The sequence below is a fragment of the Notolepis coatsorum genome (genome assembly GCF_963971535.1).
Source record: "Notolepis coatsorum genome assembly, chromosome: 20".
Classification (NCBI taxonomy): Eukaryota; Metazoa; Chordata; class Actinopteri; order Aulopiformes; family Paralepididae; genus Notolepis; species Notolepis coatsorum.
In genome coordinates this window covers 3,886,646-4,008,541 of record NC_140184.1, presented here as the reverse complement: position 1 = coordinate 4,008,541, position 121,896 = coordinate 3,886,646, and the positions used below count along the sequence as shown (strand labels likewise).

At 43.5% G+C, this 121,896-nt stretch overlaps 1 protein-coding gene across 4 annotated transcripts; it reads right to left on the bottom strand.

Annotated features, from left to right (window-relative positions):
• Window positions 1-7,642: 7,642 nt before the first annotated feature.
• On the bottom strand, window positions 7,643-69,102 carry LOC311247052 (telomeric repeat-binding factor 2-like). Of its 4 annotated transcripts, none has more exons than XM_084337346.1 (12): window positions 68,918-69,102; window positions 63,870-63,965; window positions 61,773-61,906; window positions 51,726-51,812; window positions 50,523-50,663; window positions 35,060-35,184; window positions 26,682-27,353; window positions 20,359-20,484; window positions 9,423-9,590; window positions 9,033-9,106; window positions 8,903-8,955; window positions 7,643-8,379 (listed from the first exon to the last, which is right to left on the bottom strand). In XM_084337346.1, the coding sequence occupies exons 1-12, from the start codon at window positions 69,084-69,086 to the stop codon at window positions 8,221-8,223; spliced, it is 2,004 nt and encodes a 667-aa protein (XP_084193472.1). In that variant the 5' UTR covers window positions 69,087-69,102; the 3' UTR covers window positions 7,643-8,220. The 4 variants fall into 4 exon arrangements, with proteins under 4 accessions (XP_084193472.1, XP_084193473.1, XP_084193475.1 ...); XM_084337347.1 differs by having other exon boundaries at window positions 8,903-8,952; XM_084337349.1 differs by having other exon boundaries at window positions 9,423-9,548.
• Window positions 69,103-121,896: the final 52,794 nt, after the last annotated feature.

Below are 121,896 nucleotides of genomic sequence, written 5' to 3'. Positions count from 1 at the left end.
TGTCCGCGAATCCATGGGCCGGTGCGTGTCTGTGTGAAATTTCTCCCCAATCAGGTTCAAATGTTCTCGAAGTCATGTCCTACAAAGTATCCAGTCTGCCTCATTGTTCTGACCAGGATTATTACATTCCTTTGGCCTCCTTCCTGAGTCTGACGTGGACGAGAAACCCATATAGTCCTAGTTATCAAATTCTAAAAAAAGTTGCCCAACATGTACAACTTAGCATCCGGCAGTTTCTGAGTGCTGGTGACCCATACTATCCATATCTATCATAAAAGTTTGGTGGTTCTGTCGTATTTTACTTCTGTTTTTAAATACCAACAGTAACCCCCTTTTTAAGTAAGTGGACCCTAGTCCTCACGTCAATCAGTTCTTTGTTCTAACCTCCCTTCCTCATTTCTTCTTCTCCCCCTTCCCTCATAATTGTTTTACTTTTAAATAACCTAGAGCAGCACTTATTCCACTGCACCCAGCACCTTTGTTTAAATTCTTATTGTATTTTTATATATATATACCTGGTTTTAGAACTCAGAACAGCACCTTCTTCTTTTATTGTGTTCAGCACTTTTTAGATTGCATTTACCATGTGAGGAGCTCACATTAGCGGCCCTTGAAGGACTGAGTAGCTTTCTAACTCAGCTTTCACATAGGGACCCTGTGCGTATTGCTTTATTGCCCCTGGAGAAACACAAGACAAGTATAATAACCTGTCCTACCCTGCCAACATGACAACTTATCCCCACCATAGAAGCAGAAGAGGGGCTAGGGGGACCAGAATGGGGGAGTGGTTACTTAGAACGGAGGAACAAGGTCAACAAGGTCAACGGGTCACTCTCACTAATAGAGCAACCACTGACTTGATAACAACCAAAAAATATTTTAAACTCCTACAGGCCCTCCACCACTTAGAAATCCTACAGGAAGCCCAGAATAAACAATCGGCCCCCCCAGGCATGTTGAGACAGGTACATAAATTGACAGACTTTATCAAACCCTCCTCTCCTGATATAATTACCACAGAGAGAGTGAGGGAAAACACCAACTGCTGGCTAAAACAGAACATGCAAATACTCAGGGAACATTATGATAGAGTCATAGCAGAGGGGCTGAGAGACATAAAGCAGTGTGATGTGGAGGCCCTTAACAGAGCAACAAACTGGAGTAGGATCAGATATAAACACAAGTTCACTACCAGCTCTGGTGAGACTCCACAACATGCTGCTAGATAGGGAACATAGCACATTGGAATCCAGGGTTAGATTATCCACAGAGAACTTCCCATACCTGACCCACACCTCTTCAGCAAACAACCTGGCCCCTGGTGAGCAGACACCCCACCCTTACCCTAACCCTAACCGTAACCTCTATCCCAACCCCACTCCTCACCTGAACCGACCCCAGCACAACCCTGACCCGTCCCCTTACCCTAACCCTAACCTCTCTCCCAACCCCACTCCTCACCCTAACCGATCCCAGCACAACCCAGACCCTGACCCCAACCCTTACCCTAACCCTAACCTTAACATCTATCCCAACCCCACCCTTCACCCTAACCGACCCCAGCACAACCCTGACCCGACCCCTTACCCTAACCCTAACCTTAACATCTATCCCAACCCCACCCTTCACCCTAACCGACCCCAGCACAACCCTGACCCGATCCCTTACCCTAACCCTAACCTTAACTGCCTTCCAAACCCCACCCCTCACCCTAACCGATCCCAGCACAACCCTGACCCGATCCCTTACCCTAAACCTAACCCTAACATCTATCCCAACCCCACCCTTCACTCTAACCGACCCCAGCACAACCCTGACCCGACCCCTTTCCCTAACCCTAACCTCTCTCCCAATCCCACTCCTCACCCCAACCCATCCCAGCACAACCCTGACCCGATCCCTTACCCTAAACCTAACCTTAACATCTATCCCAACCCCACCCTTCACCCTAACCGACCCCAGCACAACCCTGACCCGACCCCTTTCCCTAACCCTAACCCTAACCTCTCTCCCAATCCCACTCCTCACCCCAACCCATCCCAGCACAACCCAGACCCTGACCTGATCCCTTACCCTAACTCTAACCCTAACCTCTCTCCCAACCCTACTCCTCACCTTAACAGTTCCCAGCACAACCCTGACCCGACCCCTTACCCTAATCCACTCCCTACCCTCATACCACACCCTAACCCTACCCCAAGGGAGAACTGCTGGCCTTTGAAGAGGACAGTGGAGGCCCAGTTGGAGCCCAAACCATCCTCGTGGAACCACATCTCTTTTGATTTACACGAGAGCTCCCCAGAGGAGGAAAGTCCCCCAGTCACCACCCCTCAGACTAAGCAGGCCTTGATTGAAGGGAGTGAGAGGTTGGGGTCAGAAAGTGAGAAACCTAGAAGAGAAAAACGTTCTGCTTCAAGGAGAACGGAATATTCCAATATAGTAGTACACAATAGTAACACAATCTCTTCTCTGTCTCCCCCAGTGGCACCGACAGAGAGACTCCGGGCGGGTAAAGAACAGACTCCAGAACAAAAGAAAACAGGCAGTGACACTGACATGATGATGGAAAAGGCTCTAAAGGACACAATAGAAGTCCAGAGCGATACCCATTCTGAGTCCTGCCCTAAAAGCTCACAACATCTGGAGCCATTGTTCCGACCCCGCCTGGAGCCCACCAGACACCCTAACTCTTTAAAAAAAAAACAGGGACTGGACGGTGTCGGCAGTCAAACCTATTCTGTTCCTGGGAGACTCCAACCTCTCACGAATCCCAAATTTTGTAAATCCCCGAGTACAAGTAGATAGCTACCCAGGGGCTACATTTAACCATATCAGAGAAATACTAAAAAAAACTGGAGATGACTCCCTGTAGGGGAGTAGAAAAGTTGATACTTCCCTTAGGATTAAATAATTGTTTACGGAATCAAACCACCAGCACTACTACATGGAAGCAACTCCAACAGCTTCTCAAAACATGCAGTGTAGTCTTCCCCTCAGCAGAAATCTATGTCCCGCTGATCTCAGATAGGTTGGACCCAGACCATCAACACCTGCTAGCAGCACTCAACAATATCATAAGCAATAGGTGCACTTTTTTAAATGATTTGAATAGACTCCTATTCGCAACGAATCCGAGAGACCCCGTGCACTGGACCCCAGCAACGGCACGGGCCACTTCTAATTCCTGGATGGACCAGTTAAACTAGTGGGGGGGGAAATAGTGCTGATACGACCCCCCAACAATCCAACATTACAAATGTATCCACCTCCTATGTCCTCTCGGCGGAGGAAAGAAGGGTTCTAGAGAAAGGCCTGACCTTCATCAGAGGTATCTTTTATATACGAGGGGAGTTTCCACACCAGTGGTTGGATGTGGTAGTCTACAAACTTGGAGGCATTCTCTGTGAGTGACCCTCTCCCCGATATTATGGGTCGGAGTGGAGGGTCGTTTGGGCATTTGTGCACCTTGGCTAAACCATAGATGACAGGTGTGATAGGGAACTCATCCACCAGGAATTTTGCTTCTTTTGCAGTGACCCATTTATTTTCTTCAGCTCTTTTGATTATCTGTTTCAATTCTAGATTGTAGTTATTCCTGGGATTCAGTAAAATTCTCTTATAATATTTGGTGTCAGTTAACATCTCTTTGATTTTTTTCACTGTATCTAGGCGTATCCATTATAGAGATTCCACCGCCTTTGTCACAAGCCTTAATGGTGATATTTCTATTCTTGGCTAGTTGGTCTGCAGCCTTTCTTTCGGTTTGAGAGAAGTTTTTTCTCTTGCTATTAATCAGTTGTTCGCTTTCCACAAACTTTATCTTATCTTTATTACGGATCCCCATTAGTCATCACCGCAGCAACAACTAGTCTTCCTGGGGTCCACACACAACAAAAACAGTACATACATACATAACATTATAGTAGCATACATTTAAAAATATATTCCAATATTCCTACATATAAAAATATAAAAATATTTCCAAATAGCATTACAGTACACAGAGTATCAGATCACAGAAATACAATAAAAGGGATTAAACTCTCAGACAGTCATATCTTTACAGTGTAAACTACAGTATCTGTGTTTTTCTTTAATGTAAACTAATTTCTTTTTCTCTCAATGCTCTTTTCAAATGATTTTTAAAACTTATCTTACTGGTTATCTGAGTAAGATGTACTGGCAGTTTATTCCAATATGACATGGCTCTATATAACACAGTTTTCTTTGCTGCATTGGTTTTTGGTAGTAGCAGTGTAAACGTTTCCCTACAGGCATGCCTAGTATTATACTTATGTCGATCATGTGTACATGTTAGCTGTGAATACAAACAGATAGGTTCTCTTGAGATATATATATTCCTCATGAACAAGATCAGGCTGCAATCCAGTCTGTCTTCCTTCCTTCAACCACAACAGCTTGGTATGCATCCCCTCCACACTGTTTCTCATTGAGCAGTTCAGGGCCAGTGGAAGTGGAGTGACCTTAGCTATCTTCCACATTTGAGGAAAAACACCCTCACTTAGACATAGATTAAAAATATGACACAGTGGCTTTGCTACAATTCTGGCTGCCAGCTGGAGCAGTTTACCATCTAAGTTATCATGACCACAAGGTTTGTCACACTGTATGGACAAGAGAAGCTTTTCCATTTGCTCTAGATTTATATCCATAAAATCAAATTCAAATTTTTTTGTATGCATAATATGCTGTTTAATTATTGATTCAGACAGCTTACCATCCACTGGCAGCATTTGATTCCTTATCATCTCCACCTTATCAATAAAATAATCATTAAAATGATTGGCTATATCTCGAGGTTTGGTAATAAATCCACCAGCTGCTTCTATAAATGAGGGCATCGTATTTGTTTTATTATTTCCCATGACCTCATTTAAGGTTCTCCATAACTTTTTGCTGTCACCTTTAATTTCTTCAAACTTGGATTTATAGTAGTTTTTTTCTTCTGTGTATTCATTTTCGTGACTTTGTTTCTCAGAAAACGGTAGGCCTGCCAATCATCCGAGCCACCGGATGCAATAGCATCCTTTTTCAATTGATCCCTCTCTTTCATACAGCTTCTCAACTCCAAATCAAGCCAAGAGGCTTTAGTTGTTTTGACTGTTAATTTCCTCATAGGGGCGTGTTTGTCACAGATGGATGAGAACAGTTTCATAAATAATTGTAAGGCATTCTCTGTACTCGTTAGTTCAGTCACATTATCCCATTGTATCTCGTTCAAGTCTTCAACAAACACATTTTCATTGAAATTATTGTACATTCTCTTGTATATAACTTTAGGCCCAGCTTTTGGCACCTTAGTTTTCCTTGCTACTGCAATGATGTTATGATCACTACTACTTTTGAACACATCTCCACAGAGTTTGTGAAAATGTGATCAATGCAAGTTGAAGATCTTCCTGTGCACCTGATGTTAACTCTGGTTGGTGCATTCACAATCTGTGATCGATTGCACACATTGGCCACATCACTTAATTTCTTTTTTAATGTACATGTTTTGGAGAACCAGTCAATATTAAGGTCTCCAACAAAATATATTTCTCTGTCAATATCAGTGACTATTTGTAGCATCTTGCATATATCTTCAAGGTACTGTATGTTTGAGCCCGGTGGTCTGTAGCAGCAGCCTATTAGAACTGGTTTCAGGTGAGGTAGATGAACCTGTAGCCATAACATTTCCACACCAGGTGCACTTAGATCTATTCGTACTTTGACAGGTATATGTTCTTGAATATAAAAAGCAACACCTCCTCCATGCTTATTTCTATCAAGCCTGTATAAATTATACCCCTGTATTGCAACCTGATTGTCATCTATTGATGTGTCTAGATGTGTCTCAGATAGGGCTGTAATATGTAAAGCATTTTCAAATAGGACAGAACTCAGTTCTTGTACCTTGTTTTTTAGACTACAAATATTTAGATGGGCAAAACTGATTTTCAACTTCATCCTCTACCAGTCTACAAAAAGCATTAATAGAGTGATTGTTGACCATAGGGTTGAAAGTGCTTTTGGGTCTGAACACTTTAACACTGGGATCTGGTAAGACATTGGATTCAGAATGAGCAAAAAAAGCTTTCAGTTTAACATTTCTGAAAAAACGGAACATTATTTTTTTCGAAAACAGACATTCTTCTGGTCGGCAGCAAGTGGCAAAAATGAGCAATTATGGTAGAAAAAGGGGGTAACCACTGCGCTCAGACAGGTGCGTAGTCCAACATTAATTATGCAAAAAAGGGAGGTAGGGACCGCACTCGGAATATCGTTGTTTTTTATTCTACAAGTTGTTTAAACTTTAAAGGACACAAAACGTTTTCAGCCATCCGGCCTTCATCAGTGTGTAAATGACAAGTGTGACAAACATGACTTAAGTAGGCTGTACTTGACACCAGGTGGGAACAATCGGCAATCAGTTAACAGTTAACAGGCTAGTTTGATGTCATGATTGGTAGCAGGGCTAGGTTGACAAGTAGATGACATTACACAATAGTCTAATGATTAGAATGTTGTGTGATGTCATAGAGATATTCCTCTAAATATGACTTCGAAAACAGCCACAATTCCAGGAAAAAAAATTGTAAAAAAAAAAATGCATGGGGCCCCCATAGCTCTCAGGTGATCATTCGAACCCTGGCCATTACTTTATCAAACATGGCAAATTCTTTCAGGATGTCGCCGATTTCCTCTGCTGTCTGGGCTGTGTACACAGCTTTTGTTGTGAGAACGTTGTGCCTCATGCTGCCTTCCACTAAATAGTGCACTGTGACAGTTAGGTAGTGGTCTTGCGTAAGGCTGGTCCAGCCGTCACAAGTAAGAGCGATGTGGTTGACCTCACTAAGACCTTACTCTGCAACTTGCTCCTTCGACAGCTTCCCCCTGGTGGCTGGTTAACGTAGCAGCAGCAGCCGGTCCAGGCTGGCTGATGTTAGAATGAGCATCACTCTCAGGGCCGTAGCCAGGGTTTAGAAATTAGGGTTTGATTGATTGATTGATTGAAAACTTTATTAACAGATTGCAGAATGGGTACAGTACAGCTCAATACATACGGGATGCAGACCAGAGAAAGACTTTCGTCTTGTTTACATCAGGGTCCCCCATTTCAATTCATCATAACATATGACATACATGACATACAGTACTGCTACATCTATACATTTATGACATACCAGATTTGCAAATACAGTAGGGGAGAGTGGGGTAAGTAGTGCCAAGGGGCAAGGAGTGCCACCCCTCAGTGGAGTTAAAAACAAGACAATGTACACGTAGATAAACAACAAGTATAAAAAAAAACAGATGTGTGTGTGTGTTTGTGTTTGTAATCTCCTTTGTAAACTGCAGAGACCACTTCTCATGAATGTGGGGATTTCATCCGACCCGTGTCGCTGTAGATAGATACTGCTATTAGCAGCTTCCCCCGCTGCACTCACACCTGCTGCTTTCTCTTTCTGATCCAAGGACATGGGCACCAGGAGAGATTTCAGGGTGCCGATACTGTATCGATACAGGGACGCCAAGTATCGATATTTAATTATTTATTATTATTTAATTATACAGTTTTTAAATTTCTTATAAGGAAGTTGCATTGTTCATTTCAATACCTGTAATAGTACAGTAGGTCACACACACACATGCATTCAGTTAAGTTGGAATATGACTGTAATACAAACAGTTCAGTTTGTCAGGTACATGCAACACAGATTACAGTGTTTATATCTGTCTGCTTGAGAAAATACCATGTTCTGCAATAAAAATTATTGAAGTGAGATGAGCAGACTGAACTTTATTTTATTAGATAAAACATGTTGACAAAGTTGTACTTTGCAGTTGAAAAAAGGTAATAAATTAAATTTGACCAAAAATAAAATAAAAATAAAAAAATTCCGCAATACTCAGCGTATCACGATATATTTAGTATCGCGATACTATCGTATCGTGACGCAAGTATCGCGATAGTATCGTATCGTGAGGTCTCTGGCAATTCCCACCCCTACAAGCTGGTCTCTCCACAGCAGATGAAGTTATATATTTTGTTAAGTATTGGACATTTAGACTTTTTATTCAATTCATCTTTATTTGGAACTTGTTCTAAATATCCACAATGTACAGTATTTGTAATGTATATTTTTTGTTATTTGTTGTAGGTCTCAGATGAGCGGACTGCAGGTTTACAAAGGGGGGGGTGGTCTCTCACTCACTCACTCACACCATGCTCAGTTTTTTCAGGGTCCTCCATCGGTCCTTGAGGTTGGCAGCGGTGCGACCCACAAAGGGGTACGCAGACTTTATCTTGGCCCAGTTTCCTTCACCGAACTTTAACACCCCAGCTTTCAACATCTCGGTCTCCTCAGAATTCCACATCTGCAACCAGAACAGAAACACGACCATGTGATATAACCAGGGAATGACAACTTTCTGGTTATCGTGGCACATTTAGGCAAAACCAAAACCCCCATCAGCACAGTAATTATTATTTGGTTACAACGTGTAATGAGATGTCGGCCTGCTGAACGACACCTTCATGATTTAGAGAAAACGTGTGATGGCACCACCTGGGCTGAATTGATATTTGATTAAAGTTGCTGTACTCTGAACGGCTGTGTCGCTGTAGATCTCCACTGGAATGATACTCCGGTTCTGAGAAAACCTCTCACTGGTCAAGATTATATAACCTAACATTAGGAACCTGGAACAATGCCTACAGTGTAGCTAATCTACTGACCGGCTGACCCTTAATAAAAGGTACATATTTCATTGTAATTAGTGTATATACTTGACCACATGGTGCCCAGTTGTACAGCCCTGGCCTCCCCCCCCCTCTCTCTCCATGGCAGACTGGCTGCAACCCACTGTGTACAGCATGTAAAGCAGTGCAGCTACTGACCTTCTTCCTGGGGCTGGAGCCCCGAGTGCTTCTGTCTGCTGCTGCTGCTGCTGCTGGGAAACAAGACCAGTTAGAAGACAAACTAATGTGAACAAATAAGTTATGAAATTAATAGAATAATTAAATGTACCACTTATGTTGAATAATGACTCCTCATCACTCCATGTGTCCCTCTCTTCCTCTGCTTTATTGAACAGCCGTTTCCTGTGTAGAGCAAGGTGTACACAATAATTTATTATTGAACAGCTGTTTCCTGTGTAGAGCAAGGTGTACACTAATTTATTATTGAACAGCTGTTTCCTGTGTAGAGCAAGGTGTACACTAATTTATTATTGAACAGCTGTTTCCTGTGTAGAGCAAGGTGTACACTAATTTATTATTGAACAGCTGTTTCCTGTGTAGAGCAAGGTGTACACAATCATTGCTTGAAAAGATTACTGTAGTGCCCCCCCCCCCCATTCTAGAGGTACTACAATGGTACTACATTCTAATCTAGAGGTACTACGGTGGTATTACCAACCATTTCTCCTTGGAGACCTCCTTCAGGGTGGAGTTCATTTTAGGAGCTGACCGAGCTGACCGTCTACTCGGAGAGCTGTCCGATGAAGAGTCTGCAATAATCAGCTTCTCACTGTCCGATGAGGACCTGCAAGAGGAAGGCGTGTTCAGGGCCATCTTCAATGAGGACCTGCAAGAGGAAGACATTAGAAGTCACCAGAAAGAGACGGGGGCGGAGCTGAGCGATCATGGAGTAGACGTGTTTCACATGAGCTCCCTTCTACCGTGCTGAATATACGTTTCTCCCCATTAGTCTTTATTTTATTTTTATTTGTTTTTTATCTGTTTGCTAGGTCGTCGTGTTTAGTATACATTCATCAACTTTTTTCGACTTTCTACGATGGCGGGGGTGGAAACCAGAGCCATGAAAGAATTAGGCACGACACCGGCACCGCCGAGCATGGCCGCACCGTCCCCCGCTGTCGGGGAGTTAAGCGAAGCTGTGCTCTTGGTCATGACCAAGCTACACGCAGACTCTGAGACACGCATCGCTGAAGCACAGAAGAAAGTACACGCAGACTCTGAGGCACGCATCGCTGAAGCACAGAAGAAAGCGTTGGCGGATTTCTGTATCAGCCTCCGTCGTGAGATATCAGAAGAAATACGGCTGGCGGTAGTCCCGCTGACAGACAAGATGGAGACGATTCACGCTGCCTCATCGGCTAATGCTAACGAACTAGCCATGCTAACGACGGAGGTATCATCACAGTGTGAGAAGATGGCGGGTCTTGAATCCGCCCTGCTGGCTAGGCAGGCTGAAGTCAACAAACTACAGTCGGCGATGGAGGAGATGCAGTCCCGGGATAGACGCCACAACGTCAGGATTGTTGGAGTACCGGAGACCAGCGGTGAAGGCCGTCTCTCTGAGACCATGCCCGAACTGCTGCAGAAGATACTAGGGACGGACGTCCTCCCCTCGCCTCCTATCTGTGAGTCGGCCTACAGAGCGGGCAGGTTTTCTCCCGGCGTGAACAAAGAACCGAGGCCCATCATAGTCAAGCTGAACAGACTCCAACAGAGAGAAATCATCATGCGGTCGGCTCGTACCAGAAGGGGTACTCTGAGGCTTGGCGATCACAAAGTGGCCATTTTCGAGGACTTTACACCGGAGGTTCAAGCTCAGAGAGCCGAGTACAAGGTGGTCCTGACTAAGCTATGGAAACTAGGCCTGAGGCCCACGTTATTCGCTCCCGCGAAACTATCTGTGTTGGAGAAGGTCGGTGGTCAGCGTTTGTTTTGGTCGTTGGCTAAAGCGAAGGAATATCTCGCGGAGACACCCGAGTCTGTTGCTTGATATCTATGGAGGGTGAGTGACTTGGCGGTTTGGGCCTATATACATTGATTAGGTCGACTATTCACAAACACTTGCTGTCATGCCCAGACATGCTAACTGTCCTCTGCCCATCCAACTAGCGGGGCTTCCCAATGACTTCTGTTACTTGCTAAAGCTGACCTCATGGTCGTACTTGTGTATCGCCTCTTTGGAAGCTAACGAGCTAGCTGAACAATGTACATAGTAGGCTAACGTGCTATCCGGATTCGTCACTAGCTTACGCGCTAGCCTCGGGCTAGCCAGCGGGCTTCGACTATGGTCTGCGCTGAGACATTCGAGACCCGTTAATGGTTACGTTGCTGTTCAAAGGGACATTGGTTTGCACAGTTCAAGAGTGACCGAGTCCCTAACTAACTTCTGGTATGCTTTTTATTTTTATATCCAGGTTGTTTTGAGCTTTGGTGATCCAAAGTAGATGCCAAGGTCGGTTGAATATGCATATACAATATTTGATAAACGGTTGGGTCGGGTATGGCTTGCACTTCATGGCTATATGGTTATATGGCTTGCACTCTAGCCATTACCCTCTTTTCCTTTCTTGTTTCTTTCCTATTGTCGCTGTTTTTATGTCATCTATATGCGCGATTTAAATGTGATCCGGTTCTACCTAGGACTAACTGCTGACTCGCCTTAATTTTGTTTTGAATTTTCCGTGAGGCACTTATGCTATAACGTTGATACATTAATATGCAGACTCCAAGGTAGATGGTTACAGGTTGATGCTGAGTAATTATATAATAATTATTGTCGCTGTTTTAATGGCATTTGAATGAGCAATTTAACTGTGATCCGATCCTACCTTGGACTAACTGCTCCGACCGATATCTTTATTGAAACAATGTATGATGACAGGTGGTGTCAGGTGTTGCCTATTACCATCCCCGGATTGATTAATGAATGATTGTGTTTAATTCTATTCTTACATAGGTTAGGTCATTTCAGCCGTTGTGCCTGATCAGAGGGACGGCTAAAGGGGTGCACTTTGACCATAACCTTTTTTTTTCCCTTCCTCCTTTTTTTTTGTCATTGTTTAATTGACACTGTTCACACAATTTTGCACAATTAACCTGTGACCCGAACCTGCCTTAGACTATCGGCTGGGATGCTTTAATTTAATTTTGTTTTGAATTTTCCTATACCTTTTTGGGCTATAACAATGTGATGTTGAAGCGCAGATTCGGAAATAGAGGGCTGCAGGTTGATGCGGAGTTATTATTTAATAATGGCTATTTTTACCATTATGGTTGTCTCATGTTGGGGCCAGGGCTCAGGTGGGTCTCGACCGATATCTTTATTGAATTTTATTTTATTATTATTTGTGTTTATTGGACTAGTGGGGGTTTACTCAGGGGTTTATCTAGAGGGGGGTGGGAGTGGGAAGCGTCTTATTGATCCATGTCTCTAGTGGGAAGTGATAGGAAGATGACCATCCTCAGTGGATGGGGCATAGGGTGGGGATTGGAGAGTGGGTATAGAGGAACTTATAGTAGGATGGGTGGGTTAGGGTTTAGAGTAGAAGGAGGGGGGGCTGTAGCTGGGGTGGTATTTTTATGTGTTCTATGTACTGTTGTCTTATATATGTGTAAGTGTTCCTCCTCTGAACTCCTGGGATTGACCGTCCGGGCCCGCCGGGATCGGCACCTCTGTACTCAGCCTGGCTGCACGGGTATGTTCTCTACGCACTTATACAAGCTCGACCATGGCTAAATTGAATATTTTAATTTGGAACGCAGGAGGGCTTAACGCCCCACACAAGCGTGCCAGTGTCCTTTGGCTATTGAAGAGGAGAAATATTGACCTTGCTCTCCTTAGTGAGACGCATTTAATGGTAGGTGACGTGTCAAGACTGGCAAATCGGCAATATCACGTTATCTCCTCATCCTCAGCCGATGATAAGACGAAAGGAGTAGTCATAGTTACAAGACGTAACCTTGATATCAAAATCTTGGATGTATGGTCGGACACGGAGGGAAGGATTACTATAGCAAAAGTTGAATTCTTGCATAGGAAGATGGCTATAATAGCATTGTATGCTCCTAACACATTTGATTCAGCGTTCTATAATACAATCACGAAGAATATGTTGGAACTTAATGGATACGCTCTCATTGTGGGTGGCGATTTTAATGCGTGCTGGGATGCGGAGATAGATAGGTCCGGGCCCGCTGAAACGAGCGACCAGAAACGGGCCTCTAAGGCCCTCAGGATGTGGGCCAAAGACACAGGGCTCACAGACCTCTGGCGCTTATGCAACCCCACCCTCAGAGATTACTCTCACCTGTCAGCCAGACACAAAAGCTTCTCTCGAATTGACTATGCATTTGCGTCCCCTAAAATGTTTGATAGTTTCGATGTCTCATTGGTTCCCTTGGCTCTCTCAGACCACAAGGGGATTTTCCTTACGGCAACCTTTGGCAGGCTCTCCGCAAGAGCTCCCAGATGGCGTTTTAATTCGACCTTGCTAAAGAACGATGACTTCTGTTCTGAGTTCAGGAGTAAACTAGCTGAATTTTTGCAGATCAACGTTGGCACAGTAGAAGACCCTAGGGTCCTGTGGAACGCATTGAAAGGATTCATCAGGGGTCATGTCTTTACTACTTATCTCTTACAGAATGACCTCCTAGACCCTAATCAGTCAGGCTTCAGGACTGGTCACTCCACAGAGACAGCCCTCATTGCGGTCACAGAGGCACTTCACTTAGCAAAAGCGAAAGGCCTCTCCTCTGTCCTGATTCTCCTAGATCTATCTGCAGCCTTCGACACAGTCAACCACCAGATCCTCCTTGCGGCCCTCGCAGGAATGGGAGTGGCTGGCTCTGCGCTGACATGGCTGTCATCATACCTCAATGACCGCTCCTACCAAGTGTCATGGAGAGGGACCCTGTCGGCCACCCGCCCCCTGCGGACGGGTGTCCCCCAGGGCTCGGTTTTAGGACCCCTTCTCTTCTCCCTCTACACTAAATCACTGGGTAACATTATCACGTCTCATGGCTTCTCCTACCATTGTTATGCCGACGATACTCAACTCTTCCTCTCCTTCCCTCCCTCAGATATCCACGTCTCTGTGCGGATCTCGGCCTGTCTGTCCGACATCTCAGCCTGGATGACGTCCAACCACCTCAAACTGAACCTAAGCAAAACAGAATTGCTCCACCTGCCGGCCAAATCCTCCCCCCTAACCGACCTTTCAATCACAGTCGAGAATGCAGCTGTGACTGCGTCCCCGACCGCCAAGAACCTTGGTGTTGTCCTCGACGACCAGTTGAACTTCTCTGCTCACATCGCAGCGACGACCAGAACCTGCCGATTCCTCCTGAGCAACGTCAGAAGGATACGCCCCTTCCTGACAAAAGAAGCCACCCAACTCCTCGTCCAATCAACAGTCATCTCCCGCCTCGACTACTGCAATGCACTGCTCGCTGGCCTCCCGGCCACTGCCACTAAGCCTCTTCAACTCATTCAGAACGCAGCGGCCCGCCTGATCTCAAACCTACCGAAGTCGGCCCATGTCACCCCACTTCTTAGGGACCTGCACTGGCTCCCCATTGCTGCACGAATCCGCTTCAAGGCCCTCGACCTAGCATACCGTGCGGCAAAGGGAACCGCTCCCGCCTACCTCCGGTCAATGGTCTCTAACTACACACCCTCAAGACCCCTACGCTCTGCATCTTCTGGCCGCCTCAGACCTACTCCTATCCAAGCTCCGGGAGGGTCATCAAAGAGAAGTCGCCTATTCTCAGTCCTTGCCCCACAATGGTGGAATGAACTACCCACCCCAGTTAGGACAGCCGAATCACGTCCAATCTTTCGCCGTCGACTAAAGACGCACTTCTTCAACCATTATCTGAATTAAAAAAAAAAAAAAAAAAAAAAAAAAAAAGAAAAAAAAAAAAAAAAAAAATCTAACCCTAACTAACCGTACTGTCATGCACTTGTCCTAATAAACTAACCTACACTGTAGCACTCAACACTTTGATGAACATTGTTGCTCAGCTGATAGAGTTGTGCCCTTCCTGATGGCTTGTCGTACAGAACTTGTAAGTCGCTTTGGATAAAAGCGTCAGCTAAATGACTAAATGTAAATGTAAATGTATGTCACACTATTTGCCTCCAATTTGCGAAAATCCCGGTCAAAAAAGCTAGAAGGACTGGAATCATTATATGCGGACCTATACGCATCCTTGCAAACTGACTATAATGAACGACTAAACACACAACGTAAGATAGTCAAAAAAGAAATAAACTCCATACTTAAACAACAGTCTGAGTTTTTGATACATAGGACAAGACAAAATTACTATTTTCACGGCTCAAGACCTAGCCATCTATTGGCAATGAAAATACGATCAAATGATCATTTCTCAGATATCCCCTCGATTAGGACGAGCCAGGGTGCAGTCACTACTGATTCGAAAAAGATCAATGACACTTTTAAAGAGTTCTACTCACAGTTATATAGCTCAGAGGGTAATCTGGATGACTCTAGATTTGAATCGTTCATTGGCGGGCTTGAGATACCCCACATTTCTGAGGAAGAGGCCAAGGAACTGGGGAGACCGATTACTCTCGTAGAATTGAGGGAGACTATTGTTGAAATGCAGAGGGGTAAGGCGCCAGGCTGGGATGGTATTCCACCCGAAGTGTATTTAGCTTTCTGGGACCAACTGGGCCCATTGATGCTCGATATGATCAATTACGCTATCGAACAAGGGGAGTTCTCAAGAGATGTCAATATGGCGTTGATTTCTTTACTTCTCAAAAAGGACAAAGATCCCAATGATTGTGGTAGCTATAGACCCTTGAGTCTTCTCGGGGCCGATTTAAAGGTGTTTGCCAAGGTGCTGGCCCGTCGCCTGCAGAGATTTATGTCTGTATTGGTACACTGCGATCAAACTGGTTTTATCCCGGGGCGTCTGGCTGCAGATAATCTTAGGAGGCTGTTGCATGTAATCGATAACAGTAAAGACAATACAACTCCATCCACAGTTCTGTCTTTGGATGCCATGAAGGCGTTTGACAGACTTGAGTGGTCATATCTGTGGAAGGTACTTGAGGTCATGGGTCTTGGAAAGAGTTTTATTCATATGATTAAAGTCCTGTATGCCTCGCCGTCTGCGATGATACTGACAGGCAAAAACTGTTCCACACTCTTTCCAGTCTCCAGATCTTCTAGACAGGGTTGCCCTCTGAGCCCGGGACTGTTCGCGCTTTCCCTCGAACCTTTGGCCCAATTTATTAGGCAATCGGAGGACATCGTCCCCATAATGGTCAACAATACTCCACACAAAATTGCTCTCTATGCGGATGACCTGCTGATTTTCATGGACGACCCCTCCCGGTCGGCCACAAAATTATTGAGGATAATCGACGACTTTGGTAAATTGTCAGGTTTTAAGATTAACTGGAACAAATCAGCCTGCCTACCTCTTAATGAACTGGCCAAGGCGGTACGACTACCAGCTGATATCCCCATAGTAGAACATTTTAAATACCTGGGCATAGAGATATTCCCCACGCTGAACCAAACTACTAAGTACAACTTCACGGGTACTTATGATAAAATACGCCAGGATCTAGACAGGTGGTCGTCCCTTCCTAACTCCTTACAAGCCCGGGCTTCCATAATCAAAATGAACATCCTGCCTAGGATAAATTTTATTAGCTCAATGCTCCCCCTGCCCCCTCCAATAGACCACTGGCGCAAGGTACAATCGATGGTATCTAAGTTTGTCTGGAATAACAAACGCCCGAGAATCAAAAGGGCTACTACTCAACGTAGGAAACAAGATGGGGGCCTCGCAATCCCTGATTTTAAACTGTATTTCTGGTCCTTTTCACTGAGACCTTTGATGTGCTGGCTAGACCCTGTAGAGGCTGTATCGTGGCGCTCCTTAGAAGCGGCGGCGGTGTCTCCGCTAAGATTGCAGGATGTAGTGTACTCCACTGTCTCTATTGCGAAATGCCGGCTGAGGTATGGACCGATCATAACTCACGTGATCCAAACGTGGCGTAATGTACAGAGGTCGTGTGGGGTTAAATGCCCTTGGCACCTGGACTCTCCAATTTTTAATAACCAGCAATTACTTGTTGGACACAAGCCGGTTAATATTCCTCAATGGCAAAGGAGGGGAGTGCATACTCTGGAGGATATTTATGATAAGAACGGCCTCCGTGCGTTTCAGGACTTAAGAGAATTTTATGATCTTCCCGGCGAGTCCTTCTTTCTTTACCTTCAACTAAGGTCAGCACTGAGGGCGCATGGCGTACCGTGGGCTCAAGCCTTGCACCCACACCCCTTCCTCAGGCTCATAGTGGACAGGACGACATCCAGAGGGTTTGTCTCCGACTTTTATACGCTCTTAATTCAATCCACGTATACAAATTTATCATTGGATACAATCTGGCGTGTGGATATCCCGGAGTTGGACCCCGAGTTTGACTGGGATGATGTTTGGGCAAATGTGGCATTATCTTCCCGCAACCCCAATCACCAGCAAATTAATTTTAATTATATTCATAGGACCTATCTTACACCTAGGAAGCTATTTGCTATGGGACTGATAACCGACTCTCGGTGCACTTTGTGCTCTCAAAAGGCCACTGGCACTTATATGCATATGTATTGGGATTGCCCACCAGTGGCCCGCTTCTGGAGGTCAATAACGGACAAACTTTCAGATCTGTGTGGCTTAACTATCCCATTCACAGCTGTTACGCTACTCCTGAACGATATAACGACACTACCCGCGTCCGTACAACTGAAAAGGGTTGTCCTAGCGGGCGTCACAGCAGCGAAGAAGCTAATAGCAATGAGATGGAAGGAGCCTGAGAAGCTTACAATGATTAACTGGTCCCTAACTCTATTGGATGTGATTTATCTTGAGATATCCACGGCCCGGGTGATCGGGGTAGGGCAGGCTGGAATTGACCTGTGGTTCGCAGCAGCTGAGAAGGTAAAGACCGCAGTGTGCGGCTGAGCGGGGTTGGGGCGCTTGATCGGGGGGGTCCGGCGGTCTCTGGGGAGGGGGAGGAGGAAATGTCTTGTCTGTCTTGGTTTTTGTCTTGTCCTTCTTAACTTTGACTGGGGGGATTTTAGGGGGGGTTGGTATTTAGCTATTCTGCGCTATATGTCAATTCACATGCCATCTCCCCAAGAGACTAATATTGGCAGACTGATTGACCTGTCAACCAACTTGGAGGAAGAATTTCTTTCTTCTTACACTTTACCTTCTGCAAGTTTGGCAGTCTTGAACATGTGTAAGGGACCTAGGCTATCTACAGTAAATCTGCGGCAACACTCTCATAAACAATCTTTTAAGTCACTCCACTTTGTAAAGGTGGGGAAAGGTTGCCATGTTTTGAAGACCCTTTTTGTTATTGAAGTAGCCATCTATATCTGATAGGTTGGACGCTGTTTCTTTTTCTTTTTGTCTTTATAATTTATTATTCTGTATTATTATTGTTTGTTATTCTCCTGTGAAAGTTATGTTTTTTGTTACTGTGGTTATTGTGTTGTCCTGTTTCATGTAATTAATAATAATAAAAAAAAAATTTGATCAAAAAAAAAAAGAAGTCACCAGAAAGAGTCAAAAGAAGATCGGTGATGCAGCCTTTGTAAACTACGCCCCAAAACTGTGGAACACGTTAACCAACAATATTAGGGAAGCCAACATTTTTTAAAAGGCAGCATCTCTTTACCAAAACATTTGACTGACTTTACACTATTATACTGTACTATTTCTCTGTGATTGACATTGCACTATTTATCTATTTTTTATTCCCCATGTTTTTATGTTTTTAATTTTTATTCTCCTTTTATTTTATATATCCAAGGATTTTATAGTATGTCTCATTCATGTCTTTTACATTCTACTAAAACTGAATCAAACCATAAACAAGGTGGCCTGTTGGGATGTTAGATCCTAATGTGAAAAACTGTGATTTTATAAGTCTGCTCATTTTACTTATTTTTACTTTTATCTTTACGCCCCACTATCCACTGGGTGCATACTATAACCTTATCATGTTTTGTAACAGATTACAGAAGCCTATTGGAACGTGAGGTTCTGATATGAATTGATTAATATATCTGCATTATTTTATCTCACTTTATGCTTTGCACTCGTAAATATGACCACATCTCACGATTCTATCCTCACTCCACTGGCTCCCTGTGCACTTTAGGATTCATTTTAAAATTATTTTATTTGCTTTTAAAGCTCTTCATGACTGGGGGGAGCTCCAGTAGCTCACCACGTACCGCAAGTGCTATTTCAGTGCCGTGGACAACCGCGCTCGCGCGGATCTGGGGCTGAGCGCGTTCGAATCCCGGACGGCAGCCGTGCCTTTCCCAGAGTGTCTACCCCCCCATCTGAACCCTTTCAGCCTGCTTGTCGGTCGAACTTGACCAAGTAAAGTTAAAAAAAAGAAAAAAAAAAGCTCTTCATGACCTTGCCCTACCCTACCTCTCTGAGCTGTTGCAGTTCTATGCACCTTCCCGCTCTCTCAGGTCAGCTGACCAGCTGCTCCTTGTGGTGCCTACAACTAGGCGTAAGCTCAGGGGGGACCGTGCTTTCTCCGTTGTCGCCCCCAAAGTGTGGAACGAGCTGCCGCTGCAGATTAGGCCTCATCACTGCCCCATTTCAAAGGCCTCCTTATGACCCACCTTTTCTCTCTGGCTTTTGACACCATGTAGCTTGTTGATTTTATGATCTTATTGTTGTATCGTTTTGTTACTGTGTCCTTTGCTTTTAAATATTTTGTAAGTACTCTGATCTATTTAAATTTTTATTGCTGCCTATGTTTACCCCCCCCTTTTTTTTCTCTTTTTGGTACTCCTGTTCTTTTTTATCTATTTTTTGTGCTGCTTATAGTTTTTTAATATGCTGCCTCTGTACAGCACGTTGTGCCCCTGTGGCTGTTAAAGTGCTTTATAAATAAAGTTGGATTGGATTGGATTTGCTCTTGCCGCTTGTTTTACACTGATTTTATGTTTTATTTCGTACTGATGTAAAGAACTTTGAACTCCAATCCCCTGTATGAAAGGTGCTATACAAATAAAGGTATTATTATGAGCAGGGACATCTTCAGTGAGGACCTGTTCAGGGACATCTTCAGTGAGGACCGGACACGTGTATCGCTTCCGCAACGGAATTCGGTTTCCTGGTTCCTCTGATTGGCCGCGACCCCCACGTGACCCGCCCCCCTATCCACCGCGCGCGGCAGAGACCATGCGTATAAATTGAGGAAGCGAGCGCGTCCGCGGCCGCTCTCTGCCGCGGTGGATAGGGGGGCGGGTCACGTGGGGGTCGCGGCCAATCAGAAGAACCAGGAAACCGAATTCCGTTGCGGAAGCGATACACGCGGACCGGACCAGTCTTTTTGACACATGGGTTCAAAGTTATTCTTCCCTCGATACAAAAAGCAACATGCCCTTCTTTTATCATAACCTTGTACCGTCACTGAAGAATGTGGTTATTATTCACAAACACATGTTGACCCGTTACGGGGGGGCAGTCACACCCATGTGGAGGTCTGTTACGGGGGGGGGGGGGCAGAGACTTACTGGCAGAGTGGCTTGCTGGCCTGGCGCTTGCGGGGCTTGCGTGTGGGCGTGGTGCCTCCAGCCAGCGGACTGAGAGGGTCCTCCTGACTGATGGCTGCCGGCGGCTGTGCAGACTCGGTGGGGCTCCTGCAGAACAAGAATTCATGCTCAGTTCAACGGTGTTTTTCATTTGACACATCGGGGTGTTTGTATTGTGGCCCTATAACAAAAAGAGAAATGTTACAGAGCAATATGGGGAAACGTACTCCTTGGATCAAACCCGAAGTTACAAGTCTTGGTGTTATAATATACTCAGACCTAAGCTTTAAATCACACATCAACAAGGTGACAAAACATAATATTTCCACCTTAGAAACATAGCTACGGTATAGCCGTTATAAATCAAAAAGACGCTGAAAAACTGATCCATGCCTTTATCTCAAGCCGACTTGACTGCTGTAATGCACTTCTCACCGGCCTCCCAAATAAATACACAGAACGACTCCAACTCATTCAAAACTCGGCAGCTAAGCTACTAACTAGAACCAAGAGGAGAGACCACATGAGTCCAGTATTAGCTAACCTACACTGGCTTCCGGTAACATTTAGAATCTATTTCAAGGTCCTCCTCCTTATATACAAAGCACTAAATGGAACAGGACCAAGCTACATTGCAAATTCTCTAGTCAACTATGTGCCTCCTAGAACATTGCAATCATCTACTACTGGTCTATTGAAGGTTCCAAGCCACAGCCTAAAGATAATCGGGGATGCAGCCTTTGCAAACTATGCACCAAAGTTATGGAACACACTGGACATTAGGGAAGCTAGATATCTAAATATTTAAAAAAGAGCTAAAAACGTACCTCTTCACCATAGCCATACACTCCGCTGTTGATTTGACTGTAGCACTATTTTACTCTGTCCATTATATTTGATTGAACTGCACTGTTGCATCATTTTACTATCTATTGTATTCTACTATTTTATTGCACTGCAATATTTTACTCTGTCTATTGCTTTTTATTACAGGTTCAAAACTGTCAGGCTTTAAAACTGTGTAGGACCCAGGCCTAGAACTGCACCCTGAGAGGCAGGTTTGCCCTGAGTGGGAGGTTCAAAGGGTAAAATCTTAGTGGGTATCAAACAGGAGGGAAGACTGTCAGGTTTTAAACTGTGGATACCAAACAGAGAAGGTAAAGACGACTTTAAACTGTTTAAACAGTAATCCAGAACTATTTTATTGCACTGTAAAAAACTGCTTTTATATGTCTGCACTTTGTGCTCATTTTATGTCTATTCTATTCTACTATTTTATTTCACTGCTGCACTATTTTACTCTGTCTATTTGATCTTACTCTTTCTATTATTGTCTATTTTTAAAACTGAATCAAACCATAAACAAGGTGGCCTGTTGGGATGTTAGATCCTAATGTGAAAAACTGTGATTTTATATGTCTGCACTTTATGTGCTCATTTTATGCCTGTCTTTTTTCTGTTGTGAAGCAATTTGAGCTGCAGTTTCTGTATGAAATGTGCTATACAAATAAAGTGTATTATTATTACAATTATGTTTTCAGTTCATCCTTGATGAAAGGATGAAACATTTGAACAAATTCCACCTGGCGTTCCTGAGATGATCTCGTCGGTCCAGAGAGCGGGACGGCCGTGAGGTCAGTCAGGTCACAACGACCTCCTGAATCACTGCACCATCATTACAAAACTCACAGGATATGTTTCATAACACTGTTGACCCACGTCTGTGAAGGTATTTTGAACTCGCCCAATAGGGGGCGCCACCAGTTCCAAACATTTACATTTAGTAATTTAGCTCAAAGCTTTTATCCAAAGTGACTTAACACTTTGGGTGCCAGCTATTACCCGGAACCGTCTGTAGCGAGGCCACCACTAGTTAGATAGGGAACGGTCACCTTGTTTGTAGAGCTATAACTATATTCTATATTATAACTTTGGATACAATACCATGGTCATTTGACAGTAAGAACCTTCCGTTCAAGATGAGCAAAAGAAATAATTTTTTCATCCATACATTCCCGTTTTATACCGTGGTGAATATAAGTATGGTTTTAGAGCGGTCTAGGGTAATTCCTGGGAGGTTGGTAATAGCCCGCAACGTGTTTCGTTTTTTGATGCTTTGATCGCCACCAACGGCATACGTTGTGGAGTAACGTTACAGTAACACTTTCGGATCGCAATGAAGGCATGCTTGGATCAACGCAAGATTGATATCATATAGCCCTTACCTTGACTAGGATGTACCCCAAAAAGAATATTCCAATTATCTGATCGCCATTCCAAGTATTGATGTCCATCATGTTGCCAACATAATCCATCCCACAACACTGATCAAGAGTATTTGATTCTTCTCAACCCGCTCGTCTTGCCCGGAGAAAAAGAGCCGAGCCGCACCCATATAATCGACGCACATGTGTGTGTGTGTATAAATGAATGAACCTAAATATGTAATTTGACTGATAGATACACAAAATGGGTTTATTTATGTTGATTTAATTTAGTTGTGTTGATGTTTCCATTTTTGCTAAATGGGTATATTCTGTTTGGTCTTACGCAATAAGTCTATCGGTGTGTTGGATGTGTGTAGGGGCAGGTATATATAAGAATCTTTCTTCTTCCTGTTCCTTTCGGCCATGGGATTTGGTGAGTTATATTAATATGTACTGTTGGACTGTGGTAATTCCATGTACGAATAAATAAATGATGATGATGATGATGATGATGATGATGATGATTACGAACGATAACTGATTATAAGGTCAATGAACTCAACTCCTTTTACGCAAGGTTTGGGGCGAGCAGTGGCGACGTTAGCTCACCGGCTAGCGATGCCACTGACACGCCGGGGGGAACACACTCTCTCGGTGACGGAACACAGCGTGAGGAAAGCGTTTATGGGAGTGAACACTAGGAAAGCTGCAGGCCCAGATGGGATAACAGGACGAATACTTAAGTCCTGTGCTAATCAGCTAGCCCCAGTGTTCACCACTATATTCAACCTATCCCTGGCCGAGTCCGTGGTGGCTGCCTGCTTCAAGGTGTCCACTATAATCCCTGTACCAAAGAACACCTCCCCAGCAGGCCTAAATGACTACAGACCGGTGGCACTCACCTCTGTGGTCATGAAATGCTTTGAGAGGCTGGTCAAGGACCACATCTGTGCCTCCCTCCCTAGTACCATGGACCCATTGCAGTTTGCATACAGGACAAACAGGTCCACTGACAACGCGGTCGCCCAGGTACTGCACAACACCCTTTCTCACCTTGACCGTCAGAAGGGGGGCTATGTGAGATTGCTGTTCATTGACTATAGCTCAGCGTTCAACACCATAGTCCCCACCAGACTGGTTGACAAGCTGATCGATCTGGGTCTGAACTCCGCCCTGAGCGCCTGGATCCTGGACTTTGAGTGACAGGCCACAGGCAGTCAGAGTGGGGGGACATACCTCCAACTCAATCACCCTGAGCATCAGGTCCCCCCAAGGCTGTGTTCTCACTTCTCAGCCCCCTGCTGTATTCACTGTACACACACAACTGTGTGGTCAGGTTCAGCTCCAACTCCATAGTAAAGTTTTCGGACAACACAGCGGTGGTGGGGCTGATCTCTAACAACGACGAGAAGGCCTACCGGGAGGAGGTTGATGTACTGGCACGCTGGTGCCGGGATAACAGCCTACTCCTGAACATTGGTAAAACCAAGGAGCTGATCGTGGATTTTAGGAGAATACAGCAGGGGACACACAAGCCACTGTGGATAAACTGGGCTACCGTGGACAGGGTGAGGAGTTTTAAGTATCTGGGAGTCCACATCACAGAGGACCTGACATGGACAACACACAGACACTGTGGAAAAAAAAGGCGAAACAGCGCCTCTATCACCTGAGACAGCTAAGGAAGTTCAGAGTATCAGGGATGATACTCCACTCCTTCTATTCCGGGGCTGTAGAGAGCATTCTGACTGGAAACATCACTGCCTGGTTTGGAAACAGCACGGCCCAGGATAGGAAGGCCCTACAGAGAGTGGTGCGCTCAGCAGAATGGACTACGGGTATTGCACTACCACCACTTAAAAAAAAAAAGATTGTATAGTAGTTAGTACTAGCAAGTATAGCATATGGACATAGAGTAAAACTGTATATTGTATAGTAGTGTACATAGGACCCAGTGCATTTAATTCGTAGCTCAACATTGTATTGCTTTTATCTCAGGACATGTCTATTTTATGTCTACTTTATCATCTTCTACTTATTTGATTTACTATTGTATTCTTGCACAATCGAAGCGGGCATGGCCAACCGCATTTCACTGTATACCCTGGTATGTATGTGATACATATTATAACCTTCTGGAATCTTGAAGTCCTGTACGACAAGTCAGCAGGAAGGGTACAACTCTTTCAGCTGAGTAACAGTGTTCATCAAACAGTGTTGAAACGTGTATTGAGTGCATAGCAGTAAAGACATATTGTAGAAGATGTAGAGCAGAGGGGTCTTGAGGGTGTGTAGTTAGATGATGTGTAGAGCGGAGGGGTCTTGAGGGTGTGTAGTTAGAAGATGTAGAGCGGAGGGGTCTTGAGGGTGTGTAGTTAGAAGATGTAGAGCGGAGGGGTCTTGAGGGTGTGTAGTTAGAAGATGCAGATCGGAGGGGTCTTGAGGGTGTGTAGTTAGAAGATGTAGAGCCGAGGGGTCTTGAGGGTGTGTAGTTAGAAGATGTAGAGCCGAGGGGTCTTGAGGGTGTGTAGTTAAAAGATGCAGAGCGTAGGGGTCTTGAGGGTGTGTAGTTAACAGAGGTAGAGTTGAGGGGTCTTGAGGGTGTGTAGTTAGAAGATGTAGAGCCGAGGGGTCTTGAGGGTGTGTAGTTAGAAGATGTAGAGCCGAGGGGTCTTGAGGGTGTGTAGTTAACAGAGGTAGAGTTGAGGGGTCTTGAGGGTGTGTAGTTAAAATATGCAGAGCGTAGGGGTCTGGAGGGTGTGTAGTTAACAGAGGTAGAGTTGAGGGGTCTTGAGGGTGTGTAGTTAGAAGATGTAGAGCCGAGGGGTCTTGAGGGTGTGTAGTTAGAAGATGTAGAGAGTAGGGGTCTTGAGGGTGTGTAGTTAGAAGATGTAGAGAGTAGGGGTCTTGAGGGTGTGTAGTTAACAGAGGTAGAGTTGAGGGGTCTTGAGGGTGTGTAGTTAGAAGATGTAGAGCCGAGGGGTCTTGAGGGTGTGTAGTTAGAAGATGTAGAGAGTAGGGGTCTTGAGGGTGTGTAGTTAGAAGATGTAGAGAGTAGGGGTCTTGAGGGTGTGTAGTTAGAAGATGTAGAGAGTAGGGGTCTTGAGGGTGTGTAGTTAGAAGATGTAGAAAGTAGGGGTCTTGAGGGTGTGTAGTTAGAAGATGCAGAGCAGAGGGGTCTTGAGGGTGTGTAGTTAGAAGATGTAGAGCGGAGGGGTCTTGAGGGTGTGTAGTTAGAAGATGTAGAGCGGAGGGGTCTTGAGGGTGTGTAGTTAGAAGATGTAGAGCGGAGGGGTCTTGAGGGTGTGTAGTTAGAAGATGTAGAGCGGAGGGGTCTTGAGGGTGTGTAGTTAGAAGATGTAGAGCGGAGGGGTCTTGAGGGTGTGTAGTTAGAAGATGTAGAGCGGAGGGGTCTTGAGGGTGTGTAGTTAGAAGATGTAGAGCGGAGGGGTCTTGAGGGTGTGTAGTTAGACCATTGACCGGAGGTCGACGTGAGCCATTCCCTTCGCTGCGTGATATGCCAGGTCAAGGACCTTGAAGTGGATTTGTGCGGCGAGTGGGAGCCAGTGCAGGTCCCTGAGAAGTGGGGTGACATGGGCTGACTTTGGGTAGGTTGGAGATCAGGCGGTTCTGAATGAGTTGAAGAAGTCTGGTTGTTGCAGCGATGTGAGCGGAGAAGTTCAGCCGGTCGTCGAGGACAACACCATGGTTCTTGGTGGTCGGGGACGAAGCCACGGCTACATTCTCCACTGTGATGGAACGGTCGAAGGTCGGTCAGCGGGGAGGATTTGACTGGCAGCCTTGGCAGGCGCAGCAAACAGGTGGGCCGGGTGAAGATTTGGCCATAAATCAATGACAGTTTGTCCAAATCTGTTGAAAACATAAACCGTTGAAACATGCCCCCCAAAACGTTTTAGAAAATTTACCAATAGGGGGCAAAAAAAGTACAATAAAAAAATGGGTGTGGCATAAGACAAATCGAGAGTAATAATAAAAAAAAATGTCCTAATCATTACAAAACTTGAAGCATTCCAGTCTGGGTTTTTCCACAATATGCAAATGCATGGTGGCAGCTTCTCTGAGGGCGTTTTTGCTTACATGCTGTGGAGCGTCTCCTGCATTCTGCCGCGGCGGCCCGGGTTCTGTGGGCTGTCAGGTGCTGCCCGGTCCAGAGAGGCTGCTGGGTTCTGTGGGCTGTCAGGTGCTGCCGGGTCCAGAGAGACTGCTGGGTTCTGTGGGCTGTCAGGTGCTGCCCGGTCCAGAGAGGCTGCTGGGTTCTGTGGGCTGTCAGGTGCTGCCCGGTCCAGAGAGACTGCTGGGTTCTGTGGGCTGTCAGGTGCTGCCCGGTCCAGAGAGGCTGCTGGGTTCTGTGGGCTGTCAGGTGCTGCCGGGTCCAGAGAGGCTGAGGAGTCCTGGGAGTCTGGGTCCATCACCAGATGAGCTACAGTGTACTGCCGCCTGGTCCTCCGCACCGCGACGGGACAGTCTGCTTCAGCCGGGGGGGCCCCCTCCACCAGGGGGTCCCTGTGTGCGGTGGAGGCTTCCATGGGGCTGCCGGAGCCTGTCTGAGAGGGAACAGCCGGCTCAGCGTTGGAGCCCTCTAGTGGGCTGACGGAGAGGCGCAGGGGGACAGATCCTGGGTCTGCGGGCGACCGGGGTTTCTTCTCAGCCTCTCTCTCAAGGTCCTCTTCCAGCTGACTCAGGGTGTCCTGCTGCCCCCCGGTGGCCAGGGCCTGGAACGCAGCCTCCAGCCTCCTCCTGGTGATGCTACTGCAGAGGGAAGGAAACACAGAGGGAAGGAAACACAGAGGGAAGGAAACACAGAGGGAAGGAAACACAGAGGGAAGGAAATGAGGGAAGGAAACACAGAGGGAAGGAAACACAGAGGGAAGGAAACACAGAGGGAAGGAAATGAGGAAAGGAAACACAGAGGGAAGGAAACACAGAGGGAAGGAAATGAGGGAAGTAAACACAGAGGGAAGGAAACACAGAGGGAAGGAAACACAGAGGGAAGGAAATGAGGAAAGGAAATGAGGGAAGGAAACACAGAGGGAAGGAAACAGAGGGAAGGAAACACAGAGGGAAGGAAACATGTTGTGTTGTTGGTGCAGAAGAAGAAGAAGCACACTGGCAACTAGGGATGGGTACAGAATCTGGTACTGTTAAGGGTACCGGCCGAATCCCGTCGTTACTACCGAGTACCGTTTAATTTAAGGTTTCTTTTATGACCTCGAAACGAAACCTATGAAGTGTGCCGCACGTTCACAATACACGCTTTACCTAGGATTTGACTTGATTCAACAACAAAGCAGTCGGGGCAATGGCAAGCCGAAAACGGTCGCAAGTGTGGTTACACTTTACAAAGCTAAATGCTCACTGCAATATTATATATTATATATATATTAACAAATTGTTCTAAATAAATAATAATGATAAAAAATTATTTGAAGTTTGGATATATATATTTTTTTACAACTGAGGTAGATAGATGACATTTTTAGAGACTAAAGTACAGAAAAAAGGTACCATTGGGTACCGGTATCGATTCAAATGTGAACGCTACCCAACCCTACTGGCAACGCGGTGGAAAACTGCTGAAATGTAAAAAAATAAAAATAAAAAAATCATCATGGCGATCATCAAAGGACTGGCTGGTCATGGATTATCAAAGAACATACAATACTGGCCAAGAAAGACCCCGTTATGAAGCAGAACAACAGATGGTTCTGGAATCTTGTTTTGTGTTTTGGACAAATTAACAGAAAGGTTAAGGTATACTATGCACACTTTTTACAGCTAGCGAGTGTGGGATATTCCATCCAAATAGTGAAATATTCCTCATGTATAAATGGTCAAATAATCCCGTCAGGCCTTCACCCAAAATGACTCTTATATCGGACTATATTCAATATCCAAAATTGTCATGGTTATCAATAATATCCAATAATGAAAAGGTGGAAACATCTTTCAATGGTTTATTCAAAGTGAATCAAACTATAAGTTATAGACATGCTACGTTGCAATGTGGGTCACTGCAATGGCCAGAGTATACACACCGACAGTCTGCCAGAACATAAAGACTGAGGAGTATACACACCGACAGTCTGCCAGAACATAAAGACTGAGGAGTATACACACCGACAGTCTGCCAGAACATAAAGACTACAGACTATACACCTGACAGTCTGCCAGAACATAAAGACTACAGACTATACACCTGACAGTCTGCCAGAACATAAAGACTACAGACTATACACCTGACAGTCTGCCAGAACATAAAGACTACAGAGTATACACACCTGACAGTCTGCCAGAACATAAAGACTAAAGAGTATACACACCTGACAGTCTGCCAGGACATAACGACTGCAGAGTATACACACCTGACAGTCTGCCAGAACATACAGACTACAGAGTATACACACCTGACAGTCTGCCAGAACATAAAGACTAAAGAGTATACACACCTGCCAGTCTGCCCAGAACATACAGACTACAGAGTATACACACCCGACAGTCTGCCCAGAACATACAGACTACAGAGTATACACACCTGCCAGTCTGCCCAGAACATACAGACTACAGAGTATACACACCTGCCAGTCTGCCAGAACATACAGACTACAGAGTCTACACACCCGACAGTCTGCCCAGAACATACAGACTACAGAGTCTACACACCGACAGTCTGCCAGAACATACAGACTACAGAGTATACACACCCGACAGACTGCCAGAACATAAAGACTACAGACTATACACCTGACAGTCTGCCAGGACATACAGACTACAGAGTCTACACACCGACAGTCTGCCAGAACATACAGACTACAGAGTATACACACCCGACAGTCTGCCAGAACATACAGACTACAGAGTCTACACACCCGACAGTCTGCCAGAACATACAGACTACAGAGTCTACACACCCGACAGTCTGCCCAGAACATACAGACTACAGAGTACACACACCTGACAGTCTGCCAGAACATACAGACTACAGAGTATACACACCTGCCAGTCTGCCAGAACATACAGACTACAGAGTATACACACCTGACAGTCTGCCAGAACATACAGACTACAGAGTATACACACCTGCCAGTCTGCCAGAACATACAGACTACAGAGTATACACACCTGACAGTGTGCAAGAACATAAAGACTACAGAGTATACACACCTGACAGTCTGCCAGAACATACAGACTACAGAGTATACACACCTGCCAGTCTGCCAGAACATAAAGACTACAGAGTATACACACCTGACAGTCTGCCAGAACATACAGACTGCAGAGTATACACACCTGACAGTCTGCCAGAACATACAGACTACAGAGTATACACACCTGACAGTCTGCCAGAACATACAGACTGCAGAGTATACACACCTGACAGTCTGCCAGAACATACAGACTGCAGAGTATACACACCTGACAGTCTGCCAGAACATACAGACTACAGAGTATACACACCTGACAGTCTGCCAGAACATACAGACTACAGAGTATACACACCTGACAGTCTGCCAGAACATACAGACTCGGTCCGTTGTGTGGGACTTGAAGGCTGTCCCTGTGATCACACATTTGAATACAGGGCCAACACAGTAAATAACAGTTGATTGTACACACTTGTTTAAGTAATTTACAATAGATGGAATCATAGACGGATAGATAGATATGGTAGATTCATAGATATGGATATTCTTATATTAGCAAAAAACCTGCAAATATCCGACACGAGTTTGTACTGTGGCCATGCATTTCAGTCAGTTTTTACAAGTGTTGCTACAAATGAGTAAATTACAACCATCATGCAGGTGCGCTGGATTTTATAGTTAGCTAACATTATGCATCATCAAGCATAGTTGATGATGAGCAGCAGTGTTAACTCATGAGCTCTGTAGTCTATGATGATGATGATGATGATGATGAGCAGCAGTGTTAACTCACGATCACTGATAGATTTGCATTGTCGTGTTGAGAGAGAGAAAGAGAGAGAGAGAAAGAGACTGGATGATTAGAATGTTAAACAGCAGATTGTGGCACAGACCACTTGGAACCACGAGAAGAAAACCTCATAGCTATGTCTTGTTCTGCTCTGTTGTTATTATTATTATTATTATTATTATTATTATTATTATTATTATTATTATTATTATTATTATTATTATTATTATTATTATTATAAGAAAAACTAATATATACCATTACCATCCAAAATTCTAAATATACCGTGTGACGGAGAGAACACATGTTTTTACTGTAAATGTTATTGTAAATAGTTTGAGCAAGTTTGTAGGCTATGTCTGGTTTGTTTATATTTCATTATCCATGTGTCCCAATAATTCAGTGCTACATTAATTTCAAACCTTAAAAAACAGTAACTGAACTGGACACGTCCCGTTTGTCAGGAGATGATTGATGCTGATGGTGATCTTGATTTAGTTGAAACATACAGGGTTCCCACGCTTGCCTTGACATTTTTTTCCATACTACCTCCTGATTTTCCAGGTACCATATTAAGTGATGATCTATAGGCCCCTGAAGTTTTCCGCCCCTATCCGCTCCCCCCTCCCCTCACACACTGCTTAGAGATTATGTCTTATTGATAATATCAATGCATGAAATAATGCAACAAGCTGTAGATGAAAAATATTTATTGAACTGGAACACATGAGCACTGGGATTGATATATGTTCTCTCTTCCACTCCTCTCCTATCTCATCCTGTCCTCTTCTCTCCACAACTCCCCTCGTGTCCGCTCCCGTCTTCTCTTCCTACTCTTCTCAACTCCTCTCCACTGTTCTCCCTTTTCCTCTGTCATCCTCCTCTTCCATCTTCGCGGCCTCTTCTCTTCCTGACTAACTGGCTCGTTATGAGAGCTAACATTGGCTAGCTACTGTACCCGGCGCTGGCTAACTGGCTATCGTTATGAGAGCTAACATTGGTAGCTACTGTACCTGGGCTGGCTAACTGGCTCGTTATGAGAGCTAACGTTGGCTAGCTACTGTACCTGGCGCTGGCTAACTGGCTCATTATGAGAGCTAACGTTGGCTAGCTACTGTAACTGGCGCTGGCTAACTGGCTCATTATGAGAGCTAACGTTGGTAGCTACTGTACCTGGCGCTGGCTAACTGGCTCGTTATGAGAGCTAACGTTGGCTAGCTAGTTAGCAAGATTGCACTGCTTACTAACTAACGTTGATAAACCCAGGTTTACCACACAGTTAAAACACAGCTACTTACATTTGAGGATAAACTTGCATAAGAAGTTTCACTCAAGTTTCACTGTAGATGCCAAGGCTCCCTTGGCTCACCAAGTTGCCTGCATCAAATTCCAACATCCAATATACCATATAGGATGCCAAGAGCATGCTCTACAACATGGGATCATCCATTTCTATCTACAGTAAAAGCTGTTCACATGTAAAGGGTTTTTATAAACTCATGTTAATTCTGTGCTCAATAGTTAAATTTTATTACACATCATCCAATAAAATTGTCCAGGACAACTGTTTCTATTTCCATGTAATTGGTCACTTTTGCTCAGTTTCCATGCCTTTCCATACCTGGAAAATGAAAAAATGAATCCCATGTTTTCAATGTTTTCCAGGTACCGTGGGAACCCTGACATATTTACAATTAGCATTTTATAATGTTAATAATATGAGAGTCCACATTACAGTTCTACTTTTGTTTTGATGTGAAAAGTGATGCTGCATAAGATGACTGCACTTAGCACTGACTGAGAAAGTACACATTACAGTTCTACTTTATAAAATGCTAATTGTAAATATGTTTGTCAATGTTAACACTTTCAGTGTCCATGATGTCATATCTCATTTTATCAGCCCAATGCCTGAATGCCCACGACGTTTATTAGCGTTTTATTTTTTTATTAGCGATCTGAATTCATATTTCATCAACCGAGTCTCCCGTTGGTACAGCAGCCCCTGTAGGAGCTCAGATGTGAAAAAACCGCCCCCTATCGTCTCCCAGATGGTAATGCACCCTTTTGGAATGGACTCAATGAAAATGGATGAGAAAAGAAAAATCCGGAATCCACATTTTACTTCTCAGACATGTAACCCGAGCCGATCTGATTCATTGTGGACCCTCAGAACAGCGTGGAATACATATGTCCAGTATGTAGCGTTGGATCAATAAAAGCTATCGATATTTGGAATGGCGATCAGGAATTGGAATAATATTTTTGGATAACATCTGATCTCAGGTAAGGAATCTATTTGACCAGTCTTAGGATAATCAGACCTGTTTTCACGGAGCTATAAGCTTTTTCCCTATGTGTGTGTGTGGCTGTGTGGCTGTGCGAGCAATCAGGAAATAAGATAATCGATTTTTCAGATCGCCTATATAGGGTGCATACGTACACATATATATATATATCTTGTATCTCAATGGGACATTCCTGGATAAATAAAGGATAAATAAAAATAAAATAAAATAAATATACTATCGATAATCTAGCGTTTATTTGAAAACGATTCATAAATAGGCCAAAAAATTACAACGTTTTTGTGTATTCTAGAATATTCCAGTAAAGGGCGATTATCACGGAATCTTTATATTTTCCTTGAAAACGAGGGCTTTTCAAAATGCTATAAAACGAAAATGAACCGATAAAAAAACAATCCGTTTCGACAATGTTGACTGCAAACAAGTCATTGATAAGCGACGGGCAGATTAGACACATAGCCATAATTTAAAACATAGATTAGGCGTTTTAACGCCATCATTGAAGTGGGTGGTGGCACTCAAGCACTAAATCGTGCGTCCCCTGCTGGCACTGAAAGTGTTAATAATATGAGAAAGTCCACATTACAGTTCTACTTTTGTTTTGATGTGAAAAGTGATGCTGCATACGATGACTGCACTTAGCACTGACTGGGAAAGTACATATTACAGTTCTACTTTGACGTTTTAATGTTGGACCAAAGCATTGCATGTAATTAGAATACAGGCAAATAAAAGTAATTTAGTTTAAAGTACAATCTTGGCTGTCTTTTTCTCTCAACGCTTCAAAAGGTAGATCTTGCCTTCACAAAAAAAAATTGTGATCTTGGGCTTAAAAAGGTTGGTGAACACTGTATTACATGATAATGAAGAGCTACCTCTGTGTGGACAGGGCTGGAGGAGCAGATATATATATATATATTACATGATAATGAAGAGCTACCTGTGTGTGGACAGGGCTGGAGGAGCAGATATATATATATATTACATGATAATGAAGAGCTACCTCTGTGTGGACAGGGCTGGAGGAGCAGATATATATATATATTACATGATAATGAAGAGCTACCTCTGTGTGGACAGGGCTGGAGGAGCAGATATATATATATATTACATGATAATGAAGAGCTACCTCTGTGTGGACAGGGCTGGAGGAGCAGATATATATATATATTACATGATAATGAAGAGCTACCTCTGTGTGGACAGGGCTGGAGGAGCAGATATATATATATATTACATGATAATGAAGAGCTACCTGTGTGGACAGGGCTGGAGGAGCAGATATATATATATATTACATGATAATGAAGAGCTACCTCTGTGTGGACAGGGCTGGAGGAGCAGATATATGTAAGGGATAATGTATGGCTACGAGGTCATTGTCGCAAAATAATTGACCGACACGGAGTTTAAAATACCGAGCCGCCGCGGCGAGGTGTTTTAAACGTAGTGAAGGTCAATTATTTTGCGACAATGACCGAGTAAAGCTATACATTATCCCGCTTATTACATGGCTAACTTACTAACAATATACCTAATTCATTTGACAAATCGCAGTTGTTCTGTGGCTCTGTCAGCCCAAATAAAGTGATTATTATTATCGCGGGCAGCAGCCTCTGTTTTGGCTCCGCTGTGTTCTGGTCCGCTCGTCGCTCCGCCCCCTGTCATCGCCGGCAGCACTGAATTGCACTGAAACAGTGTGTGTCAGTGGGCTTGATTGCGAACAGCTGCGCTCTGCGGTCATTATTGAAAAATCTGCGGTCATTATTGAAAAATAATGACCGCAGTCGGGGGGCTGTTGACCAATCACAAGCAAGCATTTCGGCGAATGTGAAAACGCCATGTAATAAATATATATATATTACATGATAATGAAGAGCTACCTCTGTGTGGACAGGGCTGGAGGAGCAGATATATATATATATTACATGATAATGAAGAGCTACCTCTGTGTGGACAGGGCTGGAGGAGCAGATATATATATATATATATTACATGATAATGAAGAGCTACCTCTGTGTGGACAGGGCTGGAGGAGCAGATATATATATATATATATTACATGATAATGAAGAGCTACCTCTGTGTGGACAGGGCTGGAGGAGCAGATATATATATATATATATTACATGATAATGAAGAGCTACCTCTGTGTGGACAGGGCTGGAGGAGCAGATATATATATATATATATTACATGATAATGAAGAGCTACCTCTGTGTGGACAGGGCTGGAGGAGCAGCAGGCTGGGAGGCTTCATCCGGAGTTTCCGGCTCAGCCTCTGCTGGGACGTCTCCAAGCTCCAGAACCAGTCTTGTATTTATAAGTTGTCTTGCAGCCTGGTAATCATACAGACACCATTGTTATCACACAGCGTTGTACAGTTACTACTACTTACAGTCAGGGCCATACATGTTTGGACATTGACACAATTGCGCACCAAATCAAGTGAACAGTGTAGGAAGTGTGCCCGCCTCAACATCTGCCCTTTATTCATTAGCTTAGAATCTCTTGCTGGTAGGGTTAGCTCGCCTAGTGCGGCTTTCAATACACAGTAGCAGGAGTTGGATGGGCTTGACGTGCAGAGACAGCTTGTAGACAACCCTCAGCCTGTCTGGCCTCACGTGGTATGAGGCTGCAATCCATCACCTGGAAGACAATAGGTGTGGGAAGAGGACTAACAAGCCAACTCCAAAACCCTCCCCCAGAGATGGGGGTTGGTCGTGGGGGCCAACAACCCCATCCCGTAGAAAAACAAACAGTTACAAAAACGCAGACAACAGAACAGACCTCAGTCCTGGAAGAAGAAGGATCCTCAATGAGAGGAAACATGATGAAAGCTATCAAGTCACAGAGTCGAAACCCCTTCTGTCAACCAGAGACATACGAATTGGAACATGGAAACCATACAAGTAGCAGCAGAAATGAAGAGGTGCAAACTAGACCTTTTAGGAATTAGTGAGTCATGATGGACGCAATCTGGACAACAAAGACTGCAGACAGGAGAGCTGCTACTCTACTCTGGGCACGAAGAAGACAAAGCCCCTCACACCGAGGGGGTTGGCCTTTTGCTATCAACAACAGCAAAGAAAGCACTGATTGGATGAGAGGCACATGGATCAAGAATTATAACAGCCACCATCAGAACCAAGACGAGGAAAATCAAGTTGAACGTGATACAATGCTATGCACCAACCAATGACAGCGAAAAAAAGGATGATTTCTACAACAGACTACAGAGCATCCTGGAACAACAAAAAGGAAAAGACATCAGCATTCTCATGGGAGACTTCAATGCAAAGATTGGCGGAGACAACACAGGCTTTGAAAAAGTGATGGGAAAGCATGGCCTAGGAGAAATGAATGAGAATGGAGAGAGATTCGTGGACACCTGTGCCCTGAACAACCTGGTTGTCGGAGGAAGCATCTTCCCACATAAGAGGATCCACAAGGCAACCTGGGTATCACCGGATGGAGTGACCGAGAACCAGATAGACCAGTTCTGCATAACCAGCAAGTTCAGGAGATCACTACAGGACCTGCGAGTAAGGCGAGGAGCAGACATAGCATCAGACCACCACCTACTAAGTGCTACGCTCAAGTTGAAACTGAAGAAACACTGGATGGAAACAACATCAAAGAAACAGATATTCAATGTCCACCTCTTAAAAGACACACAAATAAGAGAAGTGTTCCCACTGAAGCTGAAGAATAGATATCAAGCCTTGCAAGATCTAAGCAGTGACGAAGGAGACCAGTAAGGCTGTCCCCGAACCCTGTTTTTAGGGTTCGAACGTTCGCCAGGGTTTATCGAACGAACGTTCGTTTTTTTTAAATTTTTTAATAAAAAGTTTTTTTAATTAAATGTTTTAATAATAATATTTTTTTTATTGTATTATTATAGATCCTACGGAGGGCAGCATTGCATAGTCTATTGGTGAAAAACATGTTGTTTACAGTGGTGGCTGTTCATGTAAACATGTAATTAAACAAAGCACTCAGAAGAAAATAAACAAGCTACTGCATCAAAGTTACTACTTATGATAAACAATAGCCCTTGCACACCGCAGTCACGTAAGGGGCTAGATAAACAAAGGCATTCGTTTTGTGGCATTAACGTTATATAGTTAGTGTTACACGTTCAATAACAGGTATTCACTCTTGGTCAACGGGAAGGGGAGAGAGGCGCACGCCTCGGCTCCTCAACAGACCCGTCCACCGTCTACCCCGGAACGGGGGACGGCAGAGAGACAGAGAGACACCGGCGGGGTCCCGCTGGGCTCCCAACACGCCTGCCGCCCGTCCGCCCTCGGCCAGAGTTGTTTCCAACACAACCACCTCCCGCCATGAAGCTCGCGCTCCGTGGCCGAAAAAGGCTGGTATTCATTAATGATCCTTCCGCAGGTTCACCTACGGAAACCTTGTTACGACTTTTACTTCCTCGGCGGGGAGCTAACGTATTAGCTACGGTAAGTCTGTTGTGCTTCTCGCAAGCAGATCAATGGCGGCATTGCCGGAAGTAAAAAACTAATAAACGCTTGCCGATTGGTGGTAACAGCAGAGGCGGGTGCAAGCGGTGTGACGTAATTGGCAGAATCGCCTGTCAATCAAAATTGTTCTATTGCATTGGTTGAGAGCTCTGGTTGAGACAATAGTATCCAGCTACAGCCCGGCAGTCGGCAGACCATACTGGTTGAGCCGAGCGCTTCACATCGCCTCAACCCCATGCTCCTCCTTTATTTTTTTTTCACCGAACGTTCAAACCCATTAATTAAAGTCCGAATGTCAGCGTAACGAACAAACTTTCGAACGTTCGGGCTCAGCCTTAGAGACCAGCAAGACCAATGGGAAAGGATAAGGGAAACTCTCACAACAACATGTAAGGAAGTGATAGGAATAAAGAAGAGACACCATAAAGAGTGGATATCAGCAGAAACACTACGCAAGAAGAAAGGAGACAGAAAAAGGCAGAAGTTAACAGCAACCAAGGCAAAAGCCTAAAGAGAGTACACTCAGGCAAACAGAAAGTAGGGCTGGGCGATAAAACGATAACGATAACTATCGCGATAAATTATTTCCTCGAAATAAACATGAAACGTGGTCGCAAAGTTTCGATATATCGATTTTCCAAGCTTGGATATGAGCACACGCACTAACAACCAATCAGTGAAGGAGATGGCCGAGAGCGAAGTAGACCCGGAAGGAGACCCAGAGGTAGGACTCACTCAACAACAAGGCTTGCTAGGCTAATTAGCTTGCACGGCGCTGTTTTATATATTTACGTGCCGAGTATGTGTGTGGTGTGAATTCTTGTGAATTCACAAGACTGGACCAACAGCAAGAGGGATGGGCAGAGTATTTTGAACTGAGTCCTGAATAGACAGACACCACCTAACCCCCCGGACATTCAACCTGCGGAGACTGACATAGTCATCAACTGTGGAAAGCCCAGCAAGCAGGAAATCCAATAGGCCATTGCACAACTAAAGAATAGTAAGGCAGCAGGACCAGACAACATCCCTGCAGAGGCACTGAAGGCAGACATAGACACCTCGGTAGATGCTACACCCTCTGTTTGAGAAGATCTGGGAGAAAGAGGAAGGGCCAACAGATTGGAAAGAAGGCTACTTGGTCAAAATACCTAAGAAAGGAGACCTCAGCCAATGCCACAACTACAGAGGAATCATGCTTTTATCAGTGCCAGGAAAAATCTTCAACAGAATCCTCCTCGAACTAATAAAGAAAGCGGTGGATCCGCAGCTAAGAGACCAGCAGGCAGGCTTCCGGCCCAATAGATCATGTGTGGACCAGATTGCAACCCTCCGAATCATAGTCGAGCAATCATTGGAATGGAACTCTCTATACATCAACTTCGTAGACTACGAGAAGGCATTTGACAGCCTCCACAGAAACACCCTCTGGAAACTGCTTAGACACTACGGCATACCAGAACAGCTTGTCAACATCATGAGGAACTCTTATGAAGGAATGACCTGCAGAGTCATACACAGCGGACAGCTCACACGAAGCTTCCAAGTGAAGACCGGAGTAAGGCAAGGCGGTATACTGTCCCCTTTCCTCTTGGCCATCGACTGGATATTGAAGACCACAACAGCACAGAGGAGAAACGGGATCCAGTGGACACTCACAACACAACTGGACAACCTAGACTTCGCAGACGACCTTGCCCTACTATCCCACAGTCGACAACAGATGCAGGAGAAGACTAACATACTGGCAGACACCTCAACACAACTAAGCCTCAACATCCACCAAGGAAAGACCAAAATACTCAAGATCAACACAAACAACAAAGACCCAGTAAACCTGGAGGCAACAGCACTTGAGGAAGTAGAATCCTTCACCTACCTAGGTAGCATCATAGATGAGAAGGGTGGCACGGAGGCAGATGTCAGAGCAAGAATCAGCGAGGCAAGGGCCTCATACATCCAACTAAAGAACATCTGGAGCTCCAAGGTAATCAGTCAGCAGACAAAGATCAGACTCTTCAAATCCAACATCAAGCCAGTACTCCTATACGGATCAGAGACGTGGAGGACAACCAAGATCACAATGACTAGAGTGCAGTCATTCATCAACAGATGCCTGAGGCGGATCCTGAACATCCACTGGCCAGATACCATCAGCAACACGATCTCTGGCAGAGAACGGGTGAACAACCAGTGGAAGAACAAATCAAGAGAAGAAAGTGGGGATGGATCGGCCACACACTACGCAAACCTAACACCAGCACCACCAGACAGGCCCTTAGATGGAACCCCCAAGGCAAAAGGAAGAGAGGCCGGCCCAAGAACACCTGGCGCAGGGACTTGGAGACAGACATCACCCAGAGCGGACTGACATGGAAACAGCTGGAAAGCAAAGCACAGGATAGAGGACCCTGGCGAACTGTTGTCGACGGCCTATGCTCCCCCAAAAGAAGCGATAGGCGTAAGTAAAGTAAGTTAGAATCTTTGTACACTTGATCTCAAGAAGGTGCTGAATGAGCAATGTTAGCATGGTGTTATTCACCGTCAAAGATGGAAAATAATATATATATATATATATTTTTTTTTAAACAAACACATAAACAAACATGACAACACACGATTAGATATACAAGCATTGTAAAACAGTGTACATCAGTTAACTCATCGTTTGGATAAATGTATTATACAAGATATACCCCTAATACCTGCTATCTATTCCTCTACACACATATGCTCTTGCTCGCATCCCCCGCCCTGGACCCCCCCATGGATAATCCATCCATTATCCTTCGCTCCTAACCAGACACTACCATTAAATGCTAGCTTTTATTCTCTCCACCACTTCTAACCACATTGTCAATTTGGATTCATTGAGACCCAAAATTCTTGCTGTAGATATTTCTAGATAAATCACATCGAGATATGTAAGAATCCAGACCTTTCGGCACATTTTTCCGGTTGAAACCATCGTGATGCTATCAGTTTTTTAGCCACTGTAATACCAGATAAAACCAATCTCTTTTGTTGTATAGGTACTGCATATTCAAAAACATCATTCAGCAGTAATATAGAGGGGTGTACAGGTATATTCAGAATTAAGAGATTTGATAATTGCTGGGTCACTTCTTCCCAGAATATCTTAACTGGTGGGCAGTCCCAATACATGTGCATAAATGTCCCCTCGTCCCCATTTGTACATAAGGAGCATTTGGAGTCTTGTTTAAGACCCATTCTGTTCAGTCTTATAAGAGTCAAGTATGTCCTATGAATATAGTTAATATTGATTTGTTGATGGTCCGGGTTCCTTGATGCAAGTCGAACATTTGCCCAGGCTTCTTGCCAATCAAAATCTTTTTCTAGGTCTGGTATATCCCTCCTCCAAACAGAGTCTAGGTGGAGGGTTTCATACGAAGCCGTTAGTAATTGATGATAAAAATCTGATACAAAACCTCTCGATGTCTCTCTTTCATAGAAACAATTGTGGTATCTGTGGTGTGCAATTGGTATCCTTAATGGAACACCGTGAGTCTTCAAACATAACAATAATTGTGCGTAAAAAAGATATGTGGAACCGGTGAGATTAAACTTTTTTTCTATTTCATCATAGCTACAAATACCCTGTTTGTTGAAAACATCTCCTAATGTATGTATGCCTTGCTTTTCCCATCTAGGGAATCTTATAGGTCGTTTTCTAATCAGGAGTGCATTGTTATTGAATAAGGGAGTATGATTATGCCATTTATGTGGATTAGAATATTTTTTTTGTGTTTCACATCATATCCGGATTGCATGTGTAATTATGGGGCCAAATTTCAGTTCGCATTGCTTAATTGATATTTTGGTGTATACTATGTCCTGCAGTCTCTGTGGTGCTACTATATTTACTTCTAAATTTCTCCAGGATACTGATGCTTGGGGTTCAAACCAGGTTGTCAGTGGTCTTAAAGTGTACGCCTTAAAATAGTGGAAACAATTTGGGATTGCCATCCCTCCGTCGGCTTTGTTTCTCTGTGCGTGGATCTTTTTATACATGGTGGTTTGTTATTCCAAATAAATTTATATGCGGAAGAGTGTAATTTTTTCCAGTAACCATCTGGAGGGGGTAACGGAAGCATTGAGCTGATGAAGTTGATTCTAGGTAAGACATCCATCTTAACTATTGAAACCTGTGCCTGTACTGAGTTTTTAAGTTTTGACCACCTGTCAAGGTCGCATTTGATTTTATTTTGGATTTCTATGTAATTGTGTTTCACCGTTTGGCTTATGGTAGGGAATACTTCAACTCCCAAGCATCTAAAGTGTTTAACCATTGGTATTTCTTCTGGAAGACTTGTATTCTTTGCAGGGGCGTTCAGTGGAAGGAAAGCCGACTTTGGCCAGTTTATTTTAAATCCAGATAGGTCGCCAAAGTCATTAATCAACTTGAGAAGATAAGGCATTGCGGTGTTTGGGTTTTGCATTAGTATTACGTCGTCCGCATATAGACTAATTTTGTGTTGTGTGCCCTTGATTACGATTGGTTCTATGAGTTGGGATTGTCTTATATATTGTGCTAAAGGTTCTAGTGATAAATCGAATAGTCCGGGACTAAGAGGGCAACCCTGTCTAGAAGAGCGTGATACCGGAAATATTCCGGAGGTGATTATACCTGTTGTAATCATGGCCGATGGGTCTTTGTATAATACTTTAATCATATCAATGAATCCTTTTCCTAACCCCATCCTTTCTAATACCACCCACAGATACGACCATTCCAGCCTATCAAAAGCTTTCATTGCATCCAGGGACAGCATCGCCTTGGGTGTGGTGTCGTCCTTGCTGGCATCTAGTACGTATAGTAATCGTCTTATGTTGTCAGTGATCAAACGGTTTCTTATGAAGCCAGTTTGATCCGGATGAACTAAAGACGTCATATGCTTTTAAAGTCTGATGGCTAATACCTTAGAGCAGTGGTTCCCAAAGTCGGGGTCGCGACCCAAAGGTGGGCCGCGAGCAGCCACGGGTGGGCCGCGAGCAGCCACGGGTACCTAAATTGCACCTTGTCCCATTTCTCCATTTCTGCCTTGCACTATATAGTATTGTATATTAGTACACTGCACAGTATTGTATATTGTATGGTAACTACGTCTATTCTGCATCGAACATTGTACATATGTCTAAACTGAACACTGTGACCTCTTTTTTTTTTTTTTTTACTTCTAATTTTACTATGTTATTTTATTTCATACTTATCTTGTCTTGCACAGTCTCTGGAGTGCAACAGTAAGAAGCATTTTGTATAAAAGTATTCTGTACTTCTGTATGACAACTATTAAAGAAACTTGAAACTTGAAACTTGAAACGAGATGATTTAAATTTAAAAAGAATTTTGTCAGGCCACTGAACTTAGAAGCAGACCAGGACAGTGTTTCTAGTTGTATTCTAAAATTCTATTCTATTGTATTCTAAAATGTGACTATATGGTTTTATATTAACTTAATAAATAAACAAAAACGAAAAATCTACTTATTTCAACGAACATTTCAAACTAAATAACAGATTATGCACATAAAACGCTGAAAACAACCGAAGCAACAATAGTATTTTAATGAGGCTATTATTATTATCATTATTATTTTGCAACAAGTTAGCCCTCTCATAAATAGCACATATAAATGAATAACTAACTTGAACTAACTTAATAGGATTGAAGTGATATTTGGCTTAAAAAATCGGTCGCCTGGCAAAAAAAAAAAAAAAAAAAAGCCTGACGATGTGCATTGGGCCGCGGCTCTCTGACGCCTTATTTTCTGGGCCCTGGCCTGAAAAGTTTGGGAACCCCTGCCTTAGAGAACAGTTTGATATCGGTTCCGAGGAGGCTTACGGGTCTATAACTACCGCACTCGGTGGGGTCTTTGTCTTTTTTAAGGAGGACTGTTATGAGTGCAATATTGTCGTTGTTATGAAAGTTCCCCTCCTTGACTGAGTATAAAATCATATTAAGTAATAGGGGTCCAATTATGTCCCAACATGAGAGGTACATTTCTGGTGGGATACCGTCTCTTCCAGGAGCCCTACCACTTTGCATTTCGGATATGGCCTTCCTGAGTTCCTCTAGTGTGATTGGTGTTTCTAACTGTTTAGCATCATCCTCTGAAAGTTTGGGGAGGTTAATTTGATTAAGATATGTGTCCATTTTGTTTTGATCGAAGGTCGTTTCTGATTTATACAAGTTGGAGTAGAATTCTTTGAATGTCGTGTTTATTTCTTTGGTGTCTGTTACAAGTCCTTGTTGTGCTTTAATGGAGGTTATATCTGCAAATTTTGCGTTAACTCTTAATCGCGTAGCTAGTAGGTGACTTGGTTTGGAACCTTGAGAGTAATGCTGTGGTCTTGTGCTACGTATTTGTACTTCAGATTGTTGTCTGTAAATGGCGTTAATCTCTATTTTTAGTAAATTAACTTGAGATTCCAGTCGAGCCGAGTCGTTATATTGTAAAGAAGTAAATACCGTAATTCCTCTAATAGTAACCCCGGCTTGTATTTGTTTCAACTGTAGCGGGTACCAGGCTTGTATTAGGAGGAGGCCTGTATAAGAGGGAGGCCTATATTTCAAATTTTCAAACGGATCATAATGAATAAATCAACATTTTGTGTCAGTTTGAACCCAGTAAAATGTACTGGGTTCATTTATTGAAACCAAGTACTGTATGAAATAGTAAACAGTGCAATTACAGGTGGTCACTGGTCATTTCAACGTTTTCAAAGTGAAATCAAGTAACTAGCTCAGTATGCAGCTCAGTATATTAGTAACCCGGCTTGTATTAGGAGGCCGGCTTATAATTGCTTAGCTCAAGAGCGCACCCGGCCATTAATAGAGACCCGGCTTGTATTTGAGACCCGGTTACTATTAGAGGAATTACGGTAATGTAGAGTAGAGCGTTTCTAATTCCGCCAGTTTTGAGCATCGATTCTTGCGTATTTTGGATGAAAAGCTATCCGTGAAATCCTTGATCATTCCCTTTACCGACATCCATAATATTCTAGGGTCCGGCACCGAGTTCACATTCTCTGGTAGGAATACTGAAAGAGCTTCTTTGAGTTGTGTAATGAATTCCTTGTTATTCAGCAGTGTTGTGTTAAATATATATATATATATTATATATATATAATAATTTATATTCTCCTTTGGTTCATTACAATTGAGTCAAGCATAGTAACAGACACAATATTTCTGACACTGGGAATACATTCCCTGAGGTCCATAGATGTCCCTAGATACCAAGAACATGCAAATGGACCTTGTAGAAGTGGAGCAATCTTCCATTTACTTGGGTATGTACTTTTAGGCAAATGTTCTGAAAATATGGCTAGGGCTTACGAGGTTAAAGAACTCTTTGGTTGCTTTCGCAGTTTGCTTCAGGTCATTGTGCACCTGCACTGTGAAGCGTCGTCCAATGAGTTCTAAAGCATTTGGCTGAATATGAGCAGATGATATTGAAACACTTCAGAATTCATCCTGCTGCTTTCATCACATCATCAATACATACAAGGGAACCAGTTCCATTGGCAGCCATACATGCCCATGCCATAACACTACCACCACCATGCTTCACTGATGAGGTGGTATACAGGCCCACCATAACACCACCACCATGCTTCACTGATGAGGTGGTATACATGCCCACCATAACACTACCACCACCATGCTTCACTGATGAGGTGGTATACATGCCCACCATAACACTACCACCACCATGCTTCACTGATGAGGTGGTATACATGCCCACCATAACACTACCACCACCATGCTTCACTGATAAGGTGGTATACATGCCCACCATAACACTACCACCACCATGCTTCACTGATGAGGTGGTATACATGCCCACCATAACACTACCACCACCATGCTTCACTGATGAGGTGGTATACATGCCCACACCATAACACTACCACCACCATGCTTCACTGATGAGGTGGTATACATGCCCACACCATAACACTACCACCACCATGCTTCACTGATGAGGTGGTATACATGCCCACCATAACACTACCACCACCATGCTTCACTGATGAGGTGGTATACATGCCCACCATAACACCACCACCATGCTTCACTGATGAGGTGGTATACATGCCCACCATAACACTACCACCACCATGCTTCACTGATGAGGTGGTATACATGCCCACCATAACACCACCACCATGCTTCACTGATGAGGTGGTATACAGGCCCACCATAACACCACCACCATGCTTCACTGATGAGGTGGTATACAGGCCCACCATAACACTACCACCACCATGCTTCACTGATGAGGTGGTATACATGCCCACCATAACACTACCACCACCATGCTTCACTGATGAGGTGGTATACATGCCCACCATAACACTACCACCACCATGCTTCACTGATGAGGTGGTATACATGCCCACCATAACACTACCACCACCATGCTTCACTGATGAGGTGGTATACATGCCCACACCATAACACTACCACCACCATGCTTCACTGATGAGGTGGTATACATGCCCACCATAACACTACCACCACCATGCTTCACTGATGAGGTGGTATACATGCCCACCATAACACTACCACCACCATGCTTCACTGATGAGGTAGGTGGTATACATGCCCACCATAACACTACCACCACCATGCTTCACTGATGAGGTGGTATACAGGCCCACCATAACACTACCACCACCATGCTTCACTGATGAGGTGGTATACATGCCCACCATAACACTACCACCACCATGCTTCACTGATGAGGTGGTATACATGCCCACCATAACACTACCACCACCATGCTTCACTGATGAGGTAGGTGGTATACATGCCCACCATAACACTACCACCACCATGCTTCACTGATGAGGTGGTATACATGCCCACCATAACACTACCACCACCATGCTTCACTGATGAGGTGGTATACAGGCCCACCATAACACTACCACTACCATGCTTCACTGATGAGGTGGTATACATGCCCACACCATAACACTACCACCACCATGCTTCACTGATGAGGTGGTATACATGCCCAACATAACACTACCACCACCATGCTTCACTGATGAGGTGGTATACAGGCCCACCATAACACTACCACCACCATGCTTCACTGATGAGGTGGTATACAGGCCCACCATAACACTAGGGTTGGGCACCGAAAACCGGTTCTAATAGGAACCGGTTCCTAACTTCCGGTCCCTTAACCTCTTAACCCATTCAGTGCCAACCACGAGTATAGTCGGGTTAACTCGCCATTGCTTGAGTGCCAATCACGAGTATAGTCGGGTTTTAATCGTTTTTTCTTTTATTAGCGATATCCATTAATTTTCATCCATCCAACCTGATGTTATCATTGGGAATGGGTCAGAGCTCGCAAAAGGGCAAATACCGCCGCTTATCGTCTCCCGGATGGTATTGCACATCATTGGATTGGATTGGCTGGGAATGTGAATCAAAAAAAAACTCCGGTCCGGGTTTCCCTTCTCGGGCAAGCAGTATCGTGTTACCACATTGACTGGGGAGGCTGGGACCAGCATCGATTATGTGTTTTGGACTATAACGTTGGATCAATGGACGCGATCGATATTTGGAATGGCGATCAGGAATTGGATTAATCGTTTTGCAGAACATCTGATGTGAGGTAAGGAATTTATGTTACAAATCTTGGGTTAATCAGATGTTCCTTCACCGCAATCAGAGCGCGTCACGAATAAGCGATTTTTCAGCCCGCTTTTGTATCTTGCATAAGGACACATATACTCTCAATAATCTAGCGTTTATTTGAAAACGATTCATAAATCAGCCGAAAAATGACAACGTGTTTTGTGTATTCCACTAAAGGGCTATTATCGCGTATTTCTCTGGAATTACTAGAAATCTCCAAAACTATACTTGTATTCAAAACAGTATAAACGGAAATGTACAGATGAAAAAACAATCCGTTTCGTACATGTTGACTGCAAGCAAGTCATGATAAGCGACGGGTGTATTAGATCCATAGCCATAATTTAAGATATATTTTAAGCACTCGCAAATTTCCCCGTCCTCCCATTGATTAAAGTGCTGGCATACAAGCCATAATTTGGTCATATCCGGCCGGCTCTGAATGTGTTAACAGGCGCCCCCCAAAAAGTGAATTTTTTTACTTGAACTTGAGGACTGCATACTTTTTTTTTTAGTAAATAAATTATAATAAATACTATACTTTATACTTATAGCACATGCATGAGCCTGGTCTCTTTTGAAAAATTCACTTTTAGTGCTAATGAAATAGTCACATTGGTCTGAACTTGAGTTGTAGAAAGACTTGTTACTCACATTTTCCTGTAGTAGTTGCAATATCCCAAAATATTGGTATGAGCTGGACCTGGGTCCATAGCCTTCTTATATAGTATATGTCCAAATTTCATAAAAATCTGTTCAGAAATGAGTGATTAGGAGCGGTTTTGGTAAAAAATAAATAAATTAAAAAGCTCTGCCGGTTTCAGTTCTCTCATTGACTCCAATGCATTCAGCGTTTTTTTCTCTTCCCGTTTACGCTCCTTTTCACCTAGATCCCTGATTCGCTCATCCCCACGTGGGGTATCATTGGAAAGCCACACTCATTGGTTACAACTAGGGCTGCAACTAATGACTATTTTGGTAGTCGACTAATCTGTCGATAATTTTTTCGATTAGTCAACTAATCGAAAAACAATTATAAAAATATATATATATATATATATAATTTTTTATTTTTTTTGCACTACTTATCTTTGTGAAAGTGGCTTCTCAGCTCTGGTCCAGCTGAAGACAGAGCAGAGGAACAGATTGGACATTGAGCACGACCTCAGAGTTGCTTTGAGACTCTTGTCAGGACCAAACAACATCCCCAGTTATCCCATTAGTTCCCCCAAACTTACTGTCGGTCTATTATGTTAAGCTAAGAAGTCTTCAGCTGGCTGGACCAGAGCTGAGAAGCCACTTTCACAAAGATAGGTAGTGCAAAAAAAAAAGATATATATATATATATATATATATATATATAATTATTTTATTTTATTTTTATTTTTTTTATGACTAATCGACGCAACAATTCCTCGTCAGCGATTTTTTTTTTATAATCGACGTCGTCGATTATGTCGACTAATCGTTGCAGCCCTAAACCCTGTCTAATAACTTTTGAGATCGCCAAATGATTCACGGAGCTAGAGCCTCCAGAGTCGCGGGTGGTATTAAAAAGAAAATAAGAGAACGTCTGCCATGTACTTTGGCGCACGCCTCACATATCGGCATGTAACTCGAGAACCGCTGAACGGATTTTGTCGCCTGAAACGGCAAGCGACAGGCAACACATTGTATTAAAAAAAATGCTCACCCAAGCCGCTCGGTCGGCAAAGTGGCGCGTCGCACCCGTGGGCAAATCATACTCCATACATACGTCCAATATTTCACCGTCGACTAAAGACGCACTTCTTCAACCATTATCTGAAAAAAAAAAAAAAAAAAAAAAAATCTAACCCTAACTAACCGTACTGTCATGTCCTAATAAACTAACCTACACTGTAGCACTCAACACTTTGATGAACATTGTTGCTCAGCTGATAAGAGTTGTGCTCTTCCTGATGGCTTGTCATACAGAACATGTAAGTCGCTTTGGATAAAAGCGTTCAGCTAAATGACTAAATGTAAATGTACTCAAGAGGGCCGGGCCGTTGCATGTTAACACTTTCTATGCCACGAGGTGGCGCCAGAGTTAGCGCTTGAATGCCACCATCGGCGCCAATGTTATCGTTAATATCGCCTAATCTATGTTTTAAATTATGGCTATGTGTCTAATCTGCCCGTCGCTTATCAAAGAATCCTTTTCCAGTCAGTGCTGTTAAGGCAGATTGGTTTTTTATCGCTTCATTTCCGTTTGAGAGCATTTTGAAAAGCACCCGTTTTGAGGTAAAAAACAATCCATTCTAGACCATTCTATGATAATCGTCTTTTACTGGAATATTCCAGAACGTTGATATTTGTCGGCCTATTTATGAATCGTTTTCAAATAAACGCTAGATGATCAATATTATACACGCACGCCCATTCGAGCCGCGCACGGATAATCGCCGTGTTCATTTCCTCTTGGATTTTTTCAGTAAAACCGATAAGAGGACATTTCACAAAACAGCTTATATCTTCATCAAAATAAGTCTGATTATCCTAACACTGATAACATAGATTCCTTACCTGACATCAGATGGTATCCAACTGGTATATTCCAATTCCTGATCACCATTCGAAAAAATCGATAAGTGTATAGATCCAACGTGATACAGTAGAACTCATGATTCCGCGGGGCTCAGAGCCCCCTGAATGAACTCTGGTACTCCGGCTGCATCAGTGGACTGGAAAATGTGGAGTACAGGACTTTTTTCCCCATCCATTTTCATTGAGTCCATTCCAAAATCCCTTATGTCATCTGGGAGACGATAGGGGGCGCTTTTTTCCACATCTGATCGCCGGCGGCGCTCAGGTAGACTAGGGTAGGCTTGCGTGATGCAATATGATTTCAGATCGCTAAAAAAAATTAAATAAAAAAATTCCGAGAAATCTCGTGAGTGACTTTCAACGAGATATTAATAATTCCGAGAAAACTCGTGAGTGGCATAGAAAGTGTTAAGAGGTTAAAAAGCTGGAGGAAAGGAGAGCTCCAGTAGCTCACCGCGTACCTCGAACGCTATTTCGGCGTCGGGGACAACCGTGCGCGTCACGGATCTGGGGTACACGAGTTCGACTCCCGGACTCGCCGTATTTTCTCAGAGTGTCTTTCCCCCCATCTATACCCCATTCAACCTGTTTCTGTCGGTCATACTTGACCAGAAAAAGCGATAAACGCGAAAAGAACCAGCTGACTGGTCAAAGTTTAAAAAAAAAAAAAGCTGGAGGAACTGTTCCTACACCGTTCACCTGATTTGGATGTAAATACCCTCAAATAGAAGTTGTATGTTTGTACTTAAAGCACATCTTGATTGTTTAATTACAAATCCATTGTAGTGTGTATATAGACTTTGTGGTGTGTGTATACTATAGAGACATTGTGGTGGAAATTGTGTTGATGACTGTATACATCGAAATAATCACAACGATCTGCATCACTCATCGATACAATATTGTTGGGGAAACAATGATACCGGTATTTACTTACCTTGTCGAGAAAGGAAACCGACGGGGGGTAGAGCGTCTCACAGAACTGCACCATCTCCTGTTTGAACTGGTGGTAGCTGACCTGCTCCAGGACTGCATGCTTGGTGCTCTTCCTGGTGACCAGCCCCATGAAGACGGCTTTCTGGAGAGAACATACATCAAGACTAGGGCTTTCTGGAGAGAACATACATCAAGAGACTAGGGCTTTCTGGAGAGAACATACATCAAGAGACTAGGGCTTTCTGGAGAGAACATGCATCAAGACTAGGGCTTTCTGGAGAGAACATACATCAAGAGACTAGGGCTTTCTGGAGAGAACATACATCAAGAGACTAGGGCTTTCTGGAGAGAACATACATCAAGAGACTAGGGCTTTCTGGAGAGAACATGCATCAAGACTAGGGCTGACACGATATGCCATTTGGAAGCATCGATAAATCGGGACAAAATAATCGATAAATATCTATATTTTTATTATTATTTAAAATGTTTACAAATATATATATACATATTTTATTATTATTTAAAGGGGAACTATCTTATAAATAGCCTTTTTGAGTGTTTAGCATTGTTTCCTAGCTATGTGAACTTATATTAATATGATCTATGTCTCAAAATTCTCATATTGGCGCATTCTTCCAATTCTCCTCTCACAATATTCACCCTCACTGAACTGAGTCGTTTGAAAATGTGCCTATATGTGATGTCATATAGTCACTGCTGCATGTTAATGTTCAGCAGACGGCGCAGGCCACACAGTGGTTTAGGTGGCACCTGCAGCTGCGGCTGCAAAACAGCTCGAAATCTTGAGGTAGAAAAATGCTGTTTTTGAGGACTTGATTAGAAATACAAAACAATGAATAAAAAAAATATATATATTACAGAGGTGTTCCATAGACTCACAGGAATTGTGTAAAAGTGCCCAAATAGTGAAAGAAATAGTAAAATAGTTCCCCTTTAAACAACAAATGTATGTTTATTTTGCAGCAATTCTTTGTCATTGCCGCCATCTTTAGTGTTACAGATTTCCCCATTCACGCAGTTATCGATGAATCGATAAGTGGTCTCAGCCTTAATCAAGACACATTGCTCCCAGTAGGACTCAATACAACTCCATTATGACTTGTAAGCTCCCGGCAGATCTGGGGTGGTAGTAAATTAATACAAGTAGTAATGTGCACATGAACACAGCCAGTGAGGTCACCTTGCCAACCATGGTTTGGGGAAAGTGTTTGTTCAGCACATCCTTCGCTTTGTCAAAGTCCTTGTTCTGGATAAAAACCACCACCTGCTAAAGACAATAAATAAAAACATATTGTCAAAACAAACCTGTTCTTCGGAGGACATGGACAGTAGAGCTGTCCTCACGATTCGATTACGATTCAGCTGTCCACGATTCGATTAGATTATACCATGCAGCTCAATAATATATTACATCCTCAATTTTATAATCTATATTACTGCACATGGCTACTCTTTCATCAATTAATATAAGCAGTCAGATACATTTACTTTTATTTAGAAAGTTCTTAAATCAGAATGTCAAAATAAATGTCTTTACTAGTGTTGCATGATACAGATACTAGAAAGGTATCTCGATACCCAGCTGTAAAAAAAACGGTTCAATACTCCATTTTATTAGTATCAATACTTTTAGAATAGCCTGATACTGTATTTTCTATGAGTTGAGTGGATGCGTGGCCGGAGCACTAGCTTTGCGTAGTGGGCGTATCAACAGTGTCATCTGAACACAAACCAAGGCATAGGAATATTCAGATATCGCAGAATGTCTTATTTCATAATACAAAGTTTTCTGAATGGACGTTTGGATTAAACCAAGTTGTATGCAGTGATGAACAGTCTTTCCCAGTGGAACACAAGTTAATTAACATTACACAGGTCGCGCTACGCATGCTTAGCTTGCCAACGTTAAGACAGCAGGAGCCGTCTGCCAACAAGGATGTTGTTTCAACAAATGGATTCACAAAATGGATTACCATCCAAACGTTATTGAAGACTCCTGTCTGTGACCAGTAAGTAGGTAATACGTACATCTAACTTTTACTAACCATTTTTTAGCACAGCAATTTTGCTTAAATGATGTGCCTAAAGTCACACATCAACGTCAGTAGGCTATAATAATCTATTATGTTCCGTCACTGCATCGATGCAGAATCGTCCACGTCCGCATCGCAATGCATCTTAGAATTGAGAAATGTCCACACCCCTAATGCACAGACACATGGACAGACACATGGAGACACATGGACAGACACTGCAAGGTGAGACACAGTACAGTAGCCTTTACCAAGTTATTAGAATTTACTAGGGATGGAACAGTTTGATAGAGATGGATTAGGGATGGAACAGTTTGATAGAGATGCATTAGGGATAAAAGAGTTTGATAGAGATGTATTATGGATGGACAGTTTGATAGAGATGGATTAGGGATGGAACAGTTTGATAGAGATGGATTAGGGATGGAACAGTTTGATAGAGATGGATTAAACAGTGACTGAGTTTGAGAATTGCGCACAGCAAGGCATAATGCAAGCGTTAATTTAACAATAAATCTGGATAACGGTCTGTTACTAGCAGATCTGGGGAGGCGAAAGCTCCCCAAAGTATTTACACAAAACAACCTCTGCAGTCAGATACTGATTAAATCATAATCAAAGCCTTAATGTTGTTGTTATCTATAGTGAAAGCTAACTATGCAGCCTCTGGTATTCTTTACCAAATACTATTTCAGCACCAGTCTGGATTTAGAGCTAATCACCATTTCAGTTACAACTAATATTAGATATGCATTAGACAGGAAGAAACACTGTGCTGCCCTTTTTGTAGATCCGTCAAAAGCATTTGAGCTTTTTCACAAACAGTTAGAGCTATGTTTGAAGTCTCACGGTGTTCCATTAGACAGACCAATTGAACACCACAGATACCACAAATTCTTCTACTCAAGAGAGACATCGAGAGGTTTTGTTTCAGAATTTTATCATCAATTACTAACGTCCTCGTATGAAACCCTCCAACTTGACTCTGTCTGGAGGAGGGATATACCAGACCTGGAAAATGACTTTGATTGGCAAGGAGCCTGGGCAAATGTCCGACTTACATCAAGGAACCCGGATCATCAACAAATCAATCTTAACTATATTCACAGGACATACTTGACTCCTATAAGACTGTGCCGAATGGGGCTCAAACAAGATTCCAAATGCACCCAATGTACAAATGGGGATGAAGGGACATTTATGCACATGTATTGGGACTGCTCACCAGTTAAGGCATTCTGGAAAGATGTGACCCAACAAATATCAAAACTCGTATCTTGGAATATACCTGTACACCCCTCGGTATTGCTGTTGAATGATGTTTTTGAGTTTGCAGTGAATCCACAGCTAAAGAGATTGGTTTTATCGGGTATCACAGTAGCCAAAAAGCTGATCGCATCACGCTGGTTTCAACCGGAAAAAATGTGCCGTAAAGTTTGGTTTCTTACATATCTCGATGTAATTTACCATGAAATATCTACAGCAAGAATTCTGGGTCTCAATGAATCCAAAATGTCAATGTGGTTAGAAGTGGTGGAGAGAATAAAAGCTAGCTTATAATGGTAGTGTCTGGTTAGGTGCGAGGGATAGTGGAGGTACTTCTCAAGGTGGGGTCCGGGAGGGGGGGTTTCGAGCTGAGCATATGTATGTAGGGTTTTTTTTTAGATAACAGGTATTATGGGTATATCTTATATAAAACAACTAACCAAAATGTGATCTCATTGGATGTGCCCTGACAATTAATGCTTGTATATCTTATCGTGTGTTGTCATGTTTGTTTATATGTTTGTTTTAAAAAAGAATAAAAAAATAAAATACAAAAGCATTTGATCATCCCTTGCTCTTACAGAGATGATCTAGTATTGGGTTGGATAGAAAGGCGTGCAATTGGTTTCAGAACTATTTGTTTGAGAGTAGAGGTGTGGAAATGTCTCGATTCTAAGATGCATCACGGTGCAGACGTGGGCGATTCTGCATGGATGCAGTGACAGAACATAATTGATTATTATAGCCTACTAACGTGTTTAAAAAAAATTATTAAAATATTCTGGTTTGCTATTTTAGTCGCAAATGCAAGTGAAACGCTCGCACCGTCGAGTCTTGACTTTAGGCACATAGCGCACATTTGCGCATATTGCTGTGGTAAAAAATGGTTATGAAAAGTTAGACGTACCTACTTACTGGTCACAGGAGTCTTCAATAACGTTTGGATGGTAATCCATTTTGTGAATACATTTGTTTAAACAAGATATTTGTTGGCAGACAGCTCCTGCTATCTTAATGTTGACCTGTGTAACATTAAGTAAATTGTGTTCCGCTGGGAAAGACTGTTCATCACTGCATACAACTTGGTTTAATCCAAACGTCCATTCAGAAACATTGTATTATGAAATAAGACATTCTGCGATATCTGTGACTATTTCCCCTTCTTGGTGTGTGTTCAGCTGACACTGTTGACATGCCTGCCCACTACGCAAAACTAGTGCTCTGGTCACGCATCCACTCAACTCATAGAAAATCAGGCTATATTAAAAGTATCTATACTAATAAAATAGAGTATTGAACCATTTTTAACAGCTGGGTATCGAGATACTTTTATAGTATCGGTGTATCGTGCAACACTAGTAAAAACATTCATTTTGACATTCTAATTTAAGAACTTTCTAAATAAAATAGTTCACTATTTATATCAATGATATTGTCCAATTATCTAGCAGTCTCAGTCAATGAGTCAACTAGATGTCCCCCTTGGAAGGGTGTGGCCGAAATGACTTTTACTTAAACCATTGAAACAATTCGGACTTTATAAGAATGTTCGTTTATTAGAACTTTGATGTCCAGCATCCAGCTCATCCTTGATATAATAATCACCAGGTGGTCAATTAAACAAGTGGTTAGCTTGTAGCTGATAGTCAGTAGTAGCTTACATCCAAGCATTAGTGGATAATGTTAGTAGAGGTCGACATGGTATTGGTAATGTTCAACCAAGTCGTCTCTGATGATAGTTCGTTGCTAGTTAGGTTTGCAATTTAGCAACCGGTACTGGATAGTGTAGCCAGACGTTTTAGCCAGGTAACAGTGTAGCCAGACATTAGTTGGTCTGCATGTAGTTGGTCTATAGTCAGCTTGTACATTCAGTCAGCGTTTAGTCAGTCAGCATACAATCAGACGTTAGTCAGTCTATAGATTATTTACCTATACAAAAGGAAAGGAAAATAAACGGCATTAATTACTAACTAGATATATGAATTAAAGAGAAATGCGGATATTAACGGCGCATATAATGCTACGTACCGTTGGCCAGTCAAGAGTTCGCCCACAGGGCTTTTCACCTTACAGTCTAGGCTCAGAGTGTCACTTAAATAGCGCGACGCGCCGGCGCAGAGACAGCTTACCTGCTCAGAGTCGCAATACGTACTCCAAAGTGCGTCCACTAGGCGGCACCAGATAATAATTAACTCATGCAATAAATTTATACAATAAATGTTACTCATGATAATAATGAAGGATAATAATGATAAATATATTGGGAAAAACGTCGGATAATTCTCCAGATATTGTCTCTTCTTTAAATGTTTGTCAAGCCCATATTTATGCTGATGACACTACTGTGTAATGTATTGCTGACTCTGTACAACTGGCCATTGGGAACTTCCTTTAATGTCTAATTAATCTAGGGACATCTATGGACCTCAGGGAATGTATTCCCAGCGTCAGAAATATTGTGTCTGTTACTATTCTTGAGTAAATTGTAATGAACCAAAGGAGATTATAAATTATTATTCGTTTTGTTCCCCATCTTTGATGGTGAATAACACCATGCGGACAATGACCAAAAGCAGAAAGATGCCACTGAGCTCATTCAGCACCTTCTTGAGATCAAGAAGACGTAAAAAAGCTAAGCAAATTAACAAAGGGCAGATCATTTACAGGGTTTTTTGAAGATACAATACAGAATTTTGACATCCGGACACAATATGAATATAGAATATCAGGCCTGTAAATGGCTTTATATGGTCGAGTCATGCGTCTTTTTAAAGGCCTCTGTCTCCTCTGTCGGATGGCACTGTTAAATCTGGATTTAGTACCACAAGGCGCCCGATAGAGGGCAGCAAAGACTGTGAATGAAATCTACTGTAAGTACAGTTACTTTCATATAATGGCGATAGCTGATGGCAGAGCTCGGAAGGTCTGCTTTTTCTGTTGATGGAACATCCTTCAATGCACTTTAAAGATCAATACTATTCTAACCTATGCACAGTTCAAAGCCATGATCACTAATCACTCTAATCAGTCTAACTATTTTAGCAGATTTTCTTCGTTTTATCTTAATTTTCCATCCTGTATTTCAGGCGATTTTTATCTTGTTGTATTATTACTATTAATCTTGTTTTATTTATTTGAACTGTAACTCGTCATCATTGGAAATGAGGGCAACCTCAATGATATTAAACAAGTGTAAAGAAAGGTTTGATGATGATGATTACTGCTACCAAGCATAAATTAGTAACCATAATTAGTAAGCATAATGGTAGCTCAACCTGTGTACTGTAGCATTACTAGTTGCTCTGCTAGGAAAGACTGTTCATCACTACATCGCTTATACAACTTGATTTAGTCCAGGGAATGTCTGGTGATATTATTCTGACCGTCTCCATGTAGCTATGGGAGGCAGTTGGGGTAAAAAAAAAAGTTTTGAAATTAATCTAAAATGGATGTGTGATATTGATAGCCCCATTATAAACCCTTTCATAATATTACCCCCATAAGACATTTCAAACCTTTGTTTAAATTCAAAAGGCAACTGAGGTTTCCTTAGTTACAGCCACGTCGAGTGTACAATAAATACAAACTCAGTTAAGCAAAAAGAAAGCATATAAAATCACACAGAATATAAAATCATAACAATAAGACAAGTAAGGATAGCAATCAATTAAAACATATACAACTTGATTGACAAAGGTTGGAGATCAAGGTTTTAAACTGTGCAACAGAGGGGAGAATCTCAAGCTGTAAGGACTGTTGGGAGTTCATTTCATGAGCTAGGGCAGCGGTTCTCAAACTACGGGTTGCGACTCAAAGTGGGGTCGCGGGTAGGTGACAGTGCATTGAAAAAAAAATTATAACTCAGATCTAGTTTTCCATCTGGCAGTAGGGCTGAGCCCAAACGTTTGAATGTTCAAACCTTCGTTCGTTACATTGGCATTCAAATTCTAAATCAACATTCGAATTTTTTATAAATATATATATATATATATTTTTTTTCATTCTGTTTAAACCAATGGGGGTTTCTTCACAGTTGCAGATAAAGATTAGGCTACACTAATATTATAGTATAAAAAAAAACTGATGAGTTATATTCATGAAAGAAAGTTGATTTAGTTGGGGTGGGGCTTCTCCCTGGGCTGGGTCTGGAAAGTTGATTTATAATAATAAAAAAAATACTAGTTTAATCAGATTAATCATTTTATTCAAATTGAGGATTTAGTTTGAGGATATTTATTAAAAAAAATATATATATTTTTATTATAGACTTAATATTTTTTTGTAATTATTATTATTTTTTTTATTAAAAAGAAGGTTCGAATGTACGTTTGAAAAACCCTGACGAAGTTCGAATCCCAAAAACAGGCTTCGGGGACAGCCTTATCTGGCAGAGCTGTGTATTTGCCATGTCTCGCCCCTTCATCAACGGAGGCCGACACAGTATTCCAATCATAGCTGTCAACATAGGCAGGAGACAAAACGTGTACATTTTAGCCCCGCCCCCGCCCCCTCCCACTCGGCCCCGCCCCCTCCAAATGGAGCTGCCTCGTCGCTTGCCATCTGCTGGTCAAAACCTGTATGTACCCAGCCATTCGTTTAAGGGTAAACTGTAAATGTTTTTTCACAGGAAATGCACTGTATTATTTTACAGATTACTTTTGTGTTCCTACTTTAAGTGTAAATGCTATAAAAATACAGTAAATTACCTTTTATCAAAATATGAACCATTAAATAAAGGTTGTAATCTGTAAATGTATTTGATTTTACTGTAAATGTTATGATGAATTGAAAATGGGGGAAGAAGTCCTTCTCTGCTAAAAACAAGCCATTGTAATTGCTCCCACCTTGTGGTGAAAACGGAATTCCCTCATTTATACATCTATTGCACTCTTCCACAGCCAGACACTCACATCACATCTTAACTGTAAACAATCATTCTTCACATACCACGAGAGATAAACATATTTCTTCATTCATATCAACAGTCACAAAACATTCATCCAAACTTTATCTGACTTGCTTTCACGCAAACCAGTGCAGCACGTCACTATTCTGCTGACGTCATTCATTCATCTAAGCCAATGGGAGGTCACATTGTTCAGTCATACCACACAGACCAATGAGAGACGTCGATATTCAACCAAACTCCCCAGTCATCCAAAACAGGAAGTAAAAAACGTTTCATTATTATTGGCAACCTTCCTCATTATATGCCAAACCAGCCCGATTTTTTTGTATCTGCTTTCACAGTTACATTCACACCTCTCACCCAACCTTAGTTCATGTCATTAATCCTTACGTAAACCACTTCCCCGCACGTAAATTGAATCTAACGTCACACGTTAAGCCAAAACCGAATATTTTCGTCCGCCATCCCGTTTTAAACAGCGTAAATATGACATTTATCTTCGTTTTTAAAGCAATCAATTCATATTCGCCAACTCCTACACATCATAGCTAGTATCCCTCCGTTTTTAATAACAATCCGACCGTCGCAACATATTCTAAACACATAATATTCGCTGACGTCGTGTTTTCCACCGTGTGAGACATTGAAATCAGCTCGGCATACTTTACACTGCTGCCACCTGTCGTCACGGAGGGGAATTGCAGCCATTTTGTAAAAATTAATAAGTACAAAATACGTGCCAATTCCGTGAACCGTGAACAGGGCGTGAAGAAGGTTGAAAAAACAGGAGAATCCCGGGAAAAACGGTAGGGTTGACAGCTATGATTCCAATACACATCTCACTACATCCTGCGCATGTATAATCGCGGGAGAGGGGTCTGGTCTTTTGTGTGTAACCTGGACGGATAGGTTTGTTGTCAGAAGCGGTGCCGGTTGGCCACGATGAAATGGGCTCTGCGCATAACCAGCTACTATACCACACTGAAGTGAGGTGGCTATATCGAGGCAGAGTATTAAATCACCTTTTTTAACTCATAGAAGAGAAAGAGTGTCCCCTTCACATCAACATACCTGTGAGGCCGGATTTCCGCCAAAGCGTACCTGAACGCATTTTCTTTTCATGTTCTGGCAACATATTTTGGCTTAATATGCCATGTATGTAATATGCAATTCCATTGCTTTTGTTGATAATATTCTATTTATTTTTTTGATCCACTTTTTCTCCTCCTGTTTTTTTTCTGTGTTTTTCTCCCATCCCAATTTAGTCGTTATGCCAATTCCCCCCTCCCCTTCCTGGTTGTTGCTCGCATGTGCCCCCCACTGGTCGGTCTATGGAGCCCTGAAGTCTATCAAAAGCTTCCTCCGAGACATAGGAGACAGCCAGCAGCATCTTTTCACCTGCCAGCGCGGACTCTCATTGGTGAGGTGTAACGTGTGGGAGGTCACACTACACTCACCATCTCCTTCCCTCGCTGTGCAGGCGCCCTGACCGACCTGTAGGAGTCGCTGTTTACAATGACCAGAATACCACCCACCGGCTTCCCTCCCGCTGACTCTGCCAATTGTAGGCCTGCCGCGATAAGCAATAAATCGATTAATTGCCGCGATAATTAAAATTAATGCAATGATTTTGACGGGCGCGATTAATTGCTATTTGCGCGTTTGTTTTAATGAGGCGGAACCAGTACCCCTCGTCAGTCACTCCGTGTGGGGGGCCGCTGGCCTTACTACACATAGATATATATCTATGTTACTACAGAGCACAGCACGGGAGCTCCGTGGGGCACTAGCAACGCCACATATAGCTTAACTACATTTCTCAATAGTGTTGCTCCTTTTAACCAAATAGCGTTCTTTGTAGTGTAACGTTAGCTATTTTTAGACCCAAGTAGTTACTCGCTACTGCCCGGAGAAACTGGACTGCTAAATAAAGATTAAAGATCTAGTGTTGATGCTCATTCAATGCCAACATCATTAGCTAAATAGCTAACAAACGAAATACAACGTATAGCATAGCTACAACACAGAATAACGTTAATACAATTACATGCATCATTGTTTACAATGAACGGGTGGGACTAGTCAAAGGACTGGACACGGGGACAAGTTAAACATGAATACATTTATTATAACAGGTAATCGAGTTGCGCTCCCGTGCCTACGCACCACAGGGCTATTCTATTCTATACGGCTTTGACGCTTCCTCCTCATCGTTGATTGCCTGTAGTAGCTGCATCTAACGTTAGTAGCTAACGTTAAAACTAACCTAAAGTTAGTTGCTCACCAACAATCTCAACATTTGTTTTATCATTAGCTCAAAAACACAGAACCGGACGAGATGCTGCTAGGATAATAACAACAATACTTCCGCTCCGGTCGGTGGGCTTCAAAATAAAAGTCTAAAACCGGAAAAGACGGAGCGGTGGGCTTCAAAATAAAAGTTTTGGGAAATAAATTTCTCAAAAAAAAATTCTCTAACCGGTCGCAATAATATCGCTTATCGCGATATTTTCGGGGGCAATTAATCGCCCAGCAAAATGTGTTATCGTGGCAGGCCTAGCCAATTGTGTCAGTATGACGGCCGGCCAAGCCGGAGGCAACGCTGACAGCCGAATTCGATACCAGTGTCTCTCGCGTTGGTGACGAGCGCTTAGTGCGCTGCGCCACCCAGCCGCCCCTTTTGTTGATAATATTCATTAATTTCATTGATAACATAGTGCTGTAATTTTATTTTCTAATAAATATGCATGATCAAGTTCAACAACGTGTGCTTTTATTTTGATATTCCTTATTTCCACATTGAAATTACGTGATACATTAAGTGTGGGGTCGCCAAAAGAAATCCTAAAAAAAATGGGGTTGTGGTATAAAAAGAGTTTGAGAACCCCTGAGCTAGGGGCATCATAGCAAAATGCAGATGTACCCTGTTCAGAGCAAACTGGACCTTAAGGACCAGCCAGTCACTAGAACGGGTTCCATAGGTAGCAAAATTGAATGCGAGGTTAGGTGCAGAACTCACCATCTCCCTAATTGACGTACGTATTCTCTCCAGGACTGGCTGAGCAATATCACATATATGGCCGATGCTGTCCAGAACCGTCACGGCCGAGTCCAGAGGACTGACAGACTCATCAGACTCATCAAACAGGCTGTCTGTAGGCAGGAAGATAAACAACATTCATAGTGTTCTCATAATGTTTCAGACTCATCAAACAGGCTGTCTGTAGGCAGGAAGATAAACAACATTCATAGTGTTCTCATAATGTTTCAGACTCATCAAACAGGCTGTCTGTAGGCAGGAAGATAAACAACATTCATAGTGTTCTCATAATGTTTCAGACTCATCAAACAGGCTGTCTGTAGGCAGGAAGATAAACAACATTCATAGTGTTCTCATGTTTCATGTCAGTAGAATATCTTTCCAAAAATGTCAGGAGGGGTGGGGGGGGGGGGGGGGGGGTGGGCGTCATTGAATTATTTGATTGTTTCGTTGTTTGATATGAGACACTTGCTTTACCTCAAGATACTTTATGAAGAGAAAATCACAAACTATCAGGTACAAATGAGCAATATAAACAATATAAACTGTTTGTGAGGGACTCATTGTCTAGGGCAGGGGTCAGCAACCTTTGGTATCAAAAGAGCCACTTTTCCCCCGTCCCACAAAATAAAATGCTCAGGGAGCCGCACAACCTATTTACCCTTAAAATGAAGATAACACAGTGTATAACGTTTTATATATCCCCAAGCATACCCCACATTTAGCATAAAACGCCTGACAATTGCATACCCAAAGTAATTTGCAATGTATTATACTTCATACTTATTATAGCACACAGTTTGTTGCATTAATGGGATTATAAAGCAACAAAAAGAAAAATTTTGACTTTTTAATTGCCGTTTTTACCTGTTCTAACAAAGGAAACCCTCAAACTCTTATGAAGAGGAGAAAAGATACTGGCTGTGTAGACCTATTTTTTAATAAAACACAGAAGAGGAGACAAAACACTGGTGTCTGTAGACCGACTTTGAAATAAAACCCTGAACTATTCAGGTATATTTGAGTCCTTCCCTTATTTGTGGAACATTTATAAAATAAAAAGTAGTCCACTTTGAAAAAAGACTACCATGTGTAGACCTACTTTGAAATAAAACCCTGAACTATGCAGCTCTATTAGAGTCCTTCCCTTATTTGTGGAAAATCTAAAAAAATTTAAAGAAACATTTTCGTTGTTCGCAAATTTCGCAACACATATCAGGCATACAGGCAAGCCTTTTGTTGACTAAATATCTTAGTTGATGAAATATTTTTTCATTTCAGTGTCACAGTATGACACCGATCTCCAAAATGAGAAAAAAAAAGTAAAAAAAAAAAAAAAAAAAAGTAAACAAAATTGGGCAGGGAGCCGCAGCTGATTGGCTAAAGAGCCGCATGCGGCCTCGAGGCCGCAGGTTGCCGACCCCTGGTCTAGGGAAATGTATTTGATTAAAAAGGAATGTGATCAAAACATGGAGGCGGGCCCCGGGACATGTGGAGGCAGGCCCAGGGACACATGGAGGCGGGCCCAGGGACACATGGAGGTGGACCCAGGGACATGTGGAGGCGGGCCCAGGGACACATGGAGGCGGGTCCAGGGACACGTGGAGGCGGGCCCAGGGACACATGGAGCTCTGTTTCACCATTTATGTATTTTACATTTTTTTTTAAACAATCTGAATACCAATGTGTTTCTTTCTTTCTTTTTTAAAGTTTTTTTTAATTTCGTTTTCATTTTATAGTTAGGTCCAAAAGGACCAACAGAAAGAAAAGAAAATAAAGCCCACCCCACCCCAATACCAGACATAAAAATGTTAAACATTTTAAATAGCCAGACACTAGGAGATGGATGATACATATTGCAAATAAAAAACAATGAAGTGATAAAGAAAAGCTGGTTACATTGTCAAGCGGTCAGCTTCCATGTCTTCAAAAAAGGTTAAGAAAGGTTGCTAAATAGTATGACATCTTTCCGTAGATCCTGACAGTATATCTGATGTTTTCTAGTTTAAAACAAAAGGTTATAGACAATAGAAGCAGAACGTACATTACAGAATTAAAAAAATAAAATAAACGTACCTAGTTTGTTGCCGTCGTTTATCCGAGACAGAAACTGCAGCACTTTAATTTTGATCGGCATGATATCCGTGTATTGCAGAGGTCGAGACATGACGCCTGGAATGAAAGAAGTGATTCCCTAATGTTGAGGATAAAGTACCACAAGAGGAGCACTGGACAAAGATAAGATATTCCTTTATTGATCCCCCTTGGGGAAATTCGGCTAAATCCTTGTTGCAATGTGCATGTCCTCTACAGAAGGAGAGGAGCTGCATCTTCCAACAAGCTAAATCCATTACTGTTAGACTAGATATAGAAAAATGTACATTACATTAGTAGTAGTAGGGAAGTAGGCTACATTATTGAATTGAATGGCTAAATCACAAGACGAGGATATGACACTGGTGGAGTGAGCTTTGACATTTGCACATTGAGAAAGGGCAGAGACCCGGGTTAAATTCCTGGTAGCGGTAGTACTTCCGGCTTTTGGTGGTGTGGGGCGAGTGGGAAGCCGGTGGGGTATTAGTAGTACTGGTCGACGCAATAGCAACTCCTACTGGGGGCCGGTTCAGCGGAGAGGGGATCTGGGGGAAACAACGGGATGTCGGCAACCTACACGCGCATTACTCTCTCCCAGTAAAACTCCTAGCCGTCACGTGAAAAGAAGTGGCTGGCCAGACTGACAGTAGGGTAGCGCACCGACCAGGACCATGACAAGCGGGGAACTAGAATGACAACTAGGGAGAGGGAGAACATTGGGGGAGGGGGGGCATGTAAGAGACAGGGAAGAGATAATCTCTTAACTCAACAGCAGAACCCCCCACAGATGCTCCAAAAAGGTAAAAAAATAAATGACATTAACACTTTGATCGCCATGGGTTAAATTCATAATTTACCATCCCTCGCCATCTCTATTTGTCTATGGAGAAGTTCCCCATTCCCCATGGCCCATTCAATGTCCTATATGTATTGTTCAGGGTGTAGCAACGTTAAACTTTTTCATTCACATATTCATACTAAAATATGGTCTAAAGTATAAGTATGTTTTTATCGTTTTCTGCAGCTTTCTTCAGAACGTGATTTATAGCCCTAAATGCATTATATTGATGATCAAATACAGTTTGGTAGGAATCTGTGCGAGATAAAAAATGTCAACTGGATGTGGAGTTACTACATATCATCTGATGATGACCGGATGGGCGGGGGATCGTTTATAATTCCGTGGGCAGCGTTAGATGATTCATCCAGAGTGGGTCATATGTTCATCATAGCAGTTTATATGGAACACGTTAGAACAGGGGTAGGCAACCCTAGGCACGCGTGCCTGCATAGGCACGCGGGGGCATTTTCATAGGCACAGGGGGCAGCATTAATTTTTTTTTTTTTGCCTTGAAATATTTTGCACTGTTGTCGCATTTATCTTGTTGAAATCCTCCCACAGGTTCTTTTTACTACCACATATTTAATTGAGACCCTTTATTTGTTTATTATTTCAATTTAGCTGGAAATACATTGCTACATCATTCAGTAACATTTGCAGAGCCTTATAACAAAAACATTATTACGGTCACCATTGTGACCAGTGGGATTAATCAACACATTTTATTATTTATTTTTCTATTTCATTGAACATTGCACATGTTAAAAACCATTTTTTTAACTCAAAATGTGAGTATTACCAAGTCAACTTGTGTTCTTAAAACAATGACAATAAACATAGTTTTATTAGGTTGAAATAATGTGGTTGTGTACTTATTTTTCTGTTAACTTATTATGGATTGAAAACTGAAAACCTTAATGCACAGTAACTGAACTCAATATTTTTAAGTTCTGGTAACTTATTATTATTTATTTTTTTACAGTGTAGTCTTGCGATCAATCAAAACTTATTTACACGATATACCTCACATTCACCCTCCATTCACATCCTGGTGTTCTCCATTAGGCCTGTAGGTGGAGCTATGACGGCACACGTGTGTGATGTGTCCAAAAATGAATGGGCAAATGTGAGTGAAATGGTCGCACTGTATGCAGCTGTTTGTCTGCATTGCATCCCCCCCCCCCCAACTCAGATTTAGGGTTGATACAACCATCATAATAATATTGTTAATAATAACAATAACAATAATGATGTAATAATGTAAAAAATATCATTAAAAAGACCTGATTATGAGAAAAAAATATTACGATGCATGGAATATTGTTGAGGCACACTAGTTACAACTATATTTCAAACAGGCACTCCATGTCAAAAAGTTTGCTGACCCCTGCGTTAGAATATAACGCTGAATCTTACCGTGGCTTCCTCGCGCCGCTGGCAGATGAGCGTGGAACAGAATTTTTTCTATTATGGGATGGAGAAATGCCCGATCCATTTCCAGGTTGTATAATAGTATATACGTCCAAATCATGTTGTTTTTTCGAGTTATTTGCACCGATCGATGTTCACTGTGTCAAGACCAGCGTTTCCGTTAGCCGGTAATTACCGGTATTTGACCGGCAAAATCTGTTGAAGTCCGACATATTTAATCTCTCCGGTCTTAATGTCCGGTGAAAATAATTCCCTGAGTCTAAGCACAATTTGATTATTTGAATTGTATTAAAATAGGCTAAAATTAAATAGCCTATGCGATGAACGAAACAATCATTACATTTGTTTTATCGTTGCTTCTAATAATGACAACGACGTTGTCAGCGAGAGCTTAGTGCTGGGTGTGCGAACTTTTGTGAAGCTGCAGAGCCGGAGCAGCAGCAGCACAATGCAGTACTCCAGCAGTACTCCAATTCAGCCATTTTCAATTCAATGTTGGGTGGGGGGCGCTGCTGTGCGGTCCCCAGAAAAGAGCCAATAACAGCTGAATCTGCTGCTCTGCATCGACATACTCTCGCAAATAAGTCATTGGGAGGTGGAGAGAGAGAGTCGTCACGCAAACCCACGATAATGTTGCCGTCTCTCTCTGCCAAATTTCTCAGTTCTTCGCTTGATATAATTAATACAAATGTCCAATATAACGGAATTCGTTAGCTCATAAAAATGTGATTATAACAGACTGTTGTTTATTAATGTCGGGCGACTGCCCACAGACACCTATTTGATTTAAAGTCGGCAGCAGCACGAGTCTCTGGACTTATTTTATTTGGAATATAATGACTTTATACGCAAAAGTAGCCTAGTTTTAAGTAAAAATATTATAAATCTACATGCCTTGATGTCATTCTTTTGTTTTGTTGTCATTCTTTTGCCTATCAATTGTTTTTAAGCTCAATAAACTCTGACCGGAATTTCTCTCATTTGACCGGTAGATTGAAATCTACCGGACACTGAGGCCGGCAACAATTTTTTCTAACGGAAACCCTGGTCAAGACGGAGTCTCTCTAACGATAGCGAGTGCCCGGACCACATATGGATGAGCACTACCGGTTCAAAGGGTCATTTCCGGTTGGCGATCTGCCGATCGGCCACCAGATGGCGCTCTTGAACCGCTAGAGAGTTGAGTGGAGCTTTGCAGTGTGTCTCAGGGCTCCGGAGGGGAGATATGATTTCGATCACAGATTTTTGAAATATTGACATCAAAGACGAGTTACGGCGTCTTCGGCAGAATGAGCATGGCTAGGAATGACGTCTTAACTCGTCATCGGCGATCATAGTGTTAATGAATAAGTTAATTGGGCTATTTGAGACCATTGTGGGCAGGCCTAACCTGATGTATTTCTTCCCTGATGAAAGAGAAAGAAGAAGAAAAACACATGTTTATTGTTTGCTGGGCACTGCCATGATGAATCCAATTTGACAAATCTTAGCCTACATCCTAATCAAGATGTCAGTCCCTCCCCTGTGTCATTCTCCATTGTGAGAAGTTTGACCATTTCAACAATTTTGGGGTTAAGTGTTTGACAAATACGTGGCCTAGCCTTTATGCTTAGGTAATATAAAATGCTTCTTCTGAGTGAGTAAGTTAAATACAATTACATGACAAGCTAAATATACGTGTTCTGCCAGAACTTTCACTGGGATGATGTGATACTATGAGTATGACAAGAGCAAAGTCACAGCAATCCCCCCCCCAACAACGTGTATGGACGTTCCATGGTTGTATATAGAATGCATGCAATGCATGGGACATCAGCCATTCTATTCTAGGGCTACAGGCAGCCATACTGGAAGAGAGAACTACACAAACGTTCTGTGCAAGGCCTCTGTTGTAGCCAAGAGCTAACAGCTAACGACAGAATATGTTAGCTGTCGACATAAAGAGGATGTTTGTTTGTTTTTAACACATTTGATTAACATTAACCCCCTCCTAATGTACAGTCTCCTCCCCATCAGATGTATATATTTTCTGTTAGGATCTCTGGGTAACAGTACTGTATATTTGCATATCGTATATGTAACAGTACTATATACCTGTATGTCATGTATGTCCCTATGTCATGTTGTCCATGTATATATATTATGATGAATTGAAAATGGGGGACCCTGATGTAAACAAGACGAAAGTATTTCTCTGGTCTGCATCCCCTTAACAATTGTGTGTATTGAGCTGTACTGTACCCATTGTGCAATCTGTTAATAAAGTGTTCATTCATTCAACGCTAGCCAGCAAAACAACAACACAGCTTTGATTGATTGATAACTTTATTTAACAGATTGCAGAATGGTACAGTACAGTACGGCTCAATACAATTGTTAAGGGGATGCAGACCAGAGAAAGACTTTGGTCTTGTTGACATCAGGGTCCCCCATTTTAAATTCATCAGAACATACAGATAGACAGTACTGCTACATCTATACATTTATGACACCAGATCTACAGATACAGTACTGTTTGTGAAACAAAAATAGTCCAGAAAAGAGTATATATACATTTGAAACTTCTTCTCTGTGTTGTAGCCAATAACTAACAGCTGACGACAGAACACGGTATAGCTGTTGTTGTCGACATAAAGAGGATGTTTGTTTGTGTTTAACACATTTGATTCACGTTATTAACGTCAGCAGAACTACAACAACACGGTCTGTCCTGCACGGTGGAACAACACGCTGTGAATAATAACTAAACTAAACTCACCGTCGAGTATTTCTCTGACGTCACAGAACTCCAAGTATCTGTCGTCATCTTTAAAAGTCTCGACCAACAAAGACAAATAGTAATCCGCAATCCAACGGTTGACAACACTTTCAACTTCTAACGCCGTGTTGTTGTTTTGATTCTCCTCAGCGAGTTCCTTTGCCGCCATTTTTACACAACGAGTCAACGACTGGCCGGCCCGGAAGTGGCCCCTCTTCTTCCTCTTCTTCTACTTCTACCACTTCTACTTCCGACTGTAATACTTCCGCTACAGGGAGGCTCGTGCAGTGCAGAGCCCTTTAATTAAGGGCTCTGGTGCAGTGCTGCTGATATATCTATTTTTTATTTTATCTCTTCCCATGGCGACTATGGATAGGGAATTTCTTTATTTAATTAAAATGTTCACGACAATACTCTGCCAGCATGTTTAATATCCATAATACTAAAGGTTTGACTAAGATTTGTATGACATTTTATTGTAATTTTTTTTGAGTTTTTGAATTTTTTTACCACCATTAGCCTTTTCATGTCACGCACCACCTAGAGGGCGCTCGCGCACCACAAGGGGTGCGCGCACCACAGTTTGGGAACCACTACTAACCCCTCACCGGCTGATAGAGCGAGTAGCATCCAGCTGCAGCTCCGGAGCGGTCCTCTCACGGGGTAGGCTGGTAAAGATATTATGCCTCCTAAAGTGTGAAAACGGAAGTACAGGAAATACTAGCTACAGGCTTTCCGGTTTTGACAAAACAATTATAGAAACGTGTGAAGTGCAACAATATTTCCTCGTTTAAGCCACTGCAACCATAGATATATAGAACACTAGATAGCTTAAGGCGGAGTCACCAGCGTCACTGAACCGCCGCCATCTTGCTCGAGTCAGCCTTGAGTGAGAGTGAGTGAGCTGCACAGACAAAAACACTCATAACTCGCTGAAATATTGACGGATTTACAAACGGGTTGGTTTATTACAAACATTATTAACGTGGCTATGATTCAAGCGGTTTGTAAAAAAAAAACATCTTTAAAAAAAAACATTTTTATAAGTATGCAGTATCATAACTACATCTTTGATGTTTATAGCAAACCAACCCGTTTGTAAATCCGTCAATATTTCAGCGAGTTATGAGTATTTTTGTCTGTGCAGATCACTCACCCTCACTCAAGGCTGACTCGAGCAAGATGGCGGCCCTACGACGACGTCGCTCTCCATTGGCCGGCAGCGCGGGTAAGCTATCTAGTGTTCTATATATATCTATGACTGCAACGGTTATGCCTGAATAATTTACTACGTGACCGGGCAGCGTGTATGCTTTTACCAACGCAGTTGTGTTTCCGGGTTCCCGTTTTGCGCTCTGATTGGCCACTGACCTACACACGTACGCCCCCCTCGCTATCGCCTTTGGGGCGTGAGATATGAAGACAGATTTAACTGGGTATAGGAAGGCAGTACCTAACAACCCAATAATAAACACTCGAAACAGCTATTACCAGACAATTACAACAGCAGTGGTGCCTGCTTCAAATGTCACGTATTATAGGCTATAAGCCCGTGTAGATCTATCCGGAATAATAAACATATACACCCTCTAGCAAAACATGACACAATGTGATCCTATCTCCGATAGAGCGGCTGGTCGCAGAGACGCGAGTTGAACGAACACATCGGGAGGAGAATGAATGAATGAATGAACCTGATGTAAACAAGACAAAAGTCTTTCTCTGGTCTGCATCCCCTTAACAATTGTGTGTATTGAGCCGTACTGTATTGTACCCATTCTGCAATCTGTTAAATAAAGTGTTCATTCATTCTCCTCCCGATGTGTTTGTTCAACTCGCGTCTCTGCGACCAGCCGCTCTATCGGAGATAGGATCACATTGTGTCATGTTTTGCTAGAGGGTGGCGATGTTTATTATTCCGAATAGATCTACACAGGCTTGTAAGTCATAAATGTCCTGATGAATTGAAAATTCGGGACCCTTATGTAAACAAGACAATAGTCTTTTTCTGGTCTGCATCCTCTTAGCAGTTGTTTTGTATTGAGCCGTACTGTATTGTACCCATTCTGCAATCTGTTAATACGTTTTCAATCAATTTTCTTTAGAAACAAATTTGAATCGACATATTTTGACCAGTCAATGGATAAAAGCAATCTGAACCTTACTCCTCCCAAATATAATGAACATATTTTGACCAGTCAATGGATGAAAGCAATCTGAACCTTACTGTTCTGTCCTCCTCCTCCCAAATGTCTCAAACACGAAACACCGTCTTTGATATCTGGAAAAGAAAATGTCAGCATTACCAGTAACTGGAAAGTGGTAACCATTACCATTACCACATTCACAATTGACTATTTAGACTTGTTCTTGTTCATCTTGAGAAAAGCACTTTTTTCCAATATGTCTCTTGCTCTGTTGCGGCGGCCATTTGAGAGGTAACCAGTTACACTGAAGACACGTTCGGCAAAGGCTTGGGATGCTGGCATCGCCAGGAGATCCAAGGCCAGAGGTTTCAGATGTGGAAACACCATAGGACTCTGAGAAATCCAGAACTCGATAGCAAATTCCTCAACGTCTGTGTTAGCACTAGCAGCCTGGTGGTTGGACAGCCCTTCTTTGTATTTCAGAATCTCCTGTCTAATGTTAGTGGTCTTTGGCCTTGCTGGACGACTGGCACTGAAAAACTTGAACCTAGGCCGCTTTGAACTGTCCGTCTGCAACACTACTATCACCGACATCTAAGAAGGGAGATCCCCCCTTGAACGGCCCTTCTAAGGTTTCTCTCCTCCACATTGCCTGTGGAGCTTTTTTTCCCTATTGTTAGGTTTTAGTGAGTTTTTCCTTACCTTCGCGTGGGGTATGTCTGGGAGTGCTTGCATTCTTTCATTTATTTGCATTCATCTAAAAAATTTTTGGACCCTATGGTGTTCTTGTTCTGTTCTTGACTTATTGTTATGTTGTCTTCTTGACTTGTTTAAAGAAGACCTGTACGGCCCATGGGGACATTAACGTGTGTTGTCGGGCCCTATAAATAAATTTGATTTGATTTGATTTGATTTGCCGAGGGTGTCTCTGCTGAAGCCACGTTTTCCAGTTCCTCATCATCGGTCACCTGCTCCACTCGCACTTCCACTCTTCGTGGCATGCTGTGAGCAATGTAGTCTTCTGCCTTTCGTAGAAGATCCTGCATTCCCTCGTCTTCATTCTCAATAAGGGTCTCAGCTGATACATGGGGGTCAACAAAACATGCTGCTGCAGCAAGAGGAGAGAACTTGACGGCTGTGACGTCAAGGAAAACGCTGAAACGATTGTGCATGTTGAAAAGCATCTTCTGTGCCAGTGAAGCTGCCTCTCTGTAGGCTCTAGCATGAGCTACATTGAATTCAGACAGATGACTTCTGAGATCCAAAAGAGCAGGCACAACGAGGGAAAGGGATTGGGTGTCACTTTGCAGCATCTTTGTGTGCTCAGCAAATGGCAGTAGAAGGTCTCGCAGCATGCCAATCTTCTGCCACTCACTGGGCTGCAGGCTGTCCCCGCTCATGGATTCGTCATGGCGTGACAACTGGACCATCTGGTCGGACGGTCTTTGATGAGGATGAGACCAGACCTCTGCAGCAAGCGCTCTGTGGCGACAGATGATTTGCGGAACTGGTTGACCCGGTGCCTTGTTTTGTCCAGCAGTCTTGGGATTGAGGCTTCCTTGTTCAGCAGCATGTTCACTACAAGCTGGAGGGTGTGCACAAGGCATGGGCTCCTCTCCATTGCTCCATAGTCAGAGTCGTCCCTACATGATGGAGATAAGAAAAAATACAAATGCATAGTTTAATCCATTTATTCTTTTTAACTTATTTATTCAATTCACAATGTTTAACCTTTTAACGTATTAACTTATTTATTATGTATATGAAATTCAATTATAACCAGTTACCTATTTATTATTATTCGAATGAATATAGAATTATTTCAACTTCAAGCACAGACTGACCCGTCAATGTCATCCTCTCCTTCCTGCAGCACATCGTTGTTGTTCTCGTCAATGTCATCCTCATTGTGCTCAGAGTCCGACTCCTCAGAAGTTGTGGCCTCTTCTGCAGTACGGAGCGGGAACGCAGCCACCATGTTGCTGCCATTGTCAGTGATCCTCGTGAGGATTTTCTCTTTTGGGATCCCCCAGGCTTCTATGCACTCCTCCACAAGCGCACTTATAGCTTGAGCAGTGTGGGGGTGAACCATTTCCTTCAGGTTCAGGAGAATATGTTCAGGCTTATTGTCTTCTGGGTTGAAATAACAAGCACTGATTGCAATGAAGGATGCAGTGAGACCCTTTTTGGACCATAATGTCTAAACCTAAGGTTATTTTGCGTGCCATGGACAACCTGTGCCTGCATTTCTCTTGTTGTTCCACATACACTTTGTCCACCAGGTTGGAAACTTTAGTCTTTTTTGGCACTCTGAACCTTTTATCAAATGTTCGCAACATCATTATGAAATCCTCATCTTCCACTGTACGTGCAGGGAGTGCTGCCTCCTCTCTGCTTAGTTGCTCAAGGGAGTTCTGTTTGTACAAGGCGCCAAAGAAATCACCTGTGGATGGAGGCTTTGGCTGTAGTGTCTTGGGTTTCTTCACATCTGCAATCTAGGACAGGAATAAATAAAGTCAGAACAGATGCAACTTCTGAAAAGTCTAACTCTTCCACTATAGGCCAGAGGTTACGTAGTAGTACCTCTCTGGACTAAAAAGGACTGTATATTCTAGGGTGACCATATTGTGATTTCCAAAAAAGAGGACACTGCCCAGTGCCCACAGCCTCAAGATACTTAAAGTTGACTCAAAGATGCCTTATAATTTTAATCTATTTTAAAGTATGCCTCCTCTGTAACTATGGATATAAAATTATTATTTATATAACCAAATTATATCTCTATAACCAAAGTTACTCAACATGCTTTATTATGCCTAGTCATCTGACAAATCTCAAGAAAATAACTTAAAAATCAACCTATAAATAACAAAATAGCTCTTTTCTTTAAAGCCTTACTAAATATGAATTCATGTTCTAAATAATACCTCTTTCTGTATAAAAAAATGCACATTTAAAAAATATAGCTTCGTATCTTTTCAATGTAATGTAAATTATAACAGTAACCTCACAAAGATACAAATTAATAAAGTAACTAATAGTATTAACTTAAAGTGTAATATATGTGTTAATACTTAATGCCACACAACGGTACGTATGCCTTTTAATCATAACGTTGATGCAGTAGCGTATGGCATAGTGTTTGTTGGCCTTAACGGACATTGAGAATAACAGCAGCACTACTGCACACATTGAAATTGCGATTCTAATCGATACTAACATTTTCAAATCGATGCAGTTGAATTGTCGCCTTAGGTTACTGTTAATCAATCTGTTGGTCATTAATTGTGTCCGTCTGGCTCACACAGTCACAGTACGTTAGCTAGGTGTCACGTGGCTAGCGTTAGCAAGCATCAGGGGGCTAGCTAGCTAGTAGCTAGCAACAGACGGGCTAATCCACCACAAACGGCTCCATGATATACTAGTCCATACAGATTCACTCAGTCATATGGTGCTAATGCATTTTTACATTTACCTGGATTTCTTTGTGGAATGTCTTCAGATGTCGTTTGAGATTAGTGGTGTTTTTTCCCTTAATTCGATGACCACATTTCTCCCCGGGCTGAGCGGGCTCTCCTCGTGTTTCACTTTTTTCAACAATACATTCTGTAGCTCCTTCGAGCTCTATATATCTAAAGTATGCCCAGAGGTCTGGTCTTCTTTTTCTTCCAAGCCCACGGGATAATGGGTCATTGTTGAGACGACCCTGTTGCTGTTGGCCCACGGCCGCCATTGTCTGACTGAAGGGGGCGGCTCAGCTCAGTCAGCTGAGCTATTTGATAATGCCAGTAGGTATGCCACCTACTGGGCTTTCGACCTCCGTGCTTGTGCTGTGTGAGGGAAAGAATGAGCCAAAGCCCACTTGCTGCTTTGGCTGCAGTCACAGCCGGAAACGGAAATACTGAAATAATAATGTGAATTATTCGAAAAGTTATAATAATTTTGTCTCGTCTTGTTTTAGTCAACAATATCAACATACATGAAGAGAAATTTCGTCCTGGTTTTTGTAAATTAGATTTTTGTGTCCTCAGTTGTGGTCAACGATATGTAGTTAACTATTTAGTCACGTTAGCGTCACATGGTCTTCAATAACGTGACGTCATGTCTCGTTGTCGTCATGAAAAAACCTTCGTTGATGAAGATCTTTCGTCATAATTTTCGTTGACAAAATTAACACTTACTCAGCCCAGGCCAACCTCCTACTCCATGTAGCACTTCAGGACCCCCTCCAGATCCTGGTTGACGCGCTCCGTCTGCCCGTTCGACTGCGGATGGAACCCAGACGACAGGCTGATGGAGGCGCAGAGGCCGGTGGCAAACGCCTTCCAAAACCTGGAGGCGAACTGAGGGCCCCGGTCGGACACAATATCCACTGGAAGCCCGTGGACCCAAAAGACGTGCTGCACCACCAGGTCAGCCGTCTCCCGAGCCGAGGGGTGCTTGGGAAGAAGAATGAAATGAGCCGCCTTGGAGAATCGGTCCACTACCACCAAGATGGCAGTGAACCCATCCGACAGAGGATTGCTAGAAATGAAATCCAGGGATATGTGCGACCAGGGACGTTTGGGAATAGGAAGCGGCCGGAGAAGACATGCCGGTGCACGGCGAGAGGTCTTACTGCGTGTGCACACCGGGCAGGCCGCTACAAAGGAGCATATATCCCCCTCCTCTGTTGGCCACCAAAACCTCCTACGGATAAACTCCAGGGTTCTTGCGGCCCCAGGGTGGCCGGTGAGAGAGGATCTATGCGCCCCTGCAGCAGGCACGAGCGTGCAGCCTTGGGCACATACATCCGCCCCGGAGGACCTCCACCGGGATCGGGCTCCCGTGTCAGAGCCGATCTTACCACCCTATCTATGCCCCATGACACGGGTGCCAAAATCAAGGCCTGTGGAATAATAGGGTGGGGCTTCTCCTCCCGGCCCGGAAGATCAAACTGGCGAGTGTCGTGGAATATATTATCATGTCATTATAGACAGCTTGACTGGTGCACTGTGACCAGCTATGTAATGTGTGTTTGTCTCTTTAAGAGACTCCAAGATACCAACATCTCCCCAGCCATAGCAAGGTTATTGGTTATTATTTTATTTACTTTCGTCATCATATCTGATGTATGGTGTTATGTCTTGAAACTGTGTATTTAATGTACGTCTGACCAGAGCTCTTTGTCACTTTATGGCCAGATGATTATGTGTGAACATGATGTATCTGTCTGTAAACTGTCCTTTCATTGTGGCGGTGAAATAAACGTTTCTATTATTAATAATGACTCAGAATGATTCATATAAACGGCTCATCGTTTTGTCCTTTAATATTTCCCATTACACAAGACAGTTTGACGTTCTTGGAACCAGGTCGATAGGAGATGGAAAATCGAAATTGAGTGAAGAATAACGCCCACCTGGCCTGGCGAGCGTTAAGGCGTTTAGCCCCTTGGATGTAAGCCAAGTTCTAAGGCGCTAAAATTGCGAATAAAGCGCCTGTAGAAATTTGCAAAGCCCAAAAACCGTTGTAACTCCTTGAGCGACGAAGGCCGTGGCCAGTCCAAGACTGCACTCACCTTGGCTGGATCCATGCGAAGATCACCCTTCGTCAACACAAAGCCCAGAAAGGAAACGGTGTCAGTGTGAAACACACACTTATCTGCTTTAACAAATAGTTGATGCTTAAGAAGACATTGAAGCACCTCACGAACGTGCAGTTGGTGTTGCACCATATCGCGAGAAAAAATGTGGATGTCATCTAAGTACACAAAAACTGACACCCCAATTAATTCCCGCAGCACGTCGTTAACCAGGGCTTGGAAAACTGCCGGAGCGTTAGCTAAACCAAAAGGCATGACTAAATACTCATTATGCCCGTTAGGCATGTTAAATGCAGTTTTCCACTCGTCCCCCTCCCTAATCCTGACCAAATTGTATGCATTACGTAAGTCAAGTTTAGAGAACCTGTGCCCCCTGTAAGCACTCAAAGGCGGTGTCCATGAGAGGCAACGGGTATCGGTTCTTGATGGAAACATCGTTCAATCCCCTATAATCAATGCACAGCCACTGACTCCCATCCTTTTTAGCAACAAAAAAGAAGCCAGCGCCTGCAGGAGATGTGGACGGACGAATATGCCCCACGGACAGTGCCTCTCGAATATAAGTGTTCATGGACACTGTCTCAGGGCGAGAGAGAGAAAACATCCGTCCACTGGGTGGAGAAGTACCAGGTAGAAGATTAATGGCGCAGTCGTAAGGTCTATGAGGTGGTAGTGCGTTAGCACGTGTTTTACTAAAAACGTCCGCCAGGTCAAAATAGACCGCAGGCACTCCTGCTAAATCGGGGTTGGGAGATACGAAGGAGTCTGCAACGCTCATCGTCAACCTGGAGAGAGACAAAAGAGGGTAGGGGGGGGGGGTGAACTCAGCCTTGATGCTGCTTCCCATGGAGAGTTCACCCGTAGCCCAATTAATACAGGAGTTATGTAATGCGAGCCAGGGGTGACCTAATACAATCAGAGAAGAGGGCCACATGACAACAAGAAATCTCAACATTTCCCACCCATTACCCGCCACCTGCACCCGTAACTGCCCGGTGCGTTGCGTAATGAGGCCACATCCCAGGGGTTGCCCATCCAAAGATTGGACGGGAATGGGTACCTCTAAAGTTTCTAAGGGGACCCCCCACTCGATAGCCAACCCCTTGTGCATAAGGTTCCCCGCCGCCCCAGAATCCACCAAAGCCCTGGTGGTTTTAACAACATCCCCCCAACCCACAGAAATGTCAAATACAGTGCGATTGTCCTCAAAAATGCCCACCTGCTTCCCTAAGCCTAGTTTCAAGTTTCTTTAATAGTTGTCATACAGAAGTACAGAATACTTTCATACAAAATGCTTCTTACTGTTACGCTCCAGAGACTGTGCTAGACAAGATAGTATCAAATAACATAGTATAGCATGTAATTTAGAAGAAGAAAATGAGGTCACAGTGTTCGGTATAGACATATGTACAATGTTCTGAGTTACCATATAATATACAATACTATGCAGTGTACTAATGTACAGTACTATATAGTGCAAAGCAGAAATGGGATGAGGTACAATTTAGGTACAATTTACAGTAAGGTGTACGAGTTGTAGTGCAATCCTTCATCAATAAATATAAAGTGTGGGGAGTGGGTGCTACATTGTGTTTGTTTAAAGTGGGTGTGTGCTATAAAGTGTGTGGAGTGGGTGCTACAGTGTGTTTGTTTAAAGTGAGTGTGTGCGTGTGGATGTGTGTGCTATGTGCGTTTGGTGGTTGTTGTTGTGTAGTGTTCATTGTTCGTTTAGCAGCCTGATGGCCTGGGGATAGAAGCTTCTTCTGAGTCTTTCTGTGCTCGCCTTGAGACTCCGGTATCGCTTGCCTGACCGCAGCAGTTCAAAGAGGCAGTTGTTCGGGTGACTGGAGTCTTTAATGATTCTCTTAGCCTTGCCCTTGCAACGCTTGTTGTAAATGTTCTGGAGGGTGGGGAGCCCCCCTCCAATTGTGCGTTCGGCTGAACGTGTCACTCTTTGTAGTCTGCTTCGGTCTTGTGCAGTGCTATTACCAAACCAGGAGGTGATGTTGCCGGTCAAGATGCTCTCTATTGTACATGAGTAGAAGTTCTTAAGGATCTTCTGACTGACTTGGAACTTCCTTAGGCGCCTGAGGAAGTAGAGGCGTTGTCGTGCCTTCTTCACAACACTGTCAATGTGTGTGGTCCATGTCAAGTCCTCGGATATGTAGGCTCCGAGGTACTTAAAGCTGTTGACTCTCTCAACCGGTGCCCCGTCGATGCTGAGGGGGCTGTAGTCCTTGACCCCCGACCTCCTGAAGTCCACAATCATCTCCTTTGTTTTGCTCACGTTCAGGGAGAGGCTGTTTTCCTGGCACCATCCCGCCAGGACCTTGACCTCTTCCAGGTAGGCCCTCTCGTCGTTGGCAGAGATCAGGCCCACCACCACTGTGTCGTCAGCAAATTTGATGATTGTATTGCTACTCCGCTGAGCCACACAGTCGTGTGTGTACAGGGAGTAGAGGAGGGGACTCAGAACACAGCCCTGGGGGGCCCCTATGTTGAGGGTGATGGATGAGGAGGTGCAGTTGCCTGCTCTCACCACCTGGGGTCTGCCAGTCAGGAAGTCCAAGACCCACTGGCAGAGGTCATAGTTCAAGCCCAGGTCCCTGAGCTTGGCTATGAGTATGGAGGGGACTATGGTATTGAATGCCGAGCTGTAGTCGATGAATAGCATTCTCACATAGTTCCCCTGCCTCTTGTCCAGGTGTGATGCTGCTGTGTGCAGCACATGGGCTATGGCGTCCTCCGTGGACCTGTTGGGGCGGTATGCAAATTGCAGGGGGTCCATGTTGATGGGGAGGGAGGAGCAGATGTAGCCCTTTACTAGCTTCTCAAAGCACTTCATGGCTATGGAGGTGAGAGCTACAGGGCGGTAGTCGTTGAGGCAAGCAGGCTTGGATTTTTTGGGTACAGGGATAATCGTGGACTTCTTCAGGCAGGTGGGGATGACAGCCTGTTCTAAGGACAGGTTAAATATGTCAGTGAATACTGGGGCCAGTTGGTCGGCACAGACTTTTAGGACGCGGCCGGGGATGCCGTCCGGACCTGCTGCCTTCCTGATATTCACTTTTTTAAAGGTCCGCCTCACCTCATGCTCTGTTACCCTGAACACTGCGCCTCCATCAGCAGCCGACCCCCCCCCCCCCCCCCCCATTGCCGTGGCTTGTGAGCTGGTGTTGTTATTACCAGCATCAAACCTCGCATAGAAGGTATTGAGGTCATTTGCTAAGGAGATGTCACTGTTCAGTTTGAGGGAGGCGCTTTTGTAGTCTGTCATCGTTTTGAGCCCCTGCCACATAGCTCTAGAGTCAGCTTGTTCAAACTGGAGTTCAATTTTATCCCTGTAGCGCCGTTTGGCCTCTGACACTGTCCTCCTTACGTTGTATCGCGCCACCTTGTGGTCATTCATGTTGCCTGCCACTAGGCCGTCGTTGTATGCTTTGGTGCGCTCTCTCAGAGCTTCACGGACGGATTTGTCTACCCAGGGTTTTTGATTTGGGTAAACTCTCATTTTGGTAGTGGGGATTGTTTCTTCCACCATAGTACAAACATAGTCCAGCACTGTCTCCGTGTAGACATTAATGTTATCTGTGTCGCGGAACACATTCCAGTCTGTGCAGTCAAACGCAGACCGGAGCGTCTCCCCCGACGTCAAATCCCATTTCTGCACCTCTCGCGAGACTACAGGAGTACTTTTGATTCTCTGTTTGTACATTATACACAGAGGTGTCATACTGATAGATACACTGGTTACAGTACTTATAAACAGAGGTGTCATACTGATAGATACACTGGTTAGAGTACTTATACACAGAGGTGTAACGCTTCCTCCGGTCCTGCGGGACCGGACGGCAACCCTCCTCCCGGTTCGGCTGGTCCAGGTCTCGGACCTTCTCAACTCCCCTTCCATACACCCCTTCACACTACAACATTGCCAACCGGTGGGCTGATCCAGATGTGGCAGATCTGGCATCAGCTCACTCACCAGATTAACATTATTGGCTGCCATTTATGTTTGATTTATTCGTTGTCTTTATTATTTCCACTGTGTTAGTCTTGTGTCCCTACTGTCTGTGTTTTGTAAATGTGTTTTAGTCTCGTTTGTCTCAGTTTGTACAATTGTTATTGTTTCCACCTGTGTGCTCTGTATTCTGTTAGTTCTGTCTACCACACCTGTGTCCTGTTAGTAATTACCCTCTGTGTCTAATTAGTGTTTGTATTTAAGTGTTCTGGGCCAGCATACACTTGCTGGTTCATTGTTTAATGTTACCTGTGTGCAGGGCCGCCTCAGGGGGTGTGCGAGCAGTGCGGTCGCACAGGGCCTCGCGGGAAGGTGGGCCCCGAAAAAAAAAAGATTATTTATATTTTTTTTAATTTTTAATTTTTTGCGAGACCCCCCTTCCCGCGAGGCCCTTTTTCATCACAGACCTAAAATCTAGTTTTGCATATATGCTTATATATTTCACATTAGACACGTTTGTAGAATGTGTGTGACTTGTTCCTGGCTCTGCGGCTCTGCAGCAGACATACTCACTATTGGAGCTCTGGGGCTCTGCAGCAGACATACTATTGGTTTCAACGAAGGGAGGAGTTACATCATGTGTACGCCGGCGTGCGTCAGCTGCGTTTGACTATTTCGCGCGTGCAGCTTTGGAGGTTATGCTTAGTTATGCCAGCCAAGAGGAAGAGGACGGTCATTCGGCAGATGGACTGAAGATGAAAGTTGTTGCATGTTAGACAGTTCAGTCAGGCTAGCCATGTCGGCTTAGCTAAAGGCAGGGACAGCTAGTTAGCTTTAGCTACGTTATAATATCGAGTGCTAACGTGTGGTTCAGTCGGGATAGCCATGATGATGTCGGCTAGTAGCTAGCTTAGCTAAAGGCTAACTAGCGTTAGCTAGCCTAGAGAGAGCGCGTGCAGCATTGTTATGCCAAGATGAAGAGGACGGTCATTCGGCAGATGAACTTCGTCAACTCCACGCGGTTGTCTCCATCCTCTTGGACATTTGGTGAGTTTTTAATGCACTCTATTCTATTCCCGCCGTGGATATATCTCTTTCTCTCTCTCGGGAGCCAAACGGGCCGGCTAGCTGTTGTAGCTAATGTTATATTGAGCCAAAGCGGACCGGCTAGCTAACATTATATTGAGCCAAACGGGCCGGCTAGCTGTTGTAGTAGCTAACGGTGTGTGGCCTGGTGTCAGTACCTGGCTACTCTATTTGCAGTTAGCCTATTTAGCTGATATCGGCCATTGGCTCCTTGCTACTTTGTTTTCTCTGGTATAGACCCTCTTCTCTTTGGATTTAAGTGTTGATCTTTGTCCTTTTGGATCTATTTATATTCATGTTGCCTTTGTGAAGTTATCTTTTCCTTCTGTTTTGTTCTTCCATTAAAAGTTGAATATCCTTTAGGGGCTCATCTTTGCTTATCTCTCTCATACATGCTCTCTCTCTAACACACACACACAGACATGCTCTCTCTCTCTAACACACAAACACACATGCTCGCTCTCTCTCTCTCTCTTTCTAACACAGACATGCTCTATATCTCTCTCTAACACACAAAATGACATGCTCTCTCTCTATATATTTCTCTCTCTTTCTAACACACATATACATGCTCTCTCTCTAACACACACACACAAACAGACATGCTCTCTCTCTATCTCTCTCTTTCTAACACACACAGACATGCTCTATCTATCTCTCTCTTCAATTCAAATGGGCTTTATTTCACATTCTTGTATTTCTCCCAGTAGGTATGGGAGTTTTGAGTTATTGTCGATGTTTTCAAAGTCTCTTTGGGTGTTTGCAATTTGTGGGAAGTATGTCTTGGTATAGTGGGCAGGTTGTTAAGAAGTGGAGCTCGGTTTCCACCTCATCTTGTGTGCAGTGGGTCTGTCTTCGCTTGGGAGCCAGGTCTGCCTATGGCGGCCTTTCTCGATGGCTAGGCTGTGCTCGCTGAGTCTGTACCTAGTCAAGGATCTTCTTAGTATCTGTTTAGGGCCAAATAGCATTTCAATTTGCTCTGGTTTTGGGTTGTTTCTTTCCAATGTGTCTCTCTCTCTCTCTCTCTCTCTCTGGCCTTGCTCTGGTGGAGGGTCAGGGGCATTGCCGGGTCTGTGCAGCGATAACACTGTATATTGACTGTAGAACGGGAGCTCTCTCTCTCTTGCTATATGTTGACTGTATCATGCCTAGCCTCGGGCAGCGCTATTATTTAAGAATATGTTGACTGTATGGAAAAAAATTAGGGGGGGGGGGCTCGCGTTTAAATCTCGCACAGGGCCTCGCATTTCTCCCAGGCGGCCCTGCCTGTGTGTCGTGTTTCCTTGTTTTCTGTTTGAGTAAAACCTTGTTATCATCACAACGCCGTCTCCTGCTTCCTGTTAAGTTATCTCTCCGTTATCTGCTGCAACTGGGTTCCACACTCCACCATGCTATCGAAACACGCCATTCGTAACAAGAGGTGTCATACTGATAGATACAGTGGTTAGAGTACTTATACACTCATGTGTCATACTCTAACTCTCTGTATATACTGTAACTCTCCCATTGAGATAACTAATGTTGATTCATGATGTCACAGGGGAGTTTCATGACCACACACTTTGATTTTCTATACAGGAAGAGATGAAATTAGTTGGTCCTGAGGGGTCCTGGGGGGGGGGGGGGGGGGACGAAACCCCTTTTGTAATGTCTGTGACAATTGTATTACATTTTATTTAATTTTATATTCAGTTTTTATTATTTCTAATTATTGTTATTATTATTATTGCTGTTATTGTCCTGTGAAATCTTATTATTATTATTATTATTATTATTATTATTATTATTATTATTATTATTATTATTATTATTATTATTATTATTATTATTATTATTATTATTATTATTATTATTATTATTATTATTATTATTATTATTATTATTATTATTATTATTATTATTATTATTATTACTGTATTGTGTTTGTTTTGTTTCATGTAAAAATAAATGATAATAAAAAAAAGATTTTAGCACAAAAAAGGAAGAGATGCAATGAAGGGAAATCTATCATCCTGATAAGCACATACAAGACAAAACATAACCCATACCACTGAACCACAGCCCCCTAGTTTCTATTTAGATTGTGACTGAGAGCAAATTCTGATATTCTCTCTCTCTCTCTCTCTCTCTCTCTCTCTCTCTCTCTCTCTCTCTCTCTCTGGGATGAGCCAGTGCCACTAGGTGTTGAAGTGTGATTAGGGATGTCCGATATTATCGGCCGATATTGGCATTAAAATGTGATATCGGATATTATCGGTATCTGTTTTCAAAAAAAAATATATAGGCCTATTTTTTTTTTTTTTACATTTATTTAACCTTTATTTACCCAGGCAAGCAAGTAAGAACAAATTCTGATTTTATTTATTGTCAAAAGTATGCATAGTGTTGTGTTAATTCCACAACAAGAGATATGTAATGTTAATTACCTGAAATTATTCCGTTTTTTTGGGGGGGGGGAAACCCTGCATATATCGGTATTGGTTGATATCGGTTGATATCGGTATCGGAAATTAAGAGTTGGACAATATCGGTATATCGGTATCGGTAAAAAAGCCAATATCGAACATCCGTTTTGTGATAATAATACAAATTAAAATCAAAGAAAAGCATAACAGGTAAGCAGAGACAACAGGGCATCAACGATGTCTAACGAATAGATTAGATTAGATTAAAATATATCGTCATTATACAGCACAAGGACAGTACAACGAACATAAGTTTGGCGTCCAACCAGAGTCCAAATATAGCAGTAAAGTGCAACAGCAATATACAATGTACAGGTGGTTAAACTGTAGTGCTAATCAGATGTATGTACAGGGTTGTAGACTTGTAGTATAATAAATAAAAACAGTATGACGACAACTGGCCAGCAGTGTAACTAAAGAGTAGGATATGTACAGATATAGATATAGTAACGGACTATGTGCAGGTAAGTACGGCCCAGGGTGAGCAAGACAATGAACACACGGCCGCTTACAGGCCGGAAGTAGAATTCTACCTGCTTCAAGGTCAATCACCAAGGTCAAATTTCCGACGAAAGTTAGTAAAAAGGAGCCTAAGAAGAATAAATCTAAAAGGCCAGGGTTCACAAATTTTATTGCAGTTGCATAATAGTCCCACGTTCAAAATGTACATGTGATGTTCAATTGCAGTGTCTACTTCACTAAAAACCTGTAAAAATCCCATTCAGATTTTTTTTTCTTGTCTAATAACAGTTTGAGACACTCAGACGGCCGAGACAGGAGGCAGAGCAGGACACCTCCAGGAGCAGACCTGATACCATACAGACACACAGACAGACTCACTCCACAGCCACACATAGACCATACAGGACAGACACACAGACAGACTCACATAGACCAACACACCCACTAACAGATACACACCCACTAACAGATACACACTCACTAACAGATACACACCCACTAACAGATACACACTCACTAACAGATACACACACACTAACAGATACACACCCACTAACAGATACACACCCACTAACAGATACACACTCACTAACAGATACACACCCACTAACAGATACACACCCACTAACAGATACACACCCACTAACAGATACACACCCACACACTAACAGATACACACTCACTAACAGATACACACTCACTAACAGATACACACTCACTAACAGATACACACTCACTAACAGATACACACCCACTAACAGATACACCCCCCCTAACAGATACACACCCACTAACAGATACACACTCACTAACAGATACACACCCACTAACAGATACACCCCCCCTAACAGATACACACCCACTAACAGATACACACCCACTAACAGATACACACCCACTAACCGATACACATCCACTAACAGATACACACCCCCTAACAGATACACACTCACTAACAGATACACACCCACTAACAGAAACACACACACTAACAGATACACACCCACCCACTAACAGATACACACCCACACACTAACAGATACACACCCACTAACAGATACACACTCACTAACAGATACACCCCCCCTAACAGATACACACTCACTAACAGATACACACTCACTAACAGATACACACTCACTAACAGATACACACCCACTAACCGATACACACTCACTAACAGATACACACCCCCTAACAGATACACACTCACTAACAGATACACCCCCCTAACAGATACACACTCACTAACAGATACACACCCACTAACAGATACACACCCACTAACCGATACACACTCACTAACAGATACACACCCCCTAACAGATACACACTCACTAACAGATACACACCCCCTAACAGATACACACTCACTAACAGATACACACTCACTAACAGATACACACACCCTAACAGATACACACTCACTAACAGATACACACTCACTAACAGATACACCCCCCCTAACAGATACACACTCACTAACAGATACACCCCCCTAACAGATACACACTCACTAACAGATACACCCCCCCTAACAGATACACACTCACTAACAGATACACCCCCCCTAACAGATACACCCCCCCTAACAGATACACACTCACTAACAGATACACACCCCCTAACAGATACACACTCACTAACAGATACACCCCCCCTAACAGATACACCCCCCCTAACAGATACACACTCACTAACAGATACACACACACTAACAGATACACCCCCCTAACAGATACACACACACTAACAGATACACACACACTAACAGATACACACACACTAACAGATACACACACACTAACAGATACACACCCACTAACAGAAACACATCCACTAACAGATACACACCCACTAACAGATACACACCCACTAACAGATACACATCCACTAACAGATACACACTCACTAACAGATACACACTCACTAACAGATACACACCCACCCACTAACAGATACACACCCACACACTAACAGATACACACCCACTAACAGATACACACCCACTAACAGATACACACCCACTAACAGAAACACACACACTAACAGATACACACTCACTAACAGATACACACTCACTAACAGATACACACTCACTAACAGATACACACTCACTAACAGATACACACTCACTAACAGATACACACCCCCTAACAGATACACACCCACTAACAGATACACACTCACTAACAGATACACACCCACTAACAGATACACCCCCCCTAACAGATACACACCCACTAACAGATACACACCCACTAACAGATACACACCCACTAACAGATACACACCCACTAACAGATACACACCCACTAACCGATACACATCCACTAACAGATACACACCCACTAACAGAAACACACACACTAACAGATACACACCCACCCACTAACAGATACACACCCACACACTAACAGATACACACCCACTAACAGATACACACTCACTAACAGATACACCCCCCCTAACAGATACACACTCACTAACAGATACACACTCACTAACAGATACACACTCACTAACAGATACACACTCACTAACAGATACACACCCACTAACCGATACACACTCACTAACAGATACACACCCCCTAACAGATACACACTCACTAACAGATACACCCCCCTAACAGATACACACTCACTAACAGATACACACTCACTAACAGATACACACCCACTAACAGATACACACCCACTAACCGATACACACTCACTAACAGATACACACCCCCTAACAGATACACACCCACTAACAGATACACACCCACTAACCGATACACACTCACTAACAGATACACACCCCCTAACAGATACACACCCACTAACAGATACACACTCACTAACAGATACACACTCACTAACAGATACACCCCCCTAACAGATACACACTCACTAACAGATACACACTCACTAACAGATACACACTCACTAACAGATACACCCCCCTAACAGATACACACTCACTCAGGGCCGTGCACAGGACTTTAGAGGGGCAGGTGCTCAAAGGCTGAAAAGGGCACTGGGCCTGTGCTATTTTTGGGGGCCCTTTTTGGGCAGAGAGGGGCCTTTTTATGCTTTTTGGTTTTCTTTGGTGATCAAATATTGAATATTGAACTATAATAATCAGTGCAGGAGCTCACTTATCCTTGAAAGACACTTTTATCACTGACTTAAAAGGCCCATACATCTCCATAAATGTTCAGGGCGGAGAGAATAAGTGCTTACCCTACAGACCCCAAGTCTGTATATTCTGTATTATATCCCACAGGTCATTAGGACAGCAGACTCGGTTGGCACTGCTCAAAACGTACCTTTTTAAAATAGCTTTTAAATGAATTATTATCTTTATTTCATTGTCTTATTTTTCTTTATTTCTATAAATTCTACTTAAATATTTTATTATAATTTGTATCTTTTTTTAATGTCGTTTTTTTATCATTTTATTTGTTCTTTTTTAATGTCAACATATTATTTAAATTATTCAAATGGACCTCAAACATGTTCCGTTGTGATGTCACAGTATGTTCCATTGTGATGTCACAGTATGATGTCATCAAACATTCTAGAACATTTGTGATGTCACAGTATGATGTCATAATCAAACATTCTAGAACATTTGTGATGTCACAGTATGATGTCATAATCAAACATTCTAGAATATTTGCGTACAGTATATTCAACAATTCTCTCAGAAGACCCAACTCGAAACAAGCGCCGTGTCCTGTACAATCCTGGAGTTCACCCACCCAGCGCCTCCTCAGACCGTACGCAGACCTCCCAAGAAAGCTGACATGTCCAAGGTGCAGTATCTGTTATATGCTGTGGTTATTTACTGTTCAAGTGATGAATGTATATGATTTATATTTTATTGACCACTCAACAGATAGATCCAGCCGAGATCACGTGAGTGCTGTGATGGTATGCATGTCGTTTTCCTCCTCACAGAACCCGGTGCATCCGGTTCTATTTGAGAAAATATCAATGAAAACGTTTTTCTTTACATTTTTAAAGATTTTTCATTTTCATTGTGTTACGCATTATTGAGCCAGCTATGATCTATAAATCATAATGAGTTACAGTGATTTCAGATTAAAGGAACATGCCAACATTAATGGAAATACACTTACAATCTTCTCCAGAGTCAGACAAGAAGATAGATTGAATTTGTCGAAAGTCGAAAGTGAACGCACAGAGAGAAAATTGCTATCTATCTTCTTGTCTGACTCTGGAGAAGACCGTAAGTGCCTTTCCCATATTGGCGTGTTCCTTTAACTGAAGTATAGTAAAAAAAATGAAAAGGGCTCAAGTGGCTCAAGAGGTAGAGCAGTCGTCTGGTAATCCGGAGATTCCCGGTTCGTTTCCCGCTCCTCCCGGGCAGCATGGCTGCATAATACTTAGCCCCTTACGTGACTGCGGTTTGCAAGCCTAGGGCTTTTGTGACCGCAGTCACTTGCTCATGGGACGCGACCACTTTAGAAAATACCAAGCGAGCCGTGTATTTCCGCCTGTAATGCCTGGACCAGGCAGCCAAATGCCTGGTGCGCATGCGCGGTGACACCAATGGCGGAAATACACGGCTCGCTCTGTGAGTACCACTCGTGGAGTAACAATGATTTAAACTGTTTATTAGCAACTCCGAGCTTCCAGACCACACTGTAAAGCTGTGTTAAACCCATATTGTACGCTGGGTATCTTTGAAATTCATATCTGATATATTTTTGACACACCCCCACGCCCACGTTCACGCTTGGTTGGTATTTTCTAAAGTGGTCGCGTCCCATGAGCAAGTGACTGCGGTCACAAAAGCCCCAGGCTTGCAAACCGCAGTCACGTAAGGGGCTACATAATACTGGACTCAACCCTCTCATTTCACCCACACGTCAAGTCACCATGAGGTCCGCCTTTTTCCACCTCAGAACCATTTCCCGCCTTCGCCCCTCACTCTCCGACACCTCAGCGGAAACACTTATTCATGCCTTCGTCGCTTCCCGCCTTGACTATAACGGAATCCTTCTTGGTGCCTCCAAGAAGGTTCTGGATCGCTTACAGTACGTCCAAAATTCACCTGCGAGGGTCCTCACGCGCACCAAACCCTGGCAGCACATCACCCCCACCCTGCAAAAACTCCACTGGCTCCCCATCAACTACCGAATCCCCTACAAGATCCTCCTCCTCACCTACAAATCCCTGCGCGGGTTGCGTGTTCCTTCCTACCTGACCGACCTACTCCACCCCTACACTCCACCCCTACACTCCACCCCTACACTCCACCCCTACACTCCACCCCTACACTCCAGCACGAGGCCTCCGCTCCGCCAACTCCGACCTCCTCACCATCCCCCGCACCAGGCGTTCCACACTGGGAGACCGCGCTTTCGCCGTAGCTGCCCCCAGGCTGTGGCTGCTTCCTTTTTAATTTGTATTTGTTTTATTTTCCTGTTACTATATATATATTCATATTCTTACCCTTTCTTTTATATAGCTTCTCTTTTTTTGTAAACTCCTTGAGTCTGAGAAAAGCGCTTCTCTCTCTAAATCCAATCTACTATTATTATTATGTCGAAGTGTCCTTGAGCAAGACACTTAATCCCTAATTGCTCCCGATGAGCAGGTTGGCTCCTTGCATGCATGGTTGCCTCCGCCATCGGTGTGTGAATGTGTGAGTGGATGGGTAAAATGTGAGGAACAAATTGTAAAGCGCTTTGGATAAAAGTGCTATAATATAAATGCAGCCATTTACCATTTATGAACGATCAGAGAGTCGCTGCTGTGGGCCAGCCCCGTCTGAAGCCACCGCTGGACGCCTGCACCCCCGCTGGAGTGGCCAAGATGCTGCTTCATAAAGACACAGACAAACTCAGCGCCAAGGACCTGAGAGACGGTACTGAAGCTGGACAACTCAATAGACATACTCGTTCCTTTTACCATCCACTCACTAGGGCAGGGGTTCCCAAACTTTTTCATTGTTGATGTTGTTCCATAGTGCGGCGGATTTGAACAGAAAAGGGAAGGTGAAGGAGGCTATCTGTAAGAACTAAGATACTTTTCCCCCAGAGATTTGTCCAACTTCTTTGTCACAAATTGTATAGAATGTCAGACAGAAAAAAATAAAACTTTGAATAGATGAATGCATTTTGACATTTCTAAAATGGGAAAACGTAGTTCAGCATTATCTCAAGATTCAAGAGTTTTATTTGTCACATACATACAGTACAGAGTAGTGAAATGAAGGTGGACATGCCCGCCTTGATTGTGCATTATCAAACTAATAAAATAGAATAAAAATTATAAAATAGAATAGATAATAAAATACAATAGACATGATAAAAAGTAATAAGAGTCAAATACAATGCCAAGCTTAAGAAATAAAGGCAATGAGTAATATATATATACATAGTTACATACAAATATACAGTTATGCTTTTTAAAGTGACCTTTTTGTAGTATCTTTGTGTGGGGTGTGTGAGAGAGTGCAAGTGAGGATGTGTGGTGTGTTCGTGTGTGTGTGTTCATGTGTGCTTGTGTGTGGAGAGATCAGTGTATCTCTGTTGATTGATTGATCTGGGCGAGGGAAATTAGTGATGATTTCCCTCAACAACTGGTGTCAAGGGTAAGAGCAAGGCACTTAACCCATCAACTGCTCATCAACTGCTCATCAGCTGCTCCATCCATGCTGCTCAGTGCCCAGCAGTAGAAGGCTATGGTTGTATAATTGCTCGACCCTGTTAGCATTCGTTGATCCCTGGGCACTGTACAGTATGTAAAGGTTGGAAGCATTTTCCTTTGTCAACAGTCCTGTGGCAATACTATAGGGGCTCTGAGGAACAGACGGACGAAAGAAGCTTTCTTCATAAACGAGGTGCGACAGGAAGTCCAGGAGGAGAAAGACAACCATCTCAGAGGGTACCGTACATTATTACCGCACGTTATTCTTAAACAATTCAATGTGAAAAGAATCTTGAAGAAAATATACTTCTTGAATTGATTTCACGGCGACTCTGACCACCAGCGATAAGTTCTTGTGTTTGTGTTTTGCATTGGTGCTCACTAGGGGTGGGGAAAAAATCTATACATCATAGAATCGTGATATTTTGCGTGACAATTCAAACGAAGTTAAATAAAATACGAATTTGCTGCAATTAAAAAACTGTTGGAGTGAAGTGAACAGACTGAAAACGTGATCTTATTAGATAAAACATGATGTATATATTTGTATTGCAGATAACAAAGTTTTCTGCTGGGGAAATAATTTGCAGTTGAAGAAGTGTAATCAATTGCAATATATCGCAATAATATCGCAATAATATCATATTGTGACTCAAGTATGGTGTTAGTATCATACCGTGGGGTTATTCCCATCCTCAGTTCTCAAAGTGTAAAGTCTATACTGACAGACAGCGGCAACACTACATTTGTCAGGTTTGTAAGAACAACACTGTAGGGTTCACCAGCTTGCTAACAACAAATAGTGGGATTGTCCAAACACCAGCTCCCAATCTGTGATCTCATGTTCACCTTTGTTTTCAGCCTTAAAGGAACACGCCAACATCTGGGGAAATTAGCTTACCGTCTTCTCCAGAGAGAGACACGAAGAGAGATACCGGTTTCCTCTCTGGTGCGTCCAGTAGAAAGCTATCTGGCTGCACGTTAGCCTAGCTTAGCACAATGAATGGAAGCGGACAGTGCCGGTTAGCCTAGGCATTGTCCAACATTGTCCGCTTCCATTCATTGTGCTAAGCTAGGCTAACATGCAGCCAGATAGCTTTCTACTGAACACACAGAGTACCAGAAACTGGTATCTATCTTCTTGTTTCTCTGGAGAAGACGATAAGCTAATTTCCCCAAATGTTGGCGTGTTCCTTTAACCTGTTCCACATGTGAAAATCTGCATAAAATATATACCTAGGTAAATGGAATATTGCTCCACTTCTACAAGGGCTATTTGCATATTATTGGTATCTAGGTACATCTATGGACCTCAGGGAATGTATTCACAGTGTCAGAAATATTGTGTCTATTACTAGGCTTGCTTAAATTGTGATGAAACAAACGAGAATATGAATTATGATTTTTCTTTGCATCTTTGACAGTGAATAACACTGACCAAACTTAAAAAACTGCCACTGATCTTGTTCAGTACCTTCTTGAGATCATGTGTACAAAGAATCTAAGGAAATTAATAAAGGGAAGATGATAAAACCGAAGGTTCTGTAGATACAGTACTGAATTCTCCCATCCGGACCAATGCAATTTGAAATATTATTATAGAATATAGAATATGATGCTTATACATTACCTTATTATAGCCAATTCGCACATTTATATATATATACATATATTATCTTTCAAATGCCCAAGTTCAATTTGGATTTAGTATCACCAGGCGTGCATAAGAACAGATAATGATATCTACTGTAATCTAGTGTACTTTTTTATTTCCCCCACAGTGCAACCGTTTTGAAACTAATTTCAGATCTAATTGTTCCTACATGCTAACAATAGGGAGGAGAAACTAACTGCGTTTCAATATTTGTCAAAAACGTTACCTTTTGTGGCTTATTATCGCGAATCATAACAATTATTGATATGATTCATTCAGAACGCTGAACTTTGAACCCCCCCAGTCTCTGACAGGAAGTGTAGTTCAGAAAAATTCCAACGCTGGTCGACAGCTATGCACGTCCTCTACAAAATGGCCGCAAAAAGCCTACAATTCCCATGGTTCAAAATGTCCATTTCCGTTTCAGGCTTGGAATAGACTATCGAAAATCGAAAACTTAAAACTATCTAAGGATACTTTTAACCTATTGCTAAACTAACGTATTGATGATAATATACATTCTACATGCTTTTGTGACATGTTAGTGATGTTAATACTTGAAAACGTTTGATTTTAAAATCGCAATTTTTTTGCATCACTGAAAAATATAGATCTATGACCATAATGTCATTTTGGGGTCGATACCGGCCCTAAGGGGTGGAACAGCTTTAAGTCAGACGATTCAGTGCATTTTCCAATAAGCCTTCTGTCTCTGATTCAGGCAGGTTCACCTGGGCCAGGGTGCCATGTCAGAGGACGACAGGAGTCACCTATTACTGGAGAGGGAGAGAACTCATTATGAATACATGGTAAGATCTGTTCCAAGTGGCTCTCCTTTTTATATAGAACTGTAGGAATGGGAAAAGTTTGTTTTTGGGACCCAGGTTCCTAGTTCCAGTACCTCTTGCTGTTTCAGAATGGCTCTTTTGATAATACTTGCTTTTGGTACTGATGTAAAAGTGGATACAAAAACGCACACCTGTATTGACCCATCTCAAGCCCCGCCCTCTTTTCGAGATCCTCCAACCAAAGTTTGTCTGAGGAAAGAAACAGTTGTCATTGGAGGATCAAGAAAAGAGGGCAGAGCTTGAGATGGGTCAATTGTAGAGGAGGCAGCCAACATACTCATAGCTCCGATCCCAAACCTTTATGAGCGTGTACTACCTGCGTCTGTCTTGTTGTATCTGTGTTGTATAAATGGATCATAGTCTTAGACATATAATAGGGAGGTGTAGTGGTTACGTCATTGTTGTTTCCGGCCGGTCCACCTCGCTTGAAATTGCAATGTATTTCCAATGGACACATTTCTAAATCGTCTCGTTTAAAACAAATAAAGCATGAACATTGGCACGGTGTACCTTTCTGTGTGTATTCATCCACAATCTATAGCTCAACATGAAACAATTCGCAATTAATCGTAAAATAATTACCTATAATTTTATTTCAACCAAAAATGCTTAAACAATAATGTTGGCGATAGAAGGGAACTCGTTTTGTGCAAAAATGGAAGGCTTGCCAATGTTCATGAGGCAGAATTATTACAATAGCCGAGTGGACCGCGCGGGAAACTAAGGTGATGTCAGACTACACCTCCCTATACAGTATGCTGCTCCCTTCTAATCTCCGCTACGCTTGCGTAACCCAACCCTTTGTACGAGTACACACCCTCTATTGGGGCGAAGCTCTCAGTACACTGCTGATATTTGGTCGCTTATTGACTGGAAGATTAAGATTAAACTGGACTTTGAAGAAGTCTTTATTCATTGCACACATTGACAATGTCGTCATGCAGTGACACACACATGCGATGGGCGGCACACCCAGATACACACACATGCAATATATTATTTTTTTTGGGTCGCCAATGAAATGTTCCTCTCTGCGTTTGACCCATCCCGTCGTCCCTCCCCCCAACGGCAGCCGGGAGCAGACATGGGCTGTGGCGTGGGGCCGCGCCCGGGGACCAATGCAAGTGCTCCTGTCCGTCTTCGTCAGGGACACGACAGCGTTAGCGATCTGTTCTGCATGTTTTTCCATTGGGTTTATCTTATCGGGGGGGAAACCCTTGCGAGCATGGAGAGAACATGCAAACTCCACACAGAAAGGCCTCGGAGATACCCCACCTGGGTAACTGGCAACGCGGCAACCTGGTCCCCAAGCGGGAATCGAACCTGTGACCTTGCTGTGAGGCGACAGTGTTAACCACTACACCACCGTGCCGCCTAAGGAACATGCATCAGCCGAATCAGCATCCTTTACATTTCCTTCGGATGAGACGCTAAACCGAGGTCCTGACCGAATCTCGGTCATTAACTCATTGAGCGCCACACTGTTTTTCCATCTGTACTGCCTGGCACCAGCGTTATTGACAATTTTCACGATGTTTGCGGACCCATCGTATAGTCTATATTATAGCTATGGAGACAATAGTATGGCTCATTTGACAGGCAATATTTATAGTCCAACATTGACAAACGAGTTAATTTCTACATACTTTCGTTTGTGCGTAATTCCATGCTAAACATCGCCCCGTTTCAAAATAATCCAGTCTCGTTTTCTAGATAGTGAGATATGACGTGTTATATGCATATGCGAAAATCGTTCCGGTTGCTCGCCTGAAACCTATATTATTTCCAAATCAAAGGTATATACCATATATAGATGTTTCTTCACAAAATCATCAAGGGGGGGGGGGGGGTCGTTTTACGAAGTTGCGATCGTTACCAAAAGCATGTTTTGAGTCCGGTAAAATACAACGCTGTGATCAATACAAAAGAATGTTTTAGGTTCGGTAAAATAGACCTAAAATAGACCTTACCTTAGTCAGAAGCTACTCCAAAATGAATAATCGATGTGGTTCCATCGCAATCGCCATTACTCGTGTGCATTGGGTTTGGCTATAATACGGGAAACAATAGGTTTCAGGCGTGCAAATTTCCGACAGATGGCTGTGTGCTGCTTCACTTTGAGGGGGAGGGGATTCCTGCAGCTGGAGGTAGCGAGGCACTGAAAGACACCTTAGAGACCCAGTTCAAAAGGTAGGCGATACTGCCACATGTCGGGATTCGATCGCCATTGCAATTATAACGTAGGGAGACACAAGCAGGTCCACGCAAGTGTTTAGAATGGGGAAACAAGGCGGCTGGGTGGCGCAGCGGGCAAGGCGCTCGTCACCAACACAGGAGATACTGGTATCGAGCCCAGCTCTCGGCGTTGCTTCCGGCCTGGCCGGCCGTCATACTAACACAATTGGCAGTGTTAGAGGGTGGGAAAGCCGGTGGGTGGGTCCTGGTCGTTGTAAACAGCGACTCCTACAGTTCGGTCGGGGCGCCTGCTCAGCGAGGAAAAGGATCTAAGGTAGTGTGATCCTTCTACACGTTACACTTTCGCAGTGAGAGTCCATGTTGCCAGGTGAAAAGAAGCGGTTGATTGGCTACACATGTGTCGGAGGAAGCATGTGATAGCCTCCACTCTCCCAGACCGACTGTAGGGGGTAGGTGCGCATCGACCAGGAAGGGGATTGGGAATTGGCATGACGACTAACATTGGGATGGGAGAAAGATGGAGAAAAAGGAGGGAAAAAAATTTAATAAAATTAAAAAAAAGAATGGGGAAACAAAAGCAGCCATTTGATGTGAGCCTGGTGCCAGTGTATGGCAGCCATTGAGCCTGCGTAGCCCAAGGTTGGGTGCTACCAGTGGTGGTGAAGGAGGCAATTTCCACTCTACATTGTGGAGAGCGTTTTGAGTGTCTAGAAAAGCGCTATATAAATGTAATGAATTATTATTATTTTATTATTACTGTATTACTCCAGTGCTGTAGATCAGCACAGTAATACCAACGTAACAGAATCCTTCTTGGTGCTTCCAAGAAGGTTCTGGATCGCTTACAGTACGTCCAAAACTCTGCGAGGGTCCTCACATCACCCCCACCCTGCAAAAACTCCACTGGCTCCCCATCAACTACCGAATCCCCAACAAGATCCTCCTCCTCACCTACAAATCCCTGCACGGGTTGGCCCCTTCCTACCTGACCAACCTACTCCACCCCTACACTCCAACACGAGGCCTCCACTCCTCCAACTCCGACCTCCTCACCATCCCCCGCACCAGGCGTTCCACACTGGGAACTGTAGCTGCCCCCAGGCTTTGGAACTCTCTCTCCCCCTCCATCCGAGGCTCTGACACCATCAACCTCTTCAAAACCCACCTAAAAACCCACCTGTTCACACTTGCCTTCACGCAACACGGCCCCGCTCCCAAGTAGCCCCCCCCCCCTGACTCTTTTCTTTTAAGCCACAGATCCCGTTGTTTTTGTTGTTTGTTTGTTTTTGTTTTCTGTTTTTAGTTTTAGTTTTTTGTTAACTTTCTTGTTACCACTTCATCCAATTGGACAGCACCTTGCTTCCTTTTTTTTTTATCTTACTTGTTTTTTCCTGTTGTTACTATATATTTGTATCTACCCTTTCTTTTATATAGCTTTTATATAGTGTCCTTGAGTCTGAGAAAGGCGCTTCTCTCTTCAAATCCAATTTATTATTATTATTATTACCAAAATTGTGGTATTTCATGACTATAAACATTCTAAATGGGCAACATTTTGAGTTCCGGTCGTTGTTGAGAAACATTGCTACTCGCCCTACCTAAAATTGTAGCATGATTCAGTTGTATTGGATCCACTCCGTGATTTTTAACACATCTCCGCCCAAAAATAAGAAAAAAAAAAAACGAAATAAACCTTGTTGCCTGTCCATGATTGATTTCTATTGAATGCTGCCAAGGAAATGTGTAAGTTCAGCCAGGGTCACATCACTAGTGAAGTGTGTGTGTGTTTTCTCTGAAAAAGGGAACGGTTGACAGAACTCTCACGGACACTTAGCAGGACTTCCTCCTGCTCCTACTCTGGTCCATGTGCACTGTTTATAGTACACGCACGCACGCACGCACACACACACACACACACACACACACACACACACACACACACACACACACACACACACACACACACACACACACACACACACACACACACACACTCTCTCCTTTCTACCATGTTTACAGCTTTATATTTACACAGTGATGTTTTATGAGAAACATCATGTTTTATGACAACATTTTATAATGGGAGGATCTAACCCTTTGTCTCTTATCTTATATCCTTCATGTCCTCTAGGATCTAACCCTCTAGCTTCCTTCCTTCCTTCCTTCCTTCCTTCCTTCCTTCCTTCCTTCCTTCCTTCCTTCCTTCCTTCCTTCCTTCCTTCCTTCCTTCCTTCCTTCCTTCCTTCCTTCCTTCCTTCCTTCCTTCCTTCCTTCCTTCCTTCCTTCCTTCCTTCCTTCCTTCCTTCCTTCCTTCCTAACAGCATGTTTTATTGGTCTAGGATAAGGAGGGTATTGTGAATATGGAGGATGAGTTCGCCAGTGGACCACCAAAACTCTTCGCCAAGCGGATACTTTGTGATGTCGGACAGGTAAAAAAAAAACTACTGGTTTGGGGTCAGTTCACTTTTAATTCAGTCAACTCAGGAAGTTGATTTTCGTCAACTAACATCCCTTTTGTAAGCCAGCTTTTACACTCTGATGTTACGATTGGGGGTGCTGTGAGGGTGAGAACGCAATTTGCAGACAGGGAAGAGAGGAGGCAGAGACGGCAGGATACGTGGAAATATATACAGACTTTACTGGGACGACGAAACAATACAAAACACTGAAGGACACGGGAAAACAAAGATGAACGAAAACAGAATACATAAACTACTTACAAGACACAAGGAACGGAGAGGCACGATGGGCAAGGAACAAGGAAGCGTGAGGGTAGCAAGGAGGGTACAGGAGACAATGACGCCACGAGGAGGTGATGACAAATCCAGTTAATCCACACTTAAATACACAGACTAATTGTAACGAGCAACACCTGGTAGAAGCCAGGCAACAACCTAGAATGCAAAATCAAAACACACTATGAATAACCTAACCTAGACGCAGAAGACATAATCACACATAACAACCAGACAGGGAGATGACATTAAACACAGACAGGGATGGCCCAAGATAACAAATAATTAGAAATTAATTCTATTACATTGAACCAAAACAAGATGGCCGCCTGCACCATCAGGCTAGTCTGGCCACTAGAGGGAGGTAGGGAACCAATGTCAGGAGGTAGGGGACCAATGTCAGGAGGGAGGAAATGTCCACTGTCATTATCATACCCGGCCCAGCAAGGGCCGGGCCTGGGGACGTTACACTCTGAGTTCAATTCTATTCTATTCAAAAAGTTTGCTTGAGAAGTTCTATCCAATTTGTTGACAATTTTAAATTAATGCCCCATCATTAACTCAATCAGCACCAGAGGGCACTGTGTACTGTGTTGGTTAAAAGGCCAACGCTTTAAAGTATAGGAATACGTGGCGGTGTTTGCAGGGCTAAAACTATATTATATATTATAGCTATGGATATAATACTATTGCCCATTTGACATCGAGTATCTATCGTTCAATTTGTGAAAAAGAAATAATTCTTTCATCCATACATTCCCATTTTATACCGTGGTGAATATAAGTATAGTTTTAGAGTGGTCTAGGGTAATTCCCAAAAGGCTGCCTAATAGCCACATGCATGTATTCTACTAAAAGCGTTGTCGTTTCTTGCCTGGACTAGCTACTATTCTCAAATCAAATCTAGATTATAGGTATTATGTTTCATCATGAATGCATGAAAGGGGGGGGGGGGGGGTCGTTTTTTTATGCTTTGATCGTCACCAACGTAATACGTTACACAGTACATTACACACATACGCTCCGATCGCAATGAAGGAATTATTGGATCAACGCAAGATTGATACCATATAGCCCTTACCTTGACTAGGATGTACCCCAAAAATTATATTCCAATTATCTGATCGCCATTCCAAGTATTGATGTCGATCGTGTCGCCAACATAATCCACCAAAGAACATGAATCGAGTGTTTGATTCTTATCAATCCATGCGTTATAACCGCTTGTCATGCCCGACAATGAAAAGTCCGCCCGGACCTATATAATCGACGCACACCCGAATGAATACACAGAGTTTCAAAGGATGTGTAATACCGGCCGTAACCTACCAGGCGGCGGTATTGGACTTTTGCAATCTCAGACCCATTTCCATGATAACACCAGGCTCCCTGGATGGATAATGAATGGAAATATCGAATAAATAAACGAAAATAACGATGAAAACCCCACTTGGGTTTGGCGCTCAAGCGTCGGCGAGTTAACCCGACTTTATTCGGGTCTGGCGTACATTGAGTTAAAGGAACATGCCAACATTTTGGGAAATTGTTGTGTTGTCTTTACATGCTGTGTCTTGTATCTGTTATTGTTGTGTTGTATTTACATGTTGTGTCTTGTATCTGTCTGTTGTTGTTGTGTTGTCTTTACATGCTGTGTCTTGTATCTGTTGTTGTTGTGTTGTCTTTACATGCTGTGTCTTGTATCTGTTGTTGTTGTGTTGTCTTTACATGCTGTGTCTTGTATATGTTGTTGTTGTGTTGTCTTTACATGCTGTGTCTTGTATCTGTTGTTGTTGTGTTGTCTTTACATGCTGTGTCTTGTATCTGTTGTTGTTGTGTTGTCTTTACATGTTGTGTCTTGTATCTGTCTGTTGTTGTTGTGTTGTCTTTACATGCTGTGTCTTGTATCTGTTGTTGTTGTGTTGTCTTTACATGCTGTGTCTTGTATCTGTTGTTGTTGTGTTGTCTTTACATGCTGTGTCTTGTATATGTTGTTGTTGTGTTGTCTTTACATGCTGTGTCTTGTATCTGTTGTTGTTGTGTTGTCTTTACATGCTGTGTCTTGTATCTGTTGTTGTTGTGTTGTCTTTACATGTTGTGTCTTGTATCTGTTGTTGTTGTGTTGTCTTTACATGTTGTGTCTTGTATCTGTTGTTGTTGTGTTGTCTTTACATGTTGTGTCTTGCAGCTGTCGGAGGAGGTCACTCCATCCTTCCAGCTCTACTCTACTGGACACCTGGTGCTGAGACACAGAGCCCTCAGGAAGCTGCAGCAGGCTGCACGCAAGGTACACACACACATACGCACACGCACACACACTCTCACACACACTCTCACTGTCCAGTAGCCTTAAGGTGCTCCCATAGTCCAGCGGACTGTACTCGGACTGGACTCCACGGAGGTCTGCTGGACTCTTTGAGCTTTCATAGTCGAGCGGACCTCCGCGGACCAATTTCCTACATGTCTCGCGCCAGTTTACACAATGTTCCCCACGCTGTTCAACTTCTGTCATGTCGTGTCATCCGATGTCAAAATAAAGAGTATGTTATCTCCGTTTCCAATATTTCGATAATAAAACGGACAGTTTTACACACTTCATTTAGAAAAGCCATTCGAACATCTCAAGCCCTACTCTCTCTTGGCACGGAGCGAGTGGTCAGAGTAAAATGCAGATCGGCCGTATTTCGATGTCAACCAAAACCCTGAGCGGCGTTTTTTGGGACACCAAGTGGGCGCCGCGGACGTCCGCGCGTCAGAAAATAGGAGCTTCGCACTTGGACTCTGCTTTGGGTCTGCTTTGAGTACCCTTTGGGTCCGCTTTGAGCCCGCGGGAGTCTGCTCCGTGTACGGTGCGCTCGACTATGGGAAGGGCTTAGGCTAATGTGCTCCCAGCCAAACCGTTACATATCCATGTGTAAATTCCCCTGGATAACGTTTTGAGTCATACTGTTTACAGCACATGGCCTGGGAACATTACCGCCATGTAGGCTACAGCATTCGCAGCAAATAAATAACTTGTTCTTTCAAAATTCTGTGAATTATGTTTGTATTCAATGTCTCTTTAAATGTTGGCGGGTTTCTTTAACATGAAAACGTTTGGGGACCGTCAGTGAAACACTACCTTACCATTCCCTTCTTAACCGTTTCAGGTTGTTGTCCGATGTCGCATGAAGCGCAGACTGGCCTGTTTGAAGCGGCTGGCTGGCAGCATGAAGAAGCCGACCGCAACAGAGACAGGTTTTGACCCAGTCTTATAATCTTAGGATTTTGATATTGGGCACAAATGTCACATGATAATCGATCAAATAGCATATACTGTGGTGCGGCTGGGTAGCGCAGTGGACTAAGCACTCGCCTACCACCGCAGAGACTCTGGGATCGACTCCAGCTGGGTAGGCGGGTGGGGGACTGTACATTGGAGGGGGTTGAGTTTGGACATTTACAGGGGCCAGTTTCGGATTGCAGTCTCCCGTAGGTGCTCTTTTAGAGAGGTTTTGAAGGTGGGTAGTGATTCACATTCCTTTACAGCTGTGGGTAGGGCGTTCCACATTGTTGTTGCATAATTGCTAAACGAGTTTAGTCCCTTGTTTGAGCCGAATCTGGGTTTAACATGATTTGTGGAGCTCCCTCTGGTGTTGTGTTTGTGGTATTCACTGACCTTTGGGAAGTATTTTGACATGTACATGGGTACCTTAGTGGTGTAGTGTATCTTGTAGACCAGGCCCATTGCAAGTTGTTGTACTCTGTCGTCTACTCTAAGCCATCCTAGGTAGTCAAAGTGGGCAGGGGTGAGGTGGGTTCTAGGAGTAAGGTCAAGCAGTAGTCTGACCAGTTTGTTTTGTGATGTTTGTAATTTAGTTTTTAGCGCCTTTGAGGTGCTTTGGTACCATGAGGTGCAAGCATAGTCGTCAGTGAATACCACGATCACAACACCAGAGGGAGCTCCACAAATCATGTTAAACCCAGATTCGGCTCAAACAAGGGACTAAACACGTTTAGCAATTATGCCACATCAATGTGGAACACCCTACCCAAAGCTGTAAAGGAATGTGAATCATACCCACTTTCAAAACCACTCTCAAAAAACACCTACGGGAGACTGCAATTCGAAACTGGCCCCTGTAAATGTCCTAACCCAACCCCCTCCAATGTACAATAAATTACCAAGTATGGTTTTGTCAATATTCCAATGTACAGTTTTGCTTGTACAGTTGTACAGTGTTCCCCACCCACCCACCCCTCCTACCCAACACCCCCCACCCCCACCCCACCCACCCAACCACCTCCAATGTACAGCCCCCCCCCCCCCCCCACCCAACCCCACCCCACCCCACCTACCCAACCTCCTCCAATGTACAGTTTTTACATCAAATGTATATACTCTCTTTTCTGGATTTTTTTTGTATCACAAACAGTACTGTATTTGCAAATCTGGTATGTCATAAATGTATAGATGTAGCAGTACTGTCTATCTGTATGTCATGTATGTCATATATGTCCTGATGAATTGAAAATGTGGGACCCTGATGTAAACAAGACGAAAGTCTTTCTCTGGTCTGCATCCCCTTAACAATTGTGTGTATTGAGCTGTACTATATTATTGTACCCATTCTGCAATCTGTTAATAAAGTTTTCAATCAATCAATCAATCAATCAATCAATCAATCAATCAATCAATCAATCAATCAATCAATTCAATCAATTCAATCAGTCAGGTGAAAAGAAGCAGCTGGCGACTCCAAATGTATCGGAGGAGGCATGTGGTAGTTCTACACCCTTCCCAGGCCGACAGTGGGGTAATGCGCGCAACAACCAGTAAGGGAATTGGCATAACGACTAATTGGGATGGGTGAAAAATACAGAAAGCCCAAAAATAAATAGAATAAAAAAATTACAAGAAAAAATAACACCTAAGAAGAAAACCTGAGAAATGAAAGTCAAAGGTACAAGAATGTACATATTTGTATTTATTTGCAATTAACACAATGTGCGCCATAAACGAGTTATCTCGTTAATTGGCCGCCATGCGTTGAGTGCCAGAAACGAGTTAACTCGTTTTTGGGATCGTTATTTCGTTTATTCCCTATATCTATTCATAATTCATAGCTGCAGCCTCTGGTATCCCCTTCTGAGCTGGCAGACGGTCAACACCGCCCTCTACTGCCAGGTGGAGCTATTGCATCTCATTCAAGTTTCAAGTTTCTTTAATAGTTGTCATACAGAAGTACAGAATACTTTTATACAAAATGCTTCTTACTGTTACGCTCCAGAGACTGTGCAAGACAAGATAAGTATGAAATAAAATAACATAGTATAGCATGTAAATTAGAAGTAAAAAAATTAGGTCACAGTGTTCAGTATAGACATATGTACAATGTTCGATGCAGAATAGACGTAACTGAGTTACCATATAATATACAATATACTATGCAGTGTACTAATATACAATACTATATAGTGCAAGGCAGAAATGGGATGAGGTGCAATTTAGGTACAATTTACAGTAGGTGTACGAGTTGTAGTGCAAATCCTTTGTCAATAAATATAAAGTGTGTTTGTGTGATCTAAAGTGTGGAGAGTGGGTGCTGCAGTGTGTTGTTTGTTTAAGTGAGTGTGTGCGTGTGGGTGTGTGTGCTGTGTGCATTTGATGGTTGTTGCATAGTGTTTATTGTTCGTTTAGCAGCCTGATGGCCTGGGGATAGAAGCTTCTTCTGAGTCTTTCTGTGCTCGCCTTAAGACTCCGGTATCGCTTGCCTGACCGCAGCAGTTCAAAGAGGCAGTTGTTCGGGTGGCTGGAGTCCTTGATGATTCTCTTAGCCTTCCCCCTGCACCGCTTGTTGTAAATGTTCTGGAGGGTGGGAAGCCCCCCTCCAATTGTGCGTTCGGCTGAACGTGTCACTCTTTGTAGTCTGCTACGCCTGCTACGGTCTTGTGCAGTGCTATTCCCAAACCAGGAGGTGATGTTGCCAGTCAGGATGCTCTCTATTGTACATGAGTAGAAGTTCCTAAGGATCTTCTGACTGACTTGGAACTTCCTTAGGCGCCTGAGGAAGTAGAGGCGTTGTCGTGCCTTCTTCACAACACTGTCAATGTGTGTGGTCCATGTCAAGTCCTCGGATATGTGGGCTCCGAGGTACTTGAAACTGTTCACTCTCTCAACCGGTGCCCCGTCGATGCTGAGGGGGCTGTAGTCCTTGACCCCCGACCTCCTGAAGTCCACAATCATCTCTTCTGTTTTGCTGACGTTCAGGGAGAGGCAGTTCTCCTGACACCATTCAAAATGGGATGGTGTGTTTTAGGAGGCGAGCGCCGCGCTACGACGGTCATTTCATGTATGGACGAGGAGACGTAATAGTGATAATCTAGCGTTGATTTTAGGACGATTAGATAATCAGCCGAAAAAATTACAACGTGATGACTGGATTACAGTCAAATGCATTTTTCTCGCCTTTTTCCTGGAATTACTGAAAAACACCCAAACCATACTCTATTCAAAACGGTATAAAATGGAAATGTACGGATGAAAAAACAATCTGTCTCGGGCATGTTGACTAGAAGCAACTCACTGAGACCCAACGGCGTTATTAGACCCATAGATATAATATAAGATATATTTTAAGCACTCGCAAATGTCACAGTCTAAAACTATCCATTGAATAAAGACCTGGCGATGAATGGGGTATCAGTGCCCCCTGCTGCTGGCGGTCAATGTGTTAATAAGCACACATACAAAAACGCAAATATTATTCATATAGGACATCGTTGTGGTCTGAAAATGAATAGCATCTGCATAATTCAGGAAATAATACTACAATAATAATTAGGGATGCACCGATTACCGGTCCGATCCATTACTTTTAATGAACAGTATAGACTTGGACCGTCAATGTGGGGTCATTAGACCCCATACGATATAATACATTTGTCTGCATTAGAGAGAGTTAATGTGTCAAAAATGCAGCAATTCAAGTCACTTTGCTTTGATTTCTGCCACGTTAGATGTGTTTCTTTGTATCAGACCGATTTCCAATACCAGTATCGGTACCGGTGCATCCCTAATAATAATAATCATAATAATTCTGGATATAATAAATAGCCCTACTCTTTCTTCTGCTGTGGCGTGTACTATGTGTACGTGAATAAAGTGGCTCTCATGAAAGCTCTGTTCTGTTTGTTTTTCTCTCCTAGTTAAAGAGCAGCTCAACGTCTCCCCAGATAAACTGCTTCCCTTCTCTTTTCCAATTTCCTCTTCCAACGCCGGTGAACTGGTGGGTACATCGCCGTGTTTGTTTTCCTAAGGGGTCACCACGGCAACTACATTATCCCCAATGCTGATAGAGATAATGTGGAGAAAGAAAGCTGATTATTTCTTATTTGATGTGAGAAAACCAGATGTAGCAAAGAGGAATATATATAATTTTTTTCCTTTTATTTAGTAAGGTAAAAGGAGCACGCCAATGTTATGGGAAATGAGCTTACCGTCTTCTGTGGAGTAGAAAGCTATCCGACTGCAAGCTAGCATAGCCTAGCATACCTCTCACCTAGCTTAAAACTCAGAGAGAGGTGTTTTTGGGCAACAGCTAGGCTAGTGGTCCATATACCACTTCCATTCATTTGTGCTGAGCTAGGCTAGTTTGCAGCCAGATAGCTTTCTACTGAACACACAGAGGAAATCGGTATCTTAGTTATCTTCTTGTCTGACTCTGGAGAAGACTGTAAGCACATTTACCAGCTACGGTTGCTCGGAATCGTCCACTGTGTGTCCTTGTTTTTCTCCATATTCCAACACACAAACAAGTACAGGTTCAATGTTTACAGTATAATGAGCACTTCTGTCATTATAGCAGATTAGTTGAAACACACAACAGACAGACAGAGGACAAGACATGGTGGATAGACATAGAGTCTGCACACTGTGCACTGCATTATAACACCAGATAATAAATAATACACGTTGCGGGCAGAATAGTGTCCTGACTGTACTTCTATTTTCCCCCTTTGTCTCTGTAAATTGTCTCTGTAAATCTCAAAACTCCAGATATGTCTTTTTAAACCTTCATTTTCTATATAATTTTAAATGACTGTATACTGATAACGTTTGTTTTATCTGCAGGGGGGAAATATTGTAACAGAGACAGTGACAGTGTTTACCTACTATATATGGATGAATTATGTTATATTATGAGTCCAATACAAGTGAAAATCGAAATGACCCCCCTTCCAATGCTACAAGAAATGGTAGAGGAAGCACTGGTACACTGCATACCTACCAACACTCTACTGTAAATAGACGGAAGACTATTTTGAATACAGCAACTCTTTAGATTACAGGCTGCTGCAGATCACAGGCTGCCATTGAGACATGCATTTAATAATCCCTCCTAATTAAATGGAGGGCACTCAAACATTCACACACTGACAGCAGAGGCAACCATGCAAGGTGCCAACCTGCTCATCGGGAGCAGTTAGGGGTTAAGTCTACACCCTCCCCAGACTGACTGAGGACTGTGTCACACTGTAAAATTGCATAACGACTAAATTGGGGAGAACACAAGAAGGGAGGAACACACATTAGGGAGAATGGACTTGTTATTTATCAACCTGCACTTGGAGAGAGTACTCAGAATGATACCTGCACTTGTCTCTCTCCTCATTGGTCCTATCAGTGTGTATACAGTGACAGATTTGCAGGACAGGCTCCACTTGTCTCTCTCCTCATTGCAGATCCCTGATGCTTTGGGCCCAGTGCCCGTCGAGCCCATAGATGTCACTGTGAAAACACACCTCCCCTTCTTCAAACTCCAGGTACACACAGTAGAACATATATATAATATTTAGATTCGATTAGATTAAATACAAATGTATTGTCATTACAAGTACAGTACAACAAAAATAATGTTTGCAATGTACAGGTGATTAAACTGGGTATAAAATATATAAATTAGTACTACTTGTTACGAGTGGTGGGGTAGTGAGGGAAGGCGATAAGAACTCAGTTTGCGGACAGGAATGGAGGAGGCAGAGACGGCAGGGTAACGTGTATATAAAGACTTTACTTAGACGACACGTTACAAAAAGAAACATAAATGGCACAACCGAGCTGGCGCTAATACAAAAACGAAACTGAAGATACGAGAAAACAAAGATCAACAAAAACGGAATACTAATCTACTTACAACTCTCAAGACAAACACAGCAAGGCAAGGGAGAAGACAGGAGACACGATGAGCAGGGGAACACCGAGGTACTGGAGGAAATGACGCCACGACGAGGAGAGAGACAAACAGCCTCTCCCTGAACGTCAGCAAAACAAAGGAGATGATTGTGGACTTCAGGAGGTCGGGGGTCAAGGACTACAGCCCCCTCAGCATCGACGGGGCACCGGTTGAGAGAGTCAACAGCTTCAAGTACCTCGGAGCCTACATATCCGAGGACTTGACATGGACCACACACATTAACAGTGTGGTGAAGAAGGCACGACAACGCCTCTACTTCCTCAGGCGCCTAAGGAAGTTCCAAGTCAGCCAGAAGATCCTTAAGAACTTCTACTCATGTACAATAGAGAGCATCTTGACCGGCAACATCACCTCCTGGTTTGGGAATAGCACTGCAAAAGACCGAAGCAGACTACAAAGAGTGACACGTTCAGCCGAACGCACAATTGGAGGGGGGCTCCCCACCCTCCAGAACATTTACTACAAGCGTTGCAAGGGCAAGGCTAAGAGAATCATTAAAGACTCCAGTCACCCGAACAACTGCCTCTTTGAACTGCTGCGGTCAGGCAAGCGATACCGGAGTCTCAAGGCGAGCACAGAAAGACTCAGAAGTAGCTTCTATCCCCAGGCCATCAGGCTGCTAAACGAACAATGAATGAACACTACACAACAACAACCACCAAACGCACATAGCACACACATCCACACGCACACACTCACTTTAAACAAACACACTGTAGCACCCACTCCACACACTTTATAGCACACACCCACTTTAAACAAACACACTGTAGCACCCACTCCCCACACTTTATATTTATGGATGAAGGATTGCACTACAACTCGTACACCTTACTGTAAATTGTACCTAAAATTGTACCTCATCCCATTTCTGCTTTGCACTAGATAGTACTGTACATTAGTACACTGCATAGTATTGTGTATTGTATATTATATGGTAACTCAGAACATTGTACATATGTCTATACCGAACACTGTGACCTCATTTTCTTCTTCTAAATTCATGCTATATTATGTTATTATGTTATTTGATACTATCTTGTCTAGCACAGTCTCTGGAGCGTAACAGTAAGAAGCATTTTGTATGAAAGTATTCTGTACTTCTGTATGACAACTATTAAAGAACTTGAACTTGAACATACTAATATACACAGACTAACGATGATGAGCCACACCTGGCACAGCCAGGCAAAAACAAAGAATACAAAATCAGACCACACAAGGAATAATCAAACCTGGAGACATAAGCATAATTACCAACACAACCAGACAGGGGAAACATCACACCAGGGAAGGGAACGTCAACACACATAATGAAATCACATTAAACAAACAATTGATTACATTATTTACATATATCAGACCAGTCAGACCGCCTGATGGTGCCCACTAGAGTGCGCCATGAGACCACTGACAGGAGGTAGGGAATGTCCAATGTCTTTATCATAACAGGCCTGGGGTCGTTACAGTACCCCCCCCCCCCCCCCGAGCGGGCGGCTTCCAGACGCTCGATAACAACGTCCAAGAATGGGCAAGGCTGGAGGCCGAGACCCCGGACCGAAGCGAAGGTGAGGACCCGGAGAACTGGGGCCGGGAGCCAGAAAAAACAACCCAGGAGGGGCATAGCAGTCAGGGGGGCTGAAAACAGGTGCAGAGGCCCGGAGAGGGGGGCTGGAGCTGGGAGCAAAGGCCCGACGAGGGCGGGTGGGGATGGTTGCAGAGACCCGGAGAGGAGCTGGAGCTGGGAACAGAGGCCCGGACGAGGGGGGGTGGGGATGGGTGCCGAGACCCGGAGAGGAGGGCTGGACCTGGGAACAGAGGCCCGACGGGGGGGGGTGGGGACGCCTGTATCAGTTCCGCAACCGTTTCCATTTCCGGGGTAGGCCTGATTGGCCGCGACAGGCACGTGACCCGCCGCGGCCACGCCCCGCGGCAGCCCCAGGACGCGGCAACGCGAGGCTGCTGTGTTTCACCGCCGCTTTCCGCCTTCAACGCCGCAGCAGCAAATTGTCATCACTTTCCCCACTGAGTTACCATACGCTATACAATATACTATGCAATGTACTAATATACAATACGGCTCACTTTTCCCACTTCAATGACAGAGCCGCTGTTTAATAATATTGTCGCGGCGGAGCTCCGTCGCGGCAGCATTATGTAGCAGTAATCCCCCCTTTTTTACCATTGACAACTAGCTCAACTGGCAGCGCTGCCTTGCTCTCGATCCTGCGGTCCGTTGGTGACAAGTTCGATTCCCTTAAACCTTTTTTTTTTTTCTTTTTTTTACGTGCATTCTTTCGCCGGTTAAGTTTAGGCATGTTAACTTTAAGCATTGTTTTGGAGTTGCAGTGCAAATGCTTCTTACTGTTGCGCTCCAGAGACTGTTACTGTACCATACAATATACAATGCAATGTACCAATATACAATACGCTATAGTGCAAAGCATTATCCCATCGCTCGTGGCAATTATATTGCATGTCATTGATCTACTGGTCGACCACGGCCGACTGGTTGGGCACCACTGGTCTAATAGAAATAAATGCATTCGAACAAGAAACCAATGTATAGACATAGCAATGGCAAACAAAATTGCCAGGCCTAATGCGAGCCAGGGAAGTGCTGTGCTTTGTAACGTGGCTTCATGTTTTCATCCACTGAGCTGTGAGGCTCCACATGCTTGTTTGGTTGAGGTCTGAACTCGTGTGGTAACATTGACATTGAATTTCATAACTAATATGTGTGAATAATTAGAGAATCATAATTCATCAAAAGCACCCTCTGTATACTGGAAGAAGACACCGACAAGGAGATCGAGGAGGGGGGGGGGGCAGCTAGCCCCCACAGAGGAAACCAGGGGGAGGGGGTATCGCCTCCCAGAAGACAAAGCTGATTGGAACAAACTCCTTATTTAGAGATAATTGTGATTGGTTAAAAGGCAGTCTAAAAATGATGTCATATAACCTATAAATATTGGATCAGTACAGTTAGTTGGGAGGCCAGCCACACACCCTACCCCAGGGGGTCATGCTGCGCCTCCATCGCCCACCAGAGAATATGCTGTTATACATGTGAGTAAATCATGGGAACCCCACTGTTGGTTGTTTAGTGTAATCTTAGACCAGGTTTAACCACGTGTATTGCTCAGTACATTCTCTTTTCATTGACATAACATGACTACTTTTTATGTGCAAACCTGTCTTGATGTGAAGAAGCCACTGTGAATGGGCTGTATGATTATGTAAATCTCATCAATCCTTTTGTACAATCATGTCTTATGAAAAATTATGAATAATTCCTGTATGTAACTGACGCTTATCCACCTTTGGCCTCTCTGCAAATAAATGAGTTTGGACCATAAGTTCCTCTTTTGTCTGGCTGCACAAGCTTATTTCTCATCTGACTAAGTCAGGGGAGGAGACCATTCTATCACTCTGTCCTTTTTCCCTCCTTCCAGATAAAACCTCATTGTGCTGTAAATAACCTTAGGTATTGTGATTAGAATATACCACACTCGCAAATTGCCCATAAATATCATTTTTGTGGGTATTGTCCAGTTGTTGCTGTGTGGTTTTATCAGCCCAAAATTCAAGCAAGCATGAAAGCATTACAGTAACAACATTGTGTGTGTCACGCCCCCCGCTCCCACTGGCCCGCACCCGAAACCACCTATTTCACCGGTCCAGGTTCAGCGCCCCCGGGGACGAATCAGCGGGGGGCGGGGACGGGGGGGAGCGTTCTCACTCAGACGGACACACCCCTTTTGGGTGCGAAGCGGCGCTGATTCGACCCCGAATGGTGAGTGAGAAAGGGCCCTAAGAGACATGTTGCTAAGAATTTGTGTTATTGTGTTACTGTAGGTTCCCCATCATCACTATAAACTGATGGACTACCAGCCTGTGTCCACATTGGAGGCGTCTGACAGCTACCTCCCCACCACCTTGGCCAGACCCCTGCGCACCGGAGCACTGGTAACTACACACCACATGGCCTAAAATCATACTATTTCTATCAATCTATCTATCTATCTATCTATCTATCTATCTGGTTAGCTGCGGGAGCTGTGCTAGCTGTGGACGTCTGGTTAGCTTCGGGAACTAGGCTGACCGTGAATCTTGAGCATAAGCTAGCAGTGGGGACTGTGCTAGCTGGGGAGGTCTGGCTAGCTGCGGGGGCTAAACTAGCAGACGGGGTTGTGCTAACTGTGGACGTCTGGTTAGCTGTAGGAGCTAGACTACAGAACGAGTCTGTGTTAGCCATTGAGGCCTGGTTAGCTTCAGGAGCTAGGCTGACCGTGAGTCTTATGCTAGCTGGCTGGCTAGCTACAGGAGCTAAGCTAGCAGACGGGGTTGTGCTAGCTGTGGATGCCTGGCTAGCTGCGTGAGCTAAGCTAGCAGACGAGGCTCGACTAGCTGTCTCCATGAGAGCACAGACCTTGTCGGCTATAACCCTCATCTGAGGCGCCTGTGTTGGACTCTCCTTCGCTATGTTGTCTATTAACTTCAACCAGAAGACCCATTTAGCAGGAGAGTAGCTGGTCAGATCCCTTAGTCAGTCTTACATTTAATTTGTACAGGTATTACATTTGGGGGGGGGGCAGCTGTTGGGAGATTAAATATTAAATATGATTTTATTTTGTACCGGGAGCTTGGTGCGTCTGGTGAGAGCTTGTATAGAACCTGCAAACATTTAAATCAGCAGTGTCGCTATGTGTTTATTTTTTTTTTGGTATTATGGTCGTGAACTTGGTATAAAGTTTCGCTCTAAGTGGTATTAAAAAGTCATTTAACTTGTTGAAATCTGCAGATAAACCTGTATAAGAGACATGTTGCTAAGAATTAGTGTTATTGTAGGTTCCCCATCACTCTAAACTGATGGACTACCAGCCTGTGTCCACATTGGAGGCGTCTGACAGCTACCTCCCCACCACCTTGGCCAGACCCCTGCGCACCGGAGCACTGGTAACTACACACCACATGGCCTAAAATCATCATGTCTGTCTGTCTGCTGTTGTACTCTTTTTTTACCCCATCATTATCCATCCATCCATGCTCTTATTCAAGCCTCTGTTTTCTTTCCCGGTTAGGATGAACTGTTTCCAGAGATGATCAGTGGCCCGTCTCCTGGCGCCGTAGAGCTGAGGCCCGAGGGGGGGAAGGAAAAGAAAGAGACCAAGAAATGTGAAAAAGAGGAGAATGTGAGAAATCTATATATCTATCTATCCATCTATCTATCTATCTGCTGTTGTTGTGATGGTTTCGGTGTGGTATGGAAGAGGAGACCCCAAATGCAGTTAACACGAGCAGAGCGAGAAGAGACTGAGACGACGTACTGAAGTGAACAGGCTTTTACTAAGCAGTCAGCAAGCAACAATGATTACAAACGGTATCAACGGGGAATATAAGAGACAAGAGGTGAGTAAGTGACCGAAACCAACTGTGATACAATACACTGAAACAAGGCAATGGTGCGACAATGAATGAGGGGAACGAGCAGGTCTATATGCTACCCTGTGATTACTAACAAGTGCCAGCTGGTAACAGGCCTGCATGGCCAAGGCTGAGGAACACAGGATAGCAAAACAACTCACATCATTGATAAAAACAAGTGTAAAGGCATATCTTTAAAGGAACACATATATAAAAAGAACAACCCTTAAGGAAACATATGTAAAGATGTTTAACACTAAAAGACATGTGAAAAGGGGTGAACCTTAAAGGAACACATGTAAAGTTAAACACTTACAAAAAACATATGTAAAGGGAGATGAACCTTTAAAGGAACATGAAAAGATAAACCTTTTTAAAAACACAAGCTAAAACGCACCACACAACATGAACAGAGGGAACACAGCATTAATCACAGTATAAATATTATTCAGCAAACCTAGGAGGTTCAGTAACTGGAGCTTCTGTGTTTGGCCACCAGAGGGCGGCAGAAAACGACTGTTCATATTGTTCAAACATGATCCCTGGCTGGGACCATGACAGTACCCCCCCCAAAGGGTCGGATCCCAGACGACCGGTAAGACCGTCCGGGAATGGGCGAGGCAGGGGGCCGAGACCCCGGAAAAAACAGGGCGAGGACCCGGAGAGCTCTCCGGGACCGGGGGGCCGCAAAAGAACCCAGGAGGGGCAAAGCAGCAGGGGACCCGAGGAACAGGACCAGAGGGAAACCCGGGGAAGGGCGGGCGGGGCAAAGGGCCAGGGCGGCCGGAGACGGGGACAAAGGCCCGACGACGGGGGCCGGAAACGTGGACAGAGGCCCGGTGAGGGGGACAGGACACGGGGATGAAGGGCCGGTGAGGGGGACTGGAAACAGGGACGGAGGGCCGGTCAGGAGGCCCTGAGTAAAGGGGCGTGGGCGTCAGACCCGGAGCAGGACCCTGGATGAAGGACCCTCCAGGCGCAGGACTCGGGGCCGGACCGGAAGGGCGGGGGTCTCTGCGGATGAAGACCACGGCAACGGCGTAGAGCTGGACCAGACGAGGAGCCGGGGCCAGTCGAGGAGCCGGAATCAGTCGAGGAGGCCGGGTCAGTTGTGGGAGCCGGACCAGTCGAGGAGCCCAGGTCAGGCGTGGGAGCCGGACCGGGCGTAGAGACCGGACCGGGCGTGGAGACCGGACCGGGCGTAGCACCTGGGGCTAAGCTAACAGGGGCTAGGCTGGCAGTAGAGGCTGGGTTAGCTGAAGGAGCCCTGCTAACTGTGAGGGCTTTACTAGCCTTTCTAGACTTGCTAGCAGTAGCAGGGGGAGCTAAGCCTGTACTAAGGGCCAGAACCACACTGAGTCTCCTAACTGAGGAAGCCAAGGGTTTAACTGTAGAGCCTGTAGAACTAGCAGTGGCTAACCCAGCAGGGGATGCTAAGGAAGTAGCTAACACGGCTATATTGGCTACAGGGGCTACAGGGCCTGGGCTAGCAGGGAGAGCTGAGGTGCTAGCTTTAGGTGCTAAACTAGCAGACAGGGCTGAACTAGTTGTGAAAGCCTGGCTAGCCGAAGAAGCTAAACTAGCAGACAGGGCTGAACTAGTTGTGAAGGCCTGGCTAGCAGAAGAGGCTAAACTAGCAGACAGTGCTGAGCTAGTTGAGAAAGCCTGGCTAGCAGAAAAGGCTAAACTAGCAGACAGTGCTGAGCTAGTTGAGAGCCTGGCTTGCCGAAGAAGCTAAACTAGCAGACGGGGGTGAACTAGTTGTAAAAGCCTGGCTAGCCGAAGAAGCTAAACTAGCAGACAGTGCTGAGCTAGTTGAGAAAGCCTGGCTAGCAGAAGAGGCTACACTAGCAGTCAAGGCTGAACTAGCTGTGAAGGCCTGGCTAGCAGAAGAGGCTACACTAGCAGTCAAGGCTGAACTAGCTGTGAAGGCCTGGCTAGCTGAAGAGGCTACACTAGCAGACAAGGCTGGACTAGCTGTGAAAGCCTGGCTAGCAGAAGAGGCTAAACTAGCAGACAGTGCTGAGCTATTTGAGAAAGCCTGGCTAGCAGAAGGAGCTTTGCTAGCCTCCCTAGTCTTACTAGCAGTAGCAGAAGGGGCTAAGCTAGAGATACAGACTGAGCCCACAGTGAATCTCCTAACAGAAGAAACCATTGACTTGGTTGTGGCGGCAGAGGTTCTGCTAGCTGAGTTAGCTACGATAGCTATGCTAGCGGCTATGCTAGTAGCCTGGACAGTGTTAGCAGAGCTGGGGTTAGCAGAACTAGCTGAGGGCGCTAGGCTAACGGTTGAGCTAACAACCTGAGCAACGTTAACAGGGCTGGGGTTAGCAGCACTAGCTGAGGGCGCTAGGCTAACGGCTGAGCTAACAACCTGAGCAATGTTAACAGGGCTGGGGTTAGCAGCATTAGCTGGGGGCGCTAGGCTAACGGCTGGGCTAACAGCCTGGGCCGTGCTAACGGCGAGAGGACTACCTGTACTTGCGGAGGAAGGCCTGCTGGTAACCGGGGCTTCGGAAGCAGAGGACAGGAGCTCCCGAATCAGCCAACGGATCACACGGCCGTGTGCTTCCAGCTGGAGCGCCTGCTCGGCGCTGCGCTCACCGACAGAGATGAGCAGCGTGTACACAGTCCATCTCTCCTCTGAGGACGAGGAGAGAAAATCCCCCTTGAAGAATCTCTCCATCGAGAGGAGAGCGGCGCTCGCTCCTGCTGTCTTCGTGCGTGCTGGGATCATTGAAGGTCGCACCATTCTGAGATGGTTTCGGTGTGGTATGGAAGAGGAGACCCCAAATGCAGTGAACACGAGCAGAGAGAGAAGAGACTGAGACGACGTACTGAAGTGAACGGGCTTTGGTATCAAAAGTTACTAAACAAAAGCTAACTGCAAACCCGAAAACAATACTCAGCAATGCTGGAAAAATAAGGATTAAATAGGAACGGACTCACGGGGAATATAAGAGACAAGAGGTGAGTAAGTGACCGAAACCAACTGTGATACAATACACTGAAACAAGGCAATGGTGCGACAATGAATGAGGGGAACGAGCAGGTCTATATGCTACCCTGTGATTACTAACAAGTGCCAGCTGGTAACAGGCCTGCATGGCCAAGGCTGAGGAACACAGGATAGCAAAACAACTCACATCATTGATAAAAACAAGTGTAAAGGAATATCTTTAAAGGAACACATATATAAAAAGAACAACCCTTAAGGAAACATATGTAAAGATGTTTAACACTAAAAGACATGTGAAAAGGGGTGAACCTTAAAGGAACACATGTAAAGTTAAACACTTACAAAAAACATATGTAAAGGGAATGAACCCTTTAAAGGAACACATATATAAAAAGAACAACCGGTAAGGAAACATATGTAAAGATGTTTAACACTAAAAGACATGTGAAAAGGGGTGAACCTTAAAGGAACACATGTAAAGTTAAACACTTACAAAAAACATATGTAAAGGGAGATGAACCTTTAAAGGAACATGAAAAGATAAACCTTTTTAAAAAACACAAGCTAAAACGCACCACACAACATGAACAGAGGGAACACAGCATTAATCACAGTATAAATATTATTCAGCAAACCTAGGAGGTTCAGTAACTGGAGCTTCTGTGTTTGGCCACCAGAGGGCGGCAGAAAACGACTGTTCATATTGTTCAAGCATGATCCCTGGCTGGGACCATGACAGTTGTACTCTTTTTTCACCCCATCATTATCCATCCATCCATGCTCTTATTCAAGCCTCTGTTTTCTTTCCCGGTTAGGATGAACTGTTTCCAGAGATGATCAGTGGCCCGTCTCCTGGCGCCGTAGAGCTGAGGCCCGAGGGGGGGAAGGAAAAGAAAGAGACCAAAAAATGTGAAAAAGAGGAGAATGTGAGAAATCTATCTATCTATCTATCTATCTATCTATCTATTGATATCCATCCATCCATCCATCCATCCATCCATCCATCCATCCATCCATCCATCCATCCATCCATCCATCCATCCATCCATCCATCCATCCATCCATCCATCCATCCATCCATCTGCTGTTGTACTCTTTTTTTCACCCCATCATTATCCATCCATCCATGCTCTTATTCAAGCCTCTGTTTTCTTTCCCGGTTAGGATGAACTGTTTCCAGAGATGATCAGTGGCCCGTCTCCTGGCGCCGTAGAGCTGAGGCCCGAGGGGGGGCAGGAAAAGAAAGAGACCAAGACATGTGAAAAAGAGGAGAATGTGAAAGAGTGCTTCACATTCACCTACCCTAAAGCGCTGATCAAACCTGCTCCTGAAAACCCCCTCAGGATCTTTGTAAGGCCTCATCACATGTTTTAGTTATCAGATCTGGGTAAAAATGTATATATATAGAGAGAGAGATATTATTATTTTGTATTTATGTATTTATTTATTATAACTTCAGTGACTGAGTGAGCAGCACATTTGCACTTTTTTCAGCAACAACTTGTTTCACTGAGATACAGTAGGCTACACAGCAACAACATAACCGTAACAATCTGAATACAATCTCAACTGTGCACTTCTGATATGTTTGAGGTTGGTTATGAACATGTGAACTGCATGAGGTTGGTTATGAACATCTGAACTGCATGATGTAAATCACACCTTTCCTCTGAGGACAACGGGTTAATTCCCGCTCCTCCCGGCGGCAGCGTGCCCAAGTGTCCTTGATCAACTTCATCCCTAACTGCTCCCGATGAGCAGGTTGGCACCTTGCATGGTCGCCTCCGCCATTGGTGTGTGACTGGCTTTTTTAACTAGGTTGTTATAAAAATAAAAAATAAAATTATATGCAGGTTATTGAGAATTTCATTGGTGGAACCGTGTTGACGGAAAAGCTATTTAAAATGTCAGCCACACCCTGCGTATCGCTGTCCGTACGTCCCTGACCCAGAAGGGAACAGGACATGTTGACCTACGGTGTGCACAATAGACTTGAATGTACATTACTTCTAAACTAGCGTATTGGTCAGTGTTTGGCCTCATCTGGTTACTGGGGCGACAGAGGTAGAGCAGTCTGGCAATCCGGAGGTTCCCGGTTCGATTCCCGCTCTTCCCGGACAGCGTGTCGAAGTGTCCTTGAGCAAGACACTTAACCCCTAATTGCTCCCGTTGAGCAGGATGGCACTTTGCATGGTCGCCTCTGCCGTCGGTGTGTGAATGTGTGAGTGAATGGGTCAAAATGTGAGGAACAAATTGTAAAGCGCTTTGGATAAAAGCACTATATAAATGCAGCCATTTACCATTTTTACCATTTACCTGCTGTGTTGCAGAACCCGGCTCCGGGCCTCCAGGCCTACAAACCAACTCCTCGCTACCTGGAGAGTGACCCTGAATACCACCTCTGTCCGCTGCCTAAGTACCATCCAGAAACATCCTCACCCTGTTACACTGTTACAGTATAAGCTAAGATCTTCAGGTAGCTATTCGATTATTATAATATACCAGTAACAGTATTATCTCCTGTGTAGGTACATCATACAAGAAGGCCATACACAGGGCCTCAAGACCGCGGACACCCAGAAGAGGTTTCTCGATCGCAAGGTGAGCTTTTTTATAATAAAAACATTTATACAAATGAATAGGTTTGTTTGTATGTTTCATTTTAAAGGGGTACCCTAATGTATAGATGTAGCAGTACTGTCTATCTGTATGTCATGTACAGTATGTCATGTATGTCAATGTACAGTAAATGACCAAGTATGGTTTTGTCAATATTCCAATGTACAGTTTTGCTTGTACAGTTGTAGTGTTCCCCACTCACCCCTCCTACCCAACCTCCCCCCACACCCCACCCACCCAACCACCTCCAATGTACAGCCCCCCCCCCCCCCAACCCCACCCCAGCTGCCCAACCTCCCCCAATGTACAGTTTTTACGTCAAATGTATATACTCTCTTTTCTGGACTCTTTGTATCACAAACAGTACTGTATTTGCAAATCTGGTATGTCATAAATGTATAGATGTAGCAGTACTGTCTATCTGTATGTCATGTATGTCATATATGTCCTGATGAATTGAAAATGGGGGACCCTGATGTAAACAAGACGAAAGTCTTTCTCTGGTCTGCATCCCCTTAACAATTGTGTGTATTGAGCTGTACTGTATTGTACCCATTCTGCAATCTGTTAATAAAGTTTTCAATCAATCAATCACGCCAACATTATGGGAAATGCACTTACGGTCGGTCAAGAAGATACATTTTGACTGCTTATAACCCAATTCTATTTATTTAAAAAGGAAGAAGTGATTGTCCGAAGAAGATACTAAGTTTAACAAAGGTTTATATTAATCAATCAATCAATTTATATCAAATTTAACAAAGTATGGGCGGTCGGGTGGCGTAGCGGAGATTGTGCTTGTCACCAATGCAAGAGGCTGCGGTCTCGACTCCCGGAGTCAGCATTGCCCTGCGGCTTGGGCCGGTCGTCATACTAACTCGTTTGGCTGAGTTAGGGGGAGGGAAGTCATGGGTGGTAATCTGGCGTTGTGGACAGCGTCAGGTCCACAACAGGACCGACAGGTCAGGTCTGGGCGCCTGCTCAGCGAAAGGCAGGAAATGGTGAAGGCAGCGTGACCTCCCACGCGTTACACTTCACCAATGAGAGTCCTCGCTGCCAGGTGAGAAGAGAGCCAGAGAAGTGTGTGAAAGGTCACAAAACATACATGTACAGTAGGTGAGATATGATAACACAATAATCATGAAAATACACTGCAATAGATACCAATTTCCTCTCTGTGCGTTCAGTAGAAAGCTAGCCTAGCTGTTGCCCAAAAACACCTCTCTCTGAGTTTTAAGCTAGGTGAGAGGTATGCTAGGCTATGCTAGCTTGCAGTCGGATAGCTTTCTACTCCACAGAAGACGTAAGCGCATTTCCCATAACGTTGGCGTGCTCCTTTTACCTTACTAAATAAAAGTAAAACAAGGATATATATTCCTCTTTGCTACATCTGATGTGTATGCGATGTCTTCTTTTTACTGACTGATGACAGGAAGTGATCAAAGGGGTCATGACCTGGAATAATTTAGATTCCTTGAACATTCTATCAAACACGGCCACCCTCACCAGTGACTGGGCCCCGCGCAGGTGAGTCCCAACGTGCTATGGAGTTATTCACAGTATCTTCATTCACCATTTCATACTTAGAATTGTACTGTAGATTGATACACAAAATGGCAGGTGTGTAACGAATGTGCGTCCATCTGCATCTCATAAGTATCCCCCTGACTGTACAGTGTTCAATGTATGGATAGTGTGTAGGGGTGTAACGGTACGTGTATTTGTCCCGCGACTTCACGGTACGGACGTCATGGTTCGGTACATCCAGCCATACGACGAATACGTCTCATATACCACTAGATGAAACTAGGGTTGCACATTTTACAAACGTATGCTCAATATCTTTACTTTACTTTACACTGGCTTACTAACACAGAAGGTCATTCATTTAACGTTGATTATCAAGCTTGTATTGCCACATTTAGATGATGAATAAAACATGATGACAAGCCAAATTAACGCACACTCTGCACTGGGCTGTTTCTCCCCCCCTCCTCTCATACTTTAGGTTAGCTCACTTCAGTTGTGTTTTTGTCTGTGTGTATTATACAAATAAACAGAACTTAAAGTGCGTTTCTCTCACGGAATTTGTAACCTAATTTCACTACATCTCCCACCAACATCCATTGTATATATTTTTTAAGGAGCAACAAAGACCCTACTGTCAAAAAAATAGCACAGCGACTGTCCCAGTATCATATCATATAATCATTATTATATTACGTTACGTTTTATATGTATTATAATTAGGGCTGTCAGTTTATCGCGTTAATTAGATTAATTAATTACACAGCAAATAATCACGTTATGAAAATTAACTCAGAATTAATTACATTTTTTTTTTTTTTTTTTATAAATTTTTTTTTGTATCATTCATTCCATATGAATGTAGAATACACATTTACAGATTTTTTTTTAATATGGTCCGTTTGCATGTTCTTGGTATCTGATTCTAGGGACATCTATGAATCTCAGGGAATGTATTTCCAGTGTCAGAAATACTGTGGGCTAGATCCACAAAGAATGGATTGCACAGTGCAAGGTGCACCCTTACTTACAATTCATTATGAATTGAAAATGGGGGACCCTGATGTAAACAAGACGAAAGCCTTTCTCTGGTCTGCATCCCCTTAACAATTGTGTGTATTGAGCCGTACTGTATTGTACCCATTCTGCAATCTGTTAATAACATTTTCATTCAATCAATCAATCTGCACGGTGATTGATTGAATGAACATTTTATTTTGAGTAAATTGTAATGAACCAAATGAGAATATCAATAAATTTTTTTTTATCTTTGACTGTGAATAACACCATGCTCAAATTGACCAGACCTGAAAAATCTAAGCAAATTAATAGATGGAAGATGATTAAACAGAAGGTTTTGTAGATACAGTACTGAATTCTGCCATCCGGACACATGCAATTTGAA

What these genes read in the sequence shown, in the direction of transcription:
- LOC311247052 (XM_084337346.1), bottom strand. Translation starts at nt 69,086, where the DNA reads ATGGCGGCAAAGGAACTCGCTGAGGAGAATCAAAACAACAACACGGCG. An exon ending in CAGGAGACGCTCCACAGCAT is followed by an intron (nt 20,485 to 26,681) that starts GTAAGCAAAAAC and finishes CTTGTTCTGCAG; the next exon opens with GAGCCCCACCGAGTCTGCAC. An exon ending in GCCAGCAAGCCACTCTGCCA is followed by an intron (nt 9,591 to 20,358) that starts GTAAGTCTCTGC and finishes TTCCTCTTGCAG; the next exon opens with GTCCTCATTGAAGATGGCCC.